Source organism: Grampus griseus, assembly GCF_964374135.1.
Source record: "Grampus griseus genome assembly, chromosome: 5".
Classification (NCBI taxonomy): domain Eukaryota; kingdom Metazoa; phylum Chordata; class Mammalia; order Artiodactyla; family Delphinidae; genus Grampus; species Grampus griseus.
Window position 1 is genome coordinate 32,480,583 of NC_138998.1, and position 118,399 is coordinate 32,598,981.

General features: G+C 49.8%; 1 protein-coding gene and 1 long non-coding RNA gene across 3 annotated transcripts; both read left to right on the forward strand.

Annotated features, from left to right (window-relative positions):
• The first annotated feature begins 9,446 nt into the window (after positions 1-9,446).
• Positions 9,447-11,455, forward strand: LOC309822783. Its single transcript, XR_014296771.1, has 2 exons — positions 9,447-9,989; positions 11,068-11,455. It is a non-coding gene; the product is annotated as an uncharacterized lncRNA (long non-coding RNA).
• Positions 11,456-15,558: 4,103 nt separating this feature from the next.
• SLCO2A1 (solute carrier organic anion transporter family member 2A1) lies at positions 15,559-93,985 on the forward strand. 2 transcript variants are annotated; one of them, XM_082655060.1, is made up of 14 exons: positions 15,559-15,672; positions 51,147-51,284; positions 57,752-57,914; positions 73,397-73,624; positions 74,393-74,491; positions 76,377-76,513; positions 78,336-78,414; positions 78,935-79,099; positions 80,132-80,321; positions 81,917-82,082; positions 84,397-84,560; positions 87,874-87,938; positions 90,435-90,558; positions 91,399-93,985. In XM_082655060.1, the coding sequence occupies exons 1-14, from the start codon at positions 15,577-15,579 to the stop codon at positions 91,517-91,519; spliced, it is 1,935 nt and encodes a 644-aa protein (XP_082511186.1). In that variant the 5' UTR covers positions 15,559-15,576; the 3' UTR covers positions 91,520-93,985. The 2 variants fall into 2 exon arrangements, with proteins under 2 accessions (XP_082511186.1, XP_082511187.1); XM_082655061.1 differs by having other exon boundaries at positions 80,297-80,321; positions 91,399-93,984.
• The last annotated feature ends 24,414 nt before the right edge of the window (positions 93,986-118,399 follow it).

Genomic DNA, 118,399 nt, shown 5'->3' on the forward strand with positions numbered 1-118,399 from the left:
CCTCTACACTAGTGATGAAAAATCTGAAAGAGAAATTAAGGAGTCACTCCCATTTACCACTGCAACAAAAAGAATAAAATACCTAGGAGTAAATCCACCTAAGGAGACAAAAGACCTGTATGTAGAAAACTATAAGACACTGATGAAATAAATTAAAGATGATACCAACAGATGGAGAGATATACCATGTTCTTGGATTGGAAGAATCAACATTGTGAAAATGACTATACAACCCAAAGCAATCTACAGATTCAATGCAATCCCTGTCAAACTACCAATGGCATTTTTCACAGAACTAGAACAAAAAATTTCACAATTTGTATGGAAACACAAAAGACCCCGAATAACAAAAGCAATCTTGAGAAAGAAAAATGGAGCTGGAGGAATCAGGCTCCTGGACTTCAGACTATACTACAAAGCTACAGTAATCAAGACAGTATGGTACTGGCACAAAAACAGAAATATAAATCAATGGAACAGGATAGAAAGTCCAGAGGAACCCACACACAGTCACCTTAATTTTGATAAAGGAGGCAAGAATATACAATGGAGAGAAGACAGCCGCTTCAATAAGTGGTGCTGGGAAAACTGGACAGCTACATGTAAAAGAATGAAATTAGAACACTTCCTAACACCATACACAAAAATAAATTCAAAATGGATTAAAGACCTAAATGTAAGGCCAGACACTATAAAACTCTTAGAGGAAAACATAGACAGAACACTCTATGACACAAAACACAGCAAGATCCTTTCTGACTCACCTCCTAGAGAAATGGAAATAAAAACAAATATAAACAAGTGGGACCTAATGAAATTTAAAAGCTTTTGCACAGCAAAGGAAAACATTAACAAGACGAAAAGACAACCCTCAGAATGGGAGGAAATATTTGCAAATGAAGCAACTGACAAAGGATTAATCTCCAAAATTTACAAGCAGCTCATGCAGCTCAATATCAAAAAAACCCAATCCAAAAATGGGCAGAAGACCTAAATAGACATTTCTCCAAAGAAGATATACAGATTGCCAACAAACACATGAAAGGATGCTCAACATCACTAATCATTAGAGAAATGCAAATCAAAACTACAATGAGGTATTACCTGACACCAGTCAAAATGGCCTTCATCAAAATATCTACAAACAATAAATGCTGGAGAGGGTGTGGAGAAAAGGGAACCCTCTTGCACTGTTGGTGGGAAAGTAAATTGATACAGTCACTATGGAGAACAGTATAGAGGTTCCTTAAAAAACTAAAAATAGAACTACCATACGACCCAGCAATCCCACTACTGGGCATATACCCTGAGAAAACCATAATTCAAAAAGAGTCATATATCACAATGTTCATTGCAGCTCTATTTACAATAGCCAGGATATGGAAGCAACCTAAGTGTCCATAGACAGATGACTGAATAAAGAAGATGTGGCACATATATACAATGGAATATTACTCAGCCATAAAAAGAAACGAAACTGAGTTATTTGTAGTGAGGTGGATGGACCTAGAGTCTATCATACAGAGTGAAGTAAGTCAGAAAGAGAAAAAGAAATACCGTATGCTAACACATATATATGGAATTAAAAAAAAAAAAGGTTCTGAAGAACCTAGGGGCAGGAACCTGAATAAAGACGCAGACGTAGGGAATGGACTTGAGGACACAGGGAGAGGGAAGGGTAAGCTGGGAAGAAGTGAGAGAGTGGCATGGACATATATACACTACCAAATGTAAAATGGATAGCCAGTGGGAAGCAGCCGCATAGCTAGTGGGAGATTAGCTCGGAGCTTTGTGACCACCTAGAGGGGTGTGATAGGGAGAGTGGGAGGGAGACGCAAGAGGGAGGAGATATGGGGATATATGTATATGTATAACTGATTCACTTTGTTATAAAGCAGAAACTAACACACAATTGTAAAGTAATTACACTCCAATAAAGATGTTAAAAAAAAAAAAAGAAACAGGAATAACTCAGTTTAGATAAGAGTAGCCAGGATCACTTCAGATCTCTTGGAATGGACAGATTATACTGGAGTGAACGCATTCATTCACTCAAAAAATATTTATCGAGCATCTCTTGAGTGCCAGGCAAGGATCCAGGCACTGCTCCACGGGCTGTATTAAAGTGTGGCTGTTTTGAATGATTGAGTCAGATCTGGGTCGCGGTAAGGAAATGAGTACCATGTTATTACAGTGTTTACCAAAGAAAGTGTCACTCTTAGCCTTCATGCAAAGAAACTCAACCCCTGCCTCAGCGGCTTCGTGCATTCATGAGCACGAGCATGCCAGCCCTCCTTCCTGTGCAGATACCATCAGCCCGCCAGTCCACGCCGGCTGTGGGAAACAGGGCAGACCCTTGGCAGGGGCTCACAGTGAAGGCTGCTGGGGCAGAGAGGAAGGAGCCAGGCAGCTGTGAGGCTCAGCCCCTGGGGAGCGAGCTCCTACAGCAGGAATAAGTTCACTGTTTCCTCTTCAGGGGGGCATCTGCCCTGCGTGGAAGGTCCTCTGACCCTCAGCCCAGAAGCGAGTGCTGGGGAGGGAGCTCATGGCCTTAGAGGAAACTGAGTAATAATTCTGAATGTAATTATTAGATACCTTTTTTTCAGGTCTTTGAGGAAGCATAGCTTTGTGTGCCTTTAAACCACAAAGAATGTGGCATAGGTAAAATGCAGCGGTAAGAAAGGAAGGTGTGAGTCTAACCCCGGAGCAGGCAGAGCACCCTCGGATGGCCATCACTGCTCTCTACCTCCACCTTTAGCACCAGTAATGACCATTAATACCTATTTCCTGTTCTCCAGCCACAGCAACGAGGACCAACAATAAGTTGGAAACTGAGCCAAGAGAGGAGTCAGTCCAACCCAAGGTCAAGGGCCTCACTGTTGTAAGCAGAGCCCAAGTGGAGCCAGAACCTTCTCCCAGTCTGGGTGGCAGGGCCCCACTTTGCAACGAGCCTGCTTTATTCACTGAGGGGCTCAGGACAAGGCACTTGCCTCCAAAGCGGTGCTTCTCAAAGCGTGGTCTGTGGGCCAGCCGCAGCAGCAGCACCCAGGAACTTGTCAGAAATGCAAATTCTTGGCCTCTCCCATGGGTGTTTGAGGGCTACATACCATGAGGGTGCTGGGAGAGAACCTGAGGGCAGCCGGAGTCGGGGCAGGGGAAGCAGGAGAGGGCGGTGTGCAGACTAAGCCGGAAGAAAGCCTCCACGAGCACGTGTTTGCGGCTGCGGAGAGCCTGCCAGGAGAAGAACCCAGACGTCCAGGGAATAAGTTAACAAGGTCCCTGGTGATCCTGTCACGAGCAGTCCATTGTGATGGAGAAATCCCCAGGCCAGTTTGCAGTGGGTTGAGCCATCAGTGGTAGGTGAGAAAAACAGAGACAATCTCAGGAAGCTTGACCGTAAAAGAGGACAAAGAAAGAGGACAGAGGCAAGTGGAAGCCAAGGGGTGAATGGTTCCTCTGTTACTCATGTGGGGAAACATGGAAAGAGAAGCAAGTCTGCTGAAGGAAGAGGTTCACAAATGAGAGAAAGTTGAAGCTGCAGTGGGGAGGGAGGAAATCTGAAGGAGCAAATTACTGCCCAAGAAAGCAGAAGGGGAGGGACCCAGGGCACAGCCTGAGGGTTGGTCACTCTTGGTCAAGAAGAGGGACGGCCCTTGCCGGAAATTCTCTGGTTTCTAGGCTGGAAGGAAGTGAAAGTAGGTGGGGACAGATAAATGGGAGAACTAAGGCATTAAAGCACCGTGTGACTCGACTCTGTGAAATGCGAGGCTGCGTGCAGAGTGATGAGCCGGAGTAGAATGTGGGTGTTCTGGGGGTGGAGCAGCTCCCGAGGCAGCCCGCGTGTGGCTGCAGGTGACCCCTTTGCTGGGAGAGAAAGGCCTCCGAAGTGGAGGAGGTCAAGGACTGAGGGTGTGGGGTGTGGGGTGGGGGCTGGGGGTCAGTCCATGTGGGTATCCATGCTGCCCGGGGGCAGTGATGTGGAGGCCGAGAGGAAAAGCTCTGAGCCAGAGTCACGGCCTTGGAAAATGAGGAGAGGGGCCTGGGGAAGGTTGGGAGACAGAAATGAGGAGGGGCTGAGGGGGCCTGGGCTGGAACTCCAAGTCTTGCAAGAGGCAGGGCTCACAGAGAGGAGGCTTGGAAGTGGCCTCTGGGGCCCAGGGGAAAGCCTCCAGCCAACCCCGCAACCACTGCCTGGGCCTGGGTGTTGGAGGGTGTGCAGCTCTGCCCAGGAGGGCACAGGGAGGTGGGCCCTGAGGGCAGCCAGTTCCTCGAGATGCAGGTGGAGGGAGCAGAGAGGCAGAGGCTGAGGAGGTGGGAGATGGGGACCACAGACCCAGGGTTCAAGGTGGGCTGGGCTGGAACGGGCGGGACGGTGGGAGCAGTTGGGTCTGGTAGGAAGCATGGAGGGTCTAGGGGTGGAGGAGGCAGAGGATCTGGCTTCAAAGACCTTGAGTTCAGGGCCATGTCCCGGGCCAGGGTAGGAGCCTAGCTGCTGGACTGGGTGAACACAAGCTGAAACACGGGGGCCCAGAGGCGGGCAGGGCCAGCCAATGCTCTGTAGGCTCCGAGCCAAAATCCCACTCCCTGAGTTAGGCCGGACACCTCCCCATGGGGCTGTGGCTGGCGATGTTCTCGTGTTGCCTTTGATGCCCTTTTCTCTCACTCTGCCTGGATAAAGCCCATCCCAGTGCAGCTCCCACCTTCTCCACAAGCCTTTCCTGATCATCCCAATGTACAGTTTCATGTATATAAACATATAAACAAGATTATATGCCAATCAAAGATTTATCACGTATGTTTTATAGGGATGTCACTATATCAGTATATCATGTATATTATAAATGCTTAAAAACAGAAATGAAAAATTATTAGACAGAAAACAGCTATAATAGAAGTTGTGGTGTATTCAGACCGCTGCCCAGAGGATGATCCTGTAATCCGACCAGGCTGCACACGCTCTCCTTTGGGACAGCTGGGCTGCATTATGAGCTGCTGGGGTATGCAGTTGTCTCAGATTTCCTCCGAGTCTCCTTTGTGAATAAAAATTGTGTCAGGGGAAAGCGGATGCTCAGCAAATATTTGTGAAAGGGACAAATAAACAAGTGACCCAGGAAGGTTTTAGAATAGAGGCCACGTCACAGCATGGTCAGTGGTGTGGACTTTGGAATCAGACGGGTTGCAGTTCAAGTTCCAGCTCTGCCCCTCACCAGCCCTAGGGCTGAGGGCAAAGTTTTAGGCTCCCTGAACTTCGTTTTACCCCCCCCAGTGAAAGGGGGGCAATGCCCGGAGCTCCCCACAGGCTGCTGTGGGCTGGAGTGCACCATGAGGGCGGCCCCCGCCTAGCAGGGGTGTGACGTGAGCCCTCCGAGTAGCCAAGCTCTCATAGGAGGGAACAGGATGCATGTGAATTTCGGCCGCGTTCACTGACTGGAACCTGAGCACCAGGGGAGAATGGTTACGGCAGGGCTGGACCAGGAGTAGCTTCCCCAACGCCCTTCCAGACAAGGGATCGGTTTGGTTTCAATGCTGAAAATGGTACTTATGGAAAATTGCTGTGTGACCAAGTGATTCCTTCTTTCTTTTGTTTTTTATAAAGCTTATATTTGATTCATTGTAAAGTAAATTTATCATAGAAATGAGAAAGATGTAGAAAAAATGAGTTAAAAAGTTCACATTTCCACCATGGAAAGATCATCTTTATTAACATTTTGCTGTATTTTCTTTTAGTCTTAAAAAATTTTATGCACAAGCTTTTTGAAAAACATAATTGCAAGTATTATATGTGTGTGTGTGTGTGTGTGTGTAATCTATAAGTTTGTCCTTTTTTTTTTGCAGTATGTGGGCCTTTCACTGTTGTGGCCTCTCTCGTTGCAGAGCACAGGCTCCAGACACGCAGGCTCAGCGGCCATGGCTCACGGGCCCAGCCGCTCCGCAGCATGTGGGATCTTCCCGGACTGGGGCACGAACCCATGTCCCATGCATCAGCAGGCGGACTCCCAACCACTGTGCCACCAGGGAAGCCCCCAGTTTGTCCTATTTTTAATTTGACATCATGACACAGCGTTTTCCTTATTATTGCAGATTCTTCGTGAGCATGATTTTAGTGACCGTGTACACCCACGGAGCTGTTTCTCCACATGTTTTCGGAGCCTCTGCAGCTCGGCCGTCTCACCAGGTGCTGGGCAGTCCAGCTTCCACACTTGTGTCTTCAACCTCCAGGGCCCGACTCCAGCATGGCATTAGGGCTCCTTGACACCTGAGACCCAGCAGAAGGACGAGGTCTGTGTTCAGAAGACCTAGGTACCAGGCCACGCTCACCTCTTGCCTTCGTTCTCGTTCTTTGAAAGAAGGGTAGTAGCAACCAGACTTGCCTCGCAAGGCAGCTCCCAGGTTAAGTGAGATCCTAGCTCTGAGGCTGCTCTGTGAATTGCCTGGTGTTGTCCAAACCTTGGTTTATTGGATTCATTAGCACTTTTTACATGCCAGCAACAGGAAATCCAGCACCACACAGCTTAAATTGGCTCACAGAATCACAGCGTCCAGATGCTGAGGTCCAGTGGGACCCAGGGCCTGAAGGACACAGTCACAGGCCTCAGTGACCTCTGTACCACATTCCTGCTCCTTCAATGGTCGCATCCTGGGACAGATTCTCCCAGAATGCCCCAGACCCCTCCCTGAGGGAGGCACCCCCCCTGCTGGCAGCCCCAGGAGAGAACATGCTGTCCTGACAGCTCCAGTAGAGGGCCAGGCCCCATGCCCTCTGCCCCAGCAGGGTCCACCCACCTAACCTCATAACCTGAGAGTGGGGAGGGGGTACCCCAAAGGAAGGTCGGGTGCTTCCACCAGAAGTGGGACAGATCTGGGGAGGGGCCAGCCGGAGATGCCCACTTCTCTGGCCATCATTCCTACTACTGTGGCTAGAGGGAGGCTCTCAGAGCAGGAGTCCCCACCACACCCCAGTGTGAGGGAGCTGTGGACTCCCCAGCCTTGGGTTCAAATCCTGCCCGGTCACCCGCCCCCACCTCCTCCCCAGCTGGCTGCGCACGGAAGCAGTCAACATTCTCTTCCCGAATTCCCAGCAATGGGGCCACACCCCCAGGCGATCGCTCCTGGTGACCCATGAACAGGGAGGAGGCCTGACTCCCAGTGACCTCATCAGGTGACTCAGCGCACGGGGAACAGGGCCCAGGGCCCAGGGTGTGTTAGGGACCCCAGCGCAGGGGAAGGACCCCACGGAGCTTTGGAGGCCCCAAAGTGTACCGCTGAGAACGCAGAGCTGATGCTTCCTGGCAGAGCGTGGGCAGGCAGAGGGCAGAGCAGCAGAACGGGTAGCTGTCAGAGGAAGCACTGGTGCCGTCAGGTCAGGCCCGGGAGCTGGGAAGGCCAAGCTCTGTCCAGTTGGGAAGTAAGGTCTGTGTGATAAGCGTGTCCCCACGAGCTGCTCCCACCTGAGTGACAGTCGGGCTCCTGCTCTGTCCCCCGGGTGACATCCTGCTGTCTGCGCACATGTTTACACTTGGTCCCTGCCCCAAAGGTTCACAATCCACCTGATATGGGGTCAGTCCAAACAGCGCCGGAGGGTGTGTGCACAGCCAGGCAGGGCCCACTCCCTCTCCTCGAAGGAGACAGAAGCAGGCCCCAGAATACCCTTGGGAGCTGTGGAGGGTGGGAGGGAAGGAAACAGGGAGCTGGAGGTCTTTCCGGTGAGGAGGCCACAGACCTGGATAAACACAGGAGGAGGAGATATGGGTGAAGAAGCAAGACTGACGAAAGAGCAAATTCCTTCCAGAAGCGAGGCGGGACCAGTGGGAGCGCGAGGCCAGACCTCGACCCACAGCCCGACAGACAGGGAGCAGAGTAGGATCCAGGTGCCCCAGAGGGACGTCGTCCAGGCCAAGTGGGAACTTTAGGAAATGGAAAAGGTGCGCAGTGCGTGTCCTCGTTGGGGCTTCCGTGGGGTGACCCTGCTGTGGACAGGTGTGAAGATTCAAGGAGAGGGCAGGGTGAGGAAAGGATGGGTACCTCTGAGCAGGAAACACGTGTGTGTGTGTGTGTGTGTGTGTGTGCGCGCGCGCGCGCGCGCGCACCCTCACACTGCAGCCACGACAGAGCCCAGGCCTTGGGCTCTCAGGCGAGGGTGTGGAATTCCAGGGCTGGGACAGGGACGCTTGGCCTCTCCCAGTGCACACAGAGGGGACACCACGGGGAGGAGAGACCACGGGGCCTGGAAGGAGGCCTAATCCTGCAGTTCCCCTGCTGGACCCCCAACTCCATCCCCAACATTAGGGGAGGATGGGGCTCCAGTTACGCTTCCTTAGGGATGGGCAGGCTTGGGCCCCTCATGCCTTCAACCACCTCTGGCCTGGGGTGACAGGTGACAGCCCCCACCCAGGCTCAGCTTCCACAGAGGAGGCTGGATTAAGTGTCTCCCAGGCTCCATTGAGCAGAAGCCTCTGGGGAGATGTTTCTGGAGAAAGGAAGCCTCCGAAGGGGAAAGCAGGGAACAACTGAGGAGGGATCAGGGCCTAGGAGGGAGCACTGCTGGCTTAGGAGAAAACAACAAGGGTAACAATATGGTGACCACCACGGAGCTGCTCACTCCCCACGCAGCTCGGAGAAAGCGAGCGCTGCACAGACAGGTTGAGCAACTTGTCTTAGGTGATACAGCCAGTAAGCTGACAGAGCTGGGAGAACAAGAGGTCCCTCTTTGGACCATGGAGCCCAATGCCTTGACTATACAGGTGAGGAGTCAGCTCTCTCCGGGAAGGTGCCCACACAAGGTGCCTACAGTTCCTTCTCCAGAACTGGGGATGGGGTACAGAGTGTCGGATCAAGGCAGCCACACCACCTGGCATCTGGGGATCAGCCCTGAGTTGGCTCTCTGAGTTCCAGGGCTTTGTCTGGGCTACTGGAGACAAGAAAGACCCTAGGAGGTTCCCAGGGCCTGGGTGGACTTTACAGTAGCAAGTCAGGCCATTCCCCTGGGGTGCTGGCTTTCCTCTACAGGGGCCAGGAGGGGTGTCACTGGTGAGGAGACAAGACCTAAGGGGTAGAAATGCAGCAGGAGGAATGATTTTGAATATCACAGAGGAAAATATCTAGAGGTGTTTGAATTACACTGCTGGCCAGCAGTCCAAAGGCAAAGAGCTTTCTGCAAAAAGTTATCCATCAAGTCCCTGTGTGTAAAAGACAAAAGTTAGAGACACCCCCAACATTCAACAACAGCGGAGGGCTTAAATAACTCCTGGTTGCCCACTCAGCCATTCAAAGAGATGGTGACAAGCCCCTGTCAATGTGGAAAAATGCTTATTGTAAAAAGTAAGAGCTAAATGCTATACTGTGATCTTTCTAAGTAGAAACATGCTTATTGGAAAGAAACGGGAAAAGTAGAAACCTGAGTAAAGTTTTAACAGTGGTGTGGGATGATGGGTGGAGTAGAGTTCAAACACAGTTAAGTTAGTTTTGAAAGACTATAATATAAAGATTAACAAACAGTTCAAAAACAAGCGTCATGGCAAAGAGACAAAGCATTGGTTTTCTGGTTACTTGGTAACATCCAAACAACAGGATCCACGGGCCCCAGGCCCTCAGGGGCCAAGGGCACTCTAGATGCTCGTGACAGTGTGTGGCATGACCCCCAGCAGGATCAGGACGGTGAAGTCCGAGCCCTGCAGGGAGGCTGGCTGGTGATCACGCAGGAGGACGGGCTATGATAACACCGCTTGGGGACAACCTGAACCCGGGTTGATGGAGCACAGAGGATGGGGCCTGGCTGGGCTCCTCACTCACAGGGAGGGGTGCAGGGCCAGCCCTGTTGTGGTCTCTCTTTTTCCTGCGTCTGCTGCATCTCCTGCCATAGCAGTGAGCGACCTGCACTGGGTGAGACCTAGAGCTGGAACAGGACACCAAGGCCTTGAGAAGCCCTTCCCGGAAGAAAGCAAACATCCCATCTGTGTGCCCCACCCTGAACGAGCACTGGTGTACCCCAGGTAACATGCGACACAGCTGGGGTCCCAGGAGCGGGACCCCTGCCCCTTCCTCTCTTTGCTGCATTTTCTCATGGGGAGTGGGGAGCTAGGTCAACCCCGGGAGGGGCCCAGTGGCCGAGAGAATGGCGTGCAGCAGGTGCTGCAGGAGGGAAGGTGCCAGGTAGAGGGGAGAGGGATGGAGGGCCCTCAGAGCTGGATCTAGAAGGGTCCCGGAGGCCCTGGGCTGTGCTCAGACCCCCACTCAGGGAGAGCACTCTGGGCTGGGTGTGTTGCTGGCAGCGGAGGTTCTGAGGGGGCAGGGATGGGTGAGGCCCAAGGTGGCTTCGGACCCCTGAAGGTCCATCCAGTGGGGGACTACACTTGTCCTGCCCGAACGCTGCGAGCGGAGGCCCCCAGGAGCTGGGACTCTATACCGAGAGGCCGGGGTTTGAATCCCGGCTCTGCTACCTCCTAGCTGTGTGGCCTTGAGCAAGTTATTTTAACCTCTCAGTGCCTCAGTTTCTCCAAATATAAAATGGCACTAATAAAAGTAATCCCTCTTATTGGGCTGTTTTGAGGATTAAATGAATCAGCATTGTGCCAGCACGGGGCAAGAACTGTCAACACTGCATGTTTGTCCAATAAAAATATAAACTAGTGGCCGGGGCGGCTCACAGGGGACCGGGCCTCCCCACCAGTGTCACTGACAACGTGGTGGAGCACTTGGCTGCAGGGGTGCCCTCCACCTTGGTGATGGGGTGGTCGTTGGGCCCCCCTCACCACAACCCCCCCCCAACCTGGCACACAAGGAGCTAGGTGGGCAGAGTTAATGCAAGATCGTAGTTGTGTCCAAATTGTCAACAGACCCCCATTAGTGGCTGCAGGAGTGTTGGGTGTGGCTCGGGGACTGATAAACATACCGAGGGGCCCCTGGCCAGCCTCCAGTGACGACAAGGCTGATGAGGGAGGCCTCCAGGGGGCAGAAGGGAGGGGCCCGGAATGCAGGCAGTAGGGGGTTGACAGAGACAGCAAGGGCTTGGAGGCCTCAGGAGCAATGAGGCCTTTCCCAGTCACTGGGTCTTTTTGGACTTCATTTCAGCTCAGTTCCATTAAATAAACATTTTAAAGCAACGGGATGTGCTCGGCCAAATGGGGGATGCAAAGAGAATGAACACAGAACCGTTGTCTCAAGGAGCTCACAGCTGATCTGGAGCAAGAGAACACCATCAATTCCACCAACCACCAGGCACCGGCAGCTCCCACACCAGCACCAGGAACTCTCGGCACCACCTCACACACTTATAACAGCCCCAGGATGGGCACAGAGAAGCTGAGAGGTTAAGCAGGCCAACTAAGGTAACGCAGCTTGTGAAGGGTAGTGGCATCTATGTCTGACTTTGGGGTCTGTGCCCTCAGCAACACATGTATTGTCTCCACTGGAACCTGTGAAAATAAAGGCAGGAACACATGGTATGTGTTGGGGAAGAGCCCCAAGCCTCAGTTTATTCATCTGTGAAATGGGCATAATGACCTCTAGTTTCGTGAGCGACACGGGATACTGTATGTGACAGGTTCTATTGTTTTTATGGGGGCCCAGAATAGGCAGTAACAGGAGCTGCCCTTGAAGGGTAGAAGCCCAGTGCTATGAGGCAGGCAGCAGGGCAGGAGGAACAGCATGAACAAAAGCCTGGAGGCGGGACATGTAACTGCTCCAGTTTCAAGCGGAGAGAAAGCAGGAGGTTTCAGGGCTGAGATGAGAAGCTGCTCAGCTCCTTTATCTTTCTTCTTCCCTCTGCACTCCTGGGGCAAGTTCTGCCGGCCTCCGTTGGCACTTTCTCCCTTCCAGCTCCCCCTCAGCCCACGTAGTCTGGCTTCTGCTCACATCACTCACCGGAAATACTTGCCAAGGTCCTCGGTGCCAGCCTATAGCCAGCCCGATGGCCATCCTTGGGTCTTATCTTCCCTCCTCACCGTCCTAGGCATGCTCCTGACCTCCTCCTCCTTGAAACACTACCCCGGGGCTATATCAACATGTGGACATGCACTCTCGGGTTTACTTCCCTCCATGCTGGACTCTTCCCCTCTGTCTCCTTTGCTGGCTCCATCCCCTGCGTGACCTGGATGTTGCTGTGGCTGGTCCTGGACCTGTTTCTCCAACACATTCTCACCAGGAGACTCATCCTTTCTTGAGGCTTACCCACTGCCTCCATGCAATGTCCAGGCCACAATCTCTAGCTCAGCGTCCGCCCTGAGCACTGGATCCCTGTACCAGTCTGCCTGCTGGATGCCTTGCCTGCATGTGCTCCAGGCCATCTGAACTCAAAAGGAACCTAGGAGGACGCATCGCATTCCCCCAGTTGCTGCTGCCCCTTCTGGTCCCCTCTGCCAGTAGTTGGTGTCACTGATGCAGGCTGCCCAAGTCAGACCCTGGGAGTCATCCCCGCAGAGCTCCTGAGATGCCTTCTAGACTGCCCTACTGCACTGTGACCCCGCTGCCAGAAAGGCCCATGTAAAATGCCAAACAGCCCACATCACCCCCTGTTCAGAAGCCTTTAAAGGCTGTCCATTATGTTGGGGATAAGACCTACACTTCACTGCATGCCGCTCGTGTCCCAACCTCTTCACCGCACACCTTCCCACGGTCCCCAGGTCTCATGCTCCAGCCAGACTGAAATCATGGAGCAGATTTACCTTCCTTCACCTTAATCCTCCCAATCCTGGCAGTCCCTAGGGCTCAGCTTGAAAGTCACTTCCTCCAGGAAACCTCCCTGCTGCCCCAGGACGAGTTAGGACCCCTCTTCTGTGTTCCCACAGCAGATGTGCACAACAGCTCTTTTCCTAGGTCACACTGATGCTTCCTCTCCTCACTCCCCACCCTGAGTTCATAGAGTTCACAAGGAACTGTCTTTGTGCTTTGTTTTTCTAGTGCTAAAAAGTATTTGCTGAAATCAAAGGATCTGGGAAGAGTCTTAGAAACAGACCCTGGGGGTGTTCTTTGAGGGAAATGGGTTACCCTATGTGTAGACGCTGAAAGGAAGCAGCTAGAGTATTAACTACAATTCTTAGCCGCCTTCTAATGGGTGACCATGTGACCCAGTTTGGGCCAACAAGCCTTAAGGAAAGGTAGCTGAGCGTGCACAGGAGAGATTTGCTTCCCTGATGTGCTCACGGCCCCTTCCTGTTTTCTGTCTTCCACTTCCTCCCTGGAATTAGGAGAGGAGGCTGGCGGTGGAACAGCCATCTTGTGATGATGAGCCAGCCATAAGGACGGGAGTCACACACTAAGGAATCTTGAAGGGACCTAGGTCATGACCCCTAGACTACCTACTAGTGGCTTCTTATTATGAAAGACAAATAAATCTCATTGAGGCCCCAACTTCAGCTGGGTCTCCATTACATTTGGCTGCACTCCCCCATAGAAAAGGCAGATGATGGCAGATAACCATCTGTGGGCATTTCTGAATAGACCTTTTCTTTAAAGATGATGCTAGTCCTGACAGTGGGCAGAGGCAAGATGAATGGATCAGGACAAGGTGAGGGCTAGAGAGGCCGACCCTGCCTAGGATTCTGTCAGAGGACCATGGCAAGGACTCACTCAAGGTTTGAGGAAGAGGCTCCAGTCATGGTGGCCCTAATGTGACCATGACCTTGGCCTGGGCCTTCTCTGGTCTCTGCTTGGTTTCACTTGTGAGATGGGACTGCTGGGATAGATAGCTTTTCAAAGGGCATAGTGCTGCAAGTCTGGGCTTTGGAGTCAGGAAAGCAGGGTTCAGGTTCCAGCTGCATCGCTTACTGGGGGTATGACTTCCAGTCACTCTTTTTGGTTGACCTCATCATCATCCGTAAAATCCAGATTGTGACAGTGCTGGTAACCGTTGGGCTAATGCTGGGGTTCTGTGGCATCGTGCCTGGGGGTGCCAGCAGAATGCCTGGCACAGTCCATCATGGCTGCTACAGCCCAGCGCCCAGCACACATTGAGTGCTCTGTGGGGAAGGCCGTTCTTGTGTTGCAAGTTCTCTGAGACGGCTTACTGGTGACCAGAGTTTCATGCCTACTCTGGATCTGGGGCTGCTGCAGGGCTCTGGAAAGCCTCGCTGATGCCCCTCGATCTGTGGGTGAGTAAAGTGGCCCAAGGCCACCCACTGTCCAGCGGCTTTTCCTCCAGCACTGTGTGTTGTTGTGTCCAGGGTCCTGGGCCACAGGTAGAAAGGAGAAGCCCCTGGACATCGGACAGCCCAGACCAGGCCCAGAAAGGCATCAGGCCTTGGGTAGAAGTAAGAAACCTACATGGTCCATCTGTCCTGTGGCCCCTGTCTTAGCCAAATCTTCCTGGGAGTTGAGGGGCATCTTTTCCTAGGAATAGCTAGGAGGAGGATGTGAGGGTGGGGTCTTGAAGAGGTTGGTTCTGCAGATAACTACAGGAATTAGGGAGTTAGAAAAATACCCCCAGAACTGGATTCCTTACTGCAGCTGCTTTGGGCAGACCCTTCTTACCCTTCTCGTGAAAGTGTCACCTTCTTTCTCTTTTCTGCACTACCTCTCCTGGTGGAAAAGATCTTGGGGAAAAAAAAGTAAGCATTTGTTCTATTCCAGCCCTGAAAAGGAGATCAGTGGGTGCATCCCATTTGTCCACGACCTCCCCCGCCTCCCCTCAACACTCCAGGCCAGGCGCAGCCATGCTGACACTCGACAGCACCTCCAGTTTACCTTGGCTCCCGTCCAGAGAGTCCAGGCCCAGCCCGGGGTGGCCCCCACCTCTCCACCTTTGTTACCAGGCCCCTCTACAGCGCAAAGAGCAGTTTAAATATAAATCAGTCCCGGACGCAAACAGAGCCTCGGCAAGTCTCAGAGCCATCACTGGAACTGAGAGCCCAGGTTTTGGACGAGTGCAAACAAGCAGAAACCGACTCCGTAAACCTTCCTGAGCGCGTCGGGAGGGGCGCGGAGGCTCCGCTTCCCTTCACAAGCGTCGGCGCCTCTCCGACGCCCCTGGCTCCCGCTGGCCCCCCCGGCGCCCCTCGCTCCTCCGCCAGTCTCCTCCGGCCCCCGCAGCCCTGCCGATCCCTTGTCGGGGCCCCTGCAGTCTGCGGGCCCGCGGCATTCACCCCGCCCCGTCAGCGCCCCGGGCACCCCCCCACCCCACTCAGCAGCCTCCCGCCCCCTCCCTCAGACTTCCCCCTCCCGGGGCCCGCCACCTCCCGCCCCCACCCTCCAGCGGGCGGGACCTTCTCCCGGGGCGGTCGAGCCTCGCGGGTCCCTGCAGGGCTGCGGGCGCGGAGACAACTCCGGCCGGAACGAGGTCAAGCGCAGCCGGCCACCGCGTCACACCTGTCTGAGGGGGCGGCGGCGGGGCGGGGGCTCGCAGCGCCCTTGACACCCGAGGGAAAGAGGGAGGAGGGAGCGCGCGTTTCATCATCGGCGGTGGCGGCGGCGGCCACTTATAAAACTTCTGGGCGCGCACCCTCGCGCTCAGTCTCCTCCGGCCGCGCCGCGTGCCTCCTCCGGCCACCAACGCCGCAACCGCCACTCGCCGGCCGCCCGCCGCAGCCCAGGCGTCCCGGCCCCGCTCGCCCGGCCTCCCGCCCCGGGCCCCGCGCTGCAGCCACCATGGGGCTCCTACCCGAGCCCGGCGCGCGCCAGGGCAGCGGCGCCTCTGCGGGCCGAGCCGGCCGCTGTCCCCGCTCTATCTTCAGCAACGTTAAGGTGAGCGGTGAACCCGGGACGTCCTGGCCCGAGCCGCGCCGGGCGCACCTTCGGCGGGGTCCCGGCGTCAGTGCTGCGGCCGCTCGGGAGGCGCTGGGGGGGCGGGCTCCCTCCGAGCGGGCTCCCTCCCCCGCCGTCCATCCGTCGGTGTCACGCTCCGGGACGCATCCCCGCGGGCCCCGCGCCGCAGGCGAGGAGGCACCTGGCCAGGGAAGCGCGTGCTGGGCGTGTGTGCGTGTGTGCATGTGTTTGTGCGAGTATGTGCTCGCGCGCGTGCTCACACGCCCTCGTCAGGGTAGGAAACAGGGCGATGAAAGTACTTGCTTATTGGGCCAACTATCTATTCAGATAGTCCTGGCACTAGCCGAGGGAATTGTTCTGTTCTTTGAAAAAGAACATCTCCGGGGCACCTTTTTGGGCTCCTGTGGGCAGTTACTTCGTTAAGGGAATGGACTTGGAGTTGCCCGTGTCTGGCACCTTGTAGGGGACAGGCTGGGGTCCCTCTGAGATGAATATCAGAGCCCATCTCATCCTGGGTGGCTGGCAGAAGGGCTGTTCTCCGCTAGGCTTTCGTCTTCCCCAAGGGCGGCAGTGCGTGAGCTCTGCTACCTGAACGGGCTGCTGCCTGCAATGCTGAGAATTCCCCCGAGGCTGGCAACCAACACTGCAGCTCTTGGACCAGCTTTCCTGGTCCGGAACTGGCCCCAGGAAAGCAGCGGCTTTCGCAGTCTATTCCGTAAAGTCTAGGCAGGTGCCTGGCAAGTTATGGGGAGTAGGTGAAGGGGTGTAGGCAGTAGTGTGGTGAGGACCCCCCAGGGGGTCAGGAATGCTTTCCACCCCATCACAGGTCCAAGAGGACTGGAATGGTTGAATCCACACTCGGGCTTTTTTGCCTCTTCTGGCAGGGCAGAAGCAACTGAGGAATGCACCTCCGGTGGTGAGGATGTGGGAGGTTGTAAAGCCCAGGTCACAGGCTCCTTGGGGTCAGGGTGGGAATTATGGTGCAGAGAGGTTGTTTCTGGCAAGCACACAATCAGATGGGGCTAGGTAATGCCTCCAGTGGCGCAATTAAGGGGAACCCAGAACATACAAATGGAGGATGGGGGTCTCTGTGGGCCAGTTATGTGTGTCCAACAGAAAAGGATCTGGAGGTCACAGTGGAGCCCATCTATGTACTTACTCATATTGTTAGCAGTAGAGCTGGGCTCCCCACTCCTGCTTCTGCTCGTTCCCCACACCACACTAAATAAAGGTTGAATTGATTCCATGGTTGGACATAAATAACACATAGAAATTTTGAGATAGTTTAAAATAATCCTCAAATCTCCTCACCTTTGGCCAGACCCTGATGAGAACACTGTGTGTGGTTTTGGTTCCATCATTTAAAGGAGTTTAGAGAAGTTTCAGCAGAGAATTGTGGAAAACTTGGGGTTTATAAATTAGGAATTGGGAAGAAAGGGCAGGGGCAACAGTTGGGTGGTCTGAAAAGAGAGAGGCCCAGGAGGGAGCCAGGGTGGGGGCAACTCTCTCTGTTTTCACCACTCTTAGGGTTGGGAGCCGGAGGGACAGCTGACAGCGAGGGTAACGCCAAACGAGACTGATCCATTTAGACCCGCCCTGAGTCCCTAAAATAAATGAGTTTATGGCAGCAGTTTCTTTGAAGATCTATAAAAATAAGATAATGTATCACATGCTGATGATATAGCCACATGTGCCTGAGGCCTGGGCCCAGGCCAATTGGCCTCCGGAAGGCTCATACCAGTTAGGAGTTTTTCTGAACTCTAAAAACCAGATTCCTTTAATCATTGCCTCCGTTGATCCATAGTAATTCTAAGACCAGAGTTAGGAGCAACTTCCACTTAGCTTCACTTATCCGCCTGAAACCAGGTAGGAGACTGGATATCTCAAGGCACATCTGGGGGCTGGAATTCCATTAGTTAAACTCCCTGAAGTCATTTCTTCCAGGGGGTAGGGCTGGCTTCTGGGGGCTTTGCTATTTGATGAGAGATTTCCTTCTCCCAGTGAGAGGTTTGGTGGCTGCCATGCACCCTGCCAGGGGGGTATGGACTGCACATGTCGTGACATGTGTAACATGGGAGGAACACAGGACACCCAACCTGAGGACCCATCATTTTTCTAGGTTCCTTGTTGTTGGGACAGACTAACCAATAGGCTTTATGACATTCCTGCAAAACGCCACATACCACATGGTTTAGGGAAAGAAGATGAAGCCAGGGGACTCAGATCCAAGCCCTATGCCATCCCCTTACTAACTAGGTAACACAGGGAAGTATCCCTGAGCCTCGGAGTCCTTATGGGAAAAAAAACTGGGTAACATGAACAGTTCCCTCCTCCCGGAGGCAGGGTAGAGAAGGCCTTCATAAGGATTATGTGGAATGAGGCAGAGGAAATGGCTTTGTAAACCATACTGGGCTTTCTGGGATTGGCATCATTGTGAGGTCAGTTCTCGCCTCAACAAACAAGACTGTGAATTCAAACGTCATTTAGGATCGATTATTCCACCAATTACGCCTCATTCTATGAGACATAGTTAATAGTTAAGAAAAACTACAGTTAATAATAATATCCAAAAATAGCAATAGTAGCGAACAGCAACAGATCTGTCTGAATTTACTGGGAACTATGGAAATATCTTACCCATATGCAGTCCTCATTACAGCTCTGTCAACTGGATGCTGTTACTGTCCCCATTAATGATGAGGAAAACAAGGCTTAGTGAGGCTGGTCCTTTGGGCTTGGATACATAACCAGAAAGAGTGGAGTGTAGAGGAACCAGGAACGTGAGCCTCCAGGTCAGAACCCCTAACCCCTGTGCGCCTGGCCCTCTCTGTCGCACGGCACTGGTCAGCTCAGCGTTAGCGCGTGGAGATTCCTCAGATGTGCTTGTTCCGAGTGGTCAGGGCTTTCTCCAGGCCCTGGTGACACACACATCTCAGCCGTGACCAGGGACCACTGCCATGGCTGCAGCACAGATCCGCGTAAGCAGTAACAGGCTCAGACCCTTTCACTCCTCCCGACCTCATCTCGAGCCTGGTGACTCTCAGGCTCAGGCTGAGTTTTTGGTACTTCCTTCTGCAGGAGTCAATACAATCGTGTTAATCTAGAGACAGTCTCAATTGCCTCTGGGTTACAGCATTCTTAAGAACTAGAGGACCTGCTCGCCAGTCATGGTTAGAGGGAGCAGTTTGGCATCCAGTACGCCAAAGCTCTAAATTAAAAACAGGTTCATTCAGCAATTATGGGGCAGGGGTGGGGGAGTTAGCGGGGAGCCTTTTGGCTAACTTATCCTGGCAGCCTCAAAGAGATCTGTTTCTTCTGAAAATGAAACTTTTGGGGCCAAACTGAGGTTGTCTTATAGAAGGAGTGGTCGATTGGTAATTGCTGCCCAAAGTTTGGGAACTTAAACACACCCAGGGCCCCAGTGTACGGAAATAATGGATATCCAGTCGGTGGATGGAAGGCTGGGGAAGAACAGTGGGAAGAAAGGGATAGACGAGTCTCACAGCTTGGCCTGGGTGGCCCTGGTGACCTGTGACCTGTGACCTGGAGGGAGGCCCCCGAATGAGGGAGAGGTGCTTTGTCCTGGCCTGTGTCCGTAACGTCCTGAGGCCTCTGACTCCCAATCATGGGGCAGCAGTTTGGACTTAACTTCTCAGTTTCCAGAGGAAAGTGCTATATCCCAGCAACCTGCAATCCATGCTTGGGGAGACACTCTGAAGAGAACCCTCTGGGCCAAAAGAATTCCTTCATCAACCTGGTGGATTAAGATATGCTCCTCCCTCCCCAGGATGTATTTCTCTGACATTGGGGACAGCATATATTATGATCTCCAGGGTGTCTGTCCCCTGAGAGGCCCACCTTGCCCTGCTTGTGTGTGTGTGTGTGTTGGGGAGGCAGTTTTGGGTGATGGTTTGGGGGGTGGGGAGGGAGAACCATGGGAATGGGTGGGGTGGTGGTCAAAGGTCACTTAGACCCTTTCCTCCTGTAACTATGCTCAAAGCCCTTCCTAGCTTTCCTCGTGTCTCCTGGTGATGAATTCGTGACCTGTGCTGCCACAGAACAAGTGGCAGAGGGATTTATTTTGAAATAATTATAGATGCATAGGAAAAACAGTGCTGAGAGGTCCTGTGTTTACCCAGTTCCTCCCAAGGATTTCATCTTACATAATTACAGTGTAATACCAAAAGCAGGAAATTGACATTGCCATGATGTGTGAGTATAGTTCCAGGCCATTCGATCGTGTGTACAGATTCAGGGAGACACCACCCAACTGCTTCAAGACAGAACTATCCCATCTCCACAAAGGTCTCCTTCTGACTCCTATCCTTGATATGTTCTCTAGCACAGTAATTTTATCATTTTGAGAACATTATATAAATGGAGTCATGAAATATGTGTGTGACCTTTTGAGACTGGCTTTTTTCATTAAGCATAATGCCCTTGAGATCGACCCAAGCTGTTCCATGTATCAATAGTTTGTTCCTTTTTTGGGGGAGTACGCGGGCCTCTCACTGTTGTGGCCTCTCCCGTTGCAGAGCACAGGCTCTGGACGCGCAGGTTCAGCGGCCATGGCTCACGGGCCCAGCCGCTCCGCGGCATGTGGGATCCTCCCGGACCAGGGCACGAACCCGTGTCCCCTGCATTGGCAGGTGGACTCTCAACCACTGCACCACCAGGGAAGCCCTTTGTTCCTTTTTATTGCTGAGTACTATTCCATGGCATGGATGTATCGTGATTTCTCCGGCCATTCACCTATTGAAGGACCTTTGGGTTGTTTCCTGTTTGGGGCTATTACAAATAAAGCTGCTATGAACAATCATGTATAGGTTGTGTGGACATAAACTCTCATTTCTCTGGGGTGAATGCCCAGGAGTGCCTTTGCTAGGTCATATGGTAGTTGCACGTTGATTTTTAAAAGAAACTGCCAAACTGTTTTCCAGAGTGGCCATAACATTTTACATTTGCACCAGCAAGCTATGAGAAATTCAGTTTCTCTACATCCTGGCCAGCATTTAGTGTTACTGCTTTTTATTTTAGCTATCCTTTTTTTTTTTTTTTTTTTTAAGAATTCCACCCCTACAGAGAGGCACTGCCTCTGGTGAAAATAAACCAGAGGACCCCATTTTTATGCAACAATAGAATGTAAACACCGGAAGGAACCTCCTCCAGTTAAATAAATGGGCCCAGGAGGGGAGGTGACCTGTGCAAGGTCTCAGGGAACTGGAAGTAGAGTATTTTAGTTATTCGAATTGGTGTGTAGTGAGATCTCATCATGGTCTTAATTTGCATTTCCCTAATGGCTGGTGATGTTGAACATCTTTTCATGTGCTCACTTGCCATGTGTATATGCTCTTCACTGAAACATCTGTTCATATATTTTGTCCATTTTTCTTTTCCTTTTTCTTTCTTTCTTTCTCTCTCTTTCTCTCTCTCTCTCTCTTTCTTTCTTCCTTCTTTTCTTTATTATTTTTGGCTGCATTGGGTCTTTGTTGCTACGCTCAGGCTTTCTCTAGTTGCAGCGAGCTGGGGCTATTCATCGTTGCGGTGCGCAGGCTTCTCCTTGCGATGGCTTCTCTTGCTGCGGAGCACGGGCTCTAGGCGTGCGGGCTTCAGTTGTTGTGGCATGAGGGCTCAGTTGTTGTGGCTCACGGGCTTAGTTGCTCCATGACATGTGGGTTCTTCCCGGACCAGGGATCGAACCCATGTCCCCTGCACTGGCAGGAGGATTCTTAACCACTGCGCCACCAGGGAAGTCCCTCCATTTTCTAATTGGATTTTTAAATTGTTGTTTTGAGAGTTCTTTATATATGTGAGATACAAGTCCTTTGTTGGGCATGTGGTTTGCAAATATTTTCTCCCAGTCTATAGCTTATGTTTTCATCCTCTTAACAGAATCTTTCACAGAGAAAAAGGTTTTGATTGTGATAAAGTCCAATTTATCAATTTTTAATTTTCTGGATACTGCTTTTATTGTCATGTCTAAAAACTCTTCACCAAATCCTAACTCCTGAAGGAGAAATCCTCTGTTTTCTTCTAAAAGTTTTATATTTTTTCATTTAAATCTATAATCCATTTTGAGTTAATTTTTGTAGAGATGTGAGGTTTAGGTAAAGGTTCATTGTTTTGCCTGTGGTTATGCAATTGTTCCTGCACCATTTGTTGACAAGACTCTCCTTTCTCTATTGAATTACCTTTGTATCTTTGTTGAAGATCAGTTGGCCATACTTGGGTGGGTCCATGCTGGGTTTTCTATCATGCTTCATTGATGTATGTGTATATCTCTCTGCCAGTACCACAGTGTCTTGATTACAGTAGCTAAATAGCAAGTCTTGATATCAGGTAAAACTTGATTTTCATTCTGCAATGGAATGATTACCAAACCTTATAACCCATTCAGTTTCTCTTCTACTTTGCCTTTTAGGAAGATTTAAGGACAGATTTAAAGCTTGCTTTTAGTAGGTGGATGGGATCTTACATATTTACATGTTTCCAGCTTTTCTTCTGGCCTTAGCTGAATGGTTGTCTTTTCCCTTGAATTTGATTTTTCAGTCTAAGTTCTTAAGCTTTTTCTATGCGTAATGCCAGCCCTGCAAGGGAGGTATCAGCATCTCCATTTCATACTTGAAATCGAGGCATATCCAAGACCACATATCCAGTCAATGGCAAAGCAGGAATTCCCACCAGGGTCATCTCACTCCCAGCCCCTTTCTTCCCATGGCCCCAGAATGCCTCTCAGTTCTGGATTCTTTCGTCCGTGAACCTTGGGGCCTGAGCGCAATGATCTCTGAGGTCCTTTCAGGTTCTCAGATTCCCATCTCATGCTAAGTTGCTGATTGAGATGAGACCAGGAGCAGGGCCAGCTGGGTCTGAGCTTTGCCAGGAGACCTGCTCTGAAACCTGGCAAAAGAGGAGGGTGCGGCTGGCCCGGTTGTCTGCGATCAATCCCAGCTCTCTTGGTTTCGTGGACCTTGATTCCCTGGGATGGATTAAATTTGATCGGGGTGAAGGATGAACCCAAGGCCAGGAGTCTCAGACTACACTGTGGACTGGATGGATGGGATGATCCTATCCAGCGAGCAGCCGTCTCCCAGAGCTGTCTTCCCAGCCTCGTTGCCTTGTTGGGTGGAGATGCTATGGAGGCTGTGGCTTGGGGAGAAGGCACCAGCCGGTGCAGTAACCCCAGGACTTGTGACCTGTGGGACACTCAGTCTGGTCAGCATTGGCACTGACCCCCACAGGGCTGACCACTGCCTCTATAAATATGGGCAAACTAACCCTTTCTTTATCATTTAGTGTGCACCAAGTCCTATAGGAATCTGATGACAAGTTTTATTTTGTTTACCCAAACATCAGCCATACCTATTTATGTTCTGAAAGATGTTCCATCCAACACCCTTGAGAGATGCTGGCCTGGAGCACAGAAGGCCTCAGTTAAAATGCAGAGGGCACCAGGGAGGGTATAGCAAGCTAGTGGTTGTCAATCTGCCCACCAAGATGCCCTGAATTCTAGAAGGGAGTGACTGGTCTCCACAATGGAGTAGGATAAGGGGATGAAGGGTGGTGTCGGGAAATGTGGTTTAACTAATCATGGATATTACATTTCTGTAGAATTTTATGTTTCGTCCTAGAATCAAGTGTATTTTATATTTTCCTCCACAATATATCTACATGCTTCCAAACAATATGTTGTATTTCCCCCCAAATCTTGGAGTAACACTGATGCTTCAGGAAGCTATGCCATGTCTAGCTCACATCTGCCAGATGTGACCCCAGGTGGAGTTTGGGAAACAACACAGCAGGCCTCAAGTCAGAATTAGTTTTTCTAACCCAGCCAGCTTGTTGGGCATAGAGGGAACCTAGGAAATGTAAGTGGGACAGGTGTGGGGTGTGAATAGCAGACAGTTCCTGGGCTGAGCCTGTGGGACACCCCAGGAGAGGAACCGGCTAGAGAACGCAGTGAGGCCCCTGTTGGCCTGGGGAAAGGGGACAGTGGCAGAGGGGAGGGGGAGGACGGCAGGCTGCCGGAGCCACACTTGTCCTGCCCGACTGGCTGCCAGAGAGATTTCAGGATGGAATTAAACTGACCACATTCTCAGTCTGTTTTACATGTCCTTCCTGCCTGTGCTCCAGGCCCTTCTGAAACTGTGCTGCTTTGCCTTTGATTCACAGTGCATTTGAGGGAAGTGGTGGGGAGCTGAGTGTGGATGTCGGAGCCTGGGCCTCGCTCACTCGTGAGCCTTTACTGCATGTTTGCGGAGGGAGGCTCTTCCCCAGGCTTCGCTGTTTGCACTCAGCTCTCGAAGAGACACCCACGTTTCCAAGAAACAATGGCCTGTAGGGCCCTGCTTCTCAGTGTGACCCACTGCCTCGATTTGCCCAGGACCGAGGGGGTTCCTGGGACACAGGACTTTCCGTTTTAAAACTGAAGACTTCTAGGCAGATTGGGTTAAGTTGGTCACCCCACTGCCATTTTACAAGAATGGACTTCCACCCACTGACTGTGGGGCAGGGGAGGTGCCCATGGAGAGCCAGGGATGGTGCCCAACAATGGAAATAAGCCTCAAGGACTCATGACAGGAAGGAACTGGAGGCTTCCAGGGAGAAACCAAGCGGCAGGGCCCACTTCTGCCTCTTGTTAGTACATGGAAGTTCTCCCGCCTGGCCCTGCCTTCATTGCCCGTTGTGATTTGTGCAGCATTTTTTTTTTTTTTTTGCATTACGCGGGCCTCTCACTGTTGTGGCCTCTCCCGTTGCGGAGCACAGGCTCCGGACGCGCAGGCTCAGTGGCCATGGCTCACGGGCCCAGCCGCTCCACAGCATGTGGGATCTTCCCAGACTGGGGCACGAACCCGCGTCCCCTGCATCGGCAGGCGGACTCTCAACCACTGCTCCACCGGGGAAGCCCGGTGCAGCATTTTTAACATCTTACTGTATAGAATCCATACGAGTAATGATAAAACTGAGCTATAGAAACATGGTGCCCCTCACTTACAGAATTACTGAATTTCAGAATTGTATAGCCCCAGAGTGAAGCTAGCAGAGCCCCCTCTTCCTGGCCACTCTCCTCATTGCTTCTGGTAGAAAGCAGTCTCCCCTCTCCCACAAGTCCTCTAGCTAGGTTGAAACAGAAAGCCACGTGTCCTGGGCTACCCTCCTCTAAAAGCCAGGCCAGGCTCTGAAGGTGGGTGTTGCTGAGGGGCACATGTGACCCTCCGACCCTTGTTGTCCCAGATCACAAAGGTTTCCTCGCTGGCTCTGGTTATCACTCACGAGGGGACCTCAGGCTTTAGGGAGGCTGGTGGGCCCGGGGTTTCCTGGAACCAGCAGAGACCTTCCCATGATTGGGACCCCACAGTTTGTTATGCTCTCAGGAGCCCAAGGCCTGCTCCCGCCCCAGCTCTCACACTCTTCCGTCTTACCCCCATCTTTCTCTCTTCTCACCCCAGCTCTCGCTTCTCCCTGACTTGGAATTTTCATGGAGAGTCCAGCAAGAGCCCTGGACAGGTCACTGGGTCCACCCCCCGGCCTCCAGCTGGGCGACATCTCTCTGGAGCAAGTAGACAAGGACCAGAGTCCCTGACTTGATCATTAGGGGGCCTGACAGAGACCCTTAAGGAGGGCGTCCGGCCTAATGCCAGTGGGAACATTCCTGTGGACCCCCGCCTGTGCCCCAGGCTGTAACGCCCACATCCCACCCACGCAGACTGGCCGAGCCCAAGCGAGGTAGAACCGGCCTTGTCTAGCAGACTGTCTCCAGCCCTGGACCTTGTCACTGACTTGGAAAGTGAGCCTCAGGGCCCTGTGGCTGCCGCTTCATTTCCAAACTGCGCTTGCTGTCAGGAGGCTGCCCTCTCGGGCTCGCTGCCGCTCCAGCCTCCTCCCTCTGTGTCCCGGGAAAGCACAGGCCCACTGAGTCAACATGTGAAGTTAATACATAAACACGTACAGTTAACAAGGAGTGGGGACAGGTGTTAGTCAAGCCTGTATTGGTTTACCTTAAAGTCACAAATTTTAGAATTCCCACCCTCAGCACCAACACATTTTTAGCAGCAATTATGATTTTCTGAGCTATCATCACAAAGACGGACGCGTTTTATTAGGCCACATCTGTGTGATAAAGCGTAAGGGGATATGTGGATATTTAGTTGTGAATGCAAATGCTTTGTTGGGGGGCACCCACATGTGCCAAATTTAGTGAAATAACAAGGGCAGGTCCTTTCAGAAACACTCTCTGTGCCACGAGGTGCATGTTGTCCATGTTGTGTAGTGGAGGAAAGTGGCAGGCAGCTTGTGGACACTGCCACATCACACAGTGACAGAGCTGCAATTCGGGCACTCTGTCTTAAGACCCTGTCCTCTGTGGCTGCTCTCCATTTCCCACCACAAACCCCAACCAGCCGAGCCAGGACTCTGCTACTTCCGTGCCCATACTCACAGACACAGCAGGGCTGCTTGTTCCTATTTATTGTTTTATTTTCCTGAACCAAATCTGACACTGGTGGCCCGGAAAGTCCTTCTTCCTCAGTCTTCCTCTCTTGTGGCACGTTGTCTCACCCACAGCACACAAGCGTTGAGACCAGGGACCCGGCGTGGGGTGGGAACAGCGACCAAGTGGCTTAGAAAACCTTCCTGAGCAAATAAATGGAAACCCAGTCTGCTGAACAACGTTTTATCATTTAACTCGTCTGTTCAGAAACTTGTAATGAGGAAATGACTCGTATAGCTAGTTATTGGCAAGGCAATAAATGAATCATGGGACATCCATCTATGAGATATTTACAAGACATGTTTTAAAGTTTTATTGCGAAAAGTTTCAACTTGAGGGAAGGGTTCGTTCTATAATGTTAAGTAGAGGCGGCAGGATGGACAACTGTATGAAGAGATGATCCAGATTTTTAAAAGTCACGAGACTTAAAGAGGGTATACCTAAACAGAGATAGTGCTCTGAGTGGGATCCTATAAATCGTTTCTTCTTCTTTGTGATGTTCTATGTTTTCCATATTTCTACAATAAACATGTCCTGCATTTATAATTAGAAAAAACTACCAATTGAAAGCCCTGAAGTCTGCGGTGACACCCACCTTTGCCTGGTGCCATGAGATCTGTCGTTGTGGTCTATGAAGTGAGACGTAAGGTGGGAGGAGGCTGATCTCCAGGTCCCTGAGGATGCACCAGAGGTGCGGCCAGGAGGGCAGCCAGGGGACGGGATTGTCTATAAGGACCACTCCTGTGCCCATCACTGTTGTCACTGCGTTATTACATCTATTATTTCACTGGAGTCTTATGGCTCCTCAGTGATGGAGGTGAAGTCAGATAACAATGCTTTAACTCTTAAAGAGAGGCAAAACTATGGAACATTTTCTTTTCTGGGAAGATTGAGAAGTGTTTCTGTCCAGGAAGGCCTCTCTGCTCTTCTGGTGCCCCACTCCCAGGGACTGGCTCAGAGTTTGGGAATCCAGCCCTAAGGGTTGGCCAAACATCTTAGGGGAGTGAGTGTACCTGATAAGCTCCATGCCATGTTAGGAAGAATGGGCCTCAGGGGGAGGTGGTGAGGGCAGAGTCTGGGACAGAATCTGCTAAGGGCTGCCTGGGGTCTGGTCCTGAGCCTGGAGTTTTATACTTGGGAGGATGTGATGACATCCCTGGGTTGGCTTTCACACAGTCATTTTGGTGAGTGTTGAGTCAGTTGGTGACCCACTGTTTGCAAGGCAGGACTCTGCTGATGTCATAAACAGCAGGGGTTTCAGAACTCTGAGGCTAGGAATGGTGTCAGTACAGCTGCCTGAGATGCATTCATTTGTTCATTTATTCATGCAACATGTAATTATTGATCACCTACCATCAACCATTGGAGGTACAATGATGAACAAAACAGAATGGGCCATGCCCTCATGAAAGATGTAAACAGTGGGCAGATGCACAAATAGATGCAAAGTTATAAGATGTGTCAAATAAGAGGGGAAAGAACTGGGTTTTGTGAGGGAGGAGAAGGTAGAAACAGAACTGGGTTCTGCTCAATACATCTGGGACCGCATACTCTGAACTCTAACATGCGACCTTCATGCTTCTGCTATTTAGCCGCTGCATGGGGAATACAACCATGAATCAGGCAAGGTCCCTGTCTTCCAAAGGCTCTGGTTAGTTGGGATAAGATGGGTCATAAAGAACTATAGTGAATTGTGGTTTTCATCCATATGACAGGTTTACAAAACATGGGACCCTCCTACTACAAATACCTAGAGTTACTGCATAAAATAGAACACCATCAAATATTTAAATGCAGAGCTGAACTTGCAAGAAAGAAAGTGAAATCTTCAGGGGCAAGAAACGATGAATGAGTTGGACACCCGAACAATGACTGTACCAGCAGGGGTTGAGGGGAAGCTGTGTATAAAGAAACCCTCAAGAAACTCCTGTTGCAGATTGGGTATTAGTAATCCTACAGGCACCAAAGATGACATGGGGAGCTGGCACGAAGACTCACGCATGAAACTGGGTCCCTTGCTCAGAAAGGAACCCGTAAAACTTTGCCCACCACCCTGTTACAGGTTAGAGGTATATCTCTAACAGGACCTCTGGGTAAAATAATTCCGCTGAGAAATCAAAACACCAAGTCCATGCCACATGGACTTGGAAGCAGAATGCATACTATCCACACAGTATGGGAATCTCTAAGCATATAAATTAGGATAAGAAATTCATTCCGGGCTGGTGACAACTCTTTGTCATCTGGTAGACACAAGAGCAAAACCACTCTGGAGGGATACTTCTACAGTCCAGACCAACTGGAATCCCCAAGAGAAGACAATGTCCGTGGAACAGGAGCTTACGATAAACAGTTATACAGGAAATGACCCACCATAAGCCACAGGCAGTACATATATTCAGTGAGGAAGATTAGCACCTCAAGATTTTAAGATAATGGAACATTTTGAAAGAGACTATAAAAATACATTGAAATGTTTAAAGAAGTGTAAGAAGAAATAGAAAACACCAGGAAAGAATAAATGCTGTGAAAAAGGAACAGGCAGATTTGAGAAACAAATGGGAATTCTATACATACAGAAAGTAACAATTCAGCAAATGGTGAAATAGCAGATTAGATACAATGATTGGTTAATTAACAGATTAGATAATTTCCCAATTTGAAGTCCTTAACTTAATGACATCTGCACAAAATGATAATTAGTAAGTGGAAGATAGGGTTGAAGAAGTCACCTGAATGCAGCACAGAGGAATAAAGAAGTAGAAACTGTGACACTCCACAGAGGAGAAACCTGGCAAGCACTGCCTTGGCCAAGTGACCAAGGTTAGCATTATCAGTGATAAGTCATCTTGAAAATATGTACCCTTTAACTAATGTGGTGAGAAGGGCGGTTTATCTCTGTGGCCTTCCCAAAAAACATAACCTCAGTCTAACCATGAGAAAATCATGGACGAACCGAAACTGGGGAGCATTCTACAAAATACCTGACCAGTACTCCTCCAAACAAGGAATGTCTGAATGTCTGAGAACTGTCACAGCCAAGAGGAGCCTAAGGAGACCTGATAACCAAATGTGGTATGGTGTCCTGGATGGGATCCTGGGACAGAAAAAGAGAAAAGCTAATGAGATCTGAATAAAGTATAGTTTCGTGAGTAAAAAAATAAAACAAAAACAAAAATAGTGGAAACTCTAAAAGGCAGCTTAAGAGACATGAAAACAGTAAAAATAAAGTCCAATATAAGTCTGAAATGAGTCCCCAAGAAAAGAATGAATAGGTGATAGTCAATATTGAAAAAATGACAGAGAATTTCCAGAATTAATAAGACATATGGTACCTCAAAATAAAAAAGCACAGTAAGTTCTGACAGGAATTTACAAAAAAGTACACCTATACATATCATACTGGAACTGCAGAACAGTAAAGACAGAAGAACTTTAAGAGCTACTAGAGCAACATTATAGATTACACATAAAACTCAATAATTAGACCAATAACAGTCTTCTCAAAATAAATAGATATACTAGAAAATAATGGAATACTTTTCAATATGCTGAAAGAAAATTACCACCAAATTCAAATGTTATAACTAAATGATAATTCAAGAGGACAAATAGAGATTTTCAAACAAAGGTAGAGAATTTACTAATCGTGAGTCCTACTAAAATAAACTACAAAAGGATGAAATTCATAAAGCAAGAAATCAAACACAGAAAAAGATGATACAGAATGGTAGTAATTATTGATTGTGAATAGACAAAAATAATAATGATTTATGGAGGGCAGAAAAGATGGAAGTAGAATAAGACATACCAATAATATGGAGAATTGGCAGGGAAATTTGGAGTTAAAATCTTAAGTCCTTGGCTTGCTTGGGAGGAGAGTGGAATAATTAATTAACTTTAGTCTTTCTTAAGTCAAACATTAAGTTAAAATGTATGGGTAATCATTCAGTGTAAAGACATTGAATGCATACCTTCCAAAGCAGAAGAGTGTAAAAAGTAGAAACCTAGTCAACCAAAAGAGGGCAGGAAAAGAGGAGAATAAAAGGCAAAAACAAACAAACAAGAAACATTATGGTAAATAGGAGCACAATAAAAGGAAGTGGACATAAATCTAGGTTTATCAGAAAGTGGAGTACTCTCACCATTTCAAAGCTAGAGACAGACTGCCTAAAAGAGAGAGAGAGAGAGAATCTAGTTTCATGCTCTTTAAAAGAAAATGTTGAAAATCAAAGGACAAAAGAAGATATATCAGGAGAATACCAACTAAAGAAGGAAGACTTATCTACTTTAATAACAGAAAATAGTGTTTCAGGCAAAAAGAAAGACGGATTGTGAGATGTCTGCAATGTCTAAAACTGACTAGGATATGTGGAACCTAGAAAAATGGTACAGATGAACCAGTTTGCAGGGCAGAAATAGAGACACAGCTGTAGAGAACAAATGTATGGACACCAAGGGGGGAAAGTGGCGGGGCGGGGGTGTGGTGTGATGAATTGGGAGATTGGGATTGACATATATACACTAATATTCATAAAATAGATAACTAATAAGAACCTGCTGTATAAAAAATAGATAAAATAAAATTCAAAAAAAATAAAATTAAACTGACTAGGGACTAATATCTAGACTATACAAAGATCTCCTGCTAACCAACAAGAAAAAGACAAGAAACACAATAGAAAAATGTGTGAAGGATTTGGGCAGGTGGCCTGGAGTGCCAGCTGCCCCCATCTCCTCTCTCCTCTTCTCTTAATTCCTCTCGTCATTGTCTTCCATTGTAAACCTTTGTCCTCTTCATGGCTGAGTCATGGTCAGCAACCAGCTTACCTGCTGCCCTTCATTTAGTTCCAACCTGAAAAACTACTGGGGCAGGACTCTCATTGGTTCAGCTGGGTCATGTGCCTTGAGGCAAGGTGGGGTCTCTGGGGGCTTCTCATAGTTGAATAGGTACCTTTTTCTAAAATAAGGGGGAGCCCTGTTCTCAGGAGGGGGGCTGAACAGACAAGACCGTTGAGCCTTCCTGTGGAAAGTTGGAGAACAGACCCCCGAAGATGTCAAAAAAGGGGAGGTGTGGTTCTGCCGAGGGAAAAGAAGTGGCCTGAGTGAGAACATTGAAGCGGGGGAAGACGGGGAGGGTTGATATGAACCAGGGTTTGTATTAGTGTACTACTGCCTGGTGGCTTAAAACAACATTGATTTACTCTCCTACAGTTCTGGAAGACAGAAGACCTAAAATCAAGGTGTTGGTAGGGCTGTGCTCCTTCTGAAGGTTTTAGTGGAGAATCTGTTTCCTTGCCTTTCCTAGTTTCTAGAGGCCACCAACATTCCTCGGCTTTTGGCCCCTTCCTGCATCCTCAAAGTCGGGAGTTCAGCATCTTGAAATCTCTCCTTTTCATCTTTTATTCTGACTCTGACCCTCCTGCCTCCTTCTTATAAGGACCTCTGTGATTACACTGGACCCTTTCAGATAATCCAGGATAACCTCCTATGCTAAGAATCTTAGTTCAATCATATCAGCCAAGTTCTTTTTGCCATGTAAGGCAACGTATTCACAGGTTCTAATATCAGTACACAGGCATTGGGGAGGCCATTATTTTCTCTACTGTAGGGTTTAATCAAACCAGAGCCAAGAGAAGATACAAACACACACACACATGTATGTGTGTGTGTGTGTGTGTGTGTGTGTGTGTGTGTATATATATATATAAAGAGATTAATTTCAAGGAATTGGCTTATACAGTTGTGGGGGTGAATAACCAAATCCAAAATTCATAGGGCAGGCAGTCAGGAAAGGATGATCACAGGCATTGGGCCAAAGCTCCTATTCAGGGGAATCGATCTCTCTCTCTCTCTCTTTTTCTCTCCACCCTGCTTTTAAGGCCTTCTGATTAATTGAATCAGGCCCACCCAGATTATCAGATTATCTAAAATAATCTTCCTGAAAATTATATATTTTAATTACAGCTGCAAACTCCCTTCATAGCCAACACCTAGATTAGTGTTTGAATAACTGGGGACTGTAGCGTGGCCAAATTGACACGTCAAAAGCACTGCCCCAGGTCAAAGGGCAGTGACATTCAGGACAAGTATGGGGCAGAATGTCCTGCAGGAAGGAGAGGTGAGCACCCCTGGTCAATAGCCCTGAAAAAGGAGGGGCGTGGGGGGCCAGAGGTGCTTTGCTGACGTCACTGATGGGAGGAAGCTGTGCTTAGGGGCGAGCTTCCACAAGGAGGCTTGCAATGGGGCATTCCATCCTCTCCTTACCACGGTTTGAAAATTCCATGATCGGGCTGTGCTTCCCTCCCCTACACAGAGCAGATGCCCAGCATATCACCAGTGTCTCAATGACCCTTCCTACGCTGCCCACCAGTATTTGTTCTGTGACCTGCTGCTGAGGTCACAGCCCCCTGGGCTGCAGACATGAATCGCCCGCAGTGTTGGAAGGGTGGGTGAGCTCATGTCTGCTCCTCCCAGGGCTGCGGCTGGTAGGCGTCGAGTATTTGCCCAGCTAATCCTTCCCCATCTGAAGATGGTTACTGATGATTTCATTCAGGAGTCTTGAAACCTGCCAGGAGAGAGTCCAGCCAAACAGACCAGGTGTGGAAGATGAAATCACATTCCCTTGCCCTTGCTGTCAAGAGCTCCATGCGAGGCAGTTCAAAGGAGTTGGGAGGTGGATGGAAGTTCCTAGTCAGAGCTAATTGTGGGGTGCTCTCGGCCCACACGACAGCGCGGACAGAGCCTCACTGTGCAAGCAGATCCCGTACCCAGATGGGCAGATGGCTAAGGGGAGGGCAGAGACATCAAGGGTGTGTCTCAGTGTTACCCCCATTCCTTTGTAAAGGGTTTACACAGACGTTGGGCCTTGTCTCCAGGAAAGGAGTGCCCAGAAGTAAGGATTTGGGTTAGAGTTCAGGGGGACTTACTCGAGTCTGAGGCAGTGGTTCCCAAAGTGTGGTCCCTGTACCAGCAAGCCTCAGCGTCCCGTGCGAGCTGGTTAGAAATGTGAATTCTTGTGCCCTATCCCAGATCTACTGAATCCAAAGCTGGAGGTGGGGCATGCTGCTTTAACAAACCCTCTAGGCGACTCTGATGCACCCTAAAGGTCGAGAACCTCTGCTCTAAGGCAAGGCACATATCAGAGCACTGATTCACAGGCACTGAGGTGGCTGTGATATTCTTGTCTCCAAGGTATTCGTTAAAGTGATTGATGGGAAGTAATCGTATTAAACTGAAATGGTTCCCAGGGAACGTGAGTCTCTTGTGTGGAGAGGAACTGAAGGGAGGAAGTTTGGGAAGCATTCTAGACTGGCCAGCGAAGGCCTCCCAGAGCTCCCTGTGGAGAAAGGAAGGTGGGTGGGGTGGAGCAGAGCCTTCTTGGCCTTGAGGAGCACTGCGGCCACACGCTGACGTTCAGAGAATGTCCAGGGAGCTCAGGGCACACAGGCGTGCTCTGCTACGCTGAGTTCCATTTTGCTCTCTTTTTTCCCTCAGGTAGTTTGGAAATGGCAGATGTTCTCGGAGGCCGAGGTCAGGGGCATTGTAACTAATGCTATTTATAGCTTAAAGCTTACCATAGGTAAACAGGGAATTTGAGGAATTGGTTTGCTTTCCCCTTGCTCCCACTCCTGCCCTCATTTCCTGTGTTTAGACTGGCCATTTCATGGCACAGAGAAGACCTTCACAGCCTAAACGACCCGTCCCAGCAACAGTAGAGACCCCTGTGGCCCACTCCCCTGCTCGCTCCCTGGGGCCCTAGGCAGCGGGGGTGGGAGGGAGCAACGGAGGGTGTGGGTACCAGGAAAGGATGTTCAGTTGCTTTCATCTAAACGTGGCTTTGTGATGGGAAAGAGGCTAGCATGCCTCACTTGGCCCCCTGCCTTGACCTTTCCGTGTTAACAGCTTCCTTTCCTCTCTCAGGCCAAACCTGGGACCTGAGGAAACTTTTCCAAGAAAGGCTTAGGGCATTTTCTGCGGTGCTGACTGAAATCCTCTCCTGTCAGCCGAGGGCTGGATCCCACTCAGTTTCTTCTACCTTCCCCTCTCCAGGCCCTGCAACTGTTTTTCCCTCTTCCCTGCTCCTTGCAGATCTGAAGAGTGGAGTGGGAAGGAAGGCAGACACGGCAGAGGGCAAGGGGAACACCTTGGGAGGCACGTAGGAAAGTCCAGGAGGTGAGGCCATGGAAGGAGCAGCCCTCAGCCCAGAAAAGTCCAGAAATAAGTTGAAGTGATGGAGAGAGTAGAGCTGGAATAGAGGCTCCTTGGGACAAAGATGTCCCAGGCCACTGTGCTGGCCGGGGGTGACTACAGAAGACCAAGTAGATGCCTTGACCACCCTCATCCTGATGCAGCCTTCGGTGACAAAGCTGCCCACCCCTGGAGAAGGGGACCAGATGGGCAGACTTCTACCCATTTAAAGACTAGACAAAAGACTGGACTTGGACCAAATCATATTAGAAATCAAATAGCCTCTGTCAGGGGCCAGATCCTTTATCTTTCAAGTCAGAATTCACATGTCCCAGAGAGCCTCATCAAAAGCCCCTTTGTCCTCCTGATTCTTCTGCAAATTTAGCAAGTGAAGTTCTGTTAGGAGATATCCTTGGGGCTCCTTGCAGGCAACCTGTCCATCTTACAGACAGTGACTTGCAGCTGTGTGAAGTCTAACAAGGCATGAGGCTCTGACCTCTGGGAGAAGGAACAAAAGGTAACAGAGATAATAGGACAAGACATCTTCCCACAGCTGTGGTCTTGCTCAAAGAGTGCCAACATAAAGCCCTAGGGGGATTTATTTCAAGACCCCAAATAGTAGCTACTGAGTCACCATTTTAATGTAGTGATTAGTCCTTGGATTCCGTTTGGTCCTGAGGGGATCTCCTCCTTTCTTCTTGGGGTGTGGGGTTAAAGAGCTGTCAGAAGTGAGGGCATCTTTCCCTAGAGGTACCTGCCGGCTAGCCTGAAACCAGGGATGGCTCCCTGGATGTCCACTTGGGTCTTCCCCTGCCCCACAGCCCACCTCTGCCTCCACCATTCACCTGCTCTGCATTGTCTTTTGAGCTCCTTGCTTCCCTTCCCTTGGTCTTCAGATGCCCACTCACCATCCCCCACTTCTCCTTAGTCATCAGGTCATGACCTTCTCCCCTGCTGGTGTCCCTGCTGAATGCCACCCCCTGACTAGAGGCTTCTTGGACCTTGTCCCAAGATCTTTTATTGGCCTCCCTGCCTCTACTCTGCTACAGATTAACCTTTCTAAAAATGTTTGACATGCATTATCCCTGCTCAGAAGTCGTCGGTGATAGCCAGAGAGAGAGAAAAGTCTGTGGCTCCTCTCAGGTACCAGTCCTCTTACTTGACTTGGTTTTCTCCTCTCACTTAGCCAGAACTTCCTCAGACGAACCAGATCATTTCCTGACCCCTAATCACACTTGTGTTTTTCTACTCTTCATTTTGCCTCCTGGGCCTGGGATGGCCCCTTTTTTCCATTCCACTTTCTGATGTTCTCCTCATCCTCAAAGACCTAAGTCCAGCCTCCCTTTCTCCAGGAGCCTCTCCCTCACCCTCGTGTGTCCTGAGCCCCTTTGGCATCTGCCATATTGCCTTGAGAGTAGTTGCCACTACTATGTACACATACCTCATCTTATTAACACACTGCCCCAGAGGAGTCTAGCCCTGCTTGGTCTCCCCTGGAATATGCTTGGCCCATAATGATATTCAATAAATATTTGCTTATCACATTACTTCAAATGTTCCTTCTGGGCAAAATTAGCAATAATGTACCCCCCGCCACACACGCGCGTGCGCACACACACACACACACACACACACAGAGCCCCCAATAAGATCTGTTAAAGCTGGCCGACCACAGGAACTGTAAACTGTGCTTGCACCTTTGCCAGAGGGAGGTTCCATTTCAGTCTTCATAGGGAGACACAGCCTCCAGTGAAGGATGTCTTGACTTGTGCGTGTTTTGAAGTAAATGAGGGTCTTCAGGAGCGGATGCCCGAATCACTGCTCTGGAATCACAAGTGTGATGGCGTCGGAGAGAGGGGTCCACAGGTCCCTGTGGGGTTATGTGTCAGCAGCGGAGTAGCCTAAATAAGGGACCAGGAAGCCTTCCTAGGGAAGCGATGTTCAAACAGTGCTTGACAGGGGAGTCAGGCCAGCAAGGAGGCAAGGGAAGGGGCAGGAGAATGTTCTAGGCATAGGGCAGCATGCACAAGGAGTTGTAACCTGGATGAAGAGGGCTGAGTTCAAGTTCAGTGTGGCGGGGCTGCACAGCCCTGCAAGGCGAGGAGGCCTCTTTCAGGTACACATGTTGCAGGCTCAGGTTTAGAGCAAGTGTGGAAAAGCCAATCAATCTGGAGTTCTGTCTTTCACAAGGCCTAAAAAAAATGGTGGGTAGACATTCTCTGGCCTGTGGAGAAATGCCTGCAGACTGCCTCTGCTACCTGGGAGAATGTGCTATCAGCCGAGAAGGCAGAGCACCACCCTACAGGACAGCTTCGAAGGGAAGGAAGGAAGCAGTCTCAGCTTGTGGAGAGAAGGAAGGCCCTTCCACTCCACACGGGCTTCCTGTAACGACTTGGCTCCCACAGAGGAGAGGTCTGTGTTGGGGGAAAATCCTCATGGAACGTGAGCGATCAGGCCCCCCCAGGTGTGGACAGAACACAGAAGAGCCTGGGAATGAGAGGGGGGCACCCAGGGCAGGGAAGTGGAGCCCAGAGGCAATCAAATCAAGGGTGGGGGAGAGTGAGGCAGGAGATGGGTGACCAGCGCAGGAGGCCTCGGCTGTCTTGGTGTTTGTCCACAGAGAACAATGATGAGTAATCGCGGACTTAAGAAAATAACTGGGTGAATTTGGAGGGACTTGAAAAATTTAAAAATAAGGCAACCTGCTTCCTCAGTCAGCTGGAGAGCAGGTGAGCGCAGACTCTCTCCGAAGCTGGAGGAGGAAGGGTGGTGGGCCCGGGAGAGGTGAACCAGGTTTCTAGTAGGGTCAGCTGGGGACATCTGGGCCAGAGCAACAGGATTTGTTCACTGAACTGAGGGAAGAGGACCAAGGGAGTTGCAGGTGTGCCTCTAAGTGACTGCCAGAAATCCTTGGCTTTTAGCCACATCACTCCATTCTGTGCCTCCAGTGTCTTGTGTCTCTGTACCCAAATTTGGTCTTCTTATAAGGACACCCGTCTTTGGATTAAGGCCCAGCCTAATCCAGTATGACCTCACCGTAACTTGATTATATCTGCAAAGGCCCTATTTCCAAATAATGTCATATTCACAGGTACCAGGGGTTAGGCCTTTGACATCTTTTGGAGGACCCAGTTCAGCCCATAATACCCAACAAAGAGGCTAGGGACAGCACAGGTGATAGGGAATGTCCTTAGCAGAGGCAGAGGGAGTAGGGTGGAGAGAGAGGTGAGATCAGTCGTGAGGATCATAACGAGGATGCGGGGGGACCAGCTGGGGGGTTGGAGGGGAGAGGGGCTTGTGGGGAGGTGAAGTGGAGGCCCACAGGGCATGGTGGCGACAGATATCCTGGTTTCCTTGCCAGAGTCACCTGCAGGAGGTGCAGCCATTTGGGTCAACATCCTTGGTATTTTGACTGTCAGCGGTCAGTGGGGAGCCGGGACCACCAGGTTCCACGCCCCTCCAGGGACCTCCAGGAGGGCAGGTGGTGGGATCTGGATTTGTGCTCAGCACTTAGGGAGAACACGTCATCCTCTTGAGGCATCTGATGGGATAGAGAAGTTTGAATGTTGGACAAAGCCTTTTCCTCCTGCCACCCTTCCACCTGCCGCCAGAAAAGCAGAGGGAGGGCATGCCCACGTTGTGTGGCGATTGTCCTGTGTAGGAACCATCGGCTGGGAACATCTTATCCTGGCTGCCGGGGGCCTCTCCTCTTGGGACGGAGTTTTCAGGGAGCTGCCGTGGCTTTTGGAGTGATGGGGGCGGTCTTGGAAGGAAGCAGGCACCTGTGAGAACAGCCGTGGTTATGAATGTTGGGTATCCGGCAGGCAGAGGAATGCCGGGGTGATCAGGCTGGGGTGTGGGAATGCTTCCGTGCAGGAGAGCGTCGCTGCCAGTGACAGCCTATTGCAGGGGAGTCCCCGCCTTTGTGAGTTCAGACGGTGGCGGCGGCGGCGGCGGCGGCGGGGGGACACGCCTTCTGCGTCCGTGCGGCTCCGGAATGCCACAGCCTCAGGAGGCGCTCTGACACCAGAGCAGCCAGTGAGAGGGCCAGTGGGACGACGAGCCGACCCAGCGTCGTGGCGTCCACGCACGCCTGTGCCTTGGCCTCTCTTTGTGGGCGATGGGCCCACCCTCGTCTCAGGCGTCTGCTGTCTTTGACTCTGTTACAGGTTCTCGAAACTGGGTTCTCAGACCTCCACAGTGGCTTTGAAGGGGCTGGGCGTGCTGTGGTCCATCAGGAGCTCGGCAGCCTCTGAGCGGGTGGGCACAGGCTGCCGGGCAGCGCTTCCCCGGGCGAGGGCTCCTTTCTTGTCCCAGCGGGGCACCCACTGTTCCCGATGGAACCTCAGACTCCCCGCTGGGCAGCCTTGGGGGGACACCCAGACACGCCCTCCCTCACTGCTCAGTATGTCTCCAGTCTCTTTTCTCCTAAAAAATCGGGCAGGGCCAAGAGGTGAACACAAGTCCAGGAGTTCATTTCTCCAAGTGGAGATGTTTGGGAGCTCTGATGCACAGCTGGCTCTGGGTGTCACCCTGATGACAGTGAAAGAATTTACAAGGGTTTGCTAAGAAATTGACTTACCTCCTTGGGAGATAAATGGGCATAGTAGAAGGGGGAAAAAAAGAAAACCTATTTCTTCAAGGAATTCATGATCCACATTGATAATTTTACATCCACTTACTTACGGCTTACAGGTGTCTATGTAACGGGTGGTGTCATTCCCTGAAATTCATTCTTTCCCGTTGATTTGTTCATCGTCATATTTGCTGAGTGGACTGCCTCTTCCTCATAAAGTAGCAGCAGTGCTTCTGTGGTCATTTTCTTCCTCCGCCCCGCTGGCTGGCAACAGCTATGCTCTGGGTGCCAGGATTGCCACAGGGCACCAAACACTTAAGGTGGTTGTAACTGTAATCTGGGCTCAGGGCCATGAAGTAACAATGGAGAATGTGTAACAGGAGGGTCATTCTTTGCCATCATATAGATAGGTGAGTAGAAGCTAAGCAAGGGAGGGGGTGGGAATGAAGAGCCCCTCCCTCCATAGAGAGAATGGGCCCCACCACCAAAGGCTCTGAGGCAACACATCGTCTCACATGGGCCATGAGTTTTCCAAACAGCTTACAAATTTCAACTGCCTGTTACCCCAGACCGAATGTAGGTAGCTTAGTACCCGAGGAGAGGCCATGGTGGTGGGAAGCTCAGCGAGGCCGGAGGTGGATGGGAGCTAGAACAGGGAGGGCCCTGTAGGCTGGGGTGCTCTGCTTGATTTTGATCTGAGCTGGTGGGAATCCATTGGAGGGTTTTTTCACAGTGTCGTGACAGGCTCTGGTCTCCATCTTCAGAAGGTCACGCTGACACACTATATGATCGTATTTCTGTAAAATACAAAACTGGCAAACTAACCTGTGCTGCTAGAGGCCAGGAGAGTCACTCCCCTGGGGGGGTGGGGGGTGACCGAGAGGGCACTGGAGGACGTCTGGGAAGCCGGAAATGTTCTGTTTCTCTGTCTGAGTGCTGGTCCCTCACGTGTCCTCGGCATGTGACATTTTTATCAAGCTGTACCCTTGTGACTTCTGCCTTTTTTTGGTGAATGTTATACTTAAATAAAGTTTCTTAAAAGATCACTCTGGCTGCTGGTTAAAGAATAGATTGGGAGGAGGAAGGAGTGGGCTTGGGGAAAGGGTAGGAACTTGTGGTAGTGGCCAGGTGGTGTCTGGACGGGAGGTGGCAGTGGAGGTGGAGTTGCAGCGTGGGCTGGAGCCTTGGTTTGGAGGTCGAAGCAGCAGGGCGAAGACTGGAACCCAGAGGAGGCAGCGCCGGGTAACGATAGTCGATAGTCGTTTGGGGCGTGAATTTCAGATACTGATCATTGGGAGTAAAGTTGAACTGCGTGGGAAGCAGGGGGTTGAGGTGGGAGGTCCACAGCCTGGCTGTGGACTGGAGGCTCCAGCACACTGCCAAGGATGACCTCTGGCGTGGACGAGTAGGACCCCCAGGGTGAGTGTGTGCAAAGAGATGGGCAAGGGGGCTGAGGACAGAAGCTCGGGTGGGGTGGCAGGAAAGAGCTCCCACAAGAATTTCTAAGGAGAAACAGAGAGACTGCAAGAGCTCGGGGGTGGCAATGACATCACAGATGGTGAGGGGAAACAGGAGTGTCAGATGCTGCAGGACTTGGGTAAAGCCGTTGTTGGAGAGCCCACTGGATTTGGCAGTTAGGTAACCAGCAATCTTGGTGAAAACAATGTCAGCGATGCCTTCTTTTGCCCAGACTCTCATGCGCTTGGGCTGCTGGGTGGAGCAGAACGAGGGCGTGACATGGCTTCAGTCGGTTGCTACAATTTACCAACTGTGTGACATGAGAACTTTGTAAGCTTCCCTGAACCTCAGTTTCCTCAGCCATAAACCAACAGAATCATATTTGCCTCTCAGGGTGGTATGAGGATTCACTTTATGCAGGAGATATTTATTGAACATTTGTTATGTGCCAGATAGGCAGCCAGATGCAGAGGATACAGGGTGACCAACAAACAGGAAGACAGAACAAAGAAGATGAGTGAGGAAAATAGCCCCTCAGTGCTTCCCTGTGGCCATGAGCCAGGCTTCTGGGGCAGTGGGGTCCCTCCTTCCTGGCCGGCTTCCCAGGGATCAGCTCCCAGGGTCCTGGGCTCTTCTGATACCACGTCCCCACACCCCGCCTTCTCTCTCTCTGAAAAAACTAAATTCCCCTTCCTTGAGGGCAGGAAGGGAAGAGCTTAATCTGCAAACCCTTCAGGGAGGTGAGGAAAAATATTAACATCCCATCCTGTTACACAAAGAATAGGAAGAATATAAAATAGGTGAAGTTTCTATATTAATACAGTTTGAATGTTCTTTTCCTGCCGTAAATGGATTCAAAGCAGTTTCCCTAATGGCTCCTTACTTCACCTAACAAACTGCTCTTGTGCCAACTTCCAGAGAAGACACATGGCACTTGTTTTCTGTGAGGGAAAGCTTTTCCGACTTAAAAAAAAAAAGAAATTTGGAAATTTCTGAAGAAGAATTTGGACACATATTTACATAAATGTCAATGATAATTTTGTTTCAAAGTTTCTATATTTCTGGGAAACTTTGAGCACCATGCTTCTAGCTAATCTGATAAATTCATCTAGTCTCATGCGCTTATGTTTCATCTCTTCCAGAATTTTTTTTTCATCTATGATTTCTAAAGCCCACACTGCAGGTCCCGGTCACCTCAGGCGGTCTCTCGCCCTTTGCTCTTTCATCTTCCCTTGCAAATGCCACCAGGTCAACGCAGCCATCTGCCTTCTTCATCCCTGGGGCTGAGCTTCAGACACGCACCACCGGGAAAAGCAGAGCAAAACAACCACAGCCAAAAGCGTGTGAGAATTTACTGGTATTAGGAGCTAGGAAGCTCGTCTGCCTTGCTTTTCCGTGGCCCTGTCGCTTCCAGCAGGGCCGCTGCCATGGAAATCCATGTGTTTCTTTACAGATAGTGCCCATCTTTGTACTTCCAAGGGCCCTTAGGACTCGGTCTTATCAAAGGCCTTTCCTAGCTCACAATAACAACAAAAACCACAGAATTATGCGGATTGGGACTTCCATTGTCCAGTTAAATTTTCTCTTACCTAGAGGCCTTCAGGTGAGATTTTTTTCTAAGCTGAGTGGACTAAACTAAAAAATGGCCGAAAGATCCTGGTCTAACCCAATTCCTTGGCCACCTGGCTCCTAGAGGTACTTGGCCAGCCCCACCCCGCCCCCCAGGAGTATGAACGGTGGATTAGGCCACTTCAGCACCGTGGTCCTCTGGGCCTGTTGTGGTTTCTGGTGGCCTCCTGGCCTCCACTGAGGCTCCAGTCCTCCCTGGAGCAGCTCCCACAGACCTCAGAGGAGAACCTGCCGGACAGGAAGGTCACGGTGTGGACAGTAGAGGCTGGCTCGGGGGCCCTGGAAAGGACAATTACACTGAGCAGAGGTACTGTCGGGGCCCTGGCTCAGCTGGCCTCCCTTCCCAGGCAGGATCCCAGTCCCAGCTCTTCAGCCTGGCCACTGCCCTCTTAGGGAACAAGGAAGCTGTGAGGAAAATCTGTGTTTTTCTTTGATTGTTCTGATTTTTATACTTCCAAGGGTCCCCAGGACTGTGTCTTATCAAAACCTTTTTCTAGTTCATAATAACACGAATGATACTAAAGATGCCTTCTATTCCTGCTACTGTGACTACCACCACCTTGGACCCTAGGCTAGCTATTTTGAATATCTGAACTTTATGTTTTTTCCAGCATTCTTGCTACACAGGAACATACTTGATTTTCTGAATCACTTGGAAGAGACATTCCCTTTTGTGGCCACTGGGCCATGGTTCGGATCCAAAGTCACACCCTGCTGAAGGTACAGGAGGGGTGAGTAGGCCGAAGGCCTTTACTCCAGGACACACCTTTGCTTTGCTTCCTTTTTCTTTTGGCAGAATGGGGGAACGATCCCCTCTCTCCTCCAGCTCTGAGGGGCCTCAGAGGAGCCAACCCACAGACCCTCTTGCCCTTTCAGATGCTGCCTCTCTGAGATCTTTGGGAAACAGCCGGAGTCACCGTTTCTGAGTTTCCTTCTCTGTCCCCATTGCATTAGGGCCTCTTGAGCCCTGAGCCTCACCTTCCAGGTCTTACCCATTTGGTGAACTTCCAACCAGGACTGAGCATGGACTATGAGAATAGAGACACTAAAAACATAGAAATATTTAAGCGGAGATGGGGAGACACCCCAAGCAAGCATCACTCTCCAGCCATGTGCCTTCTGTTGGAGACATGCCAACCATTTTGGAAGATTCTAGTCAAATCATGAGGTGTCAGGATGCATGAGTGTCCTGGGGGTGGGGCAGGGAAGGTTGTGGAGAAGGGCCTGGGTACACTTTTTGGTTTGACCACTTAGTCCACTTCTTTTTTTTTCCCATTGAAAAAGTGGGGACAGAATTGTTAATTTGTGTCCTGGAGTCCTCATCAGGAGGTAGGTTGGGTTCATAATTCAAGATGGTAGGCTCATCACGTTTGTCTCCCCTCATCTCCAGCACTCTCATTAGGATAAGAGCAATGAATTCAAAAATGGTAAAGACCAACAACAGAAAAAAGAAAGGGAGAGGGATTATGAGTGGATGAAATGGTCCAATAGCTTCAGCAAGATGGAAGTGTTGATGGATGGAACAGAGTGGCGGAGGGTGGGCTCTTAAGTGCGTGGGTGGGGCCGGCAGCGGGGGAGCCTGTGGACCTGGGACTCGGCACAGCCATGGGGAACAGCGCATTCAGAGTGGGCAGACATGGCAGAAGGCAGAGATGACATGTGAAGCTGAACCCGAGGGGCTAGTACGGAGCAGCCCTTTACCCCAGGGAAAGCACAGGTAGCCTTCTCTCCATGAACCAAGGGGCCGTCAGCTGGTGCGGGTGCGCCCCCAGGGCGGAAGCCCTGCTCCTGGCTCCCAGCTTGCTTGCCACACAGTGAAGTGATTCAATAAGGATACAAATACTGATAGAACTATTAAAAGTTGGGGGGAATAGGAAGAGAGGTGGGACCTGAATAAGTGAGCTAAATGCTCCTCTATCATGGCACACAGTCAAAAGTGATAAATCAAGGAATTGCAGAGCAAGCATATTATTCTGAGATGCATGGATGTAATCAACAGAAACACTAAAAACAGAGGTGGTTGATTGTCCTTGCCCTGCAGTACTGGCGGTGGGCTCCAGCTGAGCTCAGGGCTGGCCTTATCGTTCCAAGCCCTTCCATATTACTTAATTTTTTTAAACATGTGCATATGATACATTGATTCAAAATAAAAGAAAAAAATGAAAAAGTGAAAATAAATGTAAGTGGATTTATGATTGTAGGAGGGATTTCAGCTGACCGTGAAAAAGAGCTTCTGAAAGCCAGTGTGGCTCAAACCCAGCTGGGTTATCACCATGGCTGGGCAGCTCTGGTGCTGCCCCAGAGACATGGGAGCCTCCAGCTGTTCCTGCCTCTGGACTGCAGTCCGCTCCAGCCCAGAGACGAGGAACCGCACGGGCCCTGGGGCCAGATTTTGACCCGTAGAAGCTGGAGGAGCTAAAGCAAGCGGCACTTCGGAGTCTCCTCGCTCACTCAGGAGAGCTGCAAGCAGCCCTCAGCGCTCCTCTGAGCCCTCCCTGCACTGCTGGGCAGGGTGAGATTAAGGTTTCCCTGAGCTCTTTTTCATCTCTCTCTCCTTCCCTCCCCTTTCTTCCTTCCTTCCTTCCTTCTCTCCCTTCCTCCCTCCCCTCCTTCCTTCCTTCCGAAGAATAGTTCCATTTAGACTGCTGACATCTGCCATTTATGGATCAGAGCATTGTTCCAAACTGGGAGGTCACAGCCGATGTCCCAGTCCAGCCCCATCTCCTGCTCCTTAATGGCTTTCTTCCCACTCCTGGGCTCCCTAAGTGTATTAAACTCAGAGACATCACACCCTAGTGGACCTAAGGCATCAGCTGAATTTTCTAGAGTTTTGCCTTTATCAGGATGCGTGTGGATGAAATCAGAGTTGGTTAACAACAGAGTCAGTGGTTAAACAGGTAATAACCCTGTGGGGTCCACACTGCAGAACTTCTCCCAGTGTCCCTGTAACTCTAATTAGCTGCCTCAGATCATAGTTCTTATGTCTAGTTTGGAAAAGAGGGTCATGAACGTGTAGAGCAGAGGAAACTATGGCTAGGCTGGACTTTGATCCTTTCTGATTCATCCTGTGCTGTGAGGGTTTCACCCCTTGTCCTAATGGTTTACCCTTATGGTCTGATTACTTACTTATTTACTTACTTAGAGCTCTGAAGTTTGGCTGGGGCCTGGGGCCCCACTCAACCTTCACTTGGCATCTCAGCATCTTTTCAACCTTTCTTAGCTCTCTGGCAAAGGTGGTAAAAAGAGTCCTCATTGTTAAAGAAAGATCTTCATGACCATTCCAATCTCCCTGCTTCCTTCCTCGTCGAACTTCCTCTTCATGTTTGTTAAGATTGGAAAAAGAATAGAGCTGTGAACATGAACAGTTAGAAGTTTTAGAACTTCCTGCCCACCACACCCTACAAGAATGTTGTTCCCCCTGCATTAACTTTCCCTTTGAGCTTTCTTCTATAAGATGTGCCTAAAGACATGTATAGTTTTAACACACACACACACACACACACAAACCTAGATGTTTACATTAGCACACACACACATAGATATTTACATGGGTTTTGATGGTTTCAAAGTGAACCCCTTAAATAAACAGATCTACTCCAATGAAATTGCCCATGCTCACAGTATTTTTTAAAAACTGTTTGTGGAATTCCCTGCAAAGGCTCAGAACATTATTTTGAATACCTTCCTGGTTGCAGATCTTTTTTAAAAGATCCTTAAATCAACTTTATTAAGGTATGGTTTACATATAATAAAGTGCACAGATTTTAAATAATTGATGAGTTTTGACAAACGCATACACCTGTGTAAATACCACCACAATCAAAATATAAAATATTTCTACCACCCCAGAAAGTCTCTTCATACATAAATGCAAATCTTTAACTTTTTAATTTGAGTTTAGAAATATCCAAAGATGATTTCAAGCCGAGCCAAGTGAGTAGGTGGGGCAGCTGAGCTGACAAATGATGTTTTGTACCTTGTAAACTTTGTGGCTTGTAGACTGATTAAAAGCAATGCTGAAGGGGAAATTTATGATTGAGGACAGATCATTGGAACAAATCTGCAGCTTCCCAAATGAGTACTCTGATGGATGTATATTCTGGAAGAGGGTTCATCAGTTAGACTATTTAAAGACATATTCATTCACTTGACAGTGAATGAGCCCCATTTAAGGACCAGGCATTGTTCCAGACAACAGGTATGTAGCATCTTAAAAACACATCATTTTTCCTCTGTGAAGTCTGCATTCTGGTGGGGGTAGATGTCCATAAGTGAGAAGTCAAATGCATGATGTAATTTTAGGAAGCAATAAGTGCTATGAAAAAGGAAAAAAGTAGAGTGAGGAGACAGAAAATGCTGGTGTGCTATTTTTAAAAAGATAATACAGCCCATGTAATATATCTTTATTTTCTTTTCCTTTTGTGAAGAAATCTCAAGACCCAGATTCTACCATAAGCTTCTTTCAAAAGGGACATGGAATCTTTCCCTAAGCTGTATTCTGCAGAATGCTAGAATCTGTTTTATATATATGCAGGGGGTTACATGGCTAAAGAAGCTATGGAGAAAGTTGGGTAAAACAAAGCTAAGATGGTCTTTACCCAAGGTTTTCTTAGAGCCTTTAATATGCTAATGTGAATTGTAAATATTTGCAAGGGAGGATTATAGCATGCAAAGTTTTCCAAACTTTTTTCTCCTGGGAATCCTTTCAACTTGGAGCATCTCAAGCAAGTGGTGATCTGCCTAAGACATTGTGGGAAATTCTATCCTAGAGTTTTCATGCCACAGGAGACGTGAAAGCAACAGAAAGGTTCAATTATTTGGGCAAGAGGAGGGAGTGGAGGAAGCCTGGGCTCATTACATATCCCCCCAGAATGTGGAGCACTCTCTGTGGGCCAGGCAGGGGGCCAGGCCTTTAAACACAGACTCTCTCGTGCAAGCCTCACAAGGCAGCGGGAACAGGTACTACCACAGCTTCCACTCACTAGCGCGGAAACTGCTGTCAGAGGGTCAAATACGTGGCCGAAGGTCTTGCCGTTCCTTACAGTCAGGATGTGAACTTCGGCTTGTTTGACTCCCAAACCCAAACTATCAAATTCCACAACACTATGTTGTCTAAATGGTGGTGGCAGGAGGTGGGTTGCAACCCAATGAGCGCACCTTTCCTTCTCCCACCAATCCGTCTGCTTATGCTCATAAGCCCCATGTTCTCGCGAGGGGTGGAGTTCTGCGTCCACGCATGGTGTCCTGCCTGGTGTCGAGTGTTTGCTGCTCCATATCATGCTGGCCATGGAGTGGGTACTTGGTAAGTTTCAGCAGCCTGGGTCCTGTCCACACAAGCTCAGTAGATGGGACCAGATGGCTGTGATTCTGAGCGGCTCAGGCCAGAAAGCTCTGCTGGAACCACCCATCCACTTCTTTCTCTTTACCTGGCATCTTCTGCTGGGGCACCCATAAGGCACCCCGACCTGACAGGACTGCAGTGGCTGAAAGCTGTCCGTGTGGTTGGCTCTTTGGTGTGTGTGTGGGGGTATGGAATGAGGAGGCACCCGCTGGCTCTAGGTGGAGTCTTCCACCTCATATCTGAAGGGATTTTTGTATTTACTGGAAAAAGCAAAGGCTTATCTTTCAGGAAAAGATCTGAGACAGATTTTCCCCCCACTATCTTCACCTTCCTCTCCTGAGACTGCTAGGGAACTGAGGAGAGATTAGTCACTCCTGTTAATTCATTACTAATTTGGTTAGAGGGAGACAGTCTTTTCTGAGCTTTATGCTCAGAACCTCGGGTGTTCCAAACCTGAACTCACTGACCACCCTCTCCATCTACACTCCTCCTCGTGGGCCCCCGTCACACACAGCCTTGCCCCGTTCCTGGCCCTCAGGCTGGAAACACTGCCCCTTTTCTTCCACCTGGGATCAGTGACAGCCTTGTCAACTCAACCTCTGCAGGAGCCTCTGATCGGCCCCTGCCCACCTCCCCACTGCCCTGGACATTGGTTCAGCCCTCACTGTCTCTCCCCCAGGCTGTTATGACAGCCCTCATCCTCTGCTGGATGTCGCCCTAAATGCCAGCCATGTGCCAAGGCATCAAAATACCTCTTCGCAGAAGTCAGCATCAGGTGCCGGGATTTTCGGAAGCTATCTTGAACTTGACACATACCGGAGCCCTGTGCTGGGCAAGGGGGCCAGCGAAGGGTTATCCAGACAAAGGCGGGGAAGATGATTTTGTGCAGATTGTGAGCAAAGATGCAGACAATGAGTGTGTGCTGTGGGGTGGTGTGACCTTGATGCAGTTTGAAGGACAAGGTGTTCTAGCTCTAGTGCTGCATAACAAAGCAGCCCTAAACTTAGCGCTTAAATCAATGGCAACATTTAGTTTGCTCACGGATCTGCCATCCATAGAAGCTCACTCTTGCTCCACTTGGCATTGGAGGCTGGAATCCTCTGAAGGCTCTCAGTCACATGTCTGGCCGCTGATGCTGGCTGCAGGCTGAAACTTTAACTGGAATTGTTGGCTGGAACACCACCATGTGGACCCCCCGTGAGTAGGGAAGACGGAGCTTCCTTATAGTGTGATGTCTGGGGTGTAAGGGTCCCAAGAGAGAAAGGGCTGGGGGTTCACTATCAACTTTCAGGACTTGGCTCCAGGGGTCACAGAGCATCACTTCTTCTTCCTTCTCTTCCTTAGAAGCAAATACCTAAAATTGGCCCATATTGAACGGGAGGGAGTACAGAGCCCACTTCTTGATGAACGAATGTCATTGTCCCACCGTTAGAGGTGTATGTGGGACAGGAGATATTGGTGTAGCCATCTTTGTGAAACTTGATCTGCCACGGCAGGATGTGGAGCCAAAGAGGCAGGCAGGGTCTAGGACCTGTAGCATCTTGGATACCAACCATGAGCATTGGTTTATATCTTGTAGGAAGTGGGGAGCCAGTGAGAGGTATTAATTTGGGAGTAACCTGCTCTCATTGGTGTTTGATAAAGCTTTCTGGAGTGGTGGGATGGAAGGTTTGAGGGGATGGCAGGAGATCTGTGAGAGGAATCTGAAGGAATCTAGGGGAGAGGGGAGAGGGCCTGAGGCAAGGCATAATCTGGAGATGAAGGGCCAGTCAAATACAAGAGATGCCAAGGTGAAATCACAGGGCTCAGCAGTGGCACCGAATGCCAGGGAGTGACGAACAGGCATCCAGGAGGATTCCCGGTTTCTGGCTTAGGGAACTGAGTGAAGGTGGTGGGGAATGAATGAAAAACTAGAGAGGTTTGTGGGGGAGGACCCTGGGCCCTATTTGGGAAGCGATTAGCCTGAGGGGTCTGAGAATGTCCACGTGGACACGTCCAGCACACAATGAGGTGGACTTGAGTGTAAAAGCTCTGGGGGACGTTCTGGAGGAGGGTCTGAGATGTGGGCACCACAAATGGGGTTTCCAATGAGTGTGTGCAGAAAGGGTGCCGTGCGCAGAGAAGGGGACTACAGACAGAGTCTGGGGGGGCATCAGCCTTTAGGGGACGGTCAGAAGAAGAGGATCTGGCAAGGCATCCAAGACCAAATGGCCTCTGTCCTGCATGTGGCAGGCACTGTGGGCTTAGTGCCAGGCACTTGAGATGCCTGCCGGGGACCGGTTCTGGGCCTGCCTCTCACACAGTGGAGCAGCCATGGCCAGTTCCCACCCTCGCAGGCCCTTGGTTTCCCCAACTCTGGGGCGCTAGGATTCCCCCTCTCCCTCTCTGGACTTCTGTTTCCCCATTTGTAAGAGAGACTAGATCATTTTCCAGGGTACCTTTATCACAGAATATTAAGAATTCTAGTATATGAAATGAAGCAGAGTGGAGCCTCCCTAAGGGGGCAGGGGTGGCAGGCTGCCCCTGACTCCAGGTGGACAGGTTTCCTTCTGCCACTGATGAGGAGTGAGGAGGCCCCGCGGGCTCCGGGGTCAGGGGGCTGGTGGTTCGGACAGGTGTCTGCTTTTGTGGCCTGATGACCTCCTTGGATTTGGATGCACGGGCAGGCAACTAGGGCTGCACGCTGGCCTCACAAAGGCTCTGCCTTGACAGGTAGGAGAGGGGAGGTCAGCTCTGATCCCACAGCCTGGAGCCGGGCCCCTGCGGAGGGGCTGGCTTGGCTTTACAAGGAAACGGAAATGAAGGTGGAGCCCCAGTTGCTCTCCTGAGATGCCAGCCCTTCAATTAAGGGAAGAGCTTTGGCAGACTACGAAGCATAATGGCACCCCACCCTTCCCTGGAGGAAAAGTGAATCTCCAGAAGGGGCAATTCCAGGGGGCTCAGGATGTGGGGCTCTGGGCTCTGAGCTCTGAGCCTGCTCTCAGCCCAATAGCCGAGGACCCAGGAGAGCTCGGCCTGCAGCCGACTCTAGATACCACAAGCCCTCTCCACCCTCCCCATCAACCACATTTACTTGTCACATTTACTCATACCCACAGGACAAGGCATATGGGGCAGGGTGGGATGCCTTCTCCAGGCCCTCATCATCCACTCAGGAGAGGAGCCGGCACAGTCACAAATACCCCGTATGAGAGGTGGTAACAAGCTTGGCTAGTGTTTTCATTCAAATGGGCTAGTGTGAAAGCCCATCCTGGAGCCTCACTGGGGTGTGAGAGGTGGGCCTGGGAGGATGGGTGTTGATGGAGGGAGGAGAACGGAAGGCAGGTCAAGAGGAATGGAGCAGTGTGACCCCTGGCTTGTTTGTGCCCCTGGGAGTGACATGAATGTGGCCCTCAGCCCTCACAGGACACAGGAGGGAGGGCAGAGCTGTCAGAGAACAATTCCAGGTGCTGAATGCCCTGGGCCATGGCTGATGAGTCAGGCCTTTCCCTCAGGGATGCTTCTTCAACCCTGTGGTTTTCCTGCCATTGATGATAATGTGACAAGAATGGCAGGAATGATGGGAATGGTTCACATGTGTTGACTAAGGCTGTGGGTGAAACTGGTCCGAGGATGATGACATTTCACCCTAGGACCACCTGATGGAGAAAGTGTTCCCAACTAACAGGGGAGCAGGGCCAGGCTGCTGGGCCTCTGTGCCCCCGAATGGAGGGCCAAGGTGGGTGGTCAGGGCTCACTGTCCAGAGGCCTCACCATCCAGGTCTCCTCCCCAGGTGTTCGTGCTGTGCCATGGCCTGCTGCAGCTCTGCCAGCTCCTGTATAGCGCCTACTTCAAGAGCAGCCTCACCACCATTGAGAAGCGCTTTGGCCTCTCCAGTTCTTCCTCAGGTCTCATTTCCAGCTTGAATGAGGTAAGCAGGATGCTGTAGTCCATCAGACCCCACTTGTGCACCACCCTGATCATGGCATCCAGGAAGGGCCTTGGGAGGAGCAGAAGAACGGGGTGGGGGGGGCGGGGTTGGACCCTTGGGGGATGGAGACAGCCAGCTACATTTCCCAAGGCTGCCCTGCACCAGGCGCTGAGCTGAGAGCCTCTGGAGGCACCTGACCTCCTCACAGCAGCCCTGCGAGCAGGTACTCTGCTCCTCCCTGCTGACAGCTGAGGGCACCAGGGCTCAGCAAGGGCAGCAGCTTGTGCCAGGTGTGCAGGCCTGCTGCCTCCAAACTCTGTGCCTCTAATTGAGTTCTGTGACCATCCACAAGGTTATGTGGCCTCTGCCCATCCCCGGTCCAGGGGAAGACGAGCCCCAGGCATGCAGCTAGGGAAGCAGCCCCAGGCTGGCAGCTCCTGTCTTAGGAGGGCAACAGGAGACAGAGCTGCTCAAAGGCCCTGACTGCCAGGCAAGGTCAGAGGTCTATGACCTCCCAGCCACGTGGAGTTTACACTGTCCCTCACTGATGGCACATCAAAGTTAGAGGAAGATAGGGTGGGCCAAGAGGCCAGGGTGAGAGGGCAGAGGGCAGGGTCAGCTAGGAGTCACTGGAAGCCAGGGAGAAAGGGGCAGGGAAGGCCGCAAGCCCCTGCATCGCGGCTGCAGCATCGTCGGCTCCAGGTGAGGAGATGGGCCCTGGGCCTGGCTCCTGTCTTTTCTTCCCACAGGGCCCACTGTTCTGGGATGGAGGTCTTGGCCTCCCCCTCCCAGGAGCCCAGATGCAATTAGATCTTCCCTTGACATAGCGAAATTCAGGCCAACAACGGACCCAGTAGAGTCTGGGCTCCCCAGACAGCTTCTGGAATGGGCTGTAAAGAAGGTGGGAAGTGTTCCAACGTCCCCCAACCCCCACCTTCCAGTCTCCCCATCGCACAGCCTGCTCCCTGCTGGAAACGCCCTTTTCCCCTTGACTCCTGCGCCCTCCACGGCCCACACGGCAGTGCCCCTCAGGAGCCCTCTCCGCCACGCCTGTGCTAGATCCCCCTGCCGTCCTCGGAGGAGGCTCTCTTCACAGTCACGTCTTCCAGACAGGAAGCTGGCAGCAGAAAGTCTACCCCCATCCCAGTGGCCGCACACGTGTGTAGTGCAGCCAGGATGGGAGCCCAGGTCCGTCTGACGGTCGCCACGCACTCCTTCTCCCCATGGACTGTTCCTCCACCCTGTGACGTGCACGTACTTGCACACGTACAGCCCTGAGGCCCATCAGTCATGCCTGCTGGCCTCATGGGCCTCAAACCCCCTCCTCTGAACCCCCAGGCCCACGTGGATGCCTTCACTGCTTTCTGGATGTGTGTCTGTGTCCGTGTGTTTTAATGTATGTGTATACACGTGCATACGTATGCCTCTGTCTACCTGATTGTGCATCTGTGTCTTGAGCTTCCTGGTGATGCCCAGTGACGGGGGTCTTCCCCTCCACATAGGCTGTGCTCTCTTACAGGACAGGGACCTGGCACCACTCACACAAAATGCACCCTTCTATGTGTTGGCCTGTGACTTTGATAATGCTTCTGGCACATGTTGTCTTCATTCACGAAGGACACAAGAAAAACAAATCTCTGACATTTGTGTCATCACAGTCCTATCCCGTGACCCTGGCAGACATCACTAATCAACTGCAGTCTTCTTTTCTGCTGAGTCCAGATTCTGAATCCTTCTCAACACAGTGTTCTAGGCACATCTACTAATCAATATCAGAGCTGGTGTGTAGGCTAATCCTCTCTTCCACTATGGCTCACATGATAGTTGAATCTATGATCTTTGATGGTTAAATTTTCATTTTTATTTTTCCCATGCTTGGAACAAAGATGTGGGCCCAGGAACAACTGGATTTTTCAAGGGTCAGGGAGTAGCTAGCTGGGACATGTGAGACTGTGTGTGTATCCGTGTGTCTGTGGCAGGAGACTGATTAGGCAAATAAGGGGCAAAATATTTCCCCAGGTTATAGTTCAATAAAAAATGAAAATAATTCACCCATTAAATTTTCTCTTTTCTAAACTTAGATGAGCTTTTCAACAGTCAGGTTTTAGAACATGCCTATGGGCATGGTTTGAGGCAAACATCATAAGAAAGTTAATTCCTTGAACCTAACAATCTTGTGTGTGTGCTTAGTGGGAAAATGTGTGTCTGTGTGTATATCTGTTTCTCTGTGTGTCTCAGTATTTGTGCGTGTCTGTGTGCATGACTATATGTGTGTATCTGTGATCTGAGACTGTGTGTGTATCCGTGTGTCTGTCTGTCTGTATTTCTGTATCTGTGTGCGTCTGTGTGTGTATCTGTGTGTGTGTGTGTATCTCTGTGTGTGTGTGTGTGTGTGTATCTGTGTGCGTCTGTGTGTGTATCTGTGTGTGTGTGTGTGTGTGTGTGTATCTGTGTGTGTTGAGGGGGAGTGGATGGGTGATTGTGTGGAGGAGAGGAACTCAGCCAAAGGGCTTTCTACAATCCCGTTGATTCTGACCGAAGCGTTTAGAAACAGACTGAGTAAGAAAGTAGGAGTCTTACCGGAAGAGCAGAGAGCAGCCAAATCAGAGGGGGCTTCATGTTCAAGCTCGAGGCTCCCAGCTTTTGGGGGGGTCAGTAGGGGACTGGCCTGGCTTCTTGAGCAGAGCCAGGCCCGGGTGCACAGTCTCGTGAAGAGGAACCCTCTGGAAGAGATGCCTGGTAGACACTTGAGTTGAGGGACAGTGTATTCCGAAGTCAGATGGCTGGGCGGCTGTCACAACCAGGCCTGAGCGGCTGGGGGAGAAGAGGACCCCGGCAGTGCTGCAAAGGAAGAAAAGGCAGGATTTGGCAGCACCGCAGACCACAAGGCGGCTGCCTATCAGAAGCCTGAGGGGTGTGAGAAAAGAACCAGGCCTGGTGGAGGGGAAGGCGAGCCCATCTGGATGCCTGGAGTGTGCAGCCAGCTTCCAGGAGACGGGAGCCTTCACGCTGGACCCAGTCTCGCTGAGGTTCAGAGGATGAGGAGAAGGGGAGACCAGGGCTGGGTGTAACAAGCCAGCGGCAGGAGGAGGGCTTGGCCGGCAGGGAAGACGTGGGGCATCCAGCCCGGTGAAGTAGCGGCTTCCCTGGCCCACCCACGGCCAGGGCTGAGCAGATGCAGTCAGCCACCCTTAATGCCCCCCATCAGTTTGCCCTGGGCCCCTTTGGTTTGAGGCATGGGCAGGGATGTGTTACAAATGGGCTGTGTGATAACCTTCAGATGCTCTAACACGAAGTCCACAGAGTTGTTTTAGGGGCCATTTCCGGGCCGAGGGGCTGAGGCCCAGGCTGCAGAGGCCCTATTCTCCTCAGCTAGAACAGCTCTTCTTTTTTTTTTAATATTAGGGAAAATAATTTTTTTCAAAGGAAAGCCACAGCTGAAGGAAAGTTTGGGAACCAAGGTCTTAAGCCAGCATCAGCCGTAACAGCTGTAGAGGCCCAGCTTCCTTCCTAGAAGCCAGCCCAGGCCCTGGGGGGAGCGCAGGAAGGGCCGCTCCAGGTGGATGGGGTGGGACACCCCCCAATCCTTCCTCCCTTCGGGGCCCTCTCCCGTCCCTCTCCCAGACCTTTTCAAGTCAGCCTCAGTTAGCTTAGCTGATATGGTCTGACATTTACAATCATTTCATGCAAAATGATGGGGAAACAAAAACGGAATGAAATCTAGGAAGCATAAGGATAAAGCTTTGTTTCCAGGTGCTGGTTTCAGAATGTCCTAGAACCACGTCTTTCCCGATCAGACTAGGCTGCCTCCTCACCCACCTTCACATCCCCTTTCTCTGTGTGTCATAAACCATTCTTACTCTTGGCCACACAGGAGGGGTCTCTGGGCAATCGTGTCCTCTTCTTGAAAAAACTTACCATTTACACCAGCTATGTGTCAGACACCATTCTAGGTGCTGGGGAGACAGGAATGGACAGACAAAAATCTCTGCTCATATATATCATTCTACTGATAAATATGACATTTATTTATAGAAATAAATAAAACATGGTGGATCAGATTAGAGTAAATGCTATGAAGAAAAATAAAATCGTGGAGGGGCACGGTGGTTACATTTTAAATAACTTTATTCTTTAAATTATATTTAAATTATAAATATATTTTAATATATTATAATTTATTTCTGTTAATTATTACAAATATAAGTTATATTTAAAATAACTCCTTTTTAATTAAGATATCATGGATATTTAACTTTATATTAGCTGTCCAGTTGTACGACATAATGGTTCAAGATAAGTATATATTGCAAAACGATCACCACAGTGTCTAGCTAACAACCAGTACCTCACATGGTTCAAGTTTTTTTCTTGTGATGAGAACTTGCAAGATCTATTCTCTTAGCAACTTTCAAATATACAGCACAGGGTTATTAACTATAGTCGCCATGCTGTATGTGACATCCCAGGACCTGTTTATTTTATAACTGGAAGTGTGTACTTTTGACGCCCTTCACCCATTTCACCCACCCGACCCCCTTCTTTTTCAGAGAAGGCCTTAATGAGAAGGTTCGACCTGAGCAGAGATCTAAAGTAGGGCTCGTTGAGAAGGGAGCCCCCCGCAGACATGTAAGATGAGGGAGCAGCAAGAGGCAGAGTGGCTGGGGTGGAGGAAGTGGGGGGGACAGAAGGAGAGCAGGTCGGAGCAGTGAAGGGGAAGGGGACAGGCTCCTCAGGGCTTCAGAGGCTCTGGGACTGACTTTGTTTTTGTTCCCGTATCGGATTTGGGCAGAGGGAACACGGTCTGACATTTCAGCAGGACCACTCTGGCCGCTAGGAGGAGAATAGAGGGCTCTGAGGCAAGAGTGGCGGTGGGTAGAAGGCAAAGCTCAGAAGGGTGCCATGGTGGCTGAGACCAGGTGGTAGTGGTGGAGGTGGTGAGAAGTGGTTGGCTTCCATTGAGGGCCCGGCCAATGGGATTTGCTGGTGGTTGGATGTCGGTGTGAAAGGGCAGTCGAGGATGATGCGCAGACGTTTTGCTTGAGCCACTCATAGGGTGAGGTGCTGTCTACTGAGAGGAGGAGGACTGGGGAGGGGGGCACCAGATTTTGGGTGGAAGGTGAGGAATGAGCTCTGGGATGCGCCGGGCCTGTGGGAATCAGAAGCGCATACAGAACAAGGAAAGCCGTAGGACTGGCTGAGCTCCCAAGACAAGAGCAGAGGTATGGGGACTGAGCTCTGAGAGTTGAGAGATCAGGGAGGCGAAGAGGAGCCAGCCAAGAAGACTGAGAAGGAGCAACCAGGGGCAGCAAACTAGGAGAACATGATGTCATGGAAACTTAGCGAAAGGAGTGTTTCAGGAAGGCAGAAACAGTCAACTGAATCAAATGGTGCTGAGAGATCAAGTGAGAAGAGAACTGAGAATTGGCCAGCGGACTTGGCAATGAGGAGGTCATTGACAATCTTGGCAAGAGCCACATACCAAGACTCTGGTCCCTATTTCCCGAGACAGGGACACCTGCTTTAACAGCCGGAAGGAGACTGTGGTGTGGACAGGGTAGGGGTTATGAGTGCTGACATCCAGGGCTCCTCTGGTTCAGGTGGACTCACCTTCTGGGGCAGAGGACCATCTCTTTGGATGGAGTCGAGGTCAGAAGATCTGCCAGCACCCGTTTTACCATTTAAGACCCTGCTCCCCAAGCTGGGGCCTTCAGTTCCCCTCTTTGGCTCTGGGTGGGGCTCAGAGAGCACACTTTCCAGGGAGCACCAGGAACATGAGTTACTGGTGTTTCCACCCGGGAAGGGACTTAGGGCGCTTTAGCCCTCATCCCTCATTCACAGAGGTGGAAGCCAACCCAGGGAGGGCCAGAGCCGATTAGGAGCAGAGCTGCTGGGGCAGAAACTCACTTCTCCAAGGGGCAGTAGACCACTGTAGTTAAGGCAGGGCCCTTTAAACTCAGGCAGTCCTTGTTTGAGCCGCCTCCTGACCTCATGGACATGGCAAGTTACTTAATATTCTGAGCCCCAATTGTGTCGTCTGCAAACATGCGACTTGTTGCATGATGAAATGAGATAGTGAAGGTTGCTTGGTGGTTATTCTGACTATGAACTCAGTCCTTAGGGAGTTTAGTTAGGGAACACGTACTGTTCCTAGGAGCCAGCCAGAATAGGAAGCTTTCTTGAATTTGGCCCCCAAAGCTTTGGTCCTAATGGTTGAGCTTCCCATGGTCTCTAGATACTTCTCTTGGTCTGGTCTAGAAGGCTGAGGCTGGGAAGGGTTTCTGACAACAGGGGAAAGCTGAAACTGCATGCTTGGCCCTCCCGGCAAAGCTGGCACCACAGCTCTGCCTGGGCCCTTGGGCGACACCAGGCAGCTTCTTGCCTCTCTGCTGTGACGGTCAGGTCCACTCTGTGGGTGGGTGAAGACAGAGCCTCTGGTCTCACTGGCTCCTCTGCTCTCTCTGCAGATCAGCAACGCCATCCTCATCATCTTTGTCAGCTACTTTGGCAGCCGGGTGCACCGTCCGCGTCTGATCGGCATGGGGGGTCTCCTCCTGGCTTCGGGGGCCTTTGTCCTCACCCTCCCACACTTCCTCTCAGAACCTTACCAATACACCGTGACCAGCATGGGTAAGTGGCCTCCCACTCTTGCTTCAAGGGGATGAGGGTACATGATTCTGTAGGTTCTGACTTTCAGATACGCTCTGGGGAGAAAAGCTGAAGAAACTTTCTGTTGGGAGAGGACAGCATAGCCCAGAGTGGTATCCATTGCCCCAGAAGCACCCCAACCAACTTTGTGAGACTCTGGCTCAATCCTCCTGTGCTTTTGGTGGGATCCTGGGATGTTTGGATGCCCAGCATACTCTCCCATCTTCCATGTTATTGTTGACTATATTTTAGCTCTGCCTGTCTTTACCCTCCTCCCAGTGGTTATTATTAATACAGTTGTTATTTATAAATAGTTCAGTACTTATTTATATTTACCCACAAGTTTACTGGTTTCTTTGCTCACCGTTGCTTCTTGCATTTCACCCACCTTTGTTGATTTAACTTCCTTTTTCCTGAAGTACATCCTTTAGCATTATTTTCAAATAGGTTTTCAAATCTATCTGCCCTATTTTCATGGTTTCTTGGTATTTCCTTATGATTTCTATTTTCATTTTAGTTTCTTCAACTATTTTAAATGTATTTATTTTATAGTCCTTTTTGGATTGTTTTATTAGCGCAAATTTTGAGATTGCTCATCCTCCCACATTCTGTGTCTGCCTGCTCTTGTTTATGGTGGAGTGTTTCCTTTATGTTCTGTAATGTTTGATGGTGTGGTCATTGGCAGTGGGATTTTTTTTCCCCCTGTGGAAATTTTGTGTGGTCTGGGTAGGAAATAGCCCCAAGGGTGGTTTTGTATTTGCATTTACTTGGCACCCTGGGAACATCACTGCTTTGGAGCCAATTTTATGATAATGTATTGGCGTGGGATCAATTTGTACTTGTTTTAAGGGATATGGTATGTGGCAGTGGTTTTGTGAGGAGCAGCAAGTGAGAGGCCCAGCCCCTAAATGCTTATTGTCGGTCTGCTATATTGGAGTTGAAGATGTCTGAGGATAGCCGGGCCACCCGGGGATGCGCGGAGGGGTAGCTGATTCCTGTTCGCTTAAATACCAGGCTTGTTTTTAGTCATATATGCAGATCAGATCCAAGAGGGGAGTCACTTAGAATGCCAAACAGGAATGCTTTATAGGCTGTGAGACCTACAGTGGGGAGGTGGGTAGCTGGAATGGAAAAAGAATGGAGGAACAGTGATGTGTAATGATGAAATGTTTGTTGGGTTGGGAATCTTTTCCCCACCTCCCTTGTAATCACCAGTAGACTGATCACTGATGATTACCATAAATTCACTGTGGCCTTGGATCTATTTGGACTCTTTAAGCCTGAGTCTTGCTTCAAATAGGCCCAGGAGGAAGACAGACCCAAGCTTAGGGGTCTAAGCTCTTTCTCCCCCTCGGTCTAGACAAGGGGTCTGAGGCCAGCTCTGAAGGAGAGTCAGGAGTTGCTGGCCACCTCAGAGAGCCATGTGCCAAGCCTGCTCCAGACACATGGTCCCTGCCCTTCCCCGTCAGCATGAAGACTGGGCTAATGAAACCAGCAAGGGAACCTGGGGTGCTGGGGCCAGGCTTCGGGGAGGGCATCCTGCTAGGCGCCACACACCATGGCCTGCTTAGCCTGGGGGCTGGCTCCCCCAGCCTGGGCCAAATACCAGGGGCATTTGCATCACGCAGAGCAGCCACCACAGAGCGTGGCTGGAGACCTGCGGGCCTCTGAAAGCAATCACTCTGCTCCTTGTTAGGGATGGGCGGGCGTCTTGGGTCCTTTCCACCACCATCCTCCCTGCTCTGAGGCACACTCTCTGCCTCAGTGCTCTTAGCCCACCTCCACTGAGAGAGGGAAGAAGGGGACTGTGAGAGGGACCACAGCGCGCCTGCCAGCCTGCAGGGAGGAATCGCTGTCCAGGAGCGTGAGCTTTGTTGTTTGTGTAAATTCTATTTGCAACGATAGGACACAGTCTCCTTTACGCTGGCTGGAATCAGAGCAGCAGCTGCAAGTGCTCAGGGCTGGGCTACCTTCAGGGCATCTTCCCAGTGCCAGGGGGTTGGGATAAGGAGGACTTTGGCCCAGGAGCCACATCCTTGGGATCTAGCTGGAGCTGTGGGTGCCCGTACAGCGGGGGCATGTGCTATGCTAATATGTGCAAACAAAAATATTCATAAAATCTCACTTCGTGGGAAAAGTTTGAAATACGACTCTTACTTCAAATGTATTCCTATGGGAACTTCAGTTTTAAATTATGCAGGGCCATCAGGCACACACAAATCTCATTAAACGCGCCACCCTGAATCATGTCATGAATCTGGACGGTCCGGGATCTGAAGCTGGACTTTGAAACCCCCTAACAGCATGGCCTTGGGCCACTTCCTCCGCAGCTGAGTCTCAGTTCCTACCTGTATAAAATGGACCCTCCCCCGCAGGGCTGCGAAGGCCGAAGGATGCATGCTCTGAATTTAGCCAAGGGGCTGGCACATGCGGTAACCACTAAGCGGCGGCTTTTATAACAAGCGGTGCTGGGAACAATACGTGTAATATGCTGGATAACTAGGGTCCCAAATGAGGAAGCGCCTGCTTCTTCTGGAGAGTCTGACAGCTCACAGCCAACGCGCTGGGCGTCCTGCGGGCATCTGAAGGCAGCTTCTCCCTGGTCCTCACTGTATGGCTGTCCTCTGCTCTAGCCGGAGCGGGGCCCCTTCCTTGGTGTAGTCCTTGCTGCGCCTTTACGTGTGAGGCATAGGATTTCTCTTGGTTGAAGCGTAGGCTGCTGTTCTGCTCTATTCCCAGACCCTTCAGTGGGAGTCACCTGGTATGCTGGGTAGAGAGAGCATAGACATTCAGATCCCAGCTCAGCCATTTAGGTGCTAAGTCTGCTGAGGCAAGCTGCTGTTCATCTTTCTGAACCTCAGTTTCTTCATCTGTAAAGTGGGAACAATAACACCTCCACTTTCAGTGTGTTCCGAGGGCAAAATTAAAACTACATAGTATAGGTAAAGTGCTTCGCCCGTGTTAGCTGTTCAGCACATTTCTCTTTGCCTGCCCTTGATGTGGTATTTGAAATCTCTTCCTCATGAGCAATGACCCCCAGACCTATTATCATGTGTTGACGGCTGATTCTTTCCCCTTGGAGCAAAGCTGCTCCAGAAATGAACGTGGGAAATGAAAAGTAACTCTGTATTTCAGGGAAAAAAATTAAAGAGGAGCTGAATACTGTGGGAATCACAGAGACCTTTAACAACTCATGGCTAATTTTAAAAAGGCCATGCAGACATTTATGAATGTTTAGATTTTCTAAATGTCAGTGGGGTCTGGAAATACGCCTGGCGCCTTTCGAGAAAAGCCTAGCCACCAAGCCAGAGCCTCTAAGACCACTTCTGGAAGGCTCAGAGAGGTTTGGATAGGGGGGAAACAGGCCAACCCGAGACCAGTTCTCCCGGGAGACAAGAGCAGGGGCTTCGGAAACAAGTGTCTGGTAGGAGTAGGTGTAACCTGTGAGAGGTCCTGAGCCAAGTCCAGAGGGAAGTCAGCCCCACCCAGACGATGGATGCACACAGGAGGGGCTTCCTGTGGGAGGAGCAGGGCAGGGGGGAGTCTGATGTATTTTTGGAGCAGTCAAAAAAAGAAAGGGAAGAGTGGCTTTCCAGTCCTCTGCTCATGAAGTTGCCAGTCCCTCACGCACTTCCGTTCATCAGAGGCGTCCCTGGGCAGGAGGGTGGTGGGCAGGCCTGGGGACGGGAGCCTCGGGCTCCTGAGTGACGGCGCCCCTTCCTCGGTGGAGGACACGCCGGCCTGGAGCAGAACCCCAGTGCCACGCAGGGTCCTTCCACTGGGGGAGCCGCTCAGGGGCCCTGAGCTCAGGGCAGTTCAGCGGGGAGCACCCAGCCGTGGTGCCAGAGGGACCTGCTGGGAACTGTGGGGGAAGGGAGTGTGTCTGCGGGGGAAGTGTGAGTGTGTGTGAGGGAGGCGTTCCTCTGTGAGGAGGTGGCCAGCAGTGGAGGGGGGGGGTGGAAGGTGTGGGGTCTGCGTGGGTGTGGAGGTGGAGGCGGGGACGGACGAGGGGGCAGCAGGGCCGCTGTTAGGGTGGAGGTGCCTAGGGAGGCGGGGGGAGCATGGGTGTGCTGGGGGCGGAGAGTGGGTGGACGGTCGAGCAGGAGGTGCATGGCCCTGCCAGCTGGATCTGTTTAACCTGAAAAGGGGGGGGAAAGCAGCAGGGGGGGGTGCGTCACAAAACACATGGGTATTATCAAGTCAACTGAGAGGGAAACAGCCCTGAACGGATGAGCACAGCTAAGCTAACGAGACTGATGTGGGACACATTTTCAACACACAGTATAGGAAAGAAGAGAAACGCGTGTGGAGAAATGACAGCAGACACCAGGCTGCTGTGTTGCGTGTCAGGGGAAGGCCGGGGAAGGAGCTGGGGCCGCGGAGAACGGGCATCTCCAAGGCATGGCCCCAGCGGCTGACCTGAGAGCGTTTGCCTGTCAGGCTCTCTTAACGTTTGTCTTGTGGGAGAGTCACGACCCACCCTGGCTGGCCTGGAGGCGGGATCCCTTGTTCTGGGTCTCCAGCCCTGGCCCCAGGAGAGACCTGGGGGTGACTCCCCCTCCCCTGGAGGCTTGTTCCTCACTTCCCTTGCTCAGGGGTGAGGCTGGGGGCTGCAGGCCTGCTCCATGTCTGGTGAGGAGAGGAGGGACGCCTAGGGGCCAGGCTGCGTCCTGTGTCCTGCTCCTCTGGGGAGAGCGGCGTCCCAGGGACCCCTGGTGGACTGTGTGTCCTGGGCCCACCCAAGGCAGCAGGGAGGGTCTCCTGGGGAGAGTCATCAGCCAGGGTGGAAAAGGAAGGCTGGTTACTATTCCAGTGGCTATGGTTGCCCCAGGAAAACAGTCAGGGGGTCGGGGATAGCCCCACAGAAGCAGGGTGCCAGCCCCTGTCCCCTGGGGCACTGTGGTTTGAAGAAACCATTGATGCCTCCTGCCTGAGGCCTTGGGCCCCCAAGGACCCCCAGAGTTCACAGGGAGCAGCTTCTGCTCTTCTTGCCACACTCGAGGCTGCTGTGCCCAGACACCTCCTGTGGCCCAAAGGCTTGACTAGGGAACCAGCAGGCACATTCGGGCAGCGAGCGACCCACACCATGAGGCAGGAAACCAGCAGAAGCAGTTTCTTTCTCTCAGGAACAAAAGGACTTTTGAGGATTCAGAGCTTGGATTGGCCACCGTCACGGGATGTGAGGCTCAGAGATCTAAAGGGGGAGACGGCAAAGATAAGTCAGGTATTTGGAGGCGGGGAGGTCATGGAAGTGGAGCCCCGTGTTGGGATTCGTGGCCCTGTAGAAGAGGCCAGAGAGCTGTCTGCACCCGTGAGGGTGCAGCGGGAAGTCAGCAGTCTGGCTCTCACCAGAGCCCCACCAGGCTGGCACCCCGATTTTGGACTTCCTGCCTCCAGAACTGTGAGAAATAATTCCGCTGTGTGTGAGCCTCCCAGGCTATGATTCTTTGGTACAGCAGCCGCAGCTGACTCCAGAAGATTCAGTCCCTTTGGCTGGAGCCCCTCCTCGTAGCCTGGGATCTCATTTTGAATTTTCAGCCTTTGGACTGTCTTATTTGCCATTGCCACCGGCTTCACACCATTCATCATGTCCTTCACAAATCTGTCAGCTGCTCTCAGCTGTCCCCAGGTCCGGGACAGCGGTGCTGCGTGGTGTCTCCCAGGTCACACTGGCCCATCCACGCCTGCATTGGGCACGCCTTGAGCAGTTCTCCCTCGAGGACTCAACCGCGTGTCCACCTCTGGTCTGGATATCTGTCAGGATATCATGACAGGCTTTGTCAGAAGGCTTCCTCCACTCAAGTAACACCGTGTTCTGGCTTCCTGCCAGTCTGGGAGCCCCATTAACAAAGGAAATGAGCTTGGCTTGGCAGGACTGACTCTTGATGAACTCATGTTGGCTCAGCTAATCCCCTTTTTTTTATTTCCCCCTTCAAATTGCTCCTCATTAGCCTGTTAATAAATCTGTGAACAATAAGTTCTGCTTCACTCCCAACTGGGGGGTGCACATTCTGTTTGAATAGTAAAATTAAATGGCTCTGAGCTGCCATCCTGTTGCCTCGGGTGTGTCTTGCTTCCCTCCTATCCACTAAGAAACAGTGTTGATGATGAGCTGAGCTGGGTGATGCCTCTTTCCGAGGCCTGGTGGCAGTTCCTCAGGGGCGGGCGTGTGTGCGGGGAGGGGGGTAGGGTGGGGCTGAGGCAAGCCCCTTGCCAGCAGCGTGGTGCCCAGCCTGTCACACAGCGCACAGTGGACCTGCCCTCTCATACCCAGCTCACTGGTCACATGGCCTCCTCAATACAAGTAGGCATTTCCCCAAGGCCCCTCTGGTGCCAGGGTGGCGGTGCGGAAGGGGCGTCCAGCCTCAGTCTCAGTCTCGGAAAGTCAGTCTTGAGATCAGAGCAGGGGATCCCTCTTCTTCCACTCACCTAAGCTCACTCTTTTCCTGCATGGATGTGAATCCTTGCAAACAACCCACTTGCCCTCAACCCCTCTATTACATCCATCCGTTGCTAGTGACCAGCGCTGATCTTACTTATCTCTAAGTTTCTGGATCCAGTCCCCAAGTCCTTAAAAACCTGGGCCATAATGCCTGTCTCCAGGGTTCTGCCATCTCCCTCATCTGTTTAAATCACTATATCCCAGGTTATGACATTGTTATTCATTTTCATCTGAATAAGAATGTTACAAGGTAGGTATGATTATCTGTATCTGTTTTGGAGATGAAGAGACTAAGATTCTGAGAGTTCCCTGACCGGTGAGCAGTGGAACCAAGATTTGAATCCGGTCTGTCTGACTTCAAAATATGAATTCCTTGCACTGCTCCACCAGCTGTCAACCCCCAGCTAGTGCAGAAGGATATGCTCTCCTAGTTTCCCAAAATAAAAGTCAGAATGCACGTGCCCATAGAAATCATTTTCTAAGTGGAGGCTTAGTCTGGTTGGAAGAGAACACATGTTATCACAGGGGCACGATGGACTGACAAGGCTTTGTGAACTCCATGGAGACCCAATCACTTCTGATATGAAAACAGGTCACTTTATAAATGACTTTGAGATCTCAATCATGGGTAAGTTCGGGACAGCCTGTTCCAGGCCTGCCGGTGGGCGTGGCCAGAATTTCGGGAAGAACTGTTGAGTGGCCGAATTTGGGAGGATGAGGAAATAGGTCTTTCAGAGTGGAACATTCTGAATGAGGTTCCAGGAGTTTGCTGATAGCTCGAGGCTTGGCATTTTGGCCACGCTTCCAGAATACTCTCTGGAAACACCGCTGCCTTTCTCTATTGTTCTCTATGGGTCGCTTCTGAGGTTTGGGCCTTGCTAACCTCCTCCTCATTTGGCCCTACTCACTCGCAAACGGTGCCCCCTTCCGAGCAGGGAGGTAATGGGTGGCTCTCAAGGTGCTGCCCTCTTGTTTCCTGGCACAATTCTCCCTTTCCTCTACCAGACAAGAAGCACTACTCAAAGGAAAGCCCACTCGCCACAGCCTTCCTATGTTGCTCAATCCTTCTAGGGTTCTCTCTTGGCCCCAGTGCTGGATCTTTGTGCAGAGACCTCTTATTAGACCCTTGACAGCCCGCTGGCCTCAGCCTGGCCGCACCTGGAACGTGTGTCCTTGAACAATGGAGAGGCCAGGCCTTAGTTTGCCCAGCTTCACCCATCTCCGTGGGTCCCATTCCAAGGAGGTAGCCCTTCCTGCCACCGTGTCCCCACTTTGCAAACCCACGGAGGGGTTCAGAAATAAGAGCTGAAATTCTGCGTATGTAAATTGTGGGATGAGTCAGAGGGTTGACTGGTGTGCATCTGGGCTGGTGGGGGGGTAGCTGGAGGAGGGGAGAGGTCCTGAATTGTTTCTAGTTAGCCCTGTGAAAACTGGCACGGCTAGACCTCTGGTGTCTTGTGGGAAGAAGAATGTGCTCTGACAAACTTGAGCCTTCCAGAAGTGGGCCTCAGGGAAGATGAGAAACAGACTGACAGCCAGTTCAAACATACCCCCCTCCCTCCCTTACCCAGGCCCCTCAAGGCGGAGGCGGGTGGCCCCCGAGTCTGTGGTAGCTGGAAGAAGCAGGCGTTTCTCTGACCATATCACAGGATCTGATGGTGGGCAGGTGGGAGAAGGAGGGTGGTGAGCTTCTCTAAGTCCAAGGAGAGGACTGGGTGCGGGGCCTTTGCTGGAACGTCTGAGGAGCGGGGAGAGGTTGCTCTCTCCTTCACGTGGCCCGAGCTCTTCTGCTCCAGGGAGGAGAGGGGTGGGGTGGGCTGCAGAAAGCTGAGCCCCACAGTTCTGCCAATGGGTCCTGATACAGGTCTTCTCACTCCATCACTGTCTTCTTTTTTTTTTGCGGTACGCGGGCCCCTCACTGTTGTGGCCTCTCCCATTGCAGAGCACAGGCTCCGGACGCGCAGGCTCAGCGGCCATGGCTCACGGGCCCAGCCGCTCCGCGGCACGTGGGATCCTCCTGGACCGGGGCACGAACCCGCGTCCCCTGAATCGGCAGGCGGACTCTCAACCACTGCACCACCAGGGAAGCCCTGTCTTCTTCTTTTTAAGAGAAGAGCCTAATGTTCTAAACTCTAGAAGACTCTATCTTCACCAGAGTGAGCTGGCCACGGCCATCACCGCAGGGAGGCCCAGGCGTGAGTTCCTGGAAAGCTCAGACCTTGTCTCTGACAAACACGTTCACCACAACACAACACGTCAGGGAGCAGCGGGTCCTCCCCACCGCCGTACCCCGCCTCCAGGACGGAGAGCAAGCCGCTGCTTCCCAGGTGGAGGAACTGATCTTTCCCTTTCGCTTGTGTCACAGCCTGGTCTGGGGTGGATTTGGCCCCACTTAGGGCAGGCATAAGGAAAAGAGAGTTTGTTGGGAGATCTTGAATCAATTTGGAATGTAGAATAGCCCAAGAAGATCTCAGTAGACTTGGATTTAATTTGGGGCCAATTGATTAGCTTTTAAAGTACACATTTTAAAAAATTTATTTATTTTAATTAATTTATTTTTGGCCGCGTTGGGTCTTCGTTGCTGCACGTGGGCTTTCTCTAGTTGTGGCGAGTGGGGAGCTAGTCTTCATTGTGGGACGTGGGCTTCTCACTGTGGTGGCTTCTCCTGTTGGAGAGCAAGGGCTGTAGGCGTGCAGGCTTCAGCAGTTGTGGCACGTGGGCTCAGTAGTTGTGGCTCGCGGACTCTAGAGCACAGGCTCAGTAGTTGTGGCACGTGGGCTTAGTAGTTGTGGCTCGTGGGCTCTAGAGCACAGGCTCAGTAGTTTTGGCACACGGTCTTAGTTGCTCTGCGGCATGTGAGATCTTCCCGGACCAGGGCTCGAACCTGTGTCTCCAGCATTGGCAGGCAGATTCTTAAACACTGTGCCACCAGGGAAGTCCCCAAATACACATTTTTAATAAAGGCAGTTAGTTTCTGACATGTAATCTGACGTTCTACAAATTAATGATAACAGTTAAAAGATCCCCAGAGAATTTTGCCTCCTGGACACTTCATTAGGTGAAATTTCATGAGGATTTTTGTGGCATTGGTGCACCATGCAACATGCCATGTAAAGACTTAATAAGCCAGTCAACATTTTTACAATCTTTGATGACCGCTAAATGGCACACAAAAAATAATTTTGCCAGCAACAATGTTCTAATAAATGTGACTTTAGTAAAATAATAAGAATCAGCAAAATCAAGAACTAGAACTCTGAAAAGAAACACTTATTCTCTGGCCCTTTGTTTCTGAGGCTCCTGCTTCTGTACAGCCAGCCTGGCCTTGTGTATCTGACACACCCACTGTGGGCTGAGCATCCCCGTGCTCGCAGCCGTGGAGTAGATCAGCACTCCCTACGTGCCTCTCAGGCAACACGCAGCCTCACCTATTTTACCACCGAAGTAGCTCTTGGCTGGGTCAGTTCTGCTCTTTACACATGGGCCTTAGAAAACTGGTTAATCCCTCCAGTGTGTTAGCTGTACTGCCCCCCCTCCTGATCGTCACCCTCTGGGCTCTCCTTAGGATGTAATCCAGGCCCCTTTGCGGGACACAGCAGCCCTCCAGGAGCAGCTGGGCCTCGCCCTGGTGGTGTTTGCATACCGAGCCCGCTGAACCTCTGAGCTCTCCCCTCCTCAGCACTGCTCTTCTGTCTCTTGCTGATTCTTCTCAGCTCAGAGGCTATTGTCTCTGGGAATCCTTCCCAAACCCTCTCCCCAACAGCACTGGGTTTGGTGCCTCCCCACGTGCTCTCTGGTACGCTGTGGATACCAGGCTGTATTTTTTATTGTGGTAAAATATATATAACATAAAATTTGCTATTTAAACGTGTCCAATTCAGGGCATTAAGTACTTTCACACTGTTGTACGGCCATTGTCACCATCCATCTTCAGAGCTTTTTCATCTTTCCCAATGGAAACTGTGCCCCTTAAACACTAATTCCCTCTTCCCCCTTCCCCCAGCCCCTGCCTGGCAACCACCATTCTGCTTTCTGTCTCTATGAATTTGTCTATTCTAGGTTCCTCATATAAATGGAATCATGCAATGGTTGTACTTTTGTGTCTGACTTGTTTCTGTTAGCATAATATCTTCAAGGTTCATTCATTTTGTATGTAGCATGTGTATTAAGCCTTCCTTTTTAAGGCTCAGTAATATTCCATTGCATGTGTGTATCACATTATGTTTAACCATTCATCTGATGGACATTTGGGTTGTTTCCACCTTTTGGCTATTGTGAATGATCTGGCTATGAACGCCAGTGTACGAATATCTGTTCAAGTCCCGGCTTTGAATTCTTTTGGGTAAATACCCAGGAGTGTACATGCTGGATAATATGGTAGTTCTATGTTTAATTTTTTTTGAAGAGCTTCCATACTGTTTTCCACAGTGGCTGCACTATTTTACATTCTTACCAGCAATGCACAAGGGTTCTAATTTCTCTACATCTTACCCAACACTTGTTTTCTGTTTTTTGAAGGGTTTGAAATGGTATCTCACTGTGGTTTTGATTTGAGCAATATTTTGGCAACATTGCGGTTGCTTCTTTGATGATGTGTGTAGCACAGCAGACAGAAGGCTTTGGAAGGTGTGTCCAGGTGTCTTTTCAGGTCTTAGCATCCCAGCTTTTCCCTGTGAGGCAGGCATCGTCCATGGGAGCTGACGGGCCTGGGTGTGGTCCTTCAGTGGCTGCCCTGGGAGCAGGGGCCAATTCTTTGCACCTCTTTCCCAGTGTGGTCATTTGCCTTTGGGGGATCTTTACTCCACCCTTGCACTTAAGGGAGACCTGGCCCTGCCACCCCATAGCCCACAAGACAACATGTGACAGGGAGCTGCTGTCACACCTAGACAGAGACAGGCAGCTCAGCCAAACACATTTGCAAGTGACAGCAGCCCACGGTTTTAGGGAACTCCAAACTGTGCTCGTTTCCTCATACAAAATCTACTCGAAATTTGTTTGAATCTTCTGAAAAGAAATGCCCATTTGAGAACTTGCCCATTTGAGCAGCTTTTTAATTTACGAGCCCTTTGGATGTGTGTCACCTCAGTCAAAGTTGGCGGAGGGAGGTGAGCAGGGCGAGTGGCCAACCGTTTGAGTGACCACACAGCTGCACCTGGCCAGTTGGTAGCACGGGTCAGAGGGTGGCCAGGGCCAGGCAACCAGCTTTGCCCTCATTCCTGAACCTGCCCATATGGTCTTGAGAAGGGAAGTGGGGTCTTTTTCTAAAGACTAGCACAGCCCACAGCGTGTAAACGCTCACCCGCTGGGGTGTCCGTGTGGCTGCTGCACTGAGGGCACGGAGTGTGCTGTGAGCCTGGCCCTCCGGCTACCGCTCACCCTCTGCAGTGCATGGCCCCTTCCCCAGAATCCTCTGAGGTCTCTCAAAGTCAAGGTCACTGATGTGAGGAGTCAGATCCAGGACTAGAACCCAGGTCCCAGGCTCCCAGTCCAACCGCTCCAACATCTATGGGCCTTGCCAGCCCACAGCCACCTGGGCCTCCCCCGGGGATGGGCGTGAGTCTGCCAGCACCACAGCCCCGTCTCTGAGTGTTGGACATGGGGCAGTGTTGGTGGGAGGGTTCCTGAGTGTGGTGAGGAGTGGCTCTTTCTCAGCAGGAACATTTCACAGCTTTGTGCTTCCAGACTAAAGTGACGATCCTGAGAATCAGGCCCTTGCAGCATCACTGAGGCACACCAGCCTTCCTACAAAGGGGTAGGCACAGCCATCAGCCATGCTGACTAACCAGCGGGCCCAACTTTTCATGCCTGCTCCCCTTTCTGGAACCATAGCCTTCTAGCACTTTAATGACCCATGGGGACTCTCCCTATCCGGCCACCTTATGGTCTCTGCCTAAAGGGAAACTGAGGCTCAGAGAGGTTCAGAAACTTGCTCAAGATCACACAGCTACCTGGGGCTAAAACCAATTTTTCTTTCTTTAAAAAAAAAACCTCTATTGAGATATGATTGACATGTAAAAAGCTGTACATAGTAATGTATAAAACTTAATGAATTTGAGGATGAATATACCCATGAAACCGTCACCACCATCAAAGCCACAGACATATCCATCACGTCCCAAAGTTTCCTCCTGCCCCGTTATTACTGTTGTGTGTGTGTGTGTTAAGAACACTTAAGTTCTACCCTCTTAGTAAATTTTGAGTATACAGTGCAGTATTGTTATCTAGAGGCGCTATGCTGTCTAGTAGATCTCCAGAACTTATCTGACATAACTGAAACCTTATACCCTTGACCATCACCTCCCCATTTACCCCTCCCCCAAGCCCCCGGCGATCACCATTCTACTCTCTGCTTCTTTGTGTTTGACTGTTTTAGATTCCACATATAAGTGAGATCATACAGTATTTGTCTTTCTGTGTCTGGCTTATTTCACCAAAGCCAATTTCTTGACTCTTTATACCATGTGTTTGTTTCGTCTCTTTGTCTCGGATTTCAGCAAAACTCCCAGCAGCCAGCCCCTTTCCAGGATACCTCTACCTGGGAGGAAGTTCCCAGCCGCTTACAGAGGTCAGAGGGCTCACGTGTTTGAATGTAACTAGGGATGGGTAGAGGAATCTCCCCAGGCCTGGCTCCTCCATCCCTGAAAAATGTGTGTTGTGTCTTTTCAAAACTGCCATTTCAGATTTGATTTCATTCAGGACTTTGAGTCAGGCACATATGGGTTCAAATACCAGCTCTGCCCCAGATCAGCCACTTATGTGGGCCAATAACCCCTGTGAACAGGACAAAATGTACGTCACAGCCTTGGCAGTGTCTGCCTGTGCAGTAAATAGAAGCTTAAAAATTCTGGCGCTGGAACTTGGATCTCTACAGTAAAGCGTGTAAGTCAGAGAAAGGCCCAATACACAAGCAAGGAGAGGCGTCAGGGAAGGTGGGGTGGGCAGAGAAACTCAGCCCTAGTGTGATGGGCCTGACTTTTGCAGGCCTAGGGCAATGGCTGTGGAACAAAGAAATAAGAAGTGGGAGAGACATTGTTACATTTTGGCTATATATTTTTATGAAAAAAAAATATTTTTAATTTAAAAGCTTTCACTGTTGCTTTATTTCAAAAGTATCTTGTGTTCATTATAGAAAAATTAGAAAGTACACTGAGTCAAGCACACACACACACAAAGATCATCACAATCCCATCACCCTGAGAGAACCACGGTCTTCCAGAGTTTTTCTCTGCATATTCCATTAGGCCGCATACATTTTATAAATTACGGATCATATTCTTCTCCAAACTACTAGTTTTTGTTTGTTTGTTTGTTTTGCGGTACGCAGGCCTCTCACTGTTGTGGCCTCTCCCGTTGCGGAGCACAGGCTCCGGACGCACAGGCTCAGCGGCCATGGCTCACAGGCCCAGCCGCCCCGCAGCATGTGGGATCTTCCCAGACCGGGGCACGAACCCACGTCCCCTGCATCGGCAGGCGGACTCTCTACCACTGTGCCACCAGGGAAGCCCTACGAGTTATTTTTTGACTCTACAAGATGTTACAGCTGTCTTTGCATGTCAGTAAGGCCACCTCCCCACTCTGATTCTAAGAGTCGCCTCCTATTTACCCATGTGGTTAGACCACTCTCTGTCCAAACCCTGAATTGAAAGGTGGGACAGCGGGTGTGGATTGGGAGGGTGAAGGTACAGAGGGACACTTCCAAATGTCTGGGGCTGGCCGTTGGCCTGGGTGCACACAGCTCCCCTGCACACGGCTGGTGTCAGGTCTGGATGACCTCGACCAGACAGGCGTCTTGGCCCCCTTTGCCAAGGGGCCCCCTGATCGATGGGGGAGCCCCCTAGGCCAGTGGTTTTTAAACATGTCCTACATAGGCACTAGTATAGAGGACAGGAGATGCTGGGGCCAGGATGGACAAGCATGTGTGTCTGCGGGAGGTGAGGGGACGATAGGAGGGCAGATCCCTCCCCAGCCCCACCGTCCAGGGTAGCCCTGAGCTCAACAGCACTGGGCAGAGTCCAGTGTGATGGACAGATCCCGTCCACGGCCCTCACTTTTCCTCTCTGTGGGACTCTGAGGCCCACCCAGCTCAGAGCTCTGCCACCTCTGGGAGGGCCACAAATGAGAGTGAAACAGAACTCCAAGGAGAGGGATCCGTGATGTTAGCAGTTTCCACTGGCTTCTACAAGGCTGGAAGAGAAGGTATCTCACCGAAAGGAGCCCTCAGGAGCCGTCAAGGCCTCGGAGAGCGGACAGTGCTCTTTGTTTAGTATGAGCCAAATTGGAAACAGTGGCATGGGAGGGGCAGTCCAGCCTGGCCAGGTCCCCAAAGCCATAGGCACTAGTGCCCACAGGCCACACTGAGGCCTCTGGGGCCCTCACAGAAGGTGCAGCCTAGCTCCTGTGGGTGCAGCCCCGCCCCCCATCTGTAATAGGGGGTTTTAAACCAGAGGGTCTCAAAGTCCCTTCAGCTTCCCAGGTTCTTGATCCTTGGGAGCTGCCAGGTTGGGTAAGCACGTTCAATGCCTTTGACAACAGGGCTCTTTAGCGTGACCCAATGCCGGGTTCATCTAGGAGTGAGGGCTCTGGGGGTCATGACCCCCGGCAAGCATCCCAGGCTGGGGGTGACACCATCTTCTGTGGGACAGAATGACCTCTGTCCTGCTAAAGTGAACCACACCTTGGGGGCCCGAGCCTGAGGCTGCGCACAGGGACGCTGAAGGCCGACAAGCCTGGGTGTTGACCTTGGCTCCCTCTTTCCCAGGGAGGAAGGTACTGATCCCTCCATGCCCAGCCCCCCACCTGTACCCAGAGAGGAGAAGGAATGGACCCCCGGGAGACGAGGATGGCTCTCACACCCGACAAGGGCTGCGCCGCCTCAGGGCAGGGAGCCCACACTCTCCCCTCCTCTCACGTTTGTTTCTGGAGCCGCTCCCAGAAGGCCTGGGAGAAAGTCCGGGTCTGGAGGCCAGCTGATGCGGCCAGGACTCCAGGGCGGGGGTGACCGGCGCCCGCTGTCTCGTTGCAGGGAACAGCAGCCGTCTCCAGACTGAGCTCTGTCAGAAACACTGGCAGGGCCTGCCCCCCAGCAGGTGCCACAGCAGCACCCAGGACTCCCGGAAGGAGACCAGCAGCATGTGGGGTCTGATGGTGGTGGCCCAGCTGCTGGCAGGCATCGGCACGGTGCCCATCCAGCCGTTCGGGATCTCCTATGTGGACGACTTCTCGGAGCCCAACAACTCGCCCCTGTACATCTGTGAGTCGGGCTTGAAGAGGGCTGCGGGATGGGGGCGGGTCCTGACGTGGCCCAGCCAATGTGTGCAGAGGTCTGGGGATCTGACACACCTGGTTTGAGTCCCAGCCCAGGCCCCAGCTCCTCACCAGCAGGATGGGGCCCACAGTCTCTGTGCACTGGGGACGTGGGAGTACCTGAGGTGATGTATGTGAGCCCTTGGTCCCAGGGCAGGCACCGGGCAGCTCCTCGACCAGCAGTAGCTACTGCATCTGTAACGTCTGGGCACAGGCTGGGAACACGTGTTCTCTGAGCCATCCACTTAGGGAGAAGTTTGGCCTCAAAGAAGCATATGCAAAGCAGATAGCACATGACCATCTGACTGACCAAATCCTTCCCTTAGAACAAGCCACACTGAGCATCCTCAGGGCCCACGGCCCAGACCAGACAGACCACACCCACAGGCTCTGTGGCCCACAAGCTCCTCCAGGGCTGCCACTGCCACACCGTACCTGCAAGGAGATTTGCCCAGCAACACGCACCTGGGCCAGCATCTGTAAATGCCGAGGAGGCCGCTTCTCTCCCGGCAAGCGGATCTCTCTGGCATCTGGCTGGAGGAGAAACAACTTTGGTTCCGCACATCTCAGGATCTTGAGTGCCTGTAGTAACTGCCACAGGTGTGGACCCGTCAGGGCCAGGGGACAGATGGGGTGATGTCTCAGGAAGCCCTCAGCAAGGGAAAGAGCCCGAGGCTGCCACCCTCTCAGCCTCCTTTCCTCCTCCCCTTTCCAGCCATCTTATTTGCCATCTCTGTATTCGGACCGGCTTTCGGGTACCTGCTGGGCTCGGTCATGCTGCAGATCTTTGTGGACTACGGCAGAGTGGACACAGGTGAGTGTGTGCTAGGACCACGACCCCCAGCCAGTCAGGACAAGGATGAAGCTTGAACTTTAAATGCTCACGGCCCCCTCGCCACCCACTCCCTCCCTCCCTCCTGTAGTCAGCGGACAGGTGGGCCTCCTCTCTCCAGCAGGTGGGGGTGGGCAAGGGGGATGCGCTGCTGAAGAAAACACACTTTCTGCCCTAAGAAAGCACACTTTCTGCAGCGGGAAACCTTGAGACCTAGGGCAGGGCCTCAGGTGTTGCCACCACAGCTGCCTGTCTTGGTGGTGGTATTAAAAAGAGCTCTATGATTCTTTGATTCTAAGATGGTTTTGATTGCTTAAAAAAATATTGGTAAGAGCTCTTTTGGGGAAAAGAAGAAGCACTACATAGAGTACACACATGGATTATGACTCCCATCCAGAGGGGTGTAACATCGTGTTTAACCATGTGGGCACAGGTAGTAGAGAGCCTGTGTCTAATCCTGGTTCCACCTCCTCTACTGGCTGAGTGATCTTGGGCAAGTATCTTCATCCTTTCTGTGCCTCAGTTTCCTCATCTGTAAAAAGGGGCTAATGATAGGGAAATAGAGATGTTACAGTGTTTAGAACCTGCCTGATATATATTGAGGTTGACAGGAGTGAGCTCTTTAAAAAGTGACCTGGATGAAGCCACTGTGTATCTTAGGATGAGAAGGTACAGTCCATAGACAGGAGCACACGTACTGAGTTAACCGTTCAGGGAGCCGACCCCAGGATGGACCCTGCAAGGGCATATGGTTATTGTGAGGTTGCCTTACACACCCCAGCCTCCCACAAGGCAGGGAAGGCTGGCAGTGTAACAGAGGGACAGACAAAGTGCTTGATGAGGTGATGAGGGAGGGCCTCACAGGGAGGTGAGGTCTGCATCCCATGTGGGTGGAATTACACAGGTGGTGATGGGAGAGGCCTTCCCAGTGGAGGAAACCATCCGGGCAGAGCCAAGGGGGGCAATGCGTGGGGCGTGTGTGGGTGATATGTAAGTTCCCACAGGCCAGATGTGGCTGGAAGGCAGGTCCAAGCCAGACCTTCAGGAATAACACCCCCCCCCCACCCCCCAGTGCCCAGCACCCAGATCAGAACCTGCCTGTCTCACAAAGAATGTGGGCAGGCCTTAACCCAGTCATGCTGCCAGAGCCCATAGACTCCTGTCCCTGGGACTGTCTGACCACAAGGTCATCTGCTCAGGGTCATCCACCTGTACTTCAAATGAAAGGGCAAAGCTAGCAGAGCTGTCTGCTCAGGGTCAAGCCATCTTTGCCCTTCACTGGCACTTCCTGAGTTGGGTCCCAAAGAGACTAGCAACTGAGCTCCCAGGCCACCAGGGACAGTGCCCAGGACAGGGCTGGGCTGAGGGCTGTTCTGCTATCTTCTCCCTCCTTCCATGCCCATGTAGTTTCTTTACAGAGAGAAACACAGTGGCAGACCCTTAGACGTGGATGGGAGACTACAAAGAAGAAAGCATCGCCTTCAGTGGCCTGGTAGCCTACTCTGTTGGTGGTTGTTTTTTTGAGCATCTAAGGATTATGAGGCCTCCTTTCTTAGGGATCAATAAAGTTGGGAGGCAGTAGCATCCAGTGATTAAGAGTGCAGGTTTGGAAACCACGAATACATGCATGGGTTTGAAAATTGACCAGTGAAATGGCGCTTGCAGGCCAAAGTTAACCTCACTGATCCTCCCAGTGGCCTCCGTTCTCTGAGAAGACCAGAGTGGCCTGGAAAGAGAACGCCGACTGGACGAAGATGCTAGCTCACAGCTTACCTCTTCTGCATCATGGGAAGAAAGTTCCCCCGATCAGTAAGGTGAGATCATGCATTCATCCAACAAACACTTGTGTCCTTTGTTTTCTCTTCAGCTGCAGTTAACTTGAGCCCCGGAGACCCCCGATGGATAGGAGCCTGGTGGCTGGGCCTGCTCATTTCCTCAGCCTGCCTGGTTGTTACCTCTTTCCCCTTTTTTTTCTTTCCTCGAGCAATGCCCAGAGGAATGGAGGTAAGCTTCTACACACAATTCTACCTATTATAAGAGTTTCATAATAGTAGGTAGAGGTAGAAAATAAACAGAGCTGAGAAGTTGCAGCAGGTTAAGTAAATTCTGGGTGAAATCTAAACAGTTTCATGATACAGGACTTCTGAGAAACTTTGAGAGGTGAGAGTGCTTGTGAATTTCCAAAAGATGGTATCTCATCAGTGTTCCCTTACTGTGTTAGCATCTCACAGATTAGGAGGGCTCCAGGGAATGTAGTTTGGGGAAACACTGAGTTCATCTAAAGTGGGATAAAGAATTAAGAGCCAATAAAAGCTGCATATGTGACCTGGAGCAGTTGACTTTTGCATGTGATAGGGCCGGTCATGTCTAATCCTAAAGGACTGAGTAAGAAGGGGATTCCTAGTGCTGCAGAGCGTGAGGGTGGGCTGTGAGTAGAGCATACTTTGAGCCGGCTGCCCTGCCCTGCATCTTCCAGTCATATCTGTTGGGGAAAGGAATCAGGGAAGGATGAGAATGGAAAACAGCAGGGAGAAGTCTGGATGGGGGCCTTGCCCTTAGACTGAAGGGTCTAAAACTTGTTCTGATCCCATGAAATTCTGAGTGAATGGTGCCCACTCAGGTGACAGCATGGCAACTGGGTCAAGGTTGAGGTTGGAGAGTTGGGAAGGAATGAAGGCTGGAGATCTGATGAGGCCAGTGCAGAGATGGGGGATGCAGCTGAGGACCGAGGCCATGGCTGCCGGACAGATGAGGCAAGGGCAGGGGTAGATGTCCTCGGAGGGGGTGCCGAGAAGGACTCAGCAGTGAGCTGAGAGGGGCAAAAATTTGTGCCGAGGTTCAGAGCCAGAGGCAGAGCTGGACGTCTGGCAATGAGGTGTGTGAGATCTAGGCCCAGCTTGGAGGAGGGGTGAGGGGAGAGGGGCCTCCACTTGTCTTGAGGAAGAATTTCAGAGGTTGGCAGCACATCGGGGTGGTTTTGCGGGGAGGCAAATCTGAATCCAGCTCTGCTACTTGTCAACTAGCTGAGGGATCCTAGGCAAGTTTCCTTGCTCCTAAGTCTCCTCTGCTTTAAAATACTGGAGATAGAGTCCCTATCTTGGGAGGAGGTTGTGAGGAATGGGAGGTTGCACGCAGAGCGCTGGGTGTGGTGCCCACCGTGGAGAAAGCACTAAACGAATGGGAGCTCCTAGGCCTGCTGATGAGTCCCCTGGGGGATCCTAATGGTGTCAGAGCTCAGGGGCCTTGCGTCTGTGTGGTGGTTCAGAGCCGGGGGCCTCAGGCTGCAGCTAACAAGTTCAGAAGCGGAAGGCGAGTTCACTGAGGAGGTCTGCACAGAAAGTGCAGGCTGAGAGCCAGGTCAGAGCCTTGAACAGTGCCCAGGTTTGGGCCCAGAAGAAAGAAGGGACTCCATAGAGGAGACTGAAAGAGAGAGCTGGAAAACAGAGGTCATTCTAGACCAGAGCGTCCCAGAAGCCCGCAGCCCCTGGAATCTGAGGACAGGGAAGAAGTGTAGCCATGACAGACAGACGAGGGGTGAGATCCACTCAGATGCCTTTTGGCATCAGCCAGCAGTTAGATACGAAATAATATGCCCAGGTATGAAATAACATCTTGGGAGGCCCTGGCATGGCTGCGTTCTGGTCGGTGGCCAAGCACCGGGCTCACCGACACAGGTGGTGATGGCTTTGGACGCCCTCCCACACACACCCGGGGTGGCTGACCACTGCCCAGCCCTGAGCCACTAAGACCAAAGGGATCAAGGGCCCAGGGAAGGTGGCTGCAGGGAACCTGGGTCATTAACCCTCACCCCCTTCGCTGCCTTCAGAGGACTCCCACCATAGCAGATGAGGCAAGGAAGATGGAAGAGGCCAAGTCAAGAAGCTCCCTGGTGGATTTCATTAAACGTAACTGAGTGACCCGGCAGCCCTGGGAGGGCTGGCTTGGGGTGGGGGCGGTCCGGGGTAGCCCAGCCCATGTGGTATTAGGTGTGGTGAGGGGCACTAAAAGCAGGCGGTCTAAAATTGGACAACCCCTCACGAGGGGCTCTGCCAGGGGCCCTGGTGACTGCTGCTGTGCAGATAGCAGGAGACCCAAACTCAGATAGAGGTAGCCGCACCCACACCGCCTGGCCCACGTTCTCCTCTCCCCTCCCTTCCCATGGATGCAGCCATCATGTACAATCACCCTCCGCCTGACTTCTTCCAGGCCTGTCCTCCTTTCATTCAGCCCATGAGCATGTTGAGTGGAGTCCGAGTGGCTGTGTGCCCCCAACAGGCCACTGAACAGCTCAGGGCCTGGATTCTGCCCTGAGGAAGAGAGAGGAGCTGCCTGGAGGGGGGCCGGGGGGAGGAAGGGCAGTGGCCAGTGTCGCGGACCCTGTGACCGCTGCCCGGAGGCCCGGCCCTGACGGCAGCCTGTTGGCAGGGTTCCCCCGCATCTTCCTGAGCCTCCTGATGAGCCCGCTCTTCATGCTGGTGGTCCTGGCCCAGTGCACCTTCTCCTCCGTCATTGCCGGCCTCTCCACCTTCCTCAACAAGTTCCTGGAGAAGCAGTACGGCGCCTCCGCGGCCTATGCCAACTTCCTCATCGGTGAGTCCCCCGGATGCCGCCGCAGCTGGGCCCTCCTGCCACCCACCCAGGGCCGGGAACCCCCAGACCGGACACAGGCAGGAGCCAGAGGGTTCTTGCCCGAGAGAAAGAATTTTAAGGACATTCTTCCAGGTTGGCAGTCTAGACCGTTCCTGGCAGATTTCTTAGGCCCTTATCATTCCAGACAGGAGTGGGCGGAGGCTGGGGGATGACTTCCACCCTGTCAGAGGGGCTGAAAGCCTGACTGCCTCCCAAAGGCCCTGACATCATCAGGGGCGACAAAGGAAAGAGAGAGGATTGAACTGGGGGCTGGGCAAGATGCCTCTGGGTTTTTTCCTTCTTCTCCAATGACTTGAAGACATTCACCTGGATAAGGAGTATGGGGCCCAGTGATTCTCCATCCCCACTGCACTTTAGGCTCCCATGGAGAGCTTTAAGACATACGGACGCCCAGGCCCCACCCTCGATCAATGAAAGCAGAATGTCCAGCATCCAGCATCGGTGTTTTTTGCAGCTGAGGGTGAGAAGCACTGATGTGGTCCCACCAAGTACCCAAGGGAGTTATGGGGCCCAATTCACAGGTGAGCTTGACCATGTGGAAGTGGCAAGGTGGTCAGGGCGTGACCCCTGACCTCCTGTGTGGCTCTTGGCTGTGACTTCACGCCTCTAGCCTTTGGCCTCTGACTAGCACATCAGGCAGGGGGCGCCACCAGTGCCTTGCTAACCCCATGTGATCACAGTTCAAGGACGGGCCAGGTAATGAAAGGCGCTTAATAAGTGCACATTCAACCCACATCCCTCTGGCTGCAAGGGCCCCACTTCTTTCTTTATTCTTGGCACAGGCAGGGCAGTCTGCCATGTCAAGATAACTCTGCAGTAAATGCTCAATTAATGTCGTTTATTACTATTGCAATTAATCATATTGAATGTCGCTTCAGGAAGCCATGCCCCCTTCTCTGTGGTCCAGCTCAGTGTGCGGCCCACACACACTGCGAGGCCTGTGCACCCAGACCAGCTTCTCTCCATCTGTAGGTGCTGTGAACCTCCCTGCTGCGGCCTTGGGGATGCTGTTTGGAGGAATCCTCATGAAGCGTTTTGTTTTCTCTCTGCAAACCATTCCCCGCGTGGCTGCCACCATCATCACCATCTCCATGATCCTCTGTGCCCCTCTGTTCTTCATGGGCTGCTCCACACCAGTCGTGGCAGAGGTCAACCCCCGCAGGTAGTGGGAATGAGGCCGGGGCCAGAGCCTGTCTGTGGCTGCCACACGTCTTCCTTTCTGCTTCTTCAACTATCCTCTCTCCTTTTCCCTTGTTGATCTAATCTCTTACGTGGCAACTGAGAAAATCAGATCTTGAGTAGTGTGCTCAACTATGAGAGGAAATCAGAGGGTCCTAGTGGGGCACCAGCAATCAGGTTAGGGTTCGGTTTTTTAAGAAGCACCAAAAACTAATTAGTTTGGTTTCAGGATGCATCTGTAGTGCTGTGAGCCTCAGAAACCAGGAACTGTCTACCTTTAGCATCCACTCTGTACCGGCTAAAATTACAGAGTCTTATTGAGCTGCCAGAGAAAGATGAGAGACGGAGACCTGCAAAGGTCTGAGAAAGAGCAAGGAAGGTGATGGCAGACTTGAAAAATTAGGGCAGGTGAGGAAGAGGGCAGGTAAAGCATACCTGTCGGTTTGCATAAAGCAACATGGTTTTAAGTTCTAAGTCTGGCTTCATGTTCAGGAAGGGCTTTGAGGCCCATGAGGGAGTGTGCTGAGCAAGGAGCCGTTACTTTTTTCCTGGGAGCCACCTTTCAACAGCTCTTCTTTAAGATTTTGCCCGGTGAGGTTGCAATACTTGGAGATGCCATACTTTTCAGCCTTGGTGTTTTCTCTTTCTCTTTGAAAGAAACTCTCCTGTCTCTGGTGGGTATGAGGGAAGGGAGTATCACTCAGGATGGGACCCCCCCCACCCACCGGTTTGTCCTGGTCTTCTGGCTGTGGATTGAGAGAGACCAAGAAGGCTTTCACTGGGAGTTTAGCACGGGGCTTTGTCATCAGACCAGGTCCTAGTTCTGGCACTGTTCTTTACTGGTTGGGGAAAGTTACTTAACTTATCTAATCTTCAGGTTCCTCATCCACAAAAGGAGCACCACTAATACTGCGATGGCTGGCACGCATGAAAAGCCCTCGGGCACAGTACCTGGAGCATGAGGGATGCCCATTAACTAGGATTAGTGTAATTATTTTAGCAAAGCTCTGAACCTTGGTTTATCAGCCCCAATCCCGACCCTCCCCTAAGAAGATCAGGAATATCAGATACGGTAAGATTGGTGAGATCAGCCAGTGAAATCGCTTGGTTGAAGCTCAGGGGAATGGAGTGACCTGGGTGATGGCTACATAGACCCAGAGACGGGAGCCATCTAGACCCTGGATTGCCTCAAGGGGCCTCAGCCCGAGCTCAGATGAAAGAGAAGGGAAGGGAAATTATTGCCTGTGACTCTCCCATAGCATCTGCCACCTCTCTCATCAGAGTCCTGACTGGTTGGCTGTCTCGACCCCTTCCAAAGTGGGGGATTTGCCAACCAAGCAGTTCCAACGACTAGTAGTTTGGGACCCTACTAGCAGAAGAAGTAGAGGTGCCACGAGCACTGGCCAAATTCACTGTTGGCTCCAATAGACATAATTCAGATCCCTGGGTGGCGCTGGCCCAAGACAAACAGAGACGCACAGGCACACTAACCAGGCGGGGAACTCACGCTGGGCTGGAGTGGAGAGGTTTTCCTTTGGTCTTGCTTTGTTTGATTCCCATTTCCTGTTTTGCTGGCAGCACATCAAGTTCTATACATCCACAGCCTCCCGCCTGCCGCAGGGACTGCTCATGCCCAGATTCCATCTTCCACCCGGTCTGTGGAGACGATGGGGTTGAGTACCTCTCCCCTTGCCATGCTGGCTGCAGTGAAATCAACGTCAGCTCTATAGTCTCCAAGCAACCGGTAAGGGCCGGAGGGGCCCCGGGCCACTGCCGAGTGTGTGCCCCTGCAGCTTGCTCCTCCACTCGGGACGGGCAGGGCTCCACCCCACTCATTCCCAGCATCCTGGCCTCTGGGCCACACCCACCCTCTCTCCACCTCCCCTTCCCTAGGGTCATGACCAGATGTCTACAGCCTAAAGTCAATTAAAGATTGGCCGATGTCCAACAAATTCACATTCCTGAGGCCTAACAATGCTCAGAGCAGAAACAAGCCAGAGCATTCCTTCAGCTGAGGACTGCCAGTCTCACCCTGAAGGATCCTGATGGGCCTGTCTGCGTCCTGGCAGTGTTGCAAGGCCACATGGACTGGCCCAGATAAATCGAGGGCAGAGGGCCTCTGTGATGTGGACCTGGAAGCTTAGAGCCAGAAGTGGTGATAGAGGTCATTTGGTTCAATCCCTCTCGACACTCACCTATGGCCACACAACTGGCTTGAAGTCTGCAGCTATTTAGGAGCAGATCTGAGACTAGAACTCAGGGTGCTGCCTCAGCCTGGGGCATGTCTGTGCAAGGCCAGGTATCTCCCGGCCACAGCCTCCCACTCAGGTAGCCCACACTCACCAGGCTAACTTGGTGAGGTCCTGGCCAGCCCTCAGAGCACTACGGCTCCCAGCCTCCCAGGACCAGACAGCAGCAAACCAAGTCCAGTCGTTTGTGCGGTTATTCAGCAAATACTTAGTAAACACCAGACACAGCCGCGGGTGCTAAGTATTCAGGGGGGAACGCATCAGCCCAGGTCCCTGCCCTCATGAGTTTGTATTCTACCAAATAAACGCACAAGGGAGTTTTAGAAAGTAACCCATGCCATGAAGAGACTTAATGGGACAGAGAATGCCTGGGGGCCTCCCTGAGGAGGTGACATGAGAACTGAACCACCAGAAGAAGAAAACACTATGAAGACCTGGGAGTGAAACGAACAGAGTGAACGCAGCTGCAAGGCCCCAGGGCATGAATGAGCTGGCACAGGAGAAAAGAGAGAAGGCCAGGGCTGCCAGGGAGTGAGGAGAAGAGTCATACCCAGCTCAGCCAGGGAGCCGGCAGGGGTCAGGTTAGGATTTGGATGTTCTTTTTCCTAAGAGCACTGGGAAGTCTGTGCAGTTCCCCTGAGGATGCCCTAAGGAGAGGATGCATCTTATTCCTTTAAGCCTGTGTGGAGGGCACAGGCAAGGCTAGACCCATTTACCATCCTCCCCTGAGAGGACAGGACAAGGCTGCTTCCACAGCCAGCTCTGCGGACAGAGGAGCGTGGTTCTCAGGCAGCAGGAGGACAAAGAACTTGGACAAGTTACTCTCTCAGTTGCCTTCTAGTTGGAGGAGCCTGTGGTGGCTTCTGTGGTTTTCTTATCTTCATTTACTTACCTCTGACTCATCTATTTCCAGAAATAATCTTGACAGGTTTCCAGTAACAGCACAAGCACATCAAGACCAAAATCCATTACCATAATATCAAGAAAAAATAGCAAATTATAAGGAAAAGTATCTATGTTTAAAAAAATCCAGACTGAAGGAGGTAGCAGCAACACTGTATATAACTTAATTATGAGCTTCCTAGCAGCCAAAGTAAAAAGAGTACATAGTTCCAATGCCTGGTAGAAGGAAGCATACCAGTTCATTAGTTCTAATCTTGCCCCTATAACTGCTTTGACACTTACAGTAATTGGACCATAGGCTGGTCTATCAGACAATGTGAGAGAAAAGGTGAAGGCCACCTGACAGGCAGTGGCCACCAAGGAGAGCTATACAACAGTGTTGAGCCGTATGGATTCGCAGACTTGAGACAGAGACCTTTGCAGACAGGAAGAATTTCTCTCAGGCAGAAAGTACAGTAGATTCCTCTGGGTTCCCACTGCTATCTCCCCCTATTTTTATCTTCCTTTAATGTCCCTGCAGTAAACACACAAACAGCAAAAACAGCAACCCACAAAACCACTGCTGCTCCAGAGGAGGGCCCTCCCAGGCCCCGGTCCCCACTGGGTGGGCAGTGCCTGGCAGTGGAATCCTACATATCCTGATGCGGGTGTAACTGCGGGAAGAGCCCAGCCCACGCTGGACAACTGGTTTTGGTGAAGATGGTTTCTGTTGCCCAAATAGTGGTCAGAGGCAGTATCCATGGGGCACCTGAAACCCCCACCTGGTCTCCCGTCCAACCTCTGCATCCAGCATCACCAGCTCCCCAGGGAGGGCAGAGGAGCGAGAGCTGGAGCAGGCATTTAAAAGTATGTGGAGTCGAAATAATGACAGCAGGTTTCCCCCGTTCCCCTCCCTCTCCTTCCAAGACCTACTCGAACTGCAGCTGCGTGAGAGGAGGATCCGCTTCAGCAAAGACGGGCCCGTGCCCCATCCCCTGCGCCCACTTCCTGCTCCCGGCCATCTTCCTCATCTCCTTTGTGGCGCTCATAGCCTGCATCTCCCACAACCCTCTCTACATGATGGTGCTGCGGTGAGTGTGCTTCTCCTTCCCCACGCTTCCCTCACTTCGTGCCCAGCTGCCCCCTTCTCAGCTCTCCTGCCTTTCGTGCCCCTCAGTGTCCTTGGACGTTCTTGGGGTGATACAGGGAGATAATGCTGGTGCGCCAGTGGCGGGGGCTTCTGTGCCGGGCTTGTTGGGAGTCCCTCACTGCAGCCTCACTCCGTGTCTCACGGGGTCCCTGTGCCTCCATCCCGCACAGGGAGGGCAGAGCCTGACGGCTGAGCCACGTGACCAAGCCAGGCTGCCTGATTGCACATCTGTAGACTCATTTATCTTCAAGTCCTAAAAGAACTGAGAGGGTGGAGGAGAATTCAGTTGGATACATAAAATCGGGGAAGGAAAATGAGGAAAGTTCCAGAGACAGAATGAGGGCCACGGAAAGGATGGAAATGAGAAAAGCGCAGTGTGCTAGGAGCCAGGTCAGAAGGGAGGGGCCGGCCAGGTGGGAGGGGAGGACAGAGATATCCTGTTACAGCAGCACTGAGGTGCCCCTGAGGTGTGGACAGGGAATGACCTCCCTTCACCTCACCCTCGGCGAAGGAGAAAATAAGGTTTCAACCAAGTGGGCATAATTCACCCCCTGCCTGCCTCCCTCGTATCCTCATCCGTCTGGCAAGCAGAGAGGGAAAAACACAGGATCTGGAAGCCCAGGGCCAGGGTCAAAGGCCCACTTCTGCCATGTACTGGCTGAAAGTCCTTGGGTGTTGCCCATCTCACCGAGTCTCAGTTTCCTCGCGGATGAAAGGGGGTTAATGATATTGACCTCGAAGGATTGGTGTCAGGGTTATATGGTAAATTGCTTTGTAAATACAAGGTGCTCTGCATATTAGTTAATTATCACTATTAACCAAATTATTGTTATTGCTATTACTATTATCAGCTAGCTAGGTGGCTAGTTTCCCCAGAAGACTAGGAGATGAGGAAGGGTCTGGGATTTTACCTTATTTACAAGTTAGCTTGCAAACTACCAAGCTCCTGTTTCTGTTACTGTTCCACAAGGATGCTGGCAGAGTCTGGGAGACTCCTGGGTCAAAGCCAAAGGACTTTGCTGCTCACAGCACAGCAAGCAGTGTGAACCTCATGCTGCATCATTTATCCATGCCCCCCAAGTCCTACTGGGTGACGTGGAGGGGCTCAGGTGTATGTTTCGCCTGCAGTGGGTGTAGGTCACAGCTAAGGAACACTGAGTTTGGGAGAGCCACTGCTTATATAGACCAAGCCTGCTGCTGGTCTAGAAGATTTTACCTCATGCCTCAAGGATGCTCGTTGCAGCCACAACCCTGGGAAATGGCCCACGAAGCGAACAGTCAGGACCTTGCATTCTTAGCATACTCCGCAAGACTGTGTAGGGACGCTGGGAGCACCTTGCCTCCCAGCACCACCCTCTCCTCCACTGCTCCCCATCCATGCATTCCAAGTACCCGTGCTTTCACCCAAGGCCCCTGAGTGGGCTTCCCTTCTTACACCCCAAGTCAGATGGACCATGGTGGACCCAGGGATCCTGAGAAAGGTGTGTGGGTGGCCATGACGAGGAGAGGGAATAGGATAAGGAAGTCCCTGAGCAGCGGAGAAGGGCATCCCTGTTAGATCACCTCCCAGAGGGCTGTCAAGCCCCAGGGATGGGGAAGTAGTGGAGGCAAAGCACCACTTCAACCACAGGGTGGGCTTTTCTAGAAAATCTCTGGTCAAGGGCTGGAGTGAAATTGGAGAAGAGGCCCCAGTATCCCAAAATGATTTAAAGATAAATCTCACTGGGAAAGATGAAAGAATGGATGCTGTGTCGTATGGAGAAGGTGAGGCTTAACGATGGCATTGTAGGTGACCCAAACCTTATTTGTATCAGTCGTGGCCTCCAGCCAGGCATGGAAATACCGGCTGGGAGTGAAGGTTTGCCGAAAATGTATCAGGAAAGAGAGGTCAGAGAGCCAGCGTTAATTCGGGGCTGAAGGGGCAGAGAGTACAAGGAACTCAAAATCTCTATCAGAAGCCAAACTGGGGTTCCCAAGTCCCATCTGGCTGAGAATCCAGAGGAGTCTGCCCAGGGATAAGGACCAAGACACGGAAGCTTCTCCTATGGATCGGACCACTGAAGGCATCTGTGGGCAGTTAAGGGAGTGTCCATGAGATTGAGATTTGAGGCGCTTCCCACGTGGGGGATCCCAGTGGGTGCCTCCCCGCTGCTTCACCCCAGTGGGTATTCTGAGAAGCTGAAAGAAGGTCCCTTTCCAGTTTGCTAGCAGAACTATGGAGGTAAAACAAAACGTGTGCAGAGACCTGGGGATTACTTCTGAGTTCCCTCCCTTGCTGGCCCCTCAGCCCCCGAATGCTTTCCCCCAGCCAACACCCGCTCAGGAGTGCGTGCACTCAGGGCACAGGGAAGCCTGGTGCCCCGGCTGGCCCGCCCCTGGCCCCCCACCTCGTGGAAGGGCGTGTCCTCGCTCTGCTCCACGCCCAGCAGGGATGACAGGGCCTGGCGGTACCTCCTCCAGACAGCCTGCCTCCTCTCTCTCTGAACGTCCTTCCTCAGCCAAGCACTTCTCTCCTCTTTAGAGAAGAAGGGTGGGAGCACGACTGGCTGCATAACTTCCAGGACCCAGTGCAAAATGGAAACGCAAGGCTCCTGGTTTGAAAATTATTAAGAATTTCAAGCCAGCCACAGCAGAGCACTAAAGCAAACACGGGACCTTTCTGAGGGTGGGGCCCTGTGAGGCCACACAGGTCGCATGCCCACGAAGCCGGCCCAAAGTAGAAGATTCTTTTAGTTGCACACAGGAGCCGACAGCCCAGGGGCCCTAATTACCCTTAGTATCAGGGCTGTCTTCTATTGCTGTAAACACCACAGGAGCTGTTCAGACCTGCAGCCATAAACACAGCCTTCAGTATCCTCTCCGCTCCCAGACACTCTGCCCTTTGCTTCTTGAAGGGGGCTCTGGGCAGCCCAGAAAATCACAGAGACCAGTGGTTCTCAAACCTGAGCGTGCACAGAATCTCTTGGAGGGCTTCTTCCAACACAGATCGCTGGGCCCCATCCCCAGAGTGTCTGACTCTTCTTCTGAGGCGAGGCCTGAGAATCTGCCTTGCAAATAAGTTCCCAGGGGATACTGACGCTGCTGGTCCAGTGATCATGCTTTGAGAACCACTGAGAGGATCAACGGGAGCTCGGGGAACCCAGCCAGGCCACGTGAGGGCAGGTTCCGACGCGCCCTGAGGCTGTGGCTGCCCCGGTGGGGGGAAGGCACAGCCCTGAGTCCTCCCACTGCTGATTTCCTGTGTGCATTTTCAGCGTGGTGAACCAGGAGGAAAAGTCATTTGCCATCGGAGTACAGTTCTTGCTGATGCGTCTGCTGGGTAAGTGTCAGAGATGCCCCCCTCCCCGTGGCCCCAGATGACAGGGAATCAGAGGGCTGTGGGGTGCAGGGTGGGGACGGGGAAAGCCCCGTCTCATCTCTGTCGTAAAGAGAAGCTGTACACAGTCAACACAACAGTAAATGCCAAATCCCATATGGGCGGTTTCCCCATCACTTGAGGTTAGGAAAGATTCCATCTATGGCATTAACACCAAATGAAAGTATGTAAGAAAAAGGAAAAGTGGACGCAGCTGAGAATGCCTAATAGAACATTGAAGGCAGGTATTTTTTCATCTCTCTCCAAGAATTCGCTGTAGGAACAAAACCTCGTGCTCCTGTCCCAAGCAGAACGGCAGCGGAGCCCAGCCCTGGCTTCCTTTCCATTTGACAAAATACACTCCTCCTACCTCTATTTAGCAAAGTGGGGCCCTCTGCCGACCAACCCTGCCTGCTCTCAAGCAGCCCAGAACCCAGGAGGAAGGGAACTGTGCACAGCAATCAGGACTGGCGACAGGAGGACGAGCTGCCTGCAGGCATCAGGGAACACCCAGCTTGCCCTGCAGGTCCTTTCCCAGACTGCTCACGCTGGACTGTCCCTTCTGGACACCTCCAAGCACTAGATAAACACAGGGCACTAATATGGAGACCCTTGCAGTGAAGGTACACTAAGTAAAGGGACTGATTCCAGGACGGATTCACACTAAGTAAAGGGACCAGATAAAATGACAGATTTATTGAGGACCCGGGGGCATGCACCGCAGCGGGGAATACGGTGACTGCAGTGGAGGGATTTCATCTGTGATCAGGGTGCACTTTCTGACCTTAAACGCTGAAATCCCTGCAGAGCGCATGGTGCATTATTATCTGGGAGTCTGATCTGCACTTCACCCCGTAGCAGCTTCCATGATCACACTGGGGTGTGTGGGTGATGTCTCTCCTGGGCCTGCTGAGCAGGAGGCCCTCTCCGACCAAATCTGGGGGAGGTGTGGGGTGATGAGGAGTGAATCAGTTTTTTCAGTGGGATTTCTTGGTGTCTGGCCACTTGCTCCTCTCGCCCCAGAAGCCCCCCTTCAGACTCTGCTCCTCTGGCCTATATTACAAGCACAAAGGACACAGGACACTGGGATCTATCCTGTCCTGGTGGCAGAGGTATGGTCGTCACCACAGTGCCTTTCCATTTATAACTTATCATTTATAACTTGCTCTGAAACCTCCACTGGGAAGGAAACCTTATATTCTGCCCAGCCCAACAGCAGCCAGGATGGGCTCTGGAGAGCCCTGCCCTGCTTCTTCCAGCCACGGTGAAAACAGCCCCTCTCCTGAGGCTCAAAGCACCTGCTGCCTTTGTTTTGTCATTTGAGCTCAGATAACTCAGTGTGGCCACCACAGATAGAAAACCCAGGCTGGAGGGATCCATTCATCACCTGAGAAGGCAATTCCACCCTGGGTAGAAAAAAGGACTTGGCAAGTTTCAAATTACCCACTGGGACTTGGCTGAAAATTTTTCTGGACTTTATTTCTGTTCAGGGAACAGCATTCAGGAAGGTCAGTCCTTGTGTCCAGTTTCCATCCCCTGTTCACCTGGAGATTAGGGAGCCAGCAGGTCTGAATAGAGAGGCTGGTTCTTGAAGGTTCCCACCTCTGGGCAGAGCCAGAAGCAGAAGATTGCCTTTTTCTTTCCTCCAGAAGCAGCTTCCCACAGGGCCCAAAACAGAGTCTGAGAGACTGTTCAGAGTGGTTCTGAGAATGGGGTGGCCTGGCCCAGGTGTGGATCCGGCCGAGCCCTTCCCCAGTCCAGTGACTGCCTGGAACTGTAGCTAAGGATGTGGGGCTCATCCGAATATTCAGCAGCCGTAGGGCATGGCCCCGATGGACCAGTTCTCGCCACTCAGCTGTGGGGAAGTTCAGGGGGCCTGGGAGGTTCTGAGCAGCCAGGGTATTGGGGGTCTGCTGGGGGTGTTGTCTAAACCAGCAGGGCAGCTTCGTTTAGTGGAAGAATGTGGGATCTGAACCTCCAAAAACGACGGTGCAAAGTCCAGCCCTAACCCCGCTTGCCTATGCAAAGGTGAGCCAGCCAAGCCCACCTTCCTCCCCGTTAAAATGAGGACACCCACCCACCTCCGGGCTGCTGTGAGGACCCGAGGAGTTGGTGTCCTTGAGAGCCTCCTGCCACCCAGTGGAGCCTAGCAACCCCAAGTGTGGGAACTATGGTATCTGTCTGAGCAGGCCCACGGTGACATCTGCGACTCACTCTGCCCTGGAAGGATGGCTCAGGCCCCTTTTCTCTTCTAAGCCTCTGGTGAAAGAGTAATTCAGGCTTCATGGAAAGCTCTTCTGCTTTCCAAAGTCACTGTGGTTCCCAGGGTGGGGCAGAGCCGTGCTCATGCCCGTGAGCTGTGCAGGGGTGCTGGGGGGCTCGCTCCCCACCCTGCCGGGTGCCTCTCCTGGCAGCTCCACGTGACCTGAGCTCTCTGAACTCTCTTCCCACTGATGCCAGCCTGGCTGCCGTCTCCAGCCCTCTACGGCCTCACCATCGACTACTCCTGCATCCGCTGGGGCGCGCAGTGCTCTGGAAGGCGAGGGGCCTGCATCTACTACGACAACGACACTCTCCGAGACAGGTGAGGGCCCGCACGACGTGCCAGGCCCCAGGCCCAAGCAGAGGCCGTCATCTGCTCCAGTGGCAACTGTGAGGCTCTCAGGCCTCCGAGGGAGAGGGCAGGAGGGGAGCTGCCTTGGGCAGGGAGCGGGGCCACCGGTGACTGGCATTTCAGGGCCCACAGAGAGCCGTCCAAGACTCAGGGGCTGCTCTGTTGTGGCCCCCCTTCTGCGGTCCCCACTGGCCCTCGGGGGGTGGGAACAGCAGCAGAAAGGTTTTTCAAAGGGAGAGGCCGTGGCTGTGGGATGATGATGCCAGGCCAGCCTCCCACTGCTTAGAAAGAGGTGGCCCATCACGGCTCCTGGCAGAGGCCAAGGGCAGGCGGCACCCAGCTGCAGCACCACTGAGTTTGGCACCTCTTCCAGCCACCTCACCTGCTGCCTCATCACACAGACAGAAACAGCAGGGAGAGTGGGCTTCAGGGGGCAGGACGGGATCTGGAAACGGCGTGGGAGTGGCATAGAAGGCCTGGAGCGGGGCAGACCAAGAGGCAACGGGAAGGTGCCCCTCCTGGCTGTGCTGGGCAGCAGGACCCTCCAGTCGGCTGGGTCTGCGGTGTTTCTCTGGCCCTCCAGGGGTCGCCAGGGCAGGGACGAGAAGCAGTGAACTGGGAGTCCCACATCTACTCCCCGCCTACTCCTTGCGAGGCTTGTGGTCCTGGGGTTAAAAGGAATGAGGAGAGCAGCCCCACCTGGGTGGGCCCGGATCCTGCCCTGAGTGGTGAGGACACCTGGCCCGGGCCACTGTGATGCTGCCCACAGAGCCTCCACACCCCTCACAGGGCCTGTCTCCTGCCCCACAGGTACCTGGGCCTGCAGGTGGGCTACAAGGCTCTGGGCACGCTGCTGCTCCTCTACATCAGCTGGCGGGTGAAGAAAAACAAGGAGTACAACGTGCAGGAGAAGGCCGCCAGCCTCATCTGACGGGTGACCTCGGCCGCCGCTCTGCTCTCGAGAATGGACCCTGCCCCGCACCTGCCCACATTTACTAACGTTAACACGGCATCTCCTTTTCATTTCTTAAATAAGAGAGAAAACCCCACCAACATTTGCCTTCCCTGTCCCCCCCTCCCAGAGCACCCCAGGGTCCCTTGGGGCTGCTGTGCACCTGGGCGAGGGGGGGCACAGAGCTGGTGGGCTGGGTCTTCCCTGGCCCCTTGGGAGGGGCCCCCAGAGGCCCAGGCTCATCCTGCGCAGTAGGGATGCTCACTGAGGCAGCTCTGCACCCCCAGCCCCGTAGTGGGTGGTTTCCCAGGCGGAGAGACCTCTGGGTATCTGCCCAGAGGAAGAAGGGAGGGCTGAGCTCTTACTGGCCAGAACCAGGCTAGGGGAGGGGGAGGCTGGCTGCAGCCCCCTCTGCCTCTGGGTTCGGCACCAGCACAGAACCCAGGAGGGGCTGGCTCCCTTCCCCTCAGATCCTCACTTCCTGCCCCGAGAGGCCACTTTGGAAGCTTCCCCGTTGGGAAGTACAGCCAGCTGTTCCCCTCTCAGTTACCCACGCTCAGGCGCCAGAGCTGGGACTGACACCCAAGGATGGGCCATCCAAATGCTGTTCACGTTAACTCTAGGCCCTTCCGTACACGGGTCTGTGCATGTTTATCTCTGTCTTTCTGGGGGTATATCTCGAACTAAGAATGCCACGCTGTGGTGAAGACCTGCGGCCGGCTGTGGATAGCCGTGATGCCCAGGCCCCACTCCACGGTGTGAGGACAGGACTCGTCATCTCAGAGTGGTGGGAAGAACCCCTCCCCCACAAGCCTCCCCAGGCGCAGATGAGGTGGCTTCACATGGGCTCCCTCATCTGGACTTTAGCCTGTGTGTCACGGAGTAAAGGGAGGCCATCAGGGATGTCCGCAAAACAGGTGATGAAGCCCAGGGAATGTCAAAAGCTGCCAGGCTGCTCGGCCATCTGCAGCCCACAAAGTAGAGGCCCGAGAGGTTGACTCTCCTGGTCCTGAACACACTCATCAGCATTTTCTCAGCCTCTTCTCACCGCCTCCAGAGGGGTGAGCGCCTTCTCCGGACTTGGGCTGAGAGGCGCTGCTGCTGTGGGTGCAGGTTCAGAGTCAGAAACCAGCAAGGGTGGCCTTTCATCCACAAGTATTTTATTTATTGGAGACCGACCTTGTGCAAGGTGGCGCTGGCGCGTGGTTCTCCCGGAGCTTCCCCGCCCTCCATCTACACTAAGGCCTCCTCCCAGAGTGGGCTCACTGGGCAGGGCTGGGACTGCACAAGCAAGAACCCGGAGACTGTCAACAAGACCTTGACCGTCCACGCCCCATCGGACTGAGCCCGCTCCTGGCCTTTACCAAACAGGGAGCTGACTCGCCATGCCCTCTGGAGCAGCTGGACATTGGTTGTGGCCACATGCAGATCTCTTGAGTGCCACTGCTCTTGGAAGACCCGTCCAGAAGCCACCTCCAGAAAGGCCTCATATGGTGGAATGTCAACGGCCACACTGCCATGGGACCGAAGTCTTTGTGAAAGCCACTGTCGCAGACAGCCTGATTCCAAAGCCACCAGCTCTATTTCCACAGATCTCACTCTGGAAGGGAGGCTCTATGCAACCTCAGGCCCTTAAATGGCCTGCTTGGAAAATGATTCCCTGCAACTAACCCTGGTCCTTCTCGCTGCCATTTAACCAAATTCTGAAGGCACTATCTTCAGCTGAGCTCATGAAGAATGAATGCCAACCTTCAGATTCTGGAAGATGGTTGCCCTCCCAAGCCTTTTTTTCTATTATGATATTGCTATTAATATATTATAATTCTGCTGTTGATATAATTTGGTCATGAATTTGTACTGTCATGTATATTGGCTAGAGAGCAGACAGAACCTATACCTTCTGGCCAGAGGAGCTGCCCCTGCCCCAACCCTTGGGGGCCCAAGGCCATGGGGATGAGAAGTGATGCTACTTTAACCCATCATCCTGGTACAGAGCAGCAGCAGGTACCTCTTGTCCCTTCAGTGAATCTCTGCAGGTGACTGTCAAGACCCCACAGTGCTGGGCTCTCAGGAGCCCTGATCCCTGCCCTTGAGTTTATATGCAGAAGTGGGGTTGGACATGGACAGCTAAGTCCATGACACAAAAGAGAACTAATATCGTAATCATCACCGATCACTTGGTCACAGCCAGTACAACTGGCCCACAGCAAACCTGCCAGCTGGGACTATAATAGTGTCACCTTCATTTCACTTCCGGTGCAAAGCTTAACAAGCTTCCTTGAGTGTTGGACTCTCATAGAGTGTGTTGTTAAAATGCAGATTCCCGACCCTCTCCACCCAGCCCCAGAGGCCCTTTATATGGGGCTGAAGGGGGCCCAGGAGTGGCATTTTTAACTGGCCCCTCGTGTGAGGCTGATGTGGCTTGTTAGACCCTGTGTGGTGGGTCGTCAGGGCCTCAAGGATGTCCACTTATGCTTAGACCACTGAGACACGGACCCACACTGGGCCTGTGGTCAGCTCAAAGGTGGCTGGAGGAGGAGAAGGCTCCAGTCAGGGGCTAGTGGACATGGAAAACAATGCAAGAGCCCACATTTATATTGGGTTCTACCAGTCCTAAGGGTGGAACTCTCCCTCTACAAGCTTGAGAGTGCAAAATGTGTCACTGTCATTTCCTCATATTGGTTGTGTCTGACTTCAGGCCCTCATGCTGCTGACTGGCCGGAAATTCGACCTCAACCAGCCTTGTGTTTGGCTCTCAGAGCCATCTGCATGTCCTTGGGTCCTGCCACTGTGGGTCTTTGGTCCCTTCCCAGTCTGAGGCCTCCTAGAAGCCCTGCTTCTTCCCTGAGCCTGGAAACCCTAAAGAGGCCAGATCCCAAGACTAGGGTCCTGTGTACCCGCAATGATGCTCCCCATCCCCACATCCAGTCCTAGGAAGTCCACCCCTCCGCTCCACTCCCTCTCCCAGCCCCTCGGGGGCTGAATGAAAAAGCCAGGAAAGGAAGGGTATGCAGGAACCTTTTTATCCCATCCTTCCTTGAGCCTTTTTGGCACAGGAAAGGGAAAATGCAGTGAGAATTAAATGCCACATCTCCATAAATCATGCTTTGGCCCACAGCCCTTTGGGGTGATCCTTACCATAGCCCCATGTTGGAGGCCAGACTGGTCTTAAGGCTCCATTTGAAGATGAGGAATCTGAAATCAAGGAAGTGACCGTGTAGTCAAGTTTACGCAAATAATAACTGGCCGGATCTGGACTCAAACCAGGCTGTCCAGACCTCTCTGTCTGCTCCAGCTCCCCTACTGAGTCAGTCTGTTCCCTCGGAAGTTCACTAGCCCATGGGATGGAGGTGGGGGAATCTACTGAGGGCCAAGCAAGGTAGGTAACGGAGATGGAGAGAACCAGGTAATATTTCACTTACCCACCTGCTTTTCAAGTAATGAACGTTACAACTGTTCATTAACCAGGGCCACGTCAGCCCTATAGCACCAGAAGTTAAAGGAGAGTCACGGAGAAAAGGGACAAAGAGGAAAAGGCTTTTAGGAGAAAAGGCCTTGAGAGAGCTGCACACAGACAGACTTTCAAGGAGACACGCCCACCTGGTGACGGGTTAGCAGTCTCGCTTAGGAAACAAAGCCACGTTGTGATTTTCTCCAGCTGCGTTCAAAGATGAAGAGATACATTTAATCTGGGGGTGAATCCAGTCACTATCAAATTAATATTAAAATATTATATTACAGATTCCCAGGGGCTGTGTGTGTGTGTCTGTGTGTGTGTGTGTGTGCGTGTGTGAGAGAGACAGAGACAGAGACAGAGAGCGAGGAAGAGAGAAAGAAAAAACAAAAACTCTGTGAATCCAAGAGAGAAATACTATCTTTTACAACCACAAGAACTAAATAGCTGGGAGAAATGTCCATCTCCTGCCAACAGCACAGAATTCATTATAACCTTTAACCAGAGATTAAATATGTAAACAGGTCGTGGGCAAGCCCTTGGCAAATTATAAGTGAGAGAAAGTTTTTCTCCCAAGATACACCCTGCCCGCTCACCCACTCATCCGCTCTCCACCCCACCCCCGCAGTGTCATTGCCGTGCCACACAGGGGTCACCACAGCTTGCTGAAGTCCCTGATCCCAGGCACCTGCTACAGCTTGATGACAATAACAGTAACTAAAATGTGCACAGATCTTTACAGTTCACAAAGCCATCCATTCATTTAACAAACTCCTTTAACTGGAAACTCAGTCAGGATAGGCTTGGCTGCGCTGGGTAGCAAACCTCACCAATCTGTCACGTGACACAACAGGAGTTTACGTCCTAGTCTACTGTGGCTCTGGGTGACTCTCAGGGCAGTGGCCTCCAAGCAGTGGCTCAGTACCTCCACTTCATAACATGCTGCCATGATGGATGAAGCAGGGCCAGGCAGTCCTCGAAGGTCTTGTGCTGGTAAGTAAACGTTTTGGCCCAGAAGTAACATGCTTCACCTCTGCTCCCAGCCCCTTGGCCAGAACTAGTCAGTGTCCCTGCCTAACTGCCACAGGGATGGGGAAAGAGAATCCTTTTGTGAGCTCAGAAGAGACAGCAGATATGGATAAGTGCTAGGCTCCTCCACCACTGGGGCGAACCTGGATGGAGGTAGGTGCTCACTGGGACACTTAAGTGCATCAGGTGTTGGGGGAGGGGGTCCAGCAAAAAGAAGTTCTCCAAAGGAGGCAGCATCAGTACTGGGTCCCCAAAGGTGAGGAGGTGATTTCCAGGCAAAGCTGAGCCCGTAGGCAGTTTGCCGAGGAACGGGGAGGTGGGCAGGAAGGTTGGCTCAGAGGAAGCAGATGGAGTATTGGCAGAGGGAGATGCGGGGTCGGGGAAGGGTTCTCCTGAGATGGGAGAGACTTTCTGGGGCAAATGGCCAAGGGAGCGGGGAGGCTGAGGAGCCAGAGCGAAGGGGTCTGAGGAGGAAGAGGGGGTGCGCCAATCCTCTGTGCAGGAATCTCACCCAGAGCTTCCACCAGCCCTGAAAGGCCAGCACGACTAGTTCTACCCTACAAATGAAGAAAACGAGGCCCTCCCAGTTGTGACTTGTGCCTTCCTTTATTCACTTAGTACCTGATGTAGATGAGGACAAAAGATGATACACACATGATCCCTAACCTCCAAGGTCACATAATTAAGAGCAAGAATTAGGTACAAGTGCTGAGAGCTCATTCGGCTGAGAGATCAGAGTAGGGGCTTGATCCATCCTTGCAGGATGGGCTAGATTTCAGGAGACCCCAAGGTGCAGGGAAAGACATTCCAGGCAGAGATCAGGAAGCAGGAAAACCTGTGGGAGTTCTGAGAACTCACTGGACACAGGGTGCATGAAGGAGAGCAGGGGTCATCTCTGGAGAGGCAGTCGTGTCTGGGCTTAGCGGTTCCTGGAGGGTTTTGAGGGCGGCCAGGAGTGGTGGGGCCCCCTGGTCCTGGCTGAGTCAGCGCCCACCTCTTCCCACTTGGGCCTGGAAGGAGGACCTCAGAGCCCCAGCCAACCCATCCCAGGAAGGTCCTTCTAGCTCAGGTTCCCTCCAGGGCTCTGTCTACACTGGGAAAGGGCTCCTGAGTGGGCCCTGCCGTCCCTCAGGGAGCAGTCCTCTCAGTACCCCCAGCACACCTGGCATGCTCCCAGGGAGCCCCCACGTCTTGTGCTTGGAGGAACCACCCATTTGCGTCCTCCCTCTTGGCCAGAGCGCCAAGGCTGCCCCAGCCCAGCGTGGGGTGGAAGCTGCTCTATCCCCTCTCTTCCCCTCCCACCTCCTCTTTCTCCCTACTTGAGCCTGTTGGAACTCCAGACTTGGAGCTGGGAGTCAGAAAGTCTGAGTCTCAGGGCAGAACGGGGCAGGTAATTTAAAGGGGCATCCATCCAGGCCTTTAGTGTTGCTACCCCCTTCTCCTTTATCTGTGGTCCATCAGCGTGCAGCCCCTTCTACAGACACCAGCTCCATAAACGTGACCTCAGAGATCCCAGACGGGGCCCAACATTTGTTTAAACCTCAGCCCTCATTACACCTCACTACCACCAGCTTGCGGAAAAGGAAGCAGCGGGTTCGGATGAGTTCTCCCTTGGGTCCCCCACTGCGAAAGACCGAGGCAGGTTTCACGCTATTCCCGTCTGGCTCCTTTCCTCTCCATTCACACCGAGATTCCAGAAGGGCTCCTGCAGCCCAGCGTTTCAATAGATCAGGTGTGTTGAGCGCCCACTCATTCTGTCCTAAGAGCTTCACATACGTTTGCACCTTTAATCGTCACCACAAGCCCAGTGAGATGTAATTATCCTGCCGTTTCCCATGAGGAACCTGAGGCACAGCGGACTGTGGTCCGGGGCCCTTTTCTCTCATTTCCACCGAAAGGCGGCGCGGGGCAGGCGCTGGGGTCTGCAGAGCCGCGCCTCGCGGGCGCCATGGGAGCGAGGCCGAGGGGCAGGCGGCCACCAGGGGGAGCCGCCCGCCGCGCTGGGCCCGGAGTAAGACGCCGGGCACCACGCCCCGCCCTCCGGAGCGGCGCGGGGGAGACCGGCTCTGCGTCCCCGCCAAGCGCGTCTGGGGGCCCCCCGAGGCCCGGCCCCGCGCGCCTCCCGCAGCTCAGCGTCCCCGCCCCGGCGCCCTGGGGCCCGCCGGGCTCCTCTCGCCCACCCCACTCCCGCATCCTGGACACCCCGGGACCGCCCGGGGTCTCAGCCCGCCGGCGCCTGCCTCTGGCGTGTCCTTGAGAAGATTTCCTTCCCCCGCCGCGCGATAAAGCGCCATTTAGTCTGTTTATCTGTATTTTCAGTACGAAAGTGCAGTAAACACATTCAAGAACGAGGAAGGTAGAGAAAAGGGTGCCAGGAAGCACCGAGAGGGCCCGCAGGCACATATGTCTTCCCCCACGCTCTACGACGTGTCGTGGGCAGGGCGGTCACCCCAGCCCGCCTTGTGGGGTCACAGCCTCCCCGCAGCGTCGCCACCTGGGAACCATCGTTCTGTGGCTGCAGGGCGCTCAGGTATCCTCCCATCTCTCCTTAACTCCGGTTCTTGGAGCACCTCCTGGGGTCTGGCCCTGAGACAGAAGCGGGCACCAGAGAGAAAGCTATGTCCGATTCAGGCCCTGTCCATCTCGGGGAGTGTCCAATTGCCCATCCTGTCGCAGACTCGGGCATCAGGCAAGTGCCGGGCACCAGGCTTGTGGCGGTGAACAAGACAAATAGAAGCCATTCCCCGGTGGAAGACAGACGTAACCAAGAAGGCACACAAATTGTGTGGTTGGGATTGGCTAATAATTCCAGTTGCAATAGTGCCATGGAGGAGAAGTGCAGACAGATGCCTGCATCGGAATGCAGGGCAAAGGCGGGTATGTGGTGGTATCACAAAGGTGAGAGAGGCCAGTTCCCTAGTGGATTAGGGATCAGGAGTAGGGGAGGTGAACTCCAGCTGAATCTTGAAGGGTGGGAGCAAGTTTGTGGAGCAGGGGCCTTAGAATGAAGGTGTTCTGGGCAGGGGGAGCTACAGGCTTGGAGGCTCACAGGGGAGAAGCTTGTGGTATGTTTGCCTGGAGGGGGGTCGGGGGTGGGTAGCACAGTTACAAGTTGCTGGAGGCGGAGTGTAGCTGGGAAGCAGGCTCTAGAGGGAAGGTGTGCCACGTACCGTCTACACCTCCTTTAGTAACTGGATGCTGCCTGTGGGTAATGGGAAGCCACCGACACGCTTTTAAGGGGCAAGATGCAACCAGATTTCTGGGTTTAAAAGGCCGCTGGGGCTGCATTGTACTTGGGAAAGGGAGCCGGGCTGGCAAAGGTAGGTTCTCAGGAAGGAGGCCTCCTTCCTGTCTTGGTGGCTGCTGGGGGCACTGCTGCTAGAGAAGGTCAGAGCTGAGATGCCCCAGCAGGTCCAGAGCCGAGGGTGGGACCAGCGAGAAGCAGGAGCCTCCCAGGGGCCCACAGGCTCCCGGTGGCCAGGCTGAGCTGCCCAGAGTGTGAGGGTTCGCATGAGACCTGCTGGAGCGGGTCCCTGCACCAGAATGTGCCTTGTTAAAAAATAGATGTTGGGAACTGGCTGTCTCTGGGCCCAACACATGGGGTCTAATTGGCCCACTTAACATTTGTTTTTAAATTAGCTGCAATCATTGAGAGAGTTTGAATCTCGGGAGTTTTTTCTTGGAAAAACCCTGGGCCAGTACTCAAGTCCTACAACAAGGAACTGGAGCTGAGTAGAGACCACCCTTTCAGGTGGTCCCTGTATTCTTAGGGTTGCTGAGGTCCCCACATCACGTGCTTAGCCCCTGTGGGTATTTAAATTTTCACACATACCTACACCCCTAAAGCTTCAAGCTAAGCCACCAGAAATCCGGGTGAATGTTGGAAAGGGCCAGTCCAGAAGCAAAGGGCTGTGTTTGAGAAATAACCTCCAGATAGATGACTGCCTGCTAGAAGCCGTGAGAGACAGTGGTGACTGCAGGTGGCTGATTGGGGCCTGCTGGAGAATGAAGTCCAAGCAGAACTCCCACCTTTTTCCCCAAACCTCCTTTCACTGACTTTCCCATCTCACTTAACAGCACTCTAGCCTCCTAGTGATTAGACCAAAACCTCGGAGACAATGGAAAATAAGCTTAAAAAAAAAATCAACTTTATTAACATATAATTTGCATACAACAAAAAGCACTAATTTTAAGGCTACTTACTGTTCAGTGAGTTTTGAATCCAGATATAGAATGTTTCCATGACCTCCAGAAAACTTTCTGATACCGCTTTGCAGTCAATACTACACTTACCTCCCTACCCCATCCTCTCACCTCATTCAACCACCACTGATACGCTTTATTTCTACAGATAACTTTACTTGTTCTAGAATTTCATATAGATGAGATCACACAATACATAGTCTTCAGTGTCGGGCTTCTTTTGCTTAGATTCATTCATGTGGTTGTGGATATGTACAAGTTCATTCATTTTTATTGCTGGTTAGTATTCCGTTGGATGAGTATACCATAATTTATCCATTCACCTGGGCATTTAGGTTGTTTACAATTTTTTTTACTACTATGAATAAAACTGCTATGAACATTTATGCACACATCTTTTTATGGATCTATGTTTTCATTTCTCTTGGGGAAAAACCTAGGAGTAAAAATTGCTAGATCAAAGGGTATGTGATGTGTAACTTCATAAGAAACTGCCTGTTTCCAAAGTTGAAATGGAAGTGGAAGACCTCAGTAATGATCTGTTATGTAGAGTACAAGTAGCACTAACTATTAAAAAGATTGATAAATTGAACTACATGAAAATTAAATACTTCTTTTCAGCAAAAACACCATTAAAAGAGTGACACAGCAAGCCACAGAGAAGAAAAAGAGTTCCAACTTATATAATAAGTAAAACACTTGTATCCAGATCCTGTACATAAAATTCCTATACATGTAAACAAGAAAAACATACCCCCAACAGAGAAATAGGCAAAGTACTTGTATACTTAATTCCCAAAAGAGGATATCCAAATGCCAACAAATATATCAAAATGTACTTAATATCATTAGTCATTCAGGAGATAAAAATTAAAACTACAGAGTGATTCTACTACATCTCTACCAGAATGGCCACAGTTATAAAGACTGATGATACTAAGTGTTGGCAAGAATAGGAATGCTCATATGTGGCTGGTGGGGGTGTAAATTGGTGTAATCACTTTGAAAGCATTTTGGCATTTTCTACTGAAGCTGAACACATTGCATATCATCTGACCCAGAAATCCCACTCCTATGCATATACCCACAGAAATACACTGCCTGTGTGCAAGAGACACCAGCAAGATGTTTCATAACAACATCATTCATAATAGCCCCACCTGGAAACTGCACCATACACATACATGAGCACATACATATACAATACATACAGCAATGAATACAGTAACCACAGCATCATGGATGGATCTTACAAACATTTCGTTGAGTGAAAAGCTGAAACCCAATAGAATTCATACCCTGGGCTTCTAGAACCACTCAAATGAAACTGCATGTTGTAAGTCAGAAAAGTGGTTAGTTTGGGAAGAAAGGAAGGCTTAGTAACTGGGAAGGGCATGAGGATACCTGCTGTGATTGTAGCAATGTTCTACTTCTTGAACTCCTGGTGGATACATTGTTTTGTGATAATTCATTGAGCCGTGCAGTTATGCTTTATGTGCTTCTGTGTATCATAGTTCACAGTATAAAGAGTCAAAATGACATGGATGCATCTCTTTTGGCACCTCTGTAATTGCACCATTGCCCCATGGATGAAACACAGAATCGTCCTTAAAGTAAAACTCACACCTAAGATTTGATTTTACAAGGATTTATTTAATTAAGTTTTTTGAGTAAATTTTAGATTAAAATCAACACTTGTGATTTTATTGTACAGTAACATGTTACCAGCTTTTAAAATAAATGATCTTTATATTGAAGTGCCTCAAATAGAAAGCATTTCCAATTGTAAAACTTGCACCAATTTACTTTTATATTTACGATTTTTTAAAATGAGGGCCAATACTATCATGTTATATGGCACCACCTGCCCTGCAACTTATTTTAGACAGAGATGGCTTCAAGCCAAAAGTCTGATTTGTTTTAACTTAGTAGAATAAAGAAGTGGCTTTTTTATTCCCCACTTCCTCATTCTGCACTGTCTGATAGGGGAAAAAACATTATGTGGGAAAAAATAGGATTATCAGTTTTAACATTCAGCATAAATTGTAATAAATTTTAATACTTATTGTTCAAAATTCATCTTCCTCTTAAAATGTTCTAATTAATAACTTTTTACCCCAAAATATCTGCATACATTTGTTCTGTCTTGTCAGAGCACAATATTTACTTTTTAAATGGGAGCTTAATTGTTTATACATAGTTTAATTTTATACTCACAAGCTACCTATTTCAAGAACAAAGTTTTTGAGATAGACTCATCCACCAGAGGGCAGACAGCAGAAGCAAGAACTACAATCCTGCAGCCTGTGGGGAAAAAAACCACATTCACGGAAAGATAGACAAGATGAAAAGGCAGAGAGCTATGTACCAGAGGAAAGAACAAGATAAAATCCCAGAAAAACAACTAAATGAAATGGAAATAGGCAATCTTCCAGAAAAAGAATTCAGAATAATGATAGTGAAGAAGATCCAGGACCTTGGAAAAATAATGGAGGCAAAGATCGAGAAGGTGCAAGAAATGTTTAACAAAGATCTAGAAGAATTAAAGAACAAACAGAGATGAACAACACAATAAATGAAATGAAAAATACACTAGAAGGAATCAATAGCAGAATAACTGAGGCAGAAGAACGAATAAGTGACCTGGAAAGCAGAATGGTGGAATTCACTGCTGTGGAACAGAATAAAGAAAAAAGAATGAAAAGAAATGAAGACAGCCTAAGAGACCTCTGGGACAACATTAAATGCAACAACATTCGCATTATAGGGGTCCCAGAAGGAGAAGAGAGAAAGGACCCAAGAAAATATTTGAAGAGATTATAGTCGAAAACATCTCTAACATGGGAAAGGAAATAGCCACCCAAGTCCAGGAAGCACAGAGAGTCCCATACAGGATAAATCCAAGGAGAAACACGCCAAGACACATAGTAATCAAATTGGCAAAAATGAAAGACAAAGAAAAATTATTGAAAGCAGCAAGGGGAAAACGACAAATAACATACAAAGAAACACCCTTAAGATTAACAGCTGATTTCTCAGCGGAAACTGTACAAGCCAGAAGGGAGTGGCATGATATACTTAAAGTGATGAAAGGGAAGAACCTACAACCAAGATTACTCTACCCAGCAAGGATCTCATTCAAATTCGATGGAGATATCAAAAGCTTTACAGACAAGCAAAAGCTAAGAGAATTCAGCACCACCAAACCAGCTGTACAACAAATGCTAAAGGAACTTCTCTAAGTGGGAAACACAAGAGAAGAAAAGGACCTACAAACACAAAACAATTAAGAAAATGGTAACAGGAACATACATATCAATAATTACCTTAAACGTGAATGGATTAAATGCTCCAACCAAAAGACACAGGCTCACTGAATGCATAAAAATACAAGACCTATATATATGCTCTCTACAAGAGACCCACTTCAGACCTAGGGACACATACAGACTGAAAGTGAGGGGATGGAAAAAGATATTCAATGGAAATGGAAATCAAAAGAGAGCTGGAGTAACAATAGTCATATCAAATAAAATAGACTTTAAAATAAAGAATGTTACAAGAGACAAGGAAGGACACTATGTAATGATCAAGGGATCAATCCAAAAAGAAGATATAACAATTATAAATATATATGCACCCAACATAGGAGCACCTCAATACATAAGGCAACTGCTAACAGCTCTAAAAGAGGAAATTGACAGTAACACAATAATAGTGGGGGACTTTAACACCTCACACCAATGGACAGATCATCCAAACAGAAAATTAATAAGGAAACACAAGCTTTAAATGACACAATAGACCAGATAGATTTCATTGATATATATAGGACATTCCATACAGAAACAGCAGATTACACTTTCTTCTCAAGTGCGCATGGAATATTCTCCAGGATAGATCACATCTTGGATCACAAATCAAGCCTCAGTAAATTTAAGAAAACTGAGATCATATCAAGCATCTTTTCTGACTGCAACGCTATGAGATTAGATATAAATTACAGGGGAAAAAACCGTAAAAAACACAAACACATGGAGGCTAAACAATACATTACTAAATAACCAAGATATCACTGAAAAATTCAAAAAGGAAATCAAAAAATACCTAGAGACAAATGACAATGAAAACACGACGATCCAAAACCTATGGGATGTAGCAAAAGCAGTTCTAAGGGGGAAGTTTATAGCTATATAAGCCTACCTCAAGAAACAAGAAAAACCTCAAATTAACAATCTAACGTTACAACTAAAGGCACTAGAGAAAGAAGAAAAAACAAAACCCAAAGTTAGCAGAAGGAAAGAAATCATAAACATCAGAGCAGAAATAAATGAGACAGAAACAAACAAACAAAAACAATAGCAATGATCAATAAAACAAAAAGCTGGTTCTTTGAGAAGATAAAATTGATAAGCCATTAGCCAGAATCATCAAGAAAAAGAGGGAGAGGACTCAAATCAATAAAATTAGAAATGAAAAAGGAGAAGTTACAACAGACACCGCAGAAATACAAAGCATCCTAAGAGACTACTACAAGCAACTGTACGCCAATAAAATGGATGACCTTGAAGAAATGGACAAATTCTTAGAAAGGCAAAACCTTCCGAGACTGAACCAGAAAGAAATAGAAAATATGAACAGACCAATCACAAGTAATGAAGTTGAAACTGTGATTAAAAATCTTCCAACAACAAAAGTCCAGGACCAGATGGCTTCACAGGTGAATTCTATCAAACATTTAGAGAAGCGCTAACACCCATCCTTCTCAAACTCTTCCAAAAAATTGCAGAGGAAGGAACACTTTCAAACTCATTCTATGAGGCCACCATCACCCTGACACCAAAACCAGACAAAGATACTACAAAAAAAGAAAATTACAGAACAATATCACTGATGAATATAGATGCAAAAATCCTCAACAAAATAGTAGCAAACAGAATCCAGCAACACATTAAAGGGATCATACACCATGATCAAGTGGAATTTATCCCAGGGATGCAAGGATTCTTCAATATATGCAAATCAATCAATGATGAACAAATTGAAGAATAAAAACCATACAATCATCTCAATAGATGCAGAAAAAGCTTTTGACAAAATTCAACACCGATTTATGATAAAAACTCTCCATAAAGTGGGCATAGAGGGAAACTACTTCAACATAATAAAAGCCATATACGACAAACCCACAGCAAACATCATTCTCAATGGTGAAAAACTGAAAGCATTTCCTCTAAGATCAGGAACAAGAAAAGGATGTCCACTCTAACCACCATTATTGAACATAGTTTTGGAAGTCCTAGCCATGGCAATCAGGGAAGAAAAAGAAATAAAAGAAATAGAAATTGCAAACAAGAAGTAAAATTGTCACTGTTTGCAGATGACATGATACTATACATAGAGGATCCTAAAGATGCTACCAGAAAACTATTAGAGCTGGTCAATGAATTTGGTAAAGTTGCAGGATACAAAATTAATGCATAGAAATCTCTTGCATTCCTATATACTAATGATGAAAAATGTGAAAGAGAAATTAAGGAAACACTCCCATTTACCACTGCAACAAAAAGAATAAAATACCTAGGAATAAACCTACCTAGGGAGACAGAAAACCTGTATGCAGAAAACTATAAGACACTGGTGAAAGAAATTAAAGATGATACCAACAGATGGAGAGATATACCATGTTCTTGGATGGGAAGAATCAATATTGTGAAAATGACTCTACTACCCAAAGCAATCTACAGATTCAATGCAATCCCTATCAAATTACCAATGGCATTTTTTACAGAACTAGAACAAAAAAATCTTAAAATTTGTATGGAGACACAAAAGACCCCGAATAGCCAAAGCAGTCTTGAGGGGAAAAAATGGAGCTGGAGGGATCAGACTCCCTGACTTCTGACTATACTACAAAGCTACAGTAATCAAGAAAATATGGTACTGGCACAAAAACAGAAATATAGATCAATGGAACAGGATAGAAAGCCCAGAGATAAACCCACACACCTGTGGTCAACTAATCTATGACAAAGGAGGCAAGGATATACAATGGAGAAAAGACAGTCTCTTCAATAAGTGGTGCTGGGAAAACTGGACAGCTACATGTAAAAGAATGAAATTAGAACACTCCCTAACACCATACACAAAAATAAACTCTAAATGAATTAGAGAACTAAATGTACGTCCGGACACTATAAAACTCTTAGAGGAAAACATAGGAAGAAAACTCTTTGACATAAATCACAGCAAGATCTTTTCTTTTTTGACCCACCTCCTAGAGTAATGAAAATAAAAATTAAAAAAAAACAAACGGGACCTAATTAAACTTAAAGGCTTTTGCACAACAAAGGAAACCATAAACAAGAGGAAAAGACAACCCCAGAATGGGAGAAAATATTTGCAAATGAATCAATGGACAAAGGACTAATCTCCACAATATATAAACAGCTCATGCAGCTCAATAACAAAAAAACAGACAACCCAATCCAAAAATGGGCAGAAGACCTAAATAGACATTTCTCCAAAGAAGGTGTACAGATGGCCAAAAAGCACATGAAAAGCTGCTCAACATCACTAATTATTAGAGAAATGGAAGTCAAAACTACAATGAGGTATCACCTCACACCAGTTAAAATGAGCATCATCAGAAAATCTACAAACAACAAATGCTGGAGAGGGTGTGGAGAAAAGGGAACCCTCTTGCACTGTTGGTGGGAATGTAAATTGATACAGCCACTATGGAGAACAGTATGGCAGTTCCTTAAAGAACTAAAAATAAAATTACCATATGACCCAGCAATCCCACTACTGGGCATATACCCAGAGAAAACCATAATTCAAAAAGACACATGCACCCCAATGTTCATTGCAGCTCTATTTACAATAGCCAGGTCATGGAAGCAACCTAAATGCCCATCGACAGACAAATGGATAAAGAAGATGTGGCACATATATACAATGGAATATTACTCAGCCATAAAAAGGAACGAAATTGGGTCATTTGTAGAGATGTGGATGGATCTAGAGACTATCATACAGAGTGAAGTATGTCAGAAAGCGAAAAACAAATATCATATATTAATGCATATATGTGGAACCTAGAAAATGATACAGATGAACCAGTTTGCAGAGCAGAAACTGAGACACAGATGTAGAGAACAAATGTATGGACACCAAGTGGGGAGAGTGGCAGGGTATGGGGGTAATGGTGTGATGAATTGGGAGATTGGGATTAACATATGGACGTTAATATGTATAAAATGGATAACTAATAAGAAAATAAATAAGTAAACATTAAAAACAATTCATGTATTGAAAAAAGAAAAGAACAAAGTTTTTGTTTTTTTTATAAAGTCCAGTCCTCTATACATGAATTTTCTTTACTCATTTAATATGCTTACACACATTTTAGAACTTAAAAATCACACTCTTTCACTGGACTTTGTGTGAGATTGCAAAGATGGGCCCTCTCAGGCCACAGGGACACATGGAGGGCAGGGGGACAGAACAAAACATTTGTGGCAATGAGTCAGGAATCTACAAATCACTGTACTGTCTACCTGAATACTACTGAATCTTATTCCACGTCTTTGGATGGATAACCTCATATGACCATTTTTTTTTTAATAAATTTATTTATTTTTGGCTGCCTTGGGTCTTCATTGCTGCATGTGGGCTTTCTCTAGTTGCCACGAGCGGGGGCTACTCTTCGTTGAACTGCACGGGCTTCTCATTGTTGCGGAGCACAGGCTGTAGGCACAGAGCCTCAGTAGTTGTGGTTCACGGGCTCTAGAGCGCAGGCTCAGTGGTGTGGCACACGGGCTTAGTTGCTCCGTGGCATGTGAAATCTTCCCAGACCAGGGATCAAACCCGTGTCCCCTGCATTGGCAGGCGGATTCTTAACCACTGCACCGCCAAGGAAGTCCATGAGCATGATTCTTATGTGTTGATCGGGCATCTCTGGAGACACACCTTCCTCTCTCCTCCCACCTCACTGCACTGGGACGTTCGTGGGGCACATAATTCACACTTTAAAAAGGAACACTTTTCTCTAACAAGCGTACAAAATAAAGCGAGCATGGCAGTTTCTATGTCCTGAGATTAAGGGTTGCATTCCAGAGAGAATTAACAGTAAGCCTGGAGCTAGAGGGTTACAGAGCACGCCTACAAATAAACTACTTCAGGTAATGATGAAAAGATCTGAATAAGCAGAGAATTAATTTTTTTTTAAATTTTCTCTTTCATATGAGGTAAAACCAGTATGAGTTTTGTAGAAAGAATGCATACTTCTTATAAATTATTCAAGCACTGTGTAGAGGTTAAAGAAATTCAAATGCCACTACTCATAAATAATTAATATTTACATTAGGAGGGTATCATTCTAGACATCGTTTCATGTATGTGTTCCAGAAAAGCTAAATAGATATACTGAAATATCTTATCACTTCTCAGCTTTTTGGCTAAGATCAAGTGTATATATATTGAAATATTTTGATAAATATGTGATTTTTAATATGCTATTTGTAATGTTATTGTATTTCAGTTCATTTTTAGTTAAAACCTGAAAAAGAAATCAAAAGGAACATGAAACAATGATAAAATTTCAAATAAATATTTATTCACTTCAAGAGGGTTTTGTAAAAGATCCTTCTATAATTACAAAAAGAGTTTAGAGGGAAAAAACACATTGATATGAGAGTAATCATTTTTACTTTCCATACTTCAATGTAGGCATTATCATTGGACTCCCTGATATGAAAGATGAGGACACCAGATCCAAAGCCTTCCTTCCCCTCCCTCACATCATCATATATTGTGATATTAATATGTTTACATAAATAGTATTTATATTTTCGTTTGTAACTACAATTTGTAAAATGTTTTGTATTACTATTATTTCATAGTTAAATATTTCCAAATCTTAACACAGCTTCTCCACTCCTGAAATCTACATTTTGATTTACAGACATTTAACTCCAAGTAAGACCTTAACCCCTCTCTGATATTTATTTCTTGAATGTTTTTATCCTTGGAAGTATTTATTTTCAATAATACTTCCCCTTAAATTTTTCACTTATGGCTTACTTTTTCTTGAATATTTAAAATTTTCCCAAGGCTTAGAGAAATTAAAGGATTTTACCCTATGTCACAGAGCTAGGATGCAAAGTCAAGATGAAAACACAGGACTGATTTCAAAGTTTACCCTTTTGTCATCCATCCATTATCCACTGCCCTCATCCACTTACACACTCGCTCATTATCCATCATTCCCACCTATGTAGCTCTGACTCTATCCATCTGTTATCCCCATCCATCCATCAAACATCCACCTACCTACTTCATCATCCCTCCATTCACACACATGATGCAGACTTACATGCATGTATATGTAGTCATTTATCCACCCCCTATTTTGTCTGTCAGTCCACCCACCACCCTTCCATTCATCTGTCTATCCATATATCTACATTCATTTACTCCAATATCCACCCATGTACATAAATCCATACATAATTACACCCACTCTTCCGGACAATCTTCTATTCAGCTATTCATCCACAAAGCCACCCATTCAAAAATTAGTCCATTCCATCTCCCATGGATCCTTTTATCCTTTCTATTAATTCATCTACTCATCCAGACAGTTTTTCAATTCATCCAATCACTGATAACTCTGAAATCTAGACCTTCCATAGAATAAGGAGTGGTATCCCTCTAAGATTCTCTTGTGATCTCATTCCATTTCACATCATCAAAAGAAGACCACATACATATATACAATGGAATATTACTCAGCCATAAAAAGGAATGAAATTGGGTCATTTGTAGAGATGTAGATGGACCTAGAGACTGTGGTACAGAGTGAAGTAAGTCAGAAAGAGAAAAACAAATATTGTCTATTAACGCATATATGTGGAATCTAGAAAAATGGTACAGGTGAACCGGTTTGCAAGGCAGAAATAGAGACAGATGTAGAGAACAAACATATGGACACCAAAGGGGGAAAGCGGGGGTGGGGGTGGTGGTGGGATGAATTGGGAGGCTGGGATTGACATGTGTACATTAATACGTATAAAGTAGATAATAAGAACCTGCTGTATAAAAAAAAGAAAAAAAATTGAACAAAACAAGAAAAGAGAGAAGACCACAGCATTCCATGGGAGCAATAAGGAGGTCTGTGAGCTCACACCCTAATCATCTCTCAGCCATATGAAAATTCTTACAACAGAGACTGTGGATCTTATGGCTCTAAGCATGGAGCCCTCTGTTAACAATCTCCCCAATAACTGAAACTTCTGATCTTCTCACAATAACCAATCCCCTCTTTATTGAAGGGTCATCAGCAAAGATGACAGCCGCAGACCATGAGGCAGAAATTTTGCCCATATTTGGATTGCTTTAGACCTCCTCCAACATTGGCCTGATATTTTTGTTGTGGGCAAACCTTTCAAAAATCCACCCACTGCTCAGCTCTCTGGCCATCCAGCCACTATTGAACATGACCTGCCAATTTACACATAGTTTAACAACTACTCCACCCCACCCTATGTAGGTTAAGCAGCCTGGAAGCCTCACTTCAATGGACCGCAGTAAGAACTTGATGGGAGAGAAGCTCAGTTTCTCACTCAGATGAGTGATTCATAGCTAGAATGACTGGATAAAGGCGATTTACGAAAAACACACATCACAACAAATCAAAAGGAAATAGAGTAGAAATAAAAATAAATTTTAAAGACTCTCTTGCAGAGTAATTTGCAAAGTAGAGATAAGGAAACTCTAATCAAACCTAAATCTGAAAAAGGAAAGGAGAAAGAGGAAGAAGGAGGAAAAAGAAGGGAACGTAAATTATGATGATAAGGAATTCAAGGAAGAGAAAGGGAGGTGCAAGATAGTGAACTAGCCCTGTCTTCTGGTTGCCTCCCCCAAGAAATCAATGACAGAGAAATTACAGAAGTAAGATGGAGAAACTAATATAAACACTTTGACTAACCCCTGGGAGACTAAGCTGGGTGACTAATGGGAAACGTTAGTAGCAGTCTGAGGCGGGGGTGGCAGGTACACAGGTGGGAAGAAAGGGTGGTGGAGAGATGTTAAGTTCTGTTCGTTCCTGGCTGCTGTATTTCCCGGAGGATGGCTGGAGCCTCTGTCACGGGAGAAAAGGAATGAGCGGCAGCAACTTGGCTGCTCGGGGTGCCAGGCTCATAGCAGAGCCACGCCCATCTGGGATTCTGATGAAGCACATGCAGGCTGCCCAGATGCCCAGACATCTGCTCTTCCATCCCAGTCTCCTCCAGACCCTCATGGATGGCAGATGACGGTTTCAAGGACAGTAGGTGATCCCACTCATGAGACCATTCTAAAGACTCTGTCTTCTATCATTGCTGCTTTTTTCGAAGAATCTAGGAGTCCCTGACTAGAGAGATTTCTCTGTGACACAAAAGCAAGAAGGAGGTTGAGTAGCAGTTCTGGAGTACCCAGGGCTCTCCATCTGGTGTGAGTCATCCCCACACCACCCTTCATACTTACCAGGAGCGACAAAAACAGACCTTCATCGTATCCCTTACTCATTATCTGATTGGACAGCTGATAACCACAAGGGACACGGGAGTTCACAAGCCAAAACCAGGAGAGACTTGAGGATTAAAACCACTATAAAAGATATACACAAACTGGACACAATGCATACAGATCAACTGTGTAAAATAAGTATTGCAAATGTAGCAAATATATTCAAAGGTATAAGGGAGAATATCTGTAAAAGGAAGAAGGAACAAGAAGCAATTTTTTAAAAACCCCATGCCTCTTCTGATAGAAGTTTAGGTGATTCATTCCGGACACCAAGAAAAACTAGGCGCAGTTTTTAAAAATATACTTGAAGGTATTGGAGAGAGAACAAAGTAGCAAAGATGTAGTGGGCCTAGATTTTGGAGAAAATGGGAATCCAGGAAGGTGTGCCCAACATTTGGACTACTTCTGGCCCAGAAGCATTTACTAATTCTGGACAAGTCAGCCGAGAGTCTGGGAGGTGTACTAGTCAGGCTCAAAGGAATGGGGTAGATAGTTGGAGTCTAGGACTCACTGAAGAAGAGAGACTCATGTTGGGATGAGAACCCAGAGAAGTGCAGCCTAGTCATCAGTTTGGACTGTAAGGAGACCAGCTCTCACAGAGACTTCAGTCCAGCTCCAAAGCATTTCAGTTTCTGAAACTGGATTAAGTGAATACCGTTTGCTAGGATTCCCTAGTGCCTGGCAAAAACAAATGTAAATCCTCCTTAAAGAAAGATAACACCTTCCTAGGCATCAAGGAAAAGCAAATTAAAGCTACTGTGAGAAATCACTACCTATCCACCAGAATGTCTAAAATTAAAAGACTGACAATATTAAGTGTAAGCAAGGATGTGAAACACTGGAACTCTCATATATCACTGCTGCTTGGTACAACGACTTTGGAAAGCTGCAAGTATAAACTAAATCTGAAAATAGACATACTCTATGATTTAGCAATTCCACACTTAGGTATATGCCCAGAAGAAATACACGTGTATATCTGGAACATATATTCATCAAAAAACACATCTAAGAATTTTCATAACAGCAATATTTGTAATAACCAAGCACTGGAAACAACTGAAATGTCCCTCTACAATAGATGGATAAATAAACTGATATATTCACACCGTGGAACACTATACAACCTCAAAAGTGGATCAACTACTACTACATGCAACACCATGGGTGACTCTCACAAACCCAGTATTTAATGAAAGAAGCCAGAGATGCAAGAGTACATATTGTTTGGGACTTCCCTGGTGGTCCAGTGAGTAAGACTCCATGCTCCCAATGCACGGGGCCCAGGTTCAATCCCTGCTCAGGGAGCTAGATCCCACATGCATTGCACAGCTAAGAGTCCACATGCTGCAACTAAAGATCCCACATGCTGCAATGAAGATCCCGCATGCTGCAACTAAGACCCAGCACAGCCAAAACAAATAAATAAATAATAAATAAATATAAAAGAAAGAGTACATATTGTTTGACTCCACTTATACAAAGTTTAAATATGGGCAAAACCAGTCTTTGCTGAAATATCTGAATAGTTCTTTCCTTTGTGGGAACAGAACAATGCCTGGGAAGGGGCATGACGGAGACTTCTGGGATGCTGGCAATATTCCTCTTCTTTTTTTTTTTAATTGAAGTATAGTTAATTTACAATGTTATGTTAGTTTGAAGTGTACAGCAAAGTGATTCAGTTATACATATATATATAAAATATTCCTGTTCTTGATCTGAGTGGTGGTTAGATAGATATGTTCACTCTGGAAAAATTCATTAAGCTGTACACTTGTGATTTGTTGACTTTTAGGCGTGCATGATACATTTTAATAAAAGTTTACATTAAAATATGTAGGTAGAAAGGTGGAGCAAACATACTCTTCCTTGTTCCTCCTGCTAAATACAATTGAATACTCCAGATATTATGTACAAAACAAACATAAGAAAACTCTAAAAGGTGGAGAGAAGAAGGCAGACCAGCTTTGGACCTTAGGGCCTGAGGAATGACATGGTGATGAGTTCCCTGGGTTTTCCTTTTATCTCTTATGTCCTGGACTTGGAGCTGAAGAAGCTAGTGACTAAAAAACACCACTGAGCACAGAAAAAAATAAAGCCCCAACCAAAGCTTGCTCTCTCTAGTCAATGGAGCAGGAGAGGGGCAGCTTAGTAAGACAGAAAACTTTTAGTCAAACACTGCAGAAAAACTGTGAGGTCCCCCCACTCCCACCTACCTACCCCAGTAAAGTCCAAGCGGTGAGTATAGACTTCTACCATCTCTAAGCTAGATCAAGGTGCCCCAATCCTTCAGCTGGGATGGGGGCATCAGAGAAGACCAAGATGGGAGCTGGGCCTGTTGTCCCCACTGGGCAGTATGGGGTGGGGGGAGGTGGGCAGTGACTCCCACCTGTAGTGTCAGCGAAGACCATGTGGGGAGACCGGATGTTCACCCCCTCCCCAACAGTAACAAGGCCCAACTGATCTTTGACAAATGGCCGAAAATAATTCACTAGAGGAAGAACAATGGTGCTGAAGCAGCTGGACATCCATGGTCCAAAAAAACCCAAAATAAGCCTCCAACCTAAGTTTCATAGCTCATACAAATTTAACTCAAAGTGAATCATGAACTGAAATGTAAAACATAAACCTATTTTTAACCTTTTAGGAAAAAACATAGAAAATCTTTGAGACTTAGGGCTTAGTCATAACAGCAAAAGCACAATTCTTAAAAGAAAAAAAATCAGTAAGGTGGGCTTCATCAAAATCGAAAACTTTTACTCTGCAAAAAACCCTGTTAAGAGGATGAAAACATAAGCTGCAGACTGGGAGAAAAATATTTTCAGACCACATATCTGACAGAGGACTAATACCTAGAATATATAGAGAACTCTCAAAATGCAACAGTAAAACAGTAAACAATCCAATTAAAAAATGAACAAAAGCCATGAACAGATATTTCAGAGGATATACAGATAGCAAATAAGCACATGAAAAGATGTTTAATATTACTAGCCATTAGAGAAAAGCAGATTAAAACCACAGTGAGATATCTCTACACACTTCACAGAATGGCTCAAAAAATAGTGACAAAACCATATGCTGGTGAGGATGTGGAGAGACCGGATCCCTCATGTGACGTTGGTAGGAATATAAAGTGGTACCAACTGGAAAAGAGTTAGGCTATTCCTTTAAAAGAAAAAAAACTAAATATGCAGCTACCATATGACCCAGAAATTGCACTCCTTGGTATTTATCCCAGAGAAATAAAAACTTATGTTCACACAAAAACCTGTACATGAAAACAAACAAACCTGTACATGAATGTTCATAGCAGCTCTATTTGTAATGGCCCCAAACTGGAAATAACCCAGATGCCCTTCCATGGGTGAATGGTAAACAAGCTGTGGTAATCCCTACTATGGAATACTGGTCAGCAGTAAAAGGGAGCCAACTACTGATACACAGAACCTGGGTGAATTGCCACAGAAGTATGCCAGGTGAAAAACACCAATCCCAAAATGTTACATACTGTATAATTTCATTTATATAACATTCTTAAAATGACAAAATTATTGAGACAAAGAACAGTTTAGTGGTTGCCAGAGATTAGGAAAGGGGTGGGGCAGGAGGAAGAGGGTGTCCCTATAAAAGGACCTCATGAGGCACCCTTGTGGGGATGGAAATGTTCTGCACCTGTCGGTATCTTGGTTGTGATATGGTACTATAGTTTTGCAAGACGTTACCACTGAGGGAATCTGGATAAATGATGCACAGGATCTGTCTTATTTCTTACAACTACTTGTAAATCTATAATGATCTCAAAATAAAAAGTTTAATTAAAAATGCATATAATAATATGTATAAATGAATCACTTTGCTATGCACCTGAAACACTGTAAATCAACTATACTTCAAATTTTTAAAAAGTTTTTAAGAAGTGCATATAATAGCAAAGAGCTGAGAAGAGTCAAGACTCTCGAAGAAAATGAAAACTATAAGTGAAGGTGTAGAGCTATATGAGCTGAGGATTATTGTTGGAAAACAGTTTGGCATAAGATTAAACATATACTTAATTCTATACCTCAGTTTATTTACTCAAAACACAGCTTGCAAAAACTTCTCACAGGTGTATCAGGAGGCACATAAAGAATGTTCACAACAGCATTATTTGTAGTAGCAGAAGGAAAACTGGGTACATTTTCCAGTGTTAATTTCCTTGTTTTACTAATGTACTATGGCTATGTAAGATGTTATCATTGTGAATCTAAAAGTATTTTACATTTTTAAACTGGACACATTTTACTGAAAATGATTTTAAAATTGGAGCAAACAATGGAATACAAAATCGCAGTGAAAATGAAAGGACTGCTGTTATACGCATCAACAGATGAATCTTAGGAACATGACGTAAGAAAAATGTAAGTCATAGGAGAAAAACACGTCATTTGATACCTTAGATAAAGTTCAAACGATGCAAACAAAAGGAGATATTGTTGAAGGACACATCCAAATGTGATAAACTCAACGAAAAGGCAGCTGGGGTTCTGCATTTCTGTGTTGGGGAGGGAGGGAGCAGCAGGGGTGCAGTGGAGGGAAACAACAGACGCCTCAGAATATTGTGATGTTTGATTGCTCCAGCTGGGTGGAGGGTAAATGGGCATTCCTAATGACAGGTTTTCTTTACAACTTATATATACATCGTTAGCCTCAATAGGAAGCTTTACATAATTTTCAAAAATGGAACACAAGGATGCCATGTGGAAGAAACTTGTTCCAGTGGGATTGCCAAACTGAGTGTCACAGTGGCCACATTTCACATTTTGTTTTCCCCACCTGGAGAAAGCCTGTCTGCTCTAGGGCAGGTTAAGAACAAGACCCCAAATAAGGAGAGATGAGCAATGACAAAAGATGGGGAAGGAGAGGGATGTGGAGCCAACTCTGATCCCATAGCCTGATGACCACATTCTGTGAGCAATGCCACTGTCTGCTCCCGCTACCTGAGCCAGCCCATGTCGCTGTACCTAAGTAGCTGGAGTCGGGCTTTTGTCATTTGAACTGGAAGAATTGGACAGAGTCCCACAAGGCATCCTGGCCCACAGTCAGCTGGGGCTGGTAAGCATGTAAGTTGACTCAGAGGCTTAGAGGTGCCCAGAGGGGCCCGTGCCCCACCCCTCCCTCCCCTACGGCCCCACTGCCTCATGTATGGACCAGATGGTCAGGGAAGGCACAGGACTTGCGCAGGCTTACCGATAAGATGGTACAATTTCTGTCACACTTCGTCTTCCCACAGATGATTTCCTCAGGATGTGACAAGAGTGTGTGGGAAGACAGCACCAGATGTTACGAAAAGGTGTGGGTAGGAGGAAGGGTGCCCTGCTGGGTGCCTCCCCTGCCCCTCCCATGGAGGGACCACTCATAGAGGCAGGAAGGGCTGCAGCTTGGGAGGCTTGTCTCCTTCTAGGGCATCCTTCAGCCCCATGCTGGATGCAGCCTCCTGAGAGAGCAAAACCCCAGAGCAGAAGTGGGGTGGGAGTTTGAAATGTGGCCCCGTGCCTGATGCCAGGCATCATAGGGGAGATATCCCAGGGTGATGCCCTACAGTCTATGGGGCTCCAAACCAAAGGCCATTCTGAGAAGTGGAACAGTTGTTTGTTTGTTTTTTTCCCAGTGGGAAAAGGATGAATTTTTTAGTTTTTAAATTTATTTTTATTTAGAAAATTTTTTATTGAATGAAAGATTCTTTAAATCCTACAGTGCTTTACAATTTTCAAAAGTTTCACACATATGATTTCATATAATCCCATAATAACCTTTTTCTTTCTCCTACCCCTATATTGCCCCTTCCCCTTCCCTCTCCCCACTGGTAACCACAGTTTGTTCTCTGTATCTGTGAGTCTACTTCTTTTTTGCTCTATTTACTAGTTTGTTATAGTTTTTACTTGCCACATATAATATCATACAGTATTTATCTTTCTCTGTCTGACGTATTTCACTTAGCATAATGCCCTCCAAGTTCATCCATGTTGCTGCACACGGCAAAATTTCATTCTTTTTTATGGCTGAGTAGTATTCCATCTATATCTATATCTATCTATCTATCTATCTATCTATCTATCTATCTATCTATCTATCTATATATACACCACATCTTCTTTGTTTTTATCTGTTGATGAACACTTACATTGCTTCCAATTGTAAATAATGCTCCTATGAACATTGGGGTGCATATATCTTTTTGAATTATTATTTTTTGGATATATAACCAGGAGTGGAATTGCTGCATCATCTGGCAGTTCTATTTTTAGTTTTTGAGGAACCTCCATACTGTTTTCCACAGTGGCTGCACCACTTTACATTCCCACCAAGAGTGTACAAGGGTTCCCTTTTCTCCACATCCTTGTCAACATTTGTTATCTTTGGACTTTTTGATTATAGACATTCTGACTGGTGTGAGATAATATCTCATTGTGGTTTTGATTTGCATTTTCCTGATGATTAGTAATACTGAGCACATTTTCATGAGCCTGTTGGCCATCTGCATTTCCTCTTTGGAAAAATGTCTATTCAGTTTTTCTGCCCATTTTTTAATTTGGTTGTTTTGTTTTTTTGATGTTGAGTTG

Bases quoted from the DNA above. Each gene is read 5' to 3' on its own strand.
- SLCO2A1 (XM_082655060.1), top strand. From the start codon at position 15,577: ATGGGGCTCCTACCCGAGCCCGGCGCGCGCCAGGGCAGCGGCGCCTCT. The intron at 73,625-74,392 runs GTGAGTCGGGCT...TCCCCTTTCCAG, and splicing joins CAACTCGCCCCTGTACATCT to CCATCTTATTTGCCATCTCT. The intron at 78,415-78,934 runs GTAACTGAGTGA...GCCTGTTGGCAG, and splicing joins CCTGGTGGATTTCATTAAAC to GGTTCCCCCGCATCTTCCTG.